This window comes from Mesocricetus auratus, unplaced genomic scaffold, assembly GCF_017639785.1.
Source record: "Mesocricetus auratus isolate SY011 unplaced genomic scaffold, BCM_Maur_2.0 Super-Scaffold_100602, whole genome shotgun sequence".
Taxonomy (NCBI): domain Eukaryota; kingdom Metazoa; phylum Chordata; class Mammalia; order Rodentia; family Cricetidae; genus Mesocricetus; species Mesocricetus auratus.
In genome coordinates, this window is record NW_024429265.1 from 22476 (window position 1) to 161385 (window position 138910).

Here is a 138910-nt window from a genome sequence, read left to right on the forward strand (position 1 = left end):
GTTATTCAGTAGTTTAAAATGAAATTTGCTGGTAAATTGATGGAAATAGAAAACCTCATATTGCCCACAACTGTGCCCTGGCTTCAGGTGAGCTTGGATCCTCCGGGGGACCCATTCCCCACCCATCACCTTCTCCCTCAATCTCCCAGGGGCCATTCCTGGCAAAGAGGACCTTCCCACACAGGAAAGACTTGATTCCTTCCAGAACCCACCCCCGGCTCTCCCCACACCTGCATGCCCAGATTCAATGTGACTAGTGGAGACAGAGTGACCCGACCTGCACCCACTCAAAGAAGGGATGGAAAGACAACAGTATAAGAACACACTCAACAATATTACTCCACAAGAATCTAGGGACTCCACACCAGTAACACCTGAAAAGCACAACGTAGATGAAACAGAAGAGACAGACCTTAAAAATTATTTTATGAAGATGATAGAGACCATCAAAGAGGAAACAAGGAATTCCCTTAAAGAAATGGAATAAAAACGAACCAAAAAATTGAAGAAATGATCAAATCTCTTAAAGAATCTAAAGAGAGTCAAGAAAACAACAAACAAGTGAAGGGAACAATTCAGACAATTCAATTTTTGAAAGCTGAAATAAGAACAATAAAGAAAACACAGAATGAGGGAATGCTGGAAATACAAAACCTGGGTAAATGATCAGGAACTAAAGATGTAAGTATAACAAATAGAATACAAGAGATGGAAGAGAGAATCTCGGGTGTTGAACACTCATTAGAGGACATACAGTCATCCACCAAAGAAAATCTTAAGTCCAACAAATCCATAGCACAAAATATCCAGGAAATATGAGACACTGTAAAAAGACCAAACCTGAGAATAATAGGTATAGAAGAAGGTGAAGAAATACAGCTCAAGTGTACAGAAAATATATTCAAAAAAGTAATAGAAAAAAACATCCCTAGCCTAAAAAGGATATGCCCATGAAAATACAAGGTATTACAGAACGCCAAATAGGCTGGACCAGAAAAAGAAGTCAACTTGCCATATAATAATAAAAATATCAAACCTACAGAATAAAGAGAAAATATTAAGAGCAGCTAAAGAAAAAGGCCAAGTAACATATAAAGGCAGACCTATCCAAATTACACCAGTCTTCTCAATGGAAACTATTAAAGCCAGAAGATCCTGGTAAGATGTCCTACAAACAGTAATGGAATAAGGATACCAACCCAGACTACTGTACCCAGCAAAGCTTGCAATTACCATAGATGGAGAAAACAAGATATCCCATGACAAAACCAAATTTAAACAATACATATCCACAAATCCAGCCCTACAAACATTACTGGAAGGAAAACTTCAGCCCAACAAAGATAACTACACTCACAAAGACATAGGCAATAGATAATACCACTTTACCAAACACCAAAAGACAAATGGAGGGAAACCCACACAAATTAACACCACCAATAATAAATAAAAAACAAACAAGAATCAACAATAAATTGTTATTAATATCCCTCAGTGTCAACGATCTCAACTTGCCTATAAAAAGACACAGACTAGCAGAACGGATATGAAGACATAACCCATCATTCTGTTGCATGCAAGAAACACATCTCAACATCAAAAACAGATGTTACCTCAGAGTAAAGGGTTGGGAAAAGATTTTCCAATCAAACAGACCCAAGAAACAAGCTGGTGTAGCAATCCTAGTATCTAACAAATTAGACTTCAAAATAAAGTCAGTCAAAAGAGATGAAGAAGGACATTTCATATTCATCACAGGAAAACTCCATCAAGATGAAGTCTCAATTCTGAACAACTATGCCCCAAATACAAAGGCACCCACATTCATGAAAGAAATATTACTAAAGCTCAAATCACACATAAAATCTAACCTACTAGTAGTAGGAGACCTCAATAGTCCCCTCTCACCACTAGACAGGACCTCCATACAGATACTTAACAAAGAAAGAAAAGAACTAACTAAAGTTATTACCCAATTAGGTTTAACAGACATCTATACAACATTGCCTCCAAACACAAACGAATATATGTTCTTCTCAGAGCCGCATGGAACCTTCTCTAAAATCGACCACATAATCAGAAACATAGAAAACCTCCACAGATACAAAAAACATTGGAATAACCCCCTGTATCTTACCAGATCACTATGCTTTAAATTTAGAATTAAATAACAACACAAATCACAGAAACCCTAAAAAGTCATGGAAACTGAACAATGCACAATTGCACTATACCTGGGTCAATGAACAAATAAAAAAAAAGAAATTAAAGACTTCCTGGAATTCAATGAGAATGAAGACAAAACTTACGCAAACTTACGGGACACTTTGAAAGCAGTGCTAAGAGGAAAGTTCATAGCACTAAGTGCCCTCCTGAAGATACTGGAGAATAGTCACAATTGAGAATTGATAACACAACTGAAAGCTCTAGAACAAAGACAAGAAAACTCATTCAGGAGGAGCAGATGACAGTAAATAATCAAATTGAGGGCTGAAATAAATCAAGTAGAAACCAGGAAAACATTGCAAAGAATCAATGAAACAAAGAGTTTGTTCTTTGAGAAAACCAACAAGATAGACAACCCTTTATCCAAATTAGCCAAAAGGCAGAGAGAGAGAGAGAGAGCATGCAAATTAACAAAATCAGAAATGAAAAGGGGGACATAACAACGGACACTGAGGAAATCCAGAGAATCATCAGGTCATACTTTGAAAATCTGTACTCCACAAAATTCGAAAACTTAAAGGAAATGGACAACTTCCTGGATAGATACCACTTGTCAAAATTAAATCAAGAACAGATACGCAATTTAAATAGACTTATAACCCCTATAGATGCAGTCATCAAAAGTCTCCCAACCAAAAAAAAAAAAGCCCAGACCCAGATAGCTTCAGTGCAGAATTTTACCAGAAATTTAAAGAACATACCAATACTGATCAAAGTATTCCATGCAATAGAAGCAGAAGGGTCTTTGCCAAACTCTTTCTACAAGGCTTCAATAACCTTAATACCCAAGCCACAAAAAGACACAACTAAGAAAGAGAACTTCAGACCAATTTTCCTCATGAACATTGATACAAAAATACTCAAAAAAATATTGGCAAATCGGACCCAAGAACATATGAGAAAACTCATCCACCATGATCAAGTAGGCTTCATTCCAGGGATGCAGGGATGGTTCAACATATGAAAATCTATCAATGTAATCCACCATATAAACAAGCAGAGAAACTAAAACCACATTATCATATCACTAGATGCTGAAAAAGCCTTGAACAAAATTCAACACCCATTCATGATAAAGGTCTTGGAGAGATCTGAGATAACAGGATATACGTAAACATAATAAAAGCTATATATAGCAAACCAACAGCCAACATCAAACTGAATGGAATGAAACTCAAGTCAATTCTTCTAAAATCAGGAACAAGACAAGGCTGTGCCCTCTCCCCATACCTCTTCAATATTGTAGTCGAAGTTCTAGCTAGACAAATAAGAAAACAAAAGGAGATCAAGGGGATACAAATTGGAAGGGAAGATGTCAAACATTCACTATTTACATATGATATGATAATTTACTTAAGTGAACCAAAAAAACACTACCAGGGAACTCTTACACCTGGTTAACACCTTCAGCAATGTGGCAGGATACAAGATCAACTCAAGAAAATCAGTAACCCTACTATATACAGATGATAAGAGGGCTGAGAAAGAAATCAGAGAAACATCACACTTTACAATTGCCACACACAAGATAAAATACCTTGGGGTAACGCTAACCAAGCAAGTAAAAGACCTGTATATCAAGAACTTTCAGTCTTTAAGGAAAGAAATTAAAGAAGACACTAGAAAATGGAAAGATCTCCCAAGCTCTTGGATAGGTAGGATCAATATAGAAAAAAATGGCAAACCTGTCAAAAGCAATCTACAGACTCAATGCAATACCCATCAAAATTCCAGCACAATCCTTCACAGACCTTGAAAGAACAATTCTCAACTTTATATGGAAAAACAAAAACCCAGGATAGCCAAGATAATCCTGCTCAACAAAGCAACATCTGGAGGCATCACCATTCCTTACTTCAAGCTCTATTATAGAGCTATAAGTCCTGAAAACAGCTTGGTATTGGCACAAAAATAGACAAGTAGACAAACGGAATCGAATTGAACACTCTGAGATTAAACCACAATCCTATGAACAGCTGATTTTTGAAAAAGAAGCTAAAATTATACAATGGAAAAAAGATAGCATCTTCAACAAATGGTGCTGGCATAACTGGATGCTGGCATGTAGAAGACTGCAGATAGATCCATGTATATCACCATGCACAAAACATAAGTCTAAATGGATCAAAGACCTCAACATAAATCCACTGAACCTGTTAGGAGAGAAAGTGGGAGGTACACTTGAACGAATTGGTACAGGTGACAGCTTCCTGAACATAACGCCAGTAGCACAAACACTGAGATCAACAATCAATAAATGAGACCTCGTGAAACTGAGTAGCTTCTGTAAGGCAAAGGACACAGTCAGCAAGACAAAAAGACAACCCACAGATTGGGAAAAGATATTCACTAACCCTACATCTGACAGAAGGCTGATCTCCAATATTTACAAAGAACTCAAGAAGCTACTCTCCAAAACACCAAAGGACACAATTAAAAAGTGGGGGACTGAACTAAATAGAGAATTTCAATAGGGGCATCTAAAATGGCTGAGAGACACTTAAGAAAGTGTTCAATTTCCTTCGACATTAGGGAAATGCAAATCAAAACAATCCTGAGATACCATCTTACTCCTGTCAGAATGTCTAAAATCAAAAACACCAATGACAGTTTATGCTAGAGAGGATGTGGAGAAAGTGGAACACTCGTCCATTGCTGGTGTGAATACAAACTTGTACAGCCACTTTGGAAATCAGTATGGAGATTCCTCAGAAAAATGGAAATCAGTCTACCACAAGACCCAGCAATTCCACTCTTAGGCATATACCCAAAAGATGCCCATTCATTCAACAAGGATGCCTGTTCCACTATGTTTATAGCAGCATTATATGTATTAGCTAGATTCTGGAAGAAACCTAGATGCCACACAACTGAAGAGTGGATAGAGAAAATGTGGTACATTTACACAATGGAGTACTACTCAGCGGGAAAAAACAATGGAATCTTGAAATTTGCAGGCAAATGGACGGCACTAAAAGAATCCATCCTGAGTAAGTAACCCAGTCACAAGACAAACATGGTATGTACTCACTCATATATGGATTTTCGATATGGATCAGGGGAGTGTCAGCCTACAATCCCAGTGCCAGTGAGTCTGGGAAACAGGGAGGATCACAAGAGATATGCATTATACCCCAGAGAATTGAAAAGAGGCAAGATCTCCTGAGCATAATGGGAACATGGTGGGAGGGAAGAGGGAGCCAGAGCAAAGAGAGGGGGATAAGAGGGGGGTAGAAAAAGACATGAGGGAGCAGGAATGTTGAGTCCGAGTAAGAATAGAGGAGACCAGGATGAGAGATACCATAATGGTTGGAGTCATTATAGCTTTGAGGAGAGAGCTGATACTAGTAAGATCTCCAGAGATCTACAAGGATAACACCAACTGGAAAACTAAGTAATAGCAGAGAGACTACATTAATAGCTCCTACCTGATAATAAGGTTGATGACTACCTTATATGACATCCTAGAACCTTCATCCTGTGACTGATGGAAGCAGAGCCACAGCTAATCACTGAACTGACCCCCTGTAACCCAGGGGTCATCATCACGGAGGAGTGATGAGCAAAGGGGTTAAGACCATGATGGTGAAACCCACAAAGACAGCTTACTGGGCAAGGGGGTAGCTCTTGAACCCCAGACTGATGGCTGAGAGGCCAACAGGGGACTGAGCCAGACTCCTTGAATGTAGTGTCAGTGAGGAAGCCTCAGAAAACTCTGTGGCCTTGGGTAGTAGATTAGTGTTCACCATGGTATACAAATGAACTTTGGGAGACCATTCCACATGGAAGGATGCTCTCTCAGGCTGGACACATGGGGAAGGGCCTAGGTCCTGCCGTGGATGAAATGACAGACTCTGGAAATCCCCCCCAAGGAGGGCCTCACCCTCCCTGGGGAATGATGTGGAGATTGGGCTGAGGTTGAGGGGTGGGGGTGGGGCTGGTGGAGGGACAATGGGGGGAGCTGGGATTGACATTTGAAGCATGCATGTTTCTAATTTAAATTTAAAAAATAGTTAAAAAAGAATGAGAAAAAAAAGATTTTATAGCATAATCTCAAGAAATTTATTTCAGAGCAGAACACAGAGAAATCATAGTCAAAAAAGATTTCTCAGACTGGAAAGTAGAACTTTAGAGATAAGAGACTTTGGGTCATTTGTTTGTGTGGCAGCAGATGTAGAAAAGTCTGGGAGAATTTGGAAATCAAGTATGCCCTTTTTTGGGCCATTGATCTGTACTGAGGCCAAGCTGCTGTAGTAAAATCAAGTTCACGGAGGAAGAGAGAAAGGGTTGCAAAACAGAAGACCATGTGGGTGTGTCCCTATAAGTTCCAAGAGGGATCTGAGAGCCAAAGGTACAGGACTGCAGGCAAGAGAGTCCAGGGAATGGGGAGCAGTAAGTACCTTTAGTAGAGAGGCCAATTGGATGTAGAAGGGCAGCGTCTGAGAGAAAGTTGTCCACATGGTGGGAGACCCAAGGAGTAGAAGCCAGAGAGCCAGTTATGGCACAGGACAAGGAGGTGATCAGTTAAGGGACAAGGAGAAGCAAACCACCAGGAACTGAGAAGCACATAGAGCAGCTCCCAGGGGGAGGCGAGGAAATGTGCTAAGTATAGACGCAGGATGGCACAAAGAGAGACAGATAGGTAGCTTCAGAAGGGAGGAAGCAAGGAAACCAGGAAAGTGTCTCAGGCTGCCACAGAGGGGACTGCAGCTCCTAGAGGAAGTGGAGAGAAAGCTGGGAGAGCAGGAGAGACGGGAGGTGTCCACTTGGGTGCAGCAGGCTGAAGGAGCCAGAGAACACATAGGTGCCCACGTGGAGGGCAGCAGGGGCCAGAAGGAAAAGGGGGCTGAAGAATCAGACTCTAGAATTTGGAATCAATTCACAAACAAGTGATGCGAATATACCTCAGAAGAATTAGACGGCAGCTTGGTTTGGGGAGGACGTCACAGGGGTAACAAGTGTGGGGGGGTGAGCACGCTGCAGTTGGCCTGTTCCTTGGCTTCCACCAGGCACTCCTGCAGGGTCTGGCTCCAGTTCCCACTTTGCAACAAACTTGCAGATCCATCAGCCTGAAATTTAAAAGAAATAGGGAATGAGGAATCCTTTTCCATTCTCCCATCACTTGGAGGCTGCATTTGCATTGGTTGTCTAAGGGAAACTGAGGACAGATATGACTGCAAGGACACATAAGTTTAGAGGTCCCTAAGTGGGACCGTAGGTGAAGAGATCAGAGGTTCTCAAAGAGGCCAAAGGGGAACCAGGAGATATGGATAACAACATTCCCATAGGTGGGGGGTGGGGGTGAAGAACCAAGACCTGAAATCAAAGACGTCCCAAGGACTCAAGAGGAGCAAAAGAAGTCATGACAGGCTGTTCAGTCGGTCATCTTCTCACTGGTGGGGGATCTGGCCGAGCTAAAAAGTCTGTGACATGACGCCTCGTACCAGGACTTTCAAATGAAGCCTAAAGGTGAAAACCAAGCTCAGAAATTGAAGCTTTACCCAAGGGAAATGGTCAGAGGTGGGGTCAGACCTCTGAGAGACAACTATAGCCTTGAAGATGGTAGCTGGGGGTACCACTGCCTCCAATACCAGAGGGATGCTGGAGTTTCTACAGCCACTCCATTGGACACTCCCTCAGATTCAAGGAAGCCTTTACAAACAAAGGGAAAACTTACTGGTTGTAGCTGCTGAAGGGTGTCCGGTGACTGTTGAGTCAGAAGGCAAATCTATTTCAGGTGAACTGGAGACAAGGGATAGGGTCCCAATGTGGCCTAGACCTCCAAGGGGTGTGTGTGCACGTCATTGGCACAATGTAAGGTTTCATGCTGTGGAGGACCTTGGAGGATCAGAGGTGCAGACATCACACCTCACAACAGATCTCACACAGGGATTTATTGGGGGTGGAGTGGGGGAAGGAGAAGGCTGTCTTGGAGTGGAGACAAGAGACAGACACAGGCAGACAAACAGACAGACAGAAAAACAGTGATATGATGGAGAGGACCATTTAAAGGGTATGTGTGTTGCATTTAGTGCCTGGTGATGACATGACTGCAGGCTGAGTTGCTGGAGGCTGGCTGGGGCTCTCAATCAGTGGTCTTTCTCCTCACATCTGTGGGATTAACATCATCTTTAAGGTATGAAAGTGTCTTTAGAAACATGCAAGATTGAAAGGTGCAGTTTTGCCATTCAGACTCCTCCTCCTTTTAAAGCTAGTGGCTACAGGCAAGACACCTTTACTGAGGACAATGTTTTTTCTCAATACTACTTTAGACCAAAGTGTTTGTATCTGAAAGAAAAAGGAAATCCGTCAATCTGCTATATGGTTTCTTCCTGCATCTGGCAATGCTGCCCAGTCTTCTTATCTTGGATCCAGCAACACAAACCCGTGCTATATATCCACTACCCAGTATTTGGTCATTACCAATGCCCAAATATTCTGTTCCTCTTGGCATCCCTAGAGACCCTTGGACCAGAAATACTTCTGTCCAGAGTAAAGTTCAAAGACACTGATACACATGACAGCTGTTTTACCTAACAGCTCTGAGAAAACATAGAGTTTACCTATTTGGAACTTAAAACTTTACAACTCAGCTGCTTCTCAGAACATCATAGATGATCAGTAGAGGGTCGCCCCTGGCTAAACTATTGTCTCTGCAGAGGCAATACTGCCTAACTCATTGTCTTTAGAAAGGTGTCCCTGGCTAAGCCATTATCTGTGCAGAGCTGTCCCTGGCTAAGCCATTGTCTCAGCAGAGGGCTGGCTTTGCAGACTGTGAGGAGACAGGAGGGAAAGCAGGAAGCAAAGGATGTTGGGAGAAGAAGAAACATAGAAATGGTTGCTCCTACCCTGCTATGTTAGAGAGGTTACTCTCCACTGGGTCTCAGCTGCTCTCTTGGAGGCAAGAGACTGTCACACTGTTCCATATGATCCTGTGGGACCAAAACAGGAGCAATATACCTTGCAAGTCAATGGAAGAACAAAGCAGGAAAAAATATACTTTGCATGTTAAAGTTTCTGCTTTCAGTTAAAGAATATGTTCTTGTTTGTCCTGTATTAAACCTTTGCATGTTAAGGTTTCTATTTGTAATTAAGAATAAGTTCCTATTTCTTGGATATGATGTAAACAGCAATGCACCCACACCCATTCCTTCCCAAACCTTTGGGAGAAATTCTTTTGTATATATTGAAGGGGTAGTTTTAGGAATAATGTGGTGTGGAGAAATTCTTTAGTATATATTGAAGGGGTAGTTTTAGGAATAATGTGGTGTGGAGAAATTCTTTAGTATATATTGAAGGGGTGGTTTTAGGAATAATGTGGTGTGGGTTGGGACCACAGGTGGTGGGTCCTCAGTCCTGTGCTGGGACATAGAGGGCAGGTGATGGGGGGGGCAACATGGGACACGGATGACAGAAACATGTAGAGATGTTTTATTGATGGGGAGGTAAGAAAATAAAGTAAAGAGACACAGAGACTGAGAGAGGACAGAAAAGAAGAGGAAGCTAAGAAAAGTCCTGTCTGCCCCAAGATAACAGCGGGAAAGAAAGTGGGAAAGACCATAAGTGGGCAGGTCTGTCTTTTAAAGGGGTCCTTTTCACCTGTTTGCAGACTAGTACTCAGGGAACCCTAGGCTGACCAGGGTATCGCCTGTGTGCATTCTGCCATGTAACAGGGGCAGGCCAGCATAATGCCTGAATCCTTACAGTGAGAGTTTAGAGTTGGTGATCCCACGTTAGAAGAAAATGTATGTGACTCAACAAAATGGACAACTAATAAATATGACCAACCCAGTAACACCTGCTGAAGAGAAGACCACCCACATCTGTCACAGCTCCGTGGGAGCAAGTGATTATCTGAGGCCGGAGCATGAAAGGTTGAGGGTGGCTACAAGAATGGACTGACATGACAGGAAATTTCACCTCTGTGAGAGGAAAGGAAACATATTTTTGCAGACAAAAATGCAAAACAGAGCAAACAATAGCGTGTGGAGGTTGCCCTCTAGTGACAGAATCCGGAGAAACTGGCAGAATCTGTCAATCAGATTGAGTGCAGGTTTAGATGAACAAGACAAAACAGAAACACCAGCAACAGAATCAAGGAATAGAATAATCAGCCCTGTGGATCACATTTGCTGGCCAAACACAGTTGGCCAGTCATTCATTCAAGCAAAACTAAAGCCAGATCTCTCATGAGGCAAAACGCTTTGAACACGGCAGTTTAGCGTGGAAGGATCGGGGAAGAATTTCTCGTCAGAATTTTTTCTTCCCAAGCCAGGAAGTGAGCTCCTAAAATGGGTCAATCCCCTCCAATCTCAATGAGGCCGCCCCGTCACGTGGGCCTTTCCCTTGTTAGCCAGAACTGAATTCTATACACAACCTCACTGCCTAGAAGAGTCGAAAGGACTCTATTTTGGTGTTTGGGCAAATAGCAGTCCCTCCAGAGCTTGAGGCAGAAACCATAGAGAAGTCCTGCCTAGTGGCTTACTCTCTAGTGGCTTCTGTTCAGCTCTCTTATGAATACACACCAGGCCCACCTGCCTAAGGACTCTACTCCCCACAGTGTGCTTCCCCTGGCCCCTAGTCAACCAACAATCTATAAGGACAATCAAGATAAGCCATTACACCTTCTGAGAACAAAAACATGAGTTACACATTACTTATGCTGTGTTTTGGATAAAAGTGCCCCCCCATAGGCCATATATTTGACTATTCAGTCACTATTTGAAAGGATTAAAAGAACTAGGAGGTGTGGCCTTGTTGTGTGTCATTGAAGGTGGATGCCTAGGTTTCACAAAAAGCCCAAGCCAAGTCTAGAGTCTCTCTGCCCACTGATCATGATGTAGCTCTCAGGTACTGCTCCAGAGCCTGCCTGCATGAGCCCTGCTCCCTGTCGTGACGATAATGAACTAAACCTCTGAAACTGTAAACAAACCTCCAATTAACTACTTTCTTTTTTAAGAGCTCCCTTGGTCATGGCATCTCTTCACAGCAATGGAACAGTAACTAAGACAGAAAGAAATTAGTACCAGGGACTGGAGTATTCCTGTGACAGGACTGACCATGGTGTTGGTTAGAAGGATATGGAAGACTTCCGGACTTCAGACTAGAAAAATGGTTTGGATACTTTAGGAGGGGCTTGATGGGTCATCTTAGTGGGAGCATGGAAGACAGTGTTCAAGGTGATGTAAACTGTGGAAGCCCAGCTCAAAAGAGTTTCAGAGAGTACATGGTCTAGAGACCATTCTTGTGATGTTTAGGCAAAGAATGTGGCTTCTTTTTGTTCTTGTCCTAAAAATCTATCTGAAGCTAAATTGAAGAGTTTTGAATTAATGGCCTTAGTAAAGGACATTTCAAGACAGCCCTTTTGCAAGACTGTATTGTGTAGTTATAGTGACCAGAATTAAGCAGATCTATAATGAAAAGTAGCAAGCTGAGCAAGGAAAAATACCAAATGCAAAGTTTGAAGAGTTAGGAACACCAGGAAATGTAATGTTGAAGCCATGTATAGTGCTCAGGGATATTAAAAGTTTAAAGAAAAAAGCCTGCTGATAAATGGCATAAAGGAAGTGGTGATCTCAGGGCAAGCTTCCAACTTGTGAAAAGGAAATCTTAAGCAGTGGAGGAAGTTCCAAGCCAAGTTCCAGCCACCGGAAAGCAACAGAATTTGGCAGATTCAGTCACATGATTCTGACTTTAGAGTCAAGAAAGAATACAAGAAAGGGGTTGTGGAATCTCCCTCAACAGCTAAGAAAACCTGATGCCCCCCCCCGCCAGGTGTGATGATTGTATTGGAGACTCCAAGATGTTGGAGATGTCAAAGTCATGAGATATCTGCCAAGGAAAGCTTCAGATTGGAAGTGGAACCAGCCCAAGGGAAAAAAGTATGTTGCAATAAACAGAGCTGAAACCAGTTGGAGGTATGAAGATCATTTTGACATCAGACATAGCGATGCAGAGTTTGGAGTTTGCCCAGCTGGTTTTTGGTCTTCCTTTGGTCCAGTATTTCCTCACTATCCTCCCTTTCCTCCTTTCCTAGAATGGTAATGTATGTCCTGTGCCACTGCATATTGATATGTGATATGATTTTTGGTTTTGATTTTACAGGGGGTTAGAGTTAAGAGATTGATGTGAGTCTCAGAAGAGACTTTGGACTTCTAAGGAGTCTTGAGACAGTTGAAGACTATGGGGACCTTTGAAGCTGGACTAAACACATTTTACATTAGAGTGTGGCTGTAAGCACTTGTTAGCCCCCTTTACGTGATTAAACCCAAAAAACATTTTCTTAAAAAAGGCAGCCATGGTGTCATGTTCTTATAAGCCCAGCACTACAGAGAAAGAAACAAGCAGATCACCAGAGTTCATTGACTGGTCAGCCATGAGAAACCCTGTCTCAAAAATAATGGTGGACAGCACCTGAGAGACAATATCTGAAGCTGTCCTTTGGACACATACTTGTACTTGCACACATGAGCACTCACACACGAACTCACAATTTCCCAGGTTTTCACTTAATATAGAGAAACTCAAAGCCACAGTCCCACCCAGACCCTGGATACCACATAAAAAGCAGTCTCAGATAATTTATTCCAAATTTTAATATAAACAAGTAATTAGCCTGTATTGTACATGCAGAACAATTTCAGTCCCTCCCCTCCCCTCACAAAAAAGGTGTATTCTGTACATGATGCTACCTGACTGGTAGGAAAACATCACTGTGTTTTGGGTGGGTTTTTGTGTTTCTGAGTTTTCTACAGCACTGTGGCACATTTGATCCCACACTGCTGACATTCAGGGTGTAGCCACCCAGGCACATAAAGGGACAAGGAGCAGCAACTTTGATACAAAGGATAAGGACCAAACAAGTCATTCCTGGACATGTGCATGGACACACACACACACACACACACACACACACACACACACACACATTTGAAGGCCCTTCCTTCTCAAATGATAACAAGAATCCCAGGTCCATGATCTAGGTTTTAACAAGCTTTTTTGTTTTTGTTTCTTTCAGTGTCCCACATACAGATAAAAATTTGACCAGAGACTGATTCTGGACCTTGACTGTTATGCTCACCAATCTCCATCTCTTGAGGGTCACCTGAGGATAAATATGCCTTCAGTCATGACCTCTGAAAAGACCATCATATTTTGTGTAGCTTAAACAGCAAGTGATAATCTGTTATTTCTATTCCCCAACCTTATATCTTGAGTAAATTCATATTCTGAAGAACATTCTGGAAGTTTATCTAAAATGGCTCTACCCTATATGTGTGCCATTTACAAAAAACTCAGCATTTTTCTTTTCCCATGTCCAACAACACCATAATTTTTGAAGAGGCTATGTTCTCAAGAATTCACCAACTAGCATCCAGAACACATCGACCAATCATGAAACAGGAAAATCATTGCTACAATGACACCCACTCATTTACCAAGATTGCCAGTATAAACCAGACTTGCACAGCTATGGTGGACTTCAAATAAATTTACAGTCCTTAACCCAATAATCACTCTGCATGGTAGACTGTCTGTCCTGGCAAGGCAATAAAGGTGACCTGTGCTTTTGTTGGTGTCCCAACAGCCACAGAAACAGATATGCAGCTCTTCCTGCCAATCTCCACATTCTCCCAAATTGTGCTTAGCCTAAATCCAGGAAACCATTAATGTTCTTCCCTTCCCATTTGCTTCAAATGAGAGGGAAGCATCCGGAAGGCTCCAAGAGCATGAACATTTCCTGGTGTGTGATTACTGTCATTGAACAAGACAGAAAACATGTCTGCTCTTATCCTGGAAGAAATGACTGTGTGGTTTTCACCATGATCATAAAAAGGGTTTTAAAATAATGAGACATCTTCCAAAACACACAACAAAAAGCATCAATGAACCCGGTTTTGTTGGTTTTTTCTCTCTCATTCATCACTACAAACTCTTCTGATAGCCATGATACTCTAGGTCCTAAGGTTCTTTTCTTAGAAAGTTAACATCTTTTGAAGCCAAAATTAGTCTAGTGACCCTATGGCTACTTGTCTTCTCCCCAGTAACTGTAGATATCAAGATGGAATTGGCGAACTGTTTTTGATAGGGTCATGACAAGTTGGTACACATCTCCAGAGAAGATGGAGAAGAGTGAATTAGCAAGGACAGTGCCTTAAAGTGAAACAAGAATGATGAAGCTTGAAAACACAGGCCATGTTGGCCCTGCCTTGACTTCCAGAATTCTCAAAATTGCACAAGGCCATACAGTGTCAGCTTGAGGTCAACCAAATCCCAGCAAAGGGCTTCTACTTCATTTTTTAAATTATGTTCAAGAGAATGATGGGTTTTAGATTAGCATTTCCTCCAAATGCCTTCATACTATTTGTGTAGAAGATGACCACAAACACCCAAAGCCTCATAGGTCTGAAAAGCATAAGGAGAAAGAATGGTCAGAGAACCCGGAGTGCCTTTGCATTCATGTCTGGGGGATTTCATGTGACAGCTGTGGGTGCTGGTCCACAGTCTCATTACTTGTCACCAAAAGACCTTAGGTGAGGGGCCTCACAGAAAGGCTAAATCAGGATAGACTGAAGCACGGCTTGTGTGTGAGGAGTGTGCATCAACAAACAGGTTTTATAAGGAGGTTAGACTCAGAGGAATATCAGTGAAGAATCGGGGTTCACAGGAAGGCTCTAACTTCACCCCAACTCCCTCCCTCCCTTAAAATCGCTCCTAGTCCCTGGCATTCAGAAATCAACCTGTATACAGCTCCCCAACTCAGAGCGCAATCCAGCCAGAATTCCAAAGCCGAGATGTCTGTTACTGAACCTCATCCTAACAAGACACTGAGGTAGACTGTGCTGAGAGAAATAAAAACAAGACCCACACTCACCTGTTTTTATTTTTCCTTGATAAAAAAATTACATGCACACCATTTTTTTACAAAAGTGATTTTCAAGAGTGATTTTATATATTAAAATAAATACTTTCCCCAGTAATATAAGAAAACCTTTTGAATTAGAAAAATGTGGAAATTCCTGCTAGTGTAGCATCTGACCACTACAAATTGGCTGTGAAGAGGAAAAATAAACAACAAATATCAGATCTACATGTCTCCCGTTGATGCACAGACCCTCTATTTACAAAGTGATTTGGGTGAAAATGACTGTGACTCTTGCTTCTTGTACCAAGCATTGAGTTCCCTGGTAACAATTTTACAGATGTCATTTTTCTAATATAAATTCGACAGCAACTGGCAATCAGAATTTATGCCTACTTGGGTTTTCAACCAAGAATTAAGAGGGTTTTGAGGTGAGCATTGTGTCTTCATCTCACATTCCCCCAGAGGAGAAGAAACGCCTCAAATATTTGTGGGGAAATGCACTCAGGGAAGAATGTGTGGGAGGATTGTGAGCCCCGATCCATGAGTTCACCATGATTGTTTCTTTTATTTGAGCAGCTGTGGGTTCACAACCTTTCACGAGTTCTTCGCAGTGGGAAGAAAAGTCGGATGTTATCTCCTCCAGACTGTAGTCTCTAGGGACTGCAACATAAGCACCTGAGAAATAGACTCAGGCACCACACCTGCCCGAGATGAGGCCCCTGGGCACCAAGAGCAGCTCTGGGGTTTAGTGTGGAGACTAGCCAATGCCCCAGGGGTGGAGGAGACCAACAGCCACCCCAAGGGTGCATCTCCTTATATATTGCTTAGTGTTCTCAAAGTCCATCTGTGTCGTTGGTCTTTGGAATGAGTTTGCCGTGGTTATACAATGACTGAGCAACATGTAGGCCTCGAAGAGGTGAGGTACACAAGCAGAGAAAAACCCAAAGATGAACACAGGTGTTCTGGAAGGCCAGTTCAGCTCCAGGTAACCACCAGTGTATCCAAGCAAGAAACATTCAGTCCATCTTGCTAGCAGAACCAGTCAAAAATCCAGTTTCTGATATATTCCACAAGACCGCACCGCGTCCTGAAGGGCTAGCAGCTAATGTGGTGTGATTCCCAGAAAAAATGTGTGCTTCAAAGACCAAACACAGAGGCCACTCCTGCATTGTCCTGCCTACCCACACAGGCAGGTGTACCCATTCCTTCCCCTGCCCCCAAGGAAATAATAAATTATTAGGCTCATGCCAGAGATTTCATAAGCATTACATATGATACAAATATATTCTAAAAATTGTCATCTGACTTCTTTCCACTTCCATGGTGTGTGTGTGTGTGTGTGTGTGTGTGTGCTGTGTGTCTGTGTGTCTGTGTGTCTGTGTGTCTGTGTGTCTGTGTGTCCTTTGCTTTGTTTGGTCTTCCAAACAGTCTTAATGAATCCAAACCAAACAGTCCTCCTTCAGTTTTTGGGAAACATTGCCAAAGAGAGGGAAAGAAGACACCTGAGCAAAACTTCTGAGGAGACTGTGAAGCATTTGAGGAGAATGAGTTAATGAGCAGGAAGGACAAGGTGAGGTCGCCCACTCCAAGCTGCAGGAGCTTCACGAGTCAATTCCCCAAGCAAGAGTCCAGATACTATTTTACACACACACACAACCCCCACCCCACCCTGTGATCTCTAGCCTGGACACAACACACACACAAACACACACAGGTGTGCGCAAGAGCCCACAATTAGGACTGCACACCCTTTCCCAAAATAAAATAAGAAAGCAGCAGCTATTGGTCAATTTGAGGAACTGATTTTGTGAATGAGAAAAAAAAAAGAACTAAAATAAAATGAAATTCTTCTCTCAGATTAATGAAATCTTCTCAAGCCCAACCCTGCAAAGCTTGGGCCCTGCAGGTTGGATTTTTCTTTTTTTCTGTCTGTCTCTCCTTTGCTTTCTGACTCGTGCCCCATAAATAAAGTCTGTCTTTGACAACTAGCTGTAACTCACATACTAGCAAGAAAACAGGCGCATTCTTTCAGTCTATGAGGAAAACAACAACAACAACAAAATCCTGGGTTGAAACCGTGGATGAGAGGGGGCGTGGCCGCGGAAAGTCCAACCCCTCTAGGTTCACAGTTAGCCCTCCACAGGCTTGCGGGGGTTGGCAATCACGCGTGTGTATACTTAGGTCAAAAGACAAACAGAAACGCGTATGAACTATCTCTGAGCTCAGTTTCACATCTGGATGGAGTCCTGATAATCCTGAGTTTCCTGGAGGCGGTCAAACTAGAGAAGAGCTCTAAAAAAGAAAGAATCCTTCCCTGAGCAGGCGCTGTTAGGAAGGGTTGGACCTGGGCAAGGTGAGGACGCGCCCATTCTTCTTGCCCCCATTCATGTGGGTGTACGGGATGTGCTCGTCATAGGTCCGTTTAATGCTCAGAGAGGACCCTCCTTCCCGGCCCCCAGCGTCTTCCCTGTAACAGTGAGAGGACCCATCCAAGGGGACATTCTCCATGTCCTCGAACTCCATCTCTAGCTCCTCGCTCTCAGGAGCCTTGTTCTCTTCGCTGTAGAAGAAGGAAACTTCTGGAAAGCTCGGGTGGAGGTCATCCTTGAGCAAGTTGACAATTTCCAGGAAGGTTGGCCTCATCTTGGGGTTGAAGTGCCAGCACATGCGCATCAGGTCCGTGCTGTAGGGACAGAAACCAGCGTGGTTGAGACTCGATGTACAGCTAAGTAGCTCCCTCCTACCCCCGCCCCATTACCCTTCCAGGTTGTAAGAGCCGGGGCCTTGGCTGTGGCTGCACATAGATAGGCAAGGCAAGGCTGAACTACAATTCTAGTGGAGCTGGAAGACAGTTTTGAAAAGCAAGCTGGCAAAACCTGGTGGTGCAGGCCTGTGGTCCCAGCTACTTGGGAGACTACGGTAAGATGACTGACTATAAATTCAAGGCCTGACAGGTTAGACTTTCAGACCAACCTGGGCAACTTAGTGAGGCCAGGGCTTCTAAATCAAAATACAAGGAGGCACAGTGCTCAGTGAAGGAAGAGGGAAGGCAGAGGAAAAGAGAAGGGGGAATGGGAAGGAGAGGGGAGGGAGGGCAGGGGAGGGAAGGGAAGGGAACGGAACGGAATGGAAGGGAAGGGAACGGAAGGGAAGAGGTGGGGGAGAGAAGGAGAAAATAAAATCATGAAGCTGTCAACTGAGATCCCCAACTGATGAAAGTTGGGATTAGGTTGGGCTGTGAGCATGGCCATGGGGGTCGTCTTGATTGTCCATTGATGTTGGAGGACCTGGCTCCTTGTGGACAGCACTACACCCAGGGCAGGAGCTCCCAAACTTCACGAGAGTGTGGAAAGCAAGCTGAGAACACTGATATATGGGATGAACACAGATAGCCAGCTTCTCATATGTCAAAAGAAAATTTCAGGAGGAGACTTAGCCATAGAACCAGCCTGTTGGGCTAAGCAGTATTTGCAGGACTGAGGAACACCAGTGCATAAGATCATATAGAGTCGTATCCTTGTCCTTACAAGTTCCTCAAGAGCCCCAGGCTTCTACTTTACTCAGCCCAAAGCACTCTGAGTAGGAGCAAAGCTGCTTGCATTTTCATTTTGACCTCCTTTCTCCCATGTAACTTGCCCTAGAGCAAATTTCAGACCTTGAATCAAATCTGGCCCCCTGCATGTGTTTATAAAGTTTTATTGTCACGGGGTATTATGCTGCTTCTTAGATGCCCACCAATACTGAGCTGTTGATGCATCAGTATTTTGAGGTAGTGCTCTGGGGAAGTGATTGGATCAGGAGGATACTAAGCTAGTTAATGGTTGAAACCATCAATGGAGTATGAGAACTCTTAAGAGGAAGGGCCTTGTTGGAGGAATTAGGTCACTGGAGGAATGTATGTCTGGGGGTATATTTTACCTGCAGCCTCCATCCTGCTCTCTTCCTACCCCTTGATCTTCTGCCCCACCAGAGCTCTAAGCAGTTGAGTGAGCATGGATTGAGATGGAAACTGTGAACCACACTAAGTCTTTCTTCCTTTAAGCTGAACTTCTCGGGTATTTCCTAGCAATGACAGCTAACACACACTCAGTCCCATCCATGCATGTATGCAATACCTATGACCGCATTCAAGCTACAACTGCACAGGGCCAACATGCTGCCAGTATTTATCATACAGCCTTTAGGGAAAGGTTATGAACCTCTGCCCTGGGGCTTTGTTTCTTTTCCAGGTGCTATAATGACAAAATGCCCCACTAAAAGAAACCTGGGGAGAGGGTTAATTTTAGCTTCCAATTCCAGGCTGTAGTCAGTCCACCAGGGTGGGTAAGTGAAGGCAGTAAGAGCTTAACCCAGCTAGTTCCATCACACGCACTGTCAGGAGCAGACAGTAAATGAACGTGTGCATCCTTGCTCAGCTTGCTGTCTTTGCTTTGTATAGTTCAGGTCCTAAGAAATGGTGCCAACTCCAGTGGGATGGGAGGCGACATCAACCAACATAATCAAGACAATCCCCCACAGACTTGCCCACAGGTCTATGTTACCCAGACAACCTGTCAGTGATATACTTCTCCACCAGTGACAATGTGGTGTGCTTAGGAAAGGGCCTTGATGAGGCAATGATCAGAGAACTTTGACTTTGAAGAGAAAACTAGAAATACAAGACAAATGCAAGCATGTACATGAAGACACAGACACAAACACAAATATGGTTATACTTATTTGATATGCAAGGTTGGGAGATGGCTTGGTAAGTAAAGTGTTTTGCCCCTCAAGCCTGAGTTAGGTCCTCAGAGCCTACATAAAACATGGACACATTTACAGTCCCCGCTGTAGGGAGGTGGAGGTATGAGGAACCTGAATCAGTGAAACACCTATGAAAGGCTCTGTCTCAGGGGATGATGCCTAAGGTGGTCCTCTGTGCTCCACACATAAATATACAAGTGCATTAAAAAACTCAGGGGCTAAAGACATGGATGGCTATGTGGTTAGGAGCACTTGCTCCTCTTGAAGATGACCCAGGTTTAGCTCCCAGCACCCATGTATTGGTTCACAACCAACTGTAACTCTGGGTCCAGGGGATATAACAACCTCTTCTGGGGCTCTTGGGCACTAGGCATGTAAGTTATGCACATACACACATACAGGAAAACACTCATATACCTAAGATTAAAAATTTATGTAAATGTATACATGTAGAATGCATGACACATGTAGAGGCACAAATGTATGCAAACATAAGCAGATATGTAGGCATGTAAATATGTAAGTGTGCGTCCAAAATGCAATATGCAAACACAAGCCTATATGTAAAGGCAGGCTATACAAACATACATGTGGGCATAATGCATGCAAACCCAACCCATACTTATATACCTGGGACAAAGAGACACAAATATATATATAAAGTGCAAAGCCTTTTGAATGAACTCATCACAGTCTCCACCTCTTCTCTATACTTACAGTCTCTCAGGACAATTATCAGGTGGATCCAGATAGCCTCCATCCATGACAAATTTCAACACCTGTTCATTAGACAGGCCTTGGTAAGGTTGCTCAGCCAGGCTGGTGATTTCCCAAAGGACCACGCCAAAGGACCTGCCAATGACAATTGAGAAAAGTTAGCAAAGGAGCCAATGAAACTCACACATGCCATCTCTCTCAAACACATTCATCCAGACCTCTTTTGTCTTACTAGAACTTGGTTGGCCAATTAATGAAACAACTGACAGATTGAAGCAATAGCTCAGTTGCCAAAGTGCTTTCCACAAAAGCATGACTCTCAAAAGCCTGGATGCTCAGACCAGATCAGCAAGGTATCTCAGTGTGCACAGGCTCCTGCTGCCAAGCCTAATAACCCAAGTTAGATCCCAAGGACCCATATGGTGGGAAGAGAGAACTGAGTGCCATAAGTTGTCCTTTGACCTCCACACATGTGCTGTGGCATGTTCCCGCCATCAGACACACTCACACCCCTATCTATGTGCGAGTGGGTGTGTTTTGTTTAAAGCACAGCTAGCTGGGGAGATGACCCAGTGGCTCATGTGCTCAACCTACAAGTCTGAGGATAGAAGTTCAAATCTCCAGTTGGGCACAGTAACCTAGCTGTAATTCCAGCCTCAGAAGGTAGAAACAAGAGATCCCTAGAGCAAACTGGCTAGCAAGAGCAGCCGCTGCATCTTGACTAGCTCTGGGTTTGATTGAGAGACCCTGCCTCAGTAAATAAAATGAAAGAGCAGTCAAAGATAACATCCAATATCAGCCTCAGACCTCTTCAGGCATGAGCACACACGTGAATGCACACTTGGTATGCACACACAGGCAAACAATCATACACACACACACACACACACACACACACACACACACACAAATGGGGGGGTGGGGGGAAGCTGGGGAATGGTGGTGAGCACTTGTAATCCCAGCACAGGGGAGACAGAGTCAGGAGGATCCTGAGATCTCTGACCACCAAACCTAGCCAACTTAGCAAATTGCAGGCCAATGAGAGACATTGTCTTAAAAAACCAGGCATGGCACCTGAGAAGGAACTCTGCCAGGCTGCCATCTGCCTTCCACATGGACACATGTGGACGCACTGTCGTGGGATATGTGTACACTGTGTGAAGACACAGTGCTGTGATTGGTGTGATAAAGAGCTGAACAGCCAATAGCTAGGCAGGAGGCATAGGCAGGATTTCTGGGGAGAGAAAGGAGGAGGAGGAGGAATCAAGAGGCAGGAGACAGGGAGAGAAAACAGGAGGTGCAAGATGGAAGAGAGGCAATGCCACATGATAGCATGTAGATTAATATAAGGGGGCTAATTTAAGTTATAAGAGCTAGGTAGGAACAAGACTAAGCTATAGGCTGAGCTCTCTGCATGAGTATTTGGCAGCTGGCTAGCGGGACAAAGAAAAACTCCTTACAGTACACAAATGTGCGCGCACACACACACACACACACTGATTTACTTTATAATACAAAAATAAATTCTTCTAAAACCATTCTCAATCAATACATAAGGGTAGACAGGTAAAAGAACCAGAAAGAACCATGTTCATGTCAGCATGTGAAGGGCAGGCTTCCCTCTACCTCCTCCTGCTGAGCACATTAGTAGGACTCCTGCAGGAGTTCAAAGCCAGTACAGACATTCACCCATGCATGCATGACTCACCACATATCAGAAGAAGCGGTAAACACTCCATCCTTCAGGGACTCAGGTGACATCCACCGCACGGGCAGCAGGCCCTTGCCCCCTTTCCGATAGTAATCTGTCTCGTAGATATCCCTTGTCATTCCAAAGTCTGACAACAAACAGTACACATGTTTTTTCAGTTCATCAATCTAGCATCTCGAGTGCTCCACCCCTCACAGCACCACTAGAGGGGGTAGGCAAATTCACCAAGAGAGAATAATGGGGCTGTACCTGAGGCTGTGGAAGGAGAACAGGACTACCATGTAAAGAAAGGGGAAAAGAGGTCCCAAGTGATAAAGAACCAACAGTCTGGCCTGAAACTCTCATCAACTCACTTTTCACACCTACTCCTTCCCCAGTATCCCAGAACTTTCCCCTTTTTCCTGCTGCTTCCCTAACTCAGCTACTCGCCCAAAATCCAAAGTTGAGGGTCTCCTTTTGACCCTGCCTTTGGCTCACACCCCTAAACAGTGGGTAACCAAGCCTTTCTGCCTCTACATCTCTGTCTAAGCATCTCACTTCTACTGCCTTTGCCCATCCAGGCTCACCCCCAGCTCTCTGCTGTGCATCCTCCCACTACACAGGGTAGTCATGTGGATAGAATCACACCCCTTGCCGTTCCCGTTGCTTTTGTCTCTTTGCTTTTTGAGCAGTCTCACATATTCCAGGATAGCCTTGGACTTGCCATGTCACTGAGAATGACACTAAGCAAGATCTTCCTGCCTCTACCTCCCCCAAGTGTCGGGATACGTGCATCACCACACCAGGGTTTGGGGGGGGCTTTGTTGTAAATGTAACAGGTCTTCAGGATCATAAATACAGAATCATGTCCCATCTTCCTTCATATAGTCCATGTAGGATAACGTCTTTGGGTCACATGCCTGCATGACTCCCATTCTTATGTAGAAGAATATCTCTTGGAATCACACATAGGTTCACCTCCCTACTAGCTCCCATAATTAATGTTTAGGGGAGGGATCTTATGAGATCTTCATGAGACCTTGCCTCTTCCCGATTCTCACAGGTTTTGTAGAGAGGCAAGTCCTGTGCGTTAGGAGGCTCTTTCATGCCTGCTTCTTGGCTTTCAGCTCAGCATCACATCTCATTGTCCTGGGCCCTCCTGTCCTATCCACACAGCCCAGCCAGACATCTAGGCACTGGGCATCTGTTCCTGCTCTCTCCTTCTTCTGCATTCTCTGGCTCAACCTTGAGTCTTGTACTGGAAAGTGATAACTGTCGCCTCCACACAGGCTGGAGTCACCTGAGAGGAAAGCTTCTATTAAAGAATCACCTAGACCAGACTGGCCTCTGGGCATGTCTATAGGGGACAATCTTGATTGTTAATTGATACAGAAGGGCCCAGCCCACTGTGGGCAGAACCATTTCCTTGGCAGACCCTCCTGAGCTATATGTGAAAGCCAGAGAAGCATGAGCCAAAGCAAACCACCAAGCAGCACTCTCCCGTGGTTTCTGCTTCAAGTTCTTGCCCTGACACCTTCAGCGATGGACAACAAGTGAAACAAACTCCTTCCTCCCCAAATTGCTTTACTTATTTATTTATCTACTTACTTACAATAGAAATAAGACAGGAAACTACAATAGAAATGCAGACTTCTGGGGTAGGAAAGTGCCCAGAAGTGGGTAAGAGTACTTTTGAGGTAAGCATGAGGATCTGAGTTCTGAACCTCAGAACCTGCCATTCTACCCACACCCTATAACTAGCACACACACACACACACACACACACACACACACACACACACACACAGTCACTAAAGGATTCCAAGACACACCTCCAATTTTGACGGTAAAATCGTGAGCAACCATGCAGTTTCGAGCTGCCAGGTCCCGATGCACAAACTTCTTGGCATTCAAGTATGCCATGCCATCAGCAATTTCTGCTGTCATCTGAATCATTTCTTGCAAGGTAGGGGGAGGACGGCCTGGGTTATTCTAAAGTCAAAACATGGGTTGCAATTAGCTCTCTGCTGCCATCTAAATCATGTCTTGCAGGTGAGAGAATAGCCAGGGTTGCAAAGTCAAAATATGCACTTAGAGAAGTTGGTACACTTTAGAGCAGGTGCCCTGCTAGAGACCTAGGGGCAGCTCACCTCAGCATCCGGTCGCAGAGAACGGAGGTGACTCTTCAAGTCTCCATGAGCCATCAATTCCATCACTACCAGTGTTGGTTGGCCCTTGGACACCACCCCAAGGAGGCGGACCTGCAGAGGAAACATGGAGGTGATTCAAAGAGGGTCCAGGTATTATTTCAGATCACCATGGACTCTCTGTCTGGTGCCCACAGCACACAGGTCACCCCGTGTCTGGATGAAGCATGGCCAGCACTGATATAGAGAAACAAACAGACCCACTCATGTATATGGGCATCCCAAGCAAATCTCACCTATTTGATGTTCCTCCATGTATGAACCATGTTCTTACCTCCAGATCTTTGCAGTTTCTGCTCTCCCTGACCTGTCCCCTCTCGTGTATACATGGTTCAGTCTCACATCCTTTAAGATTTTGCTCAAATACACTCCGCAATCCTTTTCCTCTTTCTTTTTCCAATGTCTCCTAGCATTTTCCCCCTAACATGCCATTCACACATCTAGCTGGGGAGAAGTCTTCCTTGTAGTAGAATATCTAAGAGGGAGATCAGGAACCTGCTTCAACATCAGTAAGAGCAGGGCATGTAGGAGCTAATACACAGCAATTTCTTCTGAATTGAAGCATTCCATCCTGGAAGGGAGCTTAAAACTGAGGAAGTAAACAATTGACAAGTCTAAGAAAGTTCCTAAAATTTGTAAGATTCACAAGACCACCACCACCCCTTTCCAAGGTTATATTAATAGTGAAAGCTCTAGAAAGAATAGATTCTCTATCACTCTAGATACCTGCAAATTGCGCAGAGAGCTCTGAGATTCCCATTTTCATGAGTTATAACTTATGACAGGGTGGGCTTTTTGGAGCTGCAGCTACCTATGCATTTGGTCCATGCTCCTATAAGTACACCCACACTCTTGAAAGTTACAATAGACTCATTGGTTCACCAAGTAAAGTTCTAAGGGAATCCTTTCTTTGGTTTGTCACGTATACCCTATCACAGGTGAATAATTTTTTTTCACTTCTCCGTAGTAGAAGTCATACAAAAAGGGGTCCCTAAATATGCCTGATAGGAATAAAAGAACACAAGGCTCAACAAGAAATAAAGAGCCCACACTGGGAACAGAAAGGCAGGGAAGGTTTACTTTTGGCTTCAGGGAGAAGCAAGAATGGGGGCAGGTACAAAGGGGGATGGTCTTCCATAAGGTTAAGGGTTAAAGAGAAGCAAAGAAGTGGAAAGAAATGTAATAATATAAAAATTGATGGGAAAGTCTGAAAAGCAAAGGAAGATTCTAGAAAGTGACAGAATAGTTATAGAGTTTGATTCCAGGTAAGTTGGGAAAGATAAGGCAGAGAAGGGAGATGTCACCTCCTACCTCTTTAGGATGGATGGCTTAACAGGATGGAGGGTGAGCATCAGTCTACACCCAGTTTCCTGGGTAGCTCTAGGGAGTGGAGGCAAGTTAACAAGGAGCATGAAAGGAAACCTCTGTCCCATCCCAGCCAGACTCACCACATGATGGCAGGTGAATCCCTTCATGACTGATGCCTCGTTGAGGAACTCGATCCGTTCTCGGAGACTGGCTGACTCATTGACAGTCTTCACCGCAACTCGGGTCTCTGCCTCGCCCTTGATGATATCCTTGGCATTGCCCTCATACACCATACCAAAGGATCCCTGCCCCAGCTCTCGTAGGAGGGTGATCTTCTCTCGAGGCACCTCCCACTCATCCGGCACGTACACAGAAGAAGGAAACACTACTTTTCACTTATCTACACAGCATTCTCAGCCAACCTCTTAAGGGCCCCCAGACACCTCCCACCATAACTTTTTTCTTGAGCTACATACAAATATTCACTCATCCTGTGACTCAACACTTCTACTGAGCATTGGATATACAACCCAGAACAGGACAAGCTCTCGCAACCATCAAGGAGATGGCAGAAGCTATGGAATGAGGGACAGCTAGTCCAGGATCCTGCTTAGGAAGCACTAAGACGGTCCTGAATGCCCATCTTTCCTGCCTTGACTCCGGACCCTGCTATCGGATAATGCCTCTTCCTGTGATGGTTAATACTTTGAATTCCATAGAATCTAGACTCACCTAGGAGGCAAGCCTTGCAAATGTCTATGGAGGAAGCTTTTAGATTAAGTTACTGAAGTATAAATATCCACCCCAAATGTGACAGATCATCCTATAGGCTGGAATTCTGAACCGAATAAAAAAGGCAAAGGGAGCTGAGCAACAGCACTTGCCACGCTCTGCTTCCTTGATGGTGGCGCGAGCTTGTCCTCTTCCGGGTTGTATACCCAAAGTAACCAGTTGCCAAGACGTCTGCTCCATAAAGAACTGCACCCTCAAACTGTGAGCCACAATGAGCCCTTAAGTTGCCTTTGTCAAGTCTTCTATAACAGTACTGACTAAAAATAATTTAGAAACTTGCCATTGAAGATATTTGATCAAGTGCCAATGGAATGGTGTGTAAGTTAAAATAGACTGGGGAAAATGTGTCTACAATGCTTAGCAATCCTTCCTAGATTCTTAGCAATCCTTCCTGGTAGATTCTCTGTCCCCACTCCCCGGACTCCTTCAGGGCCTTCTAATCCTCCTCAGTCCATAGGACTCAGCAAGAAGATGCCCTGTAGCCCACCATTAGGAACCCACAGAGCATGCTAGGGAAGGGCACAAGGCAAGAGACCACACAGAGGGAGAGATTTAGGCAGCTGTAGCTATGGCTAAACCTTGGGACCACCCAGCCTGCTAAACAACACACAAGTGAGTGGGTCTATCCAAGGTAATAACCTACAGACCCAATACATTCATATCTTGAAAGTCAAATTTTGATTGTATTACCTGAGGAACTTCAAAGAAAACGTGCCATATTACGAAAGTCTTGAGAAATAGGCATGCCATCCCTCTAGAGGTCACTCACTGTCCTTAGGGACAGTTAGGAGTCACCAAATTCCCACCATCAGCATCAGTTCAAATTCAGCTACCACCAAGAGCAAGTGTCTCCCTAGACTCACCCAGGCCCTACCTGCCCCATCCTATCTTCACTTCTTTACTGTGTGTGTGTGTGTGTGTGTGCGTGTGTGTGTGCGCGTATTTGTGTGGGGGCATGCATTTATGTGCAAGGACACATATGTGCTCATGCACATGAAAGTCAGAGGCTGACATCAGGTATCTTCCTTGATCACCCTCTACCTTCTTTTTTGAGGTATGACCTCTCACTGAACCAAGAGCTCACAGACTTGCTACTGAGCCCCATTTCTCTGCGTTCCCAGTACAGAAATGACAGGTACATATCACAGCACCCAGACATTTACACAGACACTATAGGTCATACTCAGTCCTTAGGTGTGGGCAGTAAAATTTGACCCACTGAGTTATCTCCCAATGTTATTATCTCTCCTTCTCTTCCCTTAGTATTCTATCATGGCTTCTAATTCCTACCTTCTCAGCAAGGATGACAAATTTTGTGATGGGTTTCTGGCACTGACTTTGACACACTCCTATGGCTGTGGCACGAGACTTTTAGTCTCACATTCCAGCCTGAAGGTCCCAAGAGAGTGATATCAACCCATTCAAGCAGGTCCAGATAACAGACCTAACATCACAGAGCAGCAGAGTCTCTGCAGCAAGGGCACATAGGCAAGTTCAGCACTCGAGGGGGCTTCTCCCATTCTCCCATTCTCTCTGAAATGGTTTCTCCTCCTCTCTGTGATGCTAACCAACCCTCAGATCTGACTTAACAGTGTGGCATAGGATACTCAGGGCAGGGTTCAGCTTCCCACAAAAAAGGGGAGTGGTACTCACCATCACTGGCACTGAGGTACTCAGGGTTTGAAGATGCATACAACGGTCCCATTGGTCCATCTGGCTGCCTAGAGGAGGAAAAGACAGACATACTAGTCTGAGCATGCCATGGCATTCTGGATGCTAAAAATAGGCAAACAATACATATCATGAATGGATTTGTTGTTCTACATTTTGTCTGATTTAGAGAAAATGAGAGACAAAAGTGTTAATTAGTGTCCAGGTAAACCTTACTGTCAACCTAACAATGCCTAGAGTCACCTAAGAGGAGATGCCTCAATTGAGGAAGTGTCTAGATCATGTTGTCTGTGGACATGTCTAAGAGGGTATGTTTTGTTAAATAATAATGCAGGAGGGCCAGCCTGCTGCAGATGACATCACCCCTCGGCAGGTGGTCTTGGGCTGTATGAGAAAGCAAGCTGACCAGGAGTCAGTGAACAGCAAGCAAACCTTCCTCCATGGGTTCTGCTTCAGGTGCCTGCCCTGACTGTGACCTGAAAGTGTAAACTAAAAGAAACCCTTCTTCCCCAGGTTGCTTTTGGTAAGATCATGTCATCAGAACAACAGAAAGGAGCCTAGAACAATAAAGCACACTGAATTAAAAAAAAAGTCAGTTCTGCAATGATGACATGATAAATGACACAAAAAAACTGTTCTGCCCCTGATTTGACAAAGGTAGTGCTTGTAGTTTTCAAATATGTATGTTTCACTTCATTTTTGTCTGACTCTTTAATGTAAGGGGAAATGAAGCTAATGTAGATGGGGTGGTGCACATCTGTAAACCTAGCATTTGGAGGCTGAGACAGGAAGATCACAAGTTCAAGGCCAACCTTGGTTATTCAGCAACACCCTACCTGAGAAAGAAAGAGCAAAGATAGAACTGGACATCATCGGGTTAAGCAAAATAATCTAGACTCGGGAAGACAAAGATAGCTATAAATTACATAACAGTAGATAGGGCGCTAGGAGGAGCGAGGAAGAGGTTCACAGGGAGGAGAGTGCCAGAACAAGAGGATAGCAGGAGATAAAGACAAAATGGTACATGATTTCTTTCATATATATGTAAACTATACATATGAATATGTGTGTGTGTCATATATATGTGACATGCAAACAGAAAGGGACTAGAGGAGGAGGAAGGAGCAAGGGAGGGCATATGTAAGGAAATATAGTGATGTATACATATAATAACATCATAATGAAACCCATTATTCTGTAAGCTATCTAAAACAGTAAAACAAAAAACCAACCAACCAATGTTTATACTCCATTGTGACGTGAGTATGACAGGATCAAACATGAAATGTATGAGCACTCAGACCTCCTTGGAGCTGTTTTGGAAAGTTTAGAACTTTTAGGAGGTGGAGCTGTGATGAGGAAGCGTGCCACTGAGGACAGGCTTAGAAGTTTGCCAACCCAGGCCCACTCTCTGTTCTCTCTCTGTTTGCTGGGCTCAATGAATTCCGAACGACTGGGGTCGTACTCTATACCCAGGTCATGTTTGAATTATACTTCCTCATCAGTTATGACCCTAGATTGGCTGCAGATACTAAGCTCTGGGTAAAAATATGTCAATGGAAGCATGCAAGGAAAATCAAAGAACTAGAGGGGATTTGTAATCAAGAGTATATTATAGTATTACACAGTAAACTCACTACCATGAGTTGCACGTAGCACAGCTATATGAGTCAAACTTAAAAGAAACTTAACTCTGTCTAATTCAGTATTTATGTTGTTCATTTGTTTGTTTGTTTTATCTCCAAGAGAGTTAGTTGCCAGCATACAATCTTGCTTACCTCTTTCTCAGGAAGAGATAAATACTTCCAATCACAACACTGAAGAGGAAGACAAAGATGAGCGGCCCGATGATAATTTTGGCAATATTTGATGGGACATCTACTGCAACAGAAGAAGAAGGTACGTGTTTAGCATCAAAATACATTGAAAGCAAAAATTACCCCATTAAACACTGGCTGTTGTTATCTCAGCACCTGGTGTTGTGGTGGGGACTGCAGCAGGGCTATAAAGCAAATTCCTAGGCTATTTCCAAGCAAGACATGGCATTACATACATGAACCCACAGCATGTGGGAGCCAAGGCAACTGATGGCTGCTAGGAGAGGAAGAGTCGGTTTTCTTTCAGGACATGGCCGATGAGGAGCTACTCTATTTCAGTAGATGGCCCTACACCTGATGTACACAGTGGCAACACTAAGAGGACTCAGTGTTTTTGTTCATTTATTTGTTTGTTATAAAAAGCACATGCAGTTGAAAGGACAAAGTAGTGGAAGGTGACTCACTCAATAGAAAGCTTGCATTGTAAACATGAGGACCTGAGTGACAGCCCCAGAGAAAACCATGTGAAAAGCCCAGGCATGGTGCTATATACGTTATTCAAAGTCCTAGGGAGGCAGACCCAGGCAGACCCCTGGGGCTTGCTGGTCAATGCAGGTCCTTGATTGGCTGAGCCATCTCCCAGCTCGTGTGCCAAGTCTTGGCTATTGCTTCATCATGACCTCTGTCACAAGTTCTGTCCTGAGAAATCCCACTTTGAGCTTCCTTTGTTTTCCTGCACTTGCTGGCCCCTAGCCCATAGGATATATTTGTAAATATAGGTGGATGAATGAAACTTGGGAAATGAAAGTAGTCTAGTTACAAGCCTTGTGTCCCTGCCTCCTCTCTTCTTCTTTAAGAGAAGGAAGGCTAGAATCAAGACAAGGCATTCTGAAAAACTATAAAAATGAAAAGTTTTAAGTTTTTAGAATTTTAAATTTTAGACAGATATACAATGTATCTTAATCAGACACCCCATGATTTATGACTTTAAAGTATATACTTTATTGCTAATGTCAGTGTGTGTGTGTGTGTGTGTGTGTGTGTACAGATTTATGTATACTACTGGCCTATGGAGGCCAAGAGGTCTATATCAAGTGTCTTCCTCTATTATGTTCCTTTTTTTTTGGTTTGTTTGTTGTTTCTTTTGTTTGTTTTGGGGAGACAAGATCTTAGTGTGTGGCCCTTAGTCTGAAATTCACTATGTAGACCAGGCTAGCCTGGAACTCTGCCTGTCTGAGTCATTTCTTCTATTTCTTTCCTTTTTAAGACTGTAATATGATTACATCACTTCTCAGCCCCCTTTCCCCTCTTCAAACCCTCCAATATACCCCTCCTTGCTCTTCTCTTTCTTTTTTGAGGCACGTAGGGCTGGTTATATTACAGTTTCTGGTAGACCCAAAGTTAAAGCACCATTGATCCTTCCCTTGGGGTCATTCTCTAAAATGTTCTACCATTCCTACAGCACCAAACACAGCTCTAGCCACTTGAGGTTGTCATGGAGACTTACAATAATCGGTCACATAAAAATAGGTGGGTTCTGTCCAGGAGCCATTGCCTGCCAGGGAGGTAGCCCGGACTCGAACACTGTAGTTTCCTGGGGAGAGCCCTCGAAGCCTGCAGCCCCGCTCCAGGGCAAAATGCTTCCGGGAGACACAGAGGTGCAGCTCCTGGAAGAAAAAAGAAGATGGTTAGTTGAGTTTTGCACATCTGGGTACATCCCTGCTTGGTGGGGGACATCATAGTTAGGATCCCACTCAGGTGAAGCAGAGAGAGTTAAAAGGAAGACAAGAGTCTGACCTGTCAGGGGCTTTGAGAATTCATTTAGTTCTTTCAGTTTTTATTTGTGGACAGGGTGGGGTTGCTGCTTTTACTTTCTTAAGACAGGGTTTTGTGTAACTCAGGTTGGTCTCCAACTCACAGGTGATTTGGAGGCCAGTTCTCTGCTACCTAGTCCCCAGTCCCTCACTGGGAGATTCTCCTCAGCAAATGCTCTACCCTGAGACATACCCCAGCTCCTTACTGTAGTTGAAAAGCAATAACAGAGCTGTCATTCAGGTGGCAAAGACCTTGTCTAACATGCCATGATGCCCTGGGTACCCCCCCAGTCCCACATAACCACACTGGAATCCATGCCTAACCACCTGCATAGAAAGACAGAGGCCAGAGTGCAGAAGTTCAAGGCCATCCTCACCCACATTAGCAACATAAAGAAATTTGAGGCTAGCCTTGTCTCAAAACAGAAGAAAACTAATACTAAGAGTTGGCATTCCACTGAAGATCTATTATGATAGGTCATAAACAAATTGTGGGCGATCAAAAGAAAACAAAACCAAGCACTGGTGGCACATGCCTTTAATCCCAGCACTCAGGAGGCAGAGGCATGTGGATCTCTGTGAGTTCGAGACAGGCTCCAAAGCAATACAGGAAACCCTGTCTTGAAAAAAAACAAAAAACCAAACCAAACCAAAAAAAAAATTGGGAGCACACAACCCTGATGAGCATGCAGCCAGAGTTTCAGAAACCCAGGGATCATTAGGAGTGAGGCCAGGCTCACCAGACCCAAAATTCCAAAACTTTCCAAACAGTTCCATCACTCACCTATCAAGCAAGAACCAGGCTGGGTAGGGAAGAGAAAGAAAAGGTAAGAACCCCTGTGCTCATCATGTGACATTAGCAAGGAGAAAACTAACGAGCTGGGCTAGATAGCACAATGTGAGTGGAAAACTCAGTCCTAAAGTTCTTCCCAAGTGAATGAGTCATCAAGCAGAAAATGACAGAAAAACAACTACAGGAGCCCAGGACGGCTGCTGACGGTACAAGGGGAGAACCATCTCAAAGGCTAGGTAATTACCACAGATACCTCCATGGGCAGAGCAAGAATGCAACGAGAAGATCTCCATGAACACACTACACAGAGACATACACATGCATAGAGACACACAACAAACACACACAGGTACATACTATATGCACAGAGTTACAGACGCACTACACATCATATACATACATGCAGAACACACACACACACACACAAAAAATGAGCTGGGAAATTTAACTTCATGTTCTGAGTCACTGTTAAAATACCACCTTTGGGTGCCAAAAAAAGATGCAGTGGCAGGAGGAAAGGGTCCTCAGAGGACTCCTATCTGTTTATGAGGATTTATTATACTTTACTAGAACTTTCAAAGTTCCATGAAGTCAGTTCTGCTATATTAAGGGCACATACATAGATAAACTTGGCCCACCACCTGTTTTTATAAGTTTTACGGGCACACAATGACATTTACATAGGGTTCATGCTGCCTTCAGGGTACAATGGCAAAGTATGTCTAAAACAAATTATTGTCAATCCTGAAATTATATTCTCTGCCTATGTAGTTATTGTGAATTCTAATTACAAAGGCTATAGGGAGAGAGACAAGACACCATGAGGCAAAAGAACTTATGAATATAGTCACTGTATATATAAAACATATGGGAATATGTTAGCATGTTTGCAAATCTATAAACCTTGCTGAATTCTATCGAACTCCAGAGCCCAGCATGTCCAGTCCCCAGAGAAATCGCTCACTTAGTAAAGTGCTTGCCTCACAAACATGAGTGTCCAGTGGAGACCTGCAGCACCCTGGGAAAGGGAGTGTTCAACTCTCAGTGGCCCCTCTGGCAGCGTAGAGGCAACTGTAACCTCACTGAGTGTCAGCTCACAGTGGGCCCTTGGGAAGCTTAGATATGACTTCACAGTCTCTACTGGACTCTTACTATCTCTGCATGCTCACACCAAACCCTCCATGTCTGGTGTAGCAAGGAGGCAACATAAAAGTTTTAAGTGGCACATTCCCAGACTGACATGAATCCCTCTCTAAAGTGAGATGAGCCTCATCCTCTGATAAGGGACACAAATGTAAGCAGTGCATCAACCAGCCTGAAGGACACCGCTGAAAACCCACATGCAAATGATGAAAGACTGGGTCAGCAAGATGGCTCCCAAGAGAGCACCTGAAGCAAAGCCCAATGACCTGAGTTCAATCCTCAGGACCCACACAGTGGAAGGAGCAAGCCGACCCCCAAAAACTGTTCTCTGGTCTCCTTAAGCAGAGCAGGCTATGGCATGGCCACACACTTCCCTACGCCTTTATACACAGTAAATAAATGTAAGGTTTAAAAATTTTAAGTGATAAAAGATTCTAAATCAGACTTTCTGTCCACCTCCCTGGGAAGACGTTCATCAAAGCTGCAAACTCTAATAACACAGCATCTGATGTGGGAAGCATTGAGTACCTTGAGAAACTTAGAAAGTTCCTGCCCAGTATTGTGCAACTTCAGACAAATTAAAAAGTTCTAATCTGGAAGGAAATTCCTTGAGACTCAAAAAATTCTAAAAGGGAGCTCTGTAAGGATAAGGAAGTCAACAACTCACAAGACTCAGGAAGTCCCTGAAACTTCTGGGATTCACAAGGCCTCGCCTTCCCTAAGGTTATGTAGGCAGGACTGCTGAGGAGAGGAGACTTACTGGGAGAGCTGCCTGAAAAGTCCTGCAGAGAGAGCCAGGGTTCCATCTTTCATGAGTTATCATCCACACTGGGGGTGGGCTTTTGATGCATCTGCCCTTGAGTCATCCCCATGCCTATAAGTAAGCCCTCAGCCATACTATTTACTGTAAATAACTCCCAATAAAAAGTCATTGGCTCACAAAGTTAGATTTTGGCCATGTCCTTACTTTGATCTGTCATTGGTTCCTACTTGTTCACATCTCCCCCAGAACAGCACCATACAACATCAAGACCTGGAATCCTTACCTCATCACCATAGCGCCGGTAGCTCACTTCATACAGCACGATCAGACCATTGGGCTCCTTTGGCTCTTGCCACATTAAGTGTACAACATTGTTCTCAAAGATTTCATGGGTCACAGGGCCAACGATGTCATCTGCCTTAGCTATGAGAAGCAATTAAAGGTTCAGATATTAACTCTTGAATCAAATTCTATCCCTGCCCCCCAAAAGCTGAGAGACCTGGTTGGAGCTGGCTATGTAATTTTTCCAAGTCTTATTTTCTTCAATAGAAAATAATATAAAACTCATGGAGAAGATAACTCAGTCAATAAAACCCAAGTTCAGTACTCAGGGCCCACATAAAAGAGCTGGAACATAGTTTTCTGGTAATTCCAGTATTGAAAAGATAGAAGCAGGCAGATCCCTGGAACTCACTGATCAGCTAGCCAGACCTAATCAAGTACCAGGCCCAGGGGAGACCCTGTCTCAAAACAACAAAGTGCATGGCACCTGAAAATAGAAGTCCAAGGTTGATGTTTGGCTTCCACATACACAGACACACACATGAACACACACAGAGAAAAGATTGAGATATGGTGTGTAATGTTTAGTGTTGTCAATCTGACAGGATCTAGAATCACAAGAGGGATGGGAATCTGAGCTTGCCTGTGAGGGATTATCTTGATTGTGTTAAGTGAGCCGGAAAGACCCACTTCAGGTAGCACCATTCCCTGCTCAGGATCTAGACTGTATAAATGGAGAACGCTCTTCTCATCTTCTGACTGTGGATGTGATGGAACCAGTTGCCTCAACCTCTTTCTGCACTGACTCCCCAGCCACAGTAAAATGTACCTTGAACTGTGAGCTAAAATAAATCCTTTCTCCTTTAAGTTGCTTTGAGAGAGGAAAAGAACTATAGGAAAAGAAACTAAGGCATAACAGCAAGTCCCAGCTACTCAGGAATACCTTAAGCCCAGGAGATCAATGCCAACCTAGGTAACAAAGGAAGAGCTCCATCTTAAAGCAAGAACAATAAAAGAGAACACTTTTTAGAACACATCTACACTGTATCGTGGGGAGAGGGCTTATCTGTGATGGGTGGGTCTCTGACCTTGTCAAGTAGCCCAGAGGAAAGTAAGCCCACCTTCAGGCATGGTTCGGGCACTGACATAGGCAGCCACACTGCACCTCTCATCGGGTGAGTCTTGGTTGCAGGCTTGCAGCTCAATGCGGTAGCCAGTGAAGTGTCTCAGGCCAGAGATGACAAGTGACTCCTTGTTCACCACTTTCTCAAATGGCCTGTGCTCTTCCTGACTCGTGGGAACAACGGTGGAGGAGACGTTGGGAAAATCTGCAAGTGTGGGCATGGTGGCCGTCACATTCCCCACCTCTTCAAGGGATCTTCGTTTTCGGGATGGCCTGTAGGAAGAGAGCATGTGTGGAGGTCATGACATCACCATCTCAGAATAAAATGATACTGGAGAAAGCAATGCTTAATGAATTAAAAAGAAAGAGAGAAAGAGGTGAAGAGGACACAGACTGATTTCCACATAAGTGCCCTTGTCGGAGACATTGCCTATGAAGGAATACCCACACTATGAGTATTCTTGGCTCCAGGGCCACCCCCAAGATCTCCTCAATATGCTTAATTGAAGCTTTCCACTTTTCTGAGGAATGGGACATCAGGGGCAGAGTTACCAAGATTTGGAAAGGATGGAAGAGTGGGTTAGTGTCACAGGTACAACCTACAGTCCCACTAATCAGTTTGTGATGATTATGTGTGAATATGTGTGCCTATGTTGATATGTGTGCAGCTTCACAAGGAGGCCAGAGAACAACCTTGAGTGTTGTTCCTCAGGTGCTGTCCATCTTTGTTTTTCTTTAAAGCACGTGTCTCTCATTGACCTGAAACTCACTGAGCAGGCTAGGCTGACTGGCCACCAAGACCCACGGAACCACCGAGCTTTGCTCCCCCAAGACTGGGTTTACAAACATGAGTCTCCATGCTGGGCCTTTTTTTTTCTTTTATATCTGTTTTTATTTTTAAGTATTTGTATATGTGTAGAGGTATATGCACGCAAATGCAGATACCCTCAGGTCCCACAAGAGGTCATCAGATTCCCTAGAGCAGGAGTTACAGGCAGATGTGAGTCACTTGGTGTGGGTGCTGGAAATTGAACTCAGGTCCTCTGCAAGGGCAGTAAGCCATTTTTATCACTGAGCCCCAGCATATGCCCTTGTTGAAAAGTCATTGGTCTCAAAATATGATCTCTATGAGAACTTTTCAATTACAGCCAGTAATCTAAAAAATTGAGCCATCTTTCCAACCCCTGAAATTTTTTTAAAACTGAAGATCTATACCAACTTCGCTTTGAGCAAGTCTACAAATTGCATGTTGGATTCTTTAGCAAAAAAGGAAAAGGTTTTATTTTTATTTTATTTTGGTAATGCTGGGAATTAAACTTTACTTTTGTAGCACTGGGTAGTGAGTCTTTGTTTTATCTTTTTTATTGTATTTACTTTTGCCGTGCTGAATACTGAGCCCTTTGCTCTGTTGAATTAACTGTTTTGTGTTTGCAGTCCTGTGGGGTCAGCCAATCGCAACTTTTCATTCAATCTCATTTTTGCAGTGAGACAGACTGAACCTAATACTTACTATTTCATGCATTTATTTATTTTGTTTTTTGAGACAGGGTTTCTTTGTGCAGCCCTGGCTGTCCTAGAACTCCCTCTGTAGACCAGGCTGGCCTGGAACTCAGAGATCTGCCTGCCTCTGGCTTCCAAGTGCTAGGATTAAAGGTGTGCGCCACCACCATCTGATTAATTTTGCACCATCCCTGAACCCTCCTCAGATCCTCTGGAACTGGAGTTATGAATAGATGTGAGCTGCCATGTAGATGTTGTGAACTGAATTGTCCCTGCAAGATCAGCCAGTGCTGATCTTATCAATCAATTGGTGACAAGATGAGAAATCCAGCTCAGGGTGTGGGCCACAAAATACTAGACTTTCACTCACAACAGATTATATTCCAACTGGCCACTAGAGGTCAGGTCTAGCCAACAGATCGATAGACAGACAGACAGACAGACAGGCAGACACTGCCAGGAATTCTTGCCTAGTACTGTGAACTCAGTCACACCCTCACCTAGAGAAGACATTTGAGGGGGCGGGGGGACTAGTGTTGTCGAGCAGCCTTCTGTGTTTATTTTTAGACTCTCCATGGATTTGGGCTGCTCTCAGTCTTGGTGGATCAGCGATTAAAGCACTGAAGCTTCACTGTCTGAAGTGCTGACAGAAAGTGATGGCCTGCTGGGACATTGCATTAGCACCTCCCCAAGCCTCTGATGTAAAACCCAGCAAGAGTCAAGCGGTGGGGGACACTGTCCTCTGGGCATGACATGGCCATTGTGTTCACAAACCCACAGCAGCGTGGCTGCTAACACAAGACCAAGCCAGTTAAACTTCCGGGGAGGGAGCACCCCCATCTGAGGAACTATTGGCAGCTGTTGGCTGCTGGGGAAGGGGAGTCATTTTCCTTTGGGGTTGTGACCAGTGGCAGGTTACACATACATCAAAGAGAAGCCCCTCACCTGTTCACAAATGGACAGCACTGACTGGATTCGGTGGGTTAAAAAATCAATAAATGATACACATTTTATTAAATCCTTCAAAGCAGCCCCAACCTGACTCTGCTGTCTAACAATGTCTCGTTCCCCTGTCTGCCTGCAGTTGCTTCCCTTATTGGCCTCCCTAAGACTGAAGAGAAATGGCTCCTCAGCCTCCTGCTGAAATAAGGCAATACTACATTCCTTTAATCGGCCACCTTTTCGTCATATTGGGTTGTCTAGAGATCAGAGACATGCTCATTAGGAATGATTAGATTGGGGTTAGTAAGAAGTAGAATTCCTTACCACCGGAAGCTGAATATCAAACCTCTGGTGTGGTTCTGTGTACACACCGAGCTACTTGTAGACAGATATTTAGTGAGCATGGAGGGGAAATGACCCACTGGGGAGGGACCTGGGAAGTGCACCCTTGATAGCATGTTTTAGGAAGAGTGTGTTAGTTAAAAATTTTCCCGACATTCATGCCCAGATTCCATTTCCCAGTGAAGTATTTAATTGGAGAATTTGTGAAGCATCCAGTCTCAAGAGCTGCTGTTTATCACATGCAAAAAGAAATATAAATAAAGCCCCAGAAATCCCTGATTTTTGGGCTTAGCACCCCCACACTGACTGAACAGCCACAGGGCCATGTGGATGTCCCACAGCTGAGTCATACCTAGTGTCCTCGGCACCATTGCCTGAAGAGGGTTTTCTGTGGAAACAAAATTCATCACTTTGAGGACAGAATTTCAACCGAGGGACCGTTTGACTCTGACATCCTTGAGGCAGTACTCTCTCTCTAAGAAAGAGCACTGTTATGTTTGGGATGTGGCTTGACTAGGTTTTCCAAGGTTCACTTACTGGAGATTGGGTCCTTGGAGTGGTACTAAGAGGTAACAGCAGGAGAGGAGTAATGGAAGAGGAACAGCAGAAGCTCATCACACTCCTGCCTAGTCTATACGGGCTCCTGTATCATGATACCCCTCCCACTCTGATAAATCACCAAACCTGCCCAGATCCAAAACTGAACTTAGCCAATCTTTTTTTTCTTCATAATGCATCCAGTCTCAGGTATGTTATTGTAGTAACAGAAATTAGTCTCTACTAATACTAGTCCTGCCCATCACTGGTCAGTGTGGGGTAAAAAAAAAAAAAAAAAAAAAAACCTATACTTTTCCTGAAGTGCAGGGAATCCAGGAAAAGTGAAAAGAAGTGGCTTTACCTGCTGCTATTCCCATGAATGTCAAATATGACTACACCTAACTATCAGCAATTCAGCCATTTCCCCAAGTCCAGCATCATTTAAGACTTTACTGTTTGTAGAATGTGTGTCTATGTATGTGTATGTGTTCACAAGTGTGTGTGTGTGTGTGTGTGTGTGTGTGTGTGTAGGTCAAAGGACATTCTTCTCACCTTCTGAGACAGAGACTCATTGTTCTGGAATGTGAAAAGTTGGCTGAGATGGCTAGCCAATAGAACCCCAAGGATCCTATGCTGTGGGATACCTTCTTAGCTATGGGACTACTAGCAATTGTCACCACACCTGGCTCTTTTAACATGTGTTCTATGGATGGAACTCAGATCCTCATGGCAGCACAGCAAGCTCTTTACTGACTAAACCATCTCTCCAGCCTACTTTTTTGGACTCAGTTATCACAGAAGATATTATAAAGAAAGAAAAAATGAACTCAGAGGTTCTAAAGACAAAACTACTCATGAAAACTACTAGTAGACATTGGACAAACACATCAGAACTTTGTTCAGTCCCAACATAGACTTTCTAGAGTTCGATGTGCTCTGGAAATGGAAAATTCCATCTGATTTGGGAGATTGGTGGGTAGGGGAGAAATCTGATGAAGAATGTGAGGGAAGGAGACAAAGATGGAAAAATACAAAAAGCTCTGCAGAAGGCATATTCAAAGTTCATGTCCTTGGAAACATCTCAAAGTTTCTGGAAACATTTCTGGTTGTCATATCTGGAATAAGAGGTACTACCAGAATTGAGTAGCTGGGGACCAAGAATGCTGGTCAGTACCCTACAATGCCCAGAATGGGTCCCATCACAGAGAGTGACCTGGATCCAAGAATGCAATGTCATGCTTGAGAGTCCCTGTGTGAATCATTCATGAATACCACCTTAAAATACCAGGTGGAATTACAATGAGCACAGGGGATCCATGAGACCCACATTCTCGGGTTCAACTGACTGCAGAACAAAACTATTTGTAAGCAAGATGTGCCCATTAATGCAACAGTGGCATGAGCATTACAAGAGGTAACCAATTGCTCTCAGGGATTTGAGGCCTGCTCCTCGGGAGGCAATTCATATTTAAACCTGGCCAAATGTCCATGGTTCAGGAAATCATGGGCTCTAATGGGGAACCTACCACCTTTGTTTTGATAAATGAACATGTTTTCAAAATACCCTCAAAATATTTATGTTTATGCACACAGATTAGTGCTGCTCTCAACCCTAATCAGAGAAGCTTCTTTTTACACTTGGCAAAGACTCGTAGCTGATCAAAGTGCTGAGAATAAGTGACTGTTGAGTGGCAGCCCCAAGTGGGCGATCTGTACCAATCCCACTACCATGGCTCAGAAAACAAAACACACAGAAGAGGAAGGGGAAAGAATGTAGGGGCCACAGGGTGGGGAGGAGGGCTGTGAAACGCTGTCTTCTGGACTTGACATGGCCATGGCATCTGTGGTCACCTGAACAAGACCTACACAAGGTCAAGCCAAGGTCACTCAACATTCCAACAGGCAGCACTAACTGGGCCCCGGGAGTCATAAACATGAAGAGAAGGAGGAAGAGGAAGAAGACAGCAACATGAAGGAGGCAGACATGTTGATAGAAGTAAAAGGGGGAGCTGAGGGTCAATGTGATCAAGACACATGTGTACATGTATGAAACTGTGAAAGAATGACTAGAAAGTTGTCATAGTGAACACATACAGGCTTTTTTCTTGCTGTGGTGCCCATGGTACACAATATGGTGTAACAATTATTTATGTAGTATGTGCACTGTCTGAGGATGCTATTAGTTATCTAAAGATGATTTAATATGGGAAGGTTTGAGAGGGTTCTGTGCAGATGCTATGACTTTTACATAAGAGACTTGAGAATCTGTGGGGTAAACTCAGGATCCAGAAGCAATCCGCTGGAGACACCAAAGGTCAACTGTGCTGTGTCCACTGTGCAGATGAGAGAACCGGGACACAGAGCAGTATAGGAAATTACTCAAGCCACTACATATCAGAGGAGAGCCTAAACATTCAGCTTCCAGAGTCCCTGCCTTCAGCAGCTACACCATTCTGTAAGATTATACACACGGGATGGACCTGAGATCCAGGCATGTCTGCTGCTGTTTTCACCTCCAAATCAGGCACAAGAAAAAGAAGAAACCTGTTACCCACAGGTGTATGTGTGTGTGTGCACGCGCGCGTGCGTATGCATACACATGTGTACATGCACATGTGACCCACAAGTGTATTTGTGTGTGTGTACTTATACACATGCGACCCACAGGCACACGGGAGTATGTACACATCACCCACCGGTGACCCATAGGAATATTTGTGTGTGAACATATGTGTGAAAGTGCACAAGTGTGAGCAGCTGGGCGTACATGTGAGGCCAGAGGACAGCCTTGGCTGTAGTTCCTCAGATGCTGTCCACCTTGTTCTATGAGACAGTCTCTCGCTGGCCCAGATGTTGCTAGTTAGAGCAGTCTGGCTGGCAGCAGGTGTAGGAATCCCCGTCTCTGCTTCCCCAGTGCTGAGAATATAAGCACATACCTGGCTTTTTATGTGGGCTCTGGAAACAAAACTCAGTCCTTGTGCTATTAAAGCAAACACTTTCCTAACTGGGCTATTTCCCCAGCAAGCAAGACTATTCCCCTTCCAACCACAGGTACAGGACTGAGCTTAGGCTCCAATCACCTCCCCACACACACAGTCTCTGGAGCTCCCGTCACCTCATTCCCTAAGCAATGGCACCCTTTCTAACACCAGGTTGATAGACAGAAAGCCAGTCTATGACAAGTTCTGACCTGGGGACAAACACCACGTTATGAAGGTAATCCTCGAAGGTCTTCCTGAATGAGGACTCCTCCAGCTCCTTGAGGATCTGAGAGTCAGTCTTGGGGCATGAGCAGCATTCACTGGCTGAGTCGTCATACTCGCTCTGATTGTGCTTCTGAGAATCATCCGATTCAAAGGGTGGGGACCAGGTCCGTGAGGGGAGCTTCAGCCCTAGAGACAGGCAGAGCAGAGGGCTCAGTCTCCCCCAGGGCACACACATACATACACCATACATATAAACACACATAGACCAGACAGAAAGCGCACTCCACACACATACACACACAAAGAGACTAAGGTAGGACAGATTAATAGAGCCTAGGTTCTAGTTTTAGAGTTTTACACACACACACAGAGGCCAGAGGTTCACCTTGAGCGTCATTCCTTAGGTCACAGCCCCAGACCTCCACTGGGGGTTCTAAGCAAGCATTCCATCACAAGTCATGTCTCCGGACCTCTCCTCACTCTTTGAGATTGGCCTTCACTGTATTATGCAGTCTGGCACTGAACACACTCTGCACCCTAGATTGGCCTAGACTCTCATTCTTGCTTCCTCACCCTCCCAAAGTGTCAAATTACTGTCGTATAATACCAAGAATTCCAGAATTGTTATGTGTGCATGTTTGTCTGTATTCTGTGTCTATGTTTGTGTTACATGTATCTATGTACTCTTACCCACGTGGGTAAATACAGATGCCCAAGGTTGATATAAGTATCTTCTACAGTCATTTCTCCATCATCATCATCATCATCACATTAGTTTTATTGGGGAGGGGAACAAGCCAGGGTGCACATGTGGAGGTCAGAGGACAACTTTCGAGAATCTATTTTCTTCTCCACCATGTGGATTCCAGGGAGTAAAGATAGTCTGTAAGTCTTGGCAGCAAGTACCGTAACCTTTGATATAACTTGCCAGTCCTCCATCTTACTTATTGAGACAGAGTCTCTCACTAAACTTGGACCTCATGACTTGCTAGGCTGGCTAACCAGCACACTCCAGGGATAAGGGATCTGCCTGTCTCTGCCTCCCCAACATGATGGTTATAGATGCAGGCTACCACACCCAGATTTTGGTCTATATGGGTGATGGGGACCCAAACTCAGACTGTTATACAGCAAACATTTTAAAATTTGACTATTGTTAGGCCTCCCTATGAGTGTAAGCGTTGTGGGCTGGTGAAATGGCTCTGTGGGTAAAGTGGCTGCCATGCAAGCATAAGGACCTGAGTTCAATCCCCAGCACCCACATGAAAAAAGCAGACATAGTAACACACATCCTACTCTCCACTGCTGGGAAAGCAGAGGCAGGAGGATCCCTGGAACTCACTGGCCAGCCAGTCTAGTCAAATTGTTGAGCATCCAGTTCAGTGACAGACCCTGCCTCAAAAACCAAGGCAGAAAGCCACACAGAAAGACAACCAACATCAACCTCCACATAGCCCTATGTATGTTTCCAGCAGAGTATGAATCTTTGTGTAATGTTTAAAAATGTGTATGTAAACGCTGGGGAGTTGGATGGCTCAGTCAGACTCCAAACATGAGGAGACATATGTATGCATACACACAGAGACACATACATGTGCAAATAAATTCTATGATCAAATATCAAATCATTTTTAAACAGTCCTGTTGTATTCATGCATTTACAGTGGTTTTATGTTTGTTCTGAGACAGGGTCTCATATAGCTCTGAATGGCTTCAAACTCAATATGTAGGTAGACATGACATTAACTACTGACCTTCCTGCCTCCACCTCCGAAATGCTACAGTTAAAAGCCTATGCCACCGCCGCCGGGAGGTGGTGGCGCACGCCTTTAATCCCAGCACTCGGGAAGCAGAGGCAGGCTGATCTCTGTGAGCTTGAGGCCAGGCTGGACCGACAGCCTCCAAAACAATACAGAGAAACCCTGTCTCGTAAAACCAAAAAAAAAAAAAAAAAAGCCTACGCCACCACACTGGGACTGTGTGGTGCTGGGAATGGAGCCCAGGGCTTCCTGCATGCTAGGAAACCCTCTACCAGCCAAGCTATAGCCTCAACCCCTGTATCACGAGTTTCCATTTATAGAATGAAAGTTCACTGTGGTTGGCCTGGCATAGCAGAGAGCACCTGTCATCATAGCACTCCAGGGGTTGAAACAGGGTGACCAGGGTCATACTCAGGCTACATCATGAGTTTGAGGCCAGCATGGGGCATGTGAAACTTTGATTAAAAGCAAACAACAGAAAGAAAATCAAACTTTTTTTTTAAGTTAGTGGATTATATCCAAATGCAGAGCCAACAGGTCAGAGCTGAGCCCAGGACCAGACTTGCTCTCAAATTATATAAAGTATGCAAGGAGATAAATCAAGTTAGTGATCCTGGCCCAGGCAGGCATGATGTCATGGGCATGCATATAGCACATGATCTTAGAGTTGGGACTGTTCCCAGGAATCATCTGTCCTCCGCCCCTTTTCCACAAAAGGAGACAGACGACTTGCTGCGTGACTTAGCCAAAAGCAGATGCCAGGGCAGGGGTGGATCTGAGCACAGACTTCAGACACACCTCTCCAGCAGCCCCCTTGACCTGCTTCTGCAAGGTCACAGTCTAAGCATACTGCTAGCTGAAAATGAATCAAAGACAAAAGAAACAACTGGATGAACAGCAAAATTTTACCTTCTCTGATTTGCTGGTGGGTTGCACTATTTTGTTTTGTTTAATAAAGTGTGTGTGTGTGTGTGTGTGTGTGTCTGTGTCTGTGTCTGTGTGTCTGTGTGTATGTGTGTGTCTGTGTCTGTGTGTGTGTGTGTGTCTGTGTGTGTGTGCCTGTGTCTGTGTGTCTGTGTGTGTCTGTATCTGTGTGTCTGTGTGTGTGTCTGTGTGTCTGTGTGTGTGTGTGTATCTGTGTGTGTGTGTGTGTCTGTGTGTCTGTGTGTCTGTGTGTGTGTGTGTGTGTGTGTGTGGCGGTGGGTTCAGATGATAACTATTGACAATTAGTTCTTTCTCTGCACCATGTAGGTCCTAAGGACCAGACTCAGGGCATCAGGCTTGGCAGCAGGCAACTTCTATCCACTGAGTCCCTAGGTTTCTTTTTGATAACCCACTTTTAGCTATTTTGAAATATAAAATAGAGTGAACCTGCAAGGCAACTCCAGGACAGTTAATACAGCTGCTACTTCATAAACCCTGTCCACTGTGCTTGTGCACATGCACACACACACACACACACACACACACACACACACACACCTCAGCCTCTGCAAACAGTGCTGAAAAGATACTGAATGTTTCTATCACAAGGAATGGCGAAGACACTCACCACTCAGATTTGCTTCCCACATATTTTATATTGACCCATGCACTGTGTGTCTCATGGATGAATGAAGCATTGAATGTGTTTCACTGTTATATCCAGTCCGTTTGTTTTGTAGTCCTGGAAACTGAACCCAGGGCTTTGGACACTCTGGAAGAAAGTGCTCATCATGCATCACTCTTTTGGGTTTTCAGCAGCTGACAAAGTGCGAATCCATGCACAACGTCTAAAATGTGTGTTCACACTGAGGAGAGTTAAGTGTGGGTCTGTATGCAATGTCTAAAATGTGTGTGTGTGTGCACTAGAGAGATAGTGAATGCGGGTCCACATGTGATGTCTAAAGACGTGTGTTCATACTGAGGAGACGGTGAGTGTGGGCCTGTGTGCAATGTCAAAAATGCGTGTGTGCTGGGGAGATGGTGAGTGTGGATCCATGTGTGATGTCTAAAGATGCATGTATGTACCAGGGAGATGGCTCAGACAGGGGCCTGAGTTTGATTCCCAGACCCCATATAAAAAGCTGGTTGTGGTGGGGTACATTTGTAATCCCAGCACTGGGAGGTGAAGAAAGGCAGATTCTTGAGGGTCGCCCATTAGCCAAATTAACCTGTTTACCCAGGCTAGTGAAATACCCTGTCTCAAATAAAAATAAACATAAAAATCCACAAGGTGAGGACTTGGCTACAGCTCAGTGGTAGAACTTGCCTAGCATGCATGAGGTCCTGGGTCCAATGCACAGTACTGAAATCTTAAAAACAGAGGGGGTACAAAGATGACTCAGTAGGTAAAGGGGCTTGTCCCCATGCCTGACCACTTGAGTTTGATCCCTGGTACCCACATGGCAGACAAGACAACAGACTCCTGTAAGCTGTCCTCTGACCCACACACACATGCCATGTTGCATGTGTGCCCTCACACACAGAAACTAGGTAAATAAATAAACTATTTTTAATTGGAAGAAAACATGGGATGGGGATGTGGCTCTGTTGCTGCAGTGTTAGCACCCATCAAGCCCTGGGTTTGAATCTCTGGCCCTGCATAAACTTGGCATGGTGGTATAGTCGTGTGCCCCAACACTCAGGAGGTAGAGGTAGGGGGAACAAGAAACCCAGTGTCTTCCTCGGCTAAATAGTGAGTTTAAGTTCACAATGGTCTTTATGAGATCCTGTCTCAAAAATCAAGTAAAAAAAATTAAAAACAAGGTACATTCTTGGACATACACCCAAAGTTGTCCTCTGACCTCTACACATACATGCACACACGTTTACACACACACATACACACACACATACAAAGTGTGCCTTATTTGAGACAAAATGGAATACGAACATGTGTGCGTATGTGTGTATGTAAGTGTGTGTGTGTGTGTGTGTGTGTGTGTGTGTGTGTGTGTGTGGAAATGCATGTGCAGGCACCCTGGGAAAAATGAAAAGAGACCTGTGTTCCCTTAAAAGAATCAAGGTACAGCCAGCCCCATGGCTGTTGCCTGAGCTCACCTTTGAGACAATAATCCAACTCAAACAGCTCGCTGTCCTCCGCCTGCCTCTCCCAGTAGACCAGGTAGTGTGTGATGTTACCATTGGGGTCGGAGGGGGGCTTCCACTTTAAGATAATCTGAGATGAGGAATTAGAAACTGATATGGGGTCCAGGGGCACAGAAGGGTCTGTAAAGGAGAAAAGAAACGAGTTACTATGAGGGAGAGTATGTAAGTTGTTGGGCTTACCTAAGCAAGAGGATGGTCCAAGTGAAACCGCAGCCATGTTTGCTAGAGTTATTTAACATCAGAGAAAAGTAGGCACAGTTAAATGCTTGCCCAGGTGAGCAGGAGTGACTGTCCAGTCATGCTATGGGTTATGTGCCCACCGTGTGTCATTTACTCTACAGACTTTGGCTCTGACAGATGCCTAGGCTCTTGCTGCTGTAGGTACTAGAAAGATGTTCCTGGGACCAAAAGAGACTCAAGGCAAGAGAAGGATGTTGGTTGATGTGGGCATGAAATCAAACCCAGTCACTGGAAGCACTTGAAACCATTGAACTGTGTCTGGTTGTTTCTGAGACAGGCTATCATGTAGCCCATGCTAGCCTCAAACTTTTTAAATTCATTTTACATACCAACCACAGTTCCCCCTCCTTCCCCACCTGCTGCTCCCCCTACGGCCCCCCAACCTCCCATCCACTCATCAGAAAAAGGTAAGATCTCCCCTCAACAAAGCCTGGCAGGACCAAGGCTAAGCAAGGCATCCCACCATAGGGAATGGGCTCTAAAAAGCCAGCTCACGCACCAGAGATAGATCAGATCCCACTGCCAGGGGCCCCACAAACAGAGCAAGCCACACAACTGTCACCCATATGCAGAGGGCCTAGTTCAGTCCCATGCAAGCTCCCCAGCTGTCCGTCTAGAGTCTGTGAGCTCCCTCAAGCTGAGTCAGCTGTCTCTGGATTTCCTGGTCATGATCTTGACTCCCACCCCAATTGCTCATATAATCCCTCCTCCCTCGCCAGAAGCTTGGCCCAGTGCTTGCTAGCCTCACACTTGATAGCATAGCCAAGAACTTGTTTGAAATCCCGATTCCCTACCTTCCTCCTGCATGCTGGGATGAGAGACACTATACCTGGTTAATGAGGTTCAGGGATTTAACCTAGGGCTTCATACAAGCTAGGCAAGCACTCTACCAACCCAGCCACATACCCAGCCCCAGATGGTGTTCTTCAACTGCCATACAACATCCTTCAAAATACACCCTAAACTCTCCTTCTGAAGAACAGTGGGACCTGAGGCTAAGGAGATGGCTCAATGGGTAAAGCACTCATCACAGAAGCATAGAGTTCAGATCCCTGGCGCCCATATAAACGCCAGGCAGCAATGGCTGTAGCAGCCTATGCAAAAACTCAGCAGCCAGAGAAAGCAACCTCTGTGTTTATTGAGAGACTCTGACCCAATATAGAAGGGAGAAAACAACTGGGGAAGACTCCGGTGTCGACCTCTGGCATATGCCACATTCAAGTATGATACACACATGCAAGTGCAAGTACAAAACACACACGCACACGCATGCACACTTGCACACACACAGAGTGCTGGAGGCTGAGAAAGTTGGAGGGGGAGAACATGGAGGTATCAAGGCAAAAACAAAAGATGTGCAAAGGCCAGAAAGGTAGAAGTTTCTGGAAACTAAACTCAGTCTAGACACAAGATGAGAGCCAAGATGGTGAAGAAGCCAGAACAATGGACTGTGTTCTTGTGAGGGGTTGCCTACTCTCTCTCCATGTTGACACTTGGGACAGACAACTCTTTGTCAACCATTCCACTGCCCAGCTGTGACCAGTAAAAATGTCTCTAGATAATGAGGCATCCTCCCTTTCTTGGGAGGGACAGAATCATCTCTATTTGAAAACTAGTTAAGCTAAGAAGAAGGGTTAATCTTGACAGAAAAATAAGTTGCTATGAGACACTATAGCCATAAAGAAAAAAAGGAAGAAACACAAAGGAGGGAGACAAGATTGTCAAGATTACACCATGCGAAGGCAGAAGATGCACACAGGAAGGCACCTTTCTATACTTGAGAAGTTTTCATGACAGGATAGGAAAGCATGCAGTCCACCCCCCTTATCTATGCGGCGCATTTTATAACTGCAGCCGATATCTGAAACCACACAAAGCCCTGGCCATCAGTGTTCCCATACATACATACCTATGATAAAACTTAATCCATAACTAATAGAAGGTAACAACAGCAATAATAAAACAGAAGTTTCTTTTGTTGTTATTTTCTGTGAGTTTGTCATTTGTCTATTGTTTGTTTGTGTTTTTAAAACTGGATCTCACATAGTCCAGGTTGGCTTCAAACTTAATATGTAGACAGAGATGACTCTGAACTCCAGATCTACCTGCATCTATCCCCCAAACATTTCACTATTCTTTGTTGCTGTTTTGAGGTTGTAAGATCTTGATATGTAGCCCAGGCTGGACTCAGACACACAGCAATTCTCTTGCCTCAGTAGCCTAATGATAAGACGACAGGTGTGTATAACCAGGCCTGGCTTTCACTTTTAATTAACTAATTATTTGCTGACTGAATTAACTTTTTAAAAGACAAGTCTCACTGGATAGCTCTGGACTGTATAGAGCTTGAGACTCTTAATCTCAGGGTTGTAGGTTCATGCCCCACGTTGGATGCCAAAATGTAAATTGATGTACTAATTGGTCTAAATAAATAAAAACCCAGAGTCAGACATAGAAGAAAATGCTGAGAAATCAGATAGAAGAAGGAGTAAGCCAAAGTCACCTTTACCTCCTTAGCTTCCCAGTGGAAAAGAAAGCAAGCTCCTGTTTCCTTCCACCTATATCTTCTCTCTGTCCAGTCATCTCACTTTCTGTCTGTGACCCGCCATTTCACTTCCTGTCTGTCTGTACAGACCTCCAGACCTCTATGGTTAGCTAGTGGCAAGCTCCACTCTCTGATCTTCAGACAAGCTTTATTTGTACAAGCAAGATGTAACCACACTGGATGGCCTAGAAGACACTACTTAAACCAGGCTGGGCTTGAACTCACAAAGATCTATCTACCACTGACTGCCAAGAGCAAGATTAAAGGTGTGTGCCACCATGCTCAGCCTCTCCCCTCTCCATGCCAGATGTTGAAGAGAGTCTTGTGTAGGTAATCATAGCTGCTTGGAGTTCAAGAAAGTATGTGTTATGTGTGTTTAGTGTGTGTGCATGCATAAATATATGTGTGTGTGTGTGTGTTATATGTGGTATGTGGTAGGCATGTACATGCATATGTATTACATGTGATGTCTGTGTTGTATGTAGCATGTGTTGCATTATATGTTGTGTGTTCATGTGTGTTACATGTAATGTGTATGTTATATATGGTATGTGTGCAAGTTGCATGTGGTGGATGGGTATGCATGTGAGTGTGAGTGTGTGTTAATACATCAGTATTGTATTAAATGTGGTGTGTGTTATATGTGAAGTATGTGTTATATGTGGGGGTATGGATGTATACATGTGTGTATTAGATGTGTAGTGTTTATGCATGTGTGGAGGCCAGAGGAGGAAGTCAGGCATCCCATTCTATCAGTGTCTACCTTACTCCTGAAACAGGATCTTTCTCTCAAACTAGAGCTAGTCTGGCGGCCACCAAATCCTAGTGCTCCCTTGTCCCTAACCCTGAGCCACAGTGCTCTGTGGTTACAGACTTACAGATGTGCACATGGCCTCCCCTGAGACACAGTGGTCTCAGTTACAGACATGCACATGGCCTCCCACTGAACCATAGTGCTCTGGGGTTTCAGACATGCACATGGCCACCCCGAGGCCCAAGACTGTGTGAGGCATGAACATGGTCACACCCAGTTTTCAATGTGGGTGATGGGAACAGCACACAATCTTGCCCACTAGGCCATCTTCCCAGCCAAGAGTGAACTCTTGAACTATAAGGTAGCTCATGGCTACCATGCTATCCTCTGAAAATATAAGCCTCAGCCCTTAGCTCCTCCAGAAGTCAACCACAGGAGAAAGCCTGTCACAGGATATCACTAAGTTGCCTACCAAAAGCCATAGAGTCAGTTCAACATCAAACCCATATTCACAGGACACACTTACTAGTGGCATCTGTCTGCACATAGATGATGTCACTTTTGGCTCCGTAGGTCCGGCGTTCATCAGAGAAGGTAACCAAGGTCTTGACAAAGATAGCATATTGAGTCCAGGGCTTGAGACCCCGCATTAGCCACCCAGGGTGGCTTGGGGTCTGAGACTTGGGGTCGTTGGACCTTTGGGGTGGGTCAATATCTACCACAGTCCAGCTGTTGGAGCCACAAGCATCCTGCCCATCAAACTCCGTCACATTCTGATAAGGGCTTTAGAGAAATGAGAGGGAGAGGTAGGTTACCACTGAGTGAATGTCAATCTCAGGACTCGGTGGAGTGGGGACCTTGGAGAGTTACAAGATGTAGACTCACTTCCTTTCTGGAGTGTGTGTGTGTATGAGTTTCTGGCGGTTCACTTGAACATATGTGCATGGACCTAGAAGACCATCTACCTTGTTTTTTTCTGTTTGTGAGACAGACTCTAGTCCTCGCTGGCCTCAAACTCACATTAGTCTGCCAGCCTCTTGTCTCCTCAGTGTTGGGGTTAATACCATTCACCCTTGATTCCTACCTTGTGTTCTGAAACAGAGTGATCTTATGTGGCCTGAAATTCACCTTGTAGGCAAGGTCAGCTAGCCAGAGTGAGACCCCAAAAATCTGCCCATCTATCTTCCTCAGAGTTGGCGTCCACAACTCATGGCTTTCTGAAAGTGTGAATGTGTACCTGAGCATGTGTGCTTTGTCCCTGCAACAAGGAGCACCTCCTTTTACTTACGCCTCTTTATAGAAGAGCATGAATCCCAGGAGGTCTCGGAAGTCAGGGGGCCAATAGGGCTCCCACCTCAGCAAGATCTTGTCAAAAGACGTCCGAATGAAGGAAAATTTAAGTAACTCATTTTCACCTAGAAAGAGAAAAAAGTCAGACAATTAGGAGTACTGAATAGTTTGTTTCAAAGCAAAGTTCTTGTTCTCCCGCCTCGTAGGGTGGGGTTAGACGGAGGGACAGAGAGAGTCCTAGTTTCATTTTGTTGCTCTGATAAAACACTTGACAAAAACCAGCTTAAGGGAGGAAGAGTTGTTTGGCTGCTTGTTAGAACAGAGCCTATCATTTCAGGGAAATTGGGCAGGAACTCAAGGCGTCAGCATCACCCACGGTCAATAGCAGAGGGAGATGGAGGCATGGGCGACTCCTGCTTGCTGCTTATATTTAGCTAGATTTCTCCACTCTCATGTTGTTCCAGATCCAGTCCATGAAAGGGCTCTTCTCACTTCAATTAAACAAACCCCAAGCCAACAAAGCCTACTTGGTGAGCTACGGATCAGAAAGAAACCACCAAAATGATCACCAGTCATGCCTACAGGTCAACCTCTTCTAGACAATTCCTCAATTAAGATTCTCTTCCCAGGTGATTCTAGATTGTGTCACACTGAAAATCAAAACAGGGGGTGCATATACTCTGCTATTGCTTACATGGGTCTCACCCACGTAAGCAGAAGACTGGTCTTGCCGAGTTTGAAAAGTGGGAAGTCGGCAGATGAACAATGAAATACGACGCTCACCTGAATCATGGATGATCCATGCCGATGCAAAAAGGAAAACTAGTCAGCCATTTTGAGCTCTTTTTAATGTGTGTGTATGCATGTTCATACATGTGCAGGTATGATGACTAATCTTAGCATTTCATACATGTGCAGGTATGATGGCTAATCTTGATATATGTGCAGGTGTGACAGCTAATCTTAGCTGTCAACTGGACACACCTGGGAAGAGAGAACCTCAACTGAAGAACTTCTTCCATCAGATTGGCCTCTGGTCATGTCTATGAAGCTTTTCTTTTTACTTATGATTGAGGTAGGAAGGGCCCAGCCCACTGTGGACAGAGCCATCCGAAGGTAGGTGGCCTGGGCTATATAAGAAAGTTAGATGACAATACGTAGCAGTCTTCCATGATCACTGCTTCAGGTCCTGCCTCCAGGTTTCTGCCTTGAGTTCTTGCCTTGACCATCTCTACTGCTACAGGGATCAGGAAGTAAGCTCTCAGCCCCAGGCCTGACTCCTCATCTGATGCCATGCCCCCACCACGATGATAAAGGACTAAGCTTCTGACTCGTAAGCCAGCCCTGATGAAATGCTTTCCATTAGAAGAGTTCCTTGATCGTGTGTCTCTTTACAGTGATAGGACGCTGAGTAAGACAGTGGTGCACACTCCCAACCCCGCCCAGCACTGGAAAAATAGGAAAGGCAGATAGATCCCTGTGGTTCTCTAATCAGTCCACAAAGACTGTTGTTTAGCTCCAGGCAGTGAGAAACCGTGTCTAACAAAAAAGAAAAATAGGGAACAACATCTCTGTCCTTCACAGACACATGCACATCTATCCCCAAACACACACACACACACACACTTGTAAAACACACACACACACACACTTGTACACACAGACATACACACCTGACTTTGGTATTTTAAAACTCCTCTCACAGAAAGCTGTAGTTCAACAAAAGACAATGGCACTTCCCTGGGAGCTAGGGTAGTAGCTGAAAGAGGGCTGCCACTGGAGACATAATGATAAAGAGACTTACAGGATGCCTGGTCCCCATTGGTCTTCAGGGCAATGTCATTCCTCTCCTGGCGGCCCTTAGTTCCAGAAACTTCTTCCATCTTGTGAATTTCTGACAAGCAGAGCTTGGGGTTGTAGTGGAAGAAGAGCTTGCCCTGAGTGATGGTAAGGTTGTGTTTGTTCCAGTCCCAGAGCTGTCGGAGGTTCTGGTTGTCCAAGGCATAGAAAGAGTAGTTCCTACAGACATACAATGTTAGTCACTCCACAAGCCATCTTCTTCAATGCTGAGATGACAGGTTGTAATTTTCTTTTAAAAAAAGAAGAAATGGACTTGAGAAGGAGCAAAGGTGGAGGTAGATCAATGAGGAAGGAGGTATGGGGGCCAATTATGATCAAAGTAATTGCATGTATATAAGAAATTCTCAAAAATTAATTTTACATATCATAGTTAAATAAAAATGTAAAAACTAGATAGCCAGAGCCATGCCTGGAGTTGACCCCTTCCGTGCTACAGGTCCAGTCCTAGCCACTTGATTGACACAGACTCAAAAATTAGCTTTGGGACTATGGAGAACAAGGAAGTTTGCAAATTTTCATTGCCAGTTAAGTGTAGTGCACTCTCCTAGAATGCCCCAATGAGGGACTGGGGGATGTGGCTCAGTAGTAGAGTCTCTGCCTAGAATGCCCCAGTGAGGGGCTGGAGGCATGGTTCCATGATAGAGTGCTTGCTTAGCATGCACCAGCACTATATTCAATCCCCAATGTGGCTAAATAAGAGGGAGAAGAAAAGGATCTAGAGAAGGAGGAGGAAGCAAAAAAGGAGGAGGAGGAAGAGGCAGAGGGGAAACAAGGGTAGGGGTCAGACTGGGTTTTGGAGAAGGCGAGGGCGAAACTGTGACCCAGGTCTAGCAATAAAAAAAAACCATAAATCAAGTTTGGGGACGAAAAGTATGGAAGGTTTCGATCATGGATGGCGTTAGAAATCACAGCATGGACCAGGCCAGGCTGCTCTTGAGACTTGCCTGCTTCCAAAAGCCCAGTTGTGCGGCTCTGCTTTAAGACACAGTGTGGACTGGCATGGCCTTTTGCTCCTCTCCCTATTTGCTGCTGGTTTGACAGCTATGAGACAGGGGACAAGGGACCTGTCTTGTGCCTGTGAGAAACAGGGAATCTAACTGCATGTCTCAGTGCTCCTTTTGCTCATGAGTCTATCTCTACTTTTCAAAACACCACACACCATACTCCTGTTTGCTTGAGAAACACACGCAGGGTCTGTGGGACCTGGAGGAGAGCAGAGCAAAGGAGAGTCCACGGAACCAGGATGGATAACTGGAGTTCTGCAGAAGGACACTTGCTATATCTGAGGTTCCCAGAGGTCACCTGAGGCAAACTACAGAGACAGGCTTGGGGTAGGGGGGTGAGGAGACAATCTGCACTAAATAGTTCAGCTTATGTAGTGCAAGGTCTGAAGGCACAGGTCATGGCTGGAAGCCCACACTGCCAGCTCATAAAAGAAATGGAGACAGAGGAAAATGAGAAAGGACACCTGGGGGTGGCTGGGAGGATGCCTTGAGGAGGTGGAATTCCAGGCGCCTGGAAAGATAAGCATCTCAACAAAGAACAGGCAGGGTCTCCTCCTCTCACAGGCTGGTGCACAAAAGTTCTTGGGGGTGCGGGGCAGGGACACCATGGACACAACACCTTATGTTGAACCTTCTACAATGCTTCAACGACTGTGGAAAGGTTGGAGTGTTGCAGATCCAAAGTCTAATTACAATTTATCCTGGTCTGTCTTTAACCCCCTTAATAGCCACTCTGTGTCTTAACAGCCCAAATATCCTTGTGGCTAACATGCAAGCCTTCTGGAATGTACTAGCATAGCAGACCATTAGTTTCCATCAACTAAAAGGCTAAGAATGTCGTCAGATGACATCTGAGGCCTATAGCAGAGATTTCTCTGGTTTGCTGTTAATCACCTCTTTGATGTTTCTACCAGTATCATTTCAAAGTGACTTGGTTTGTGATGTTCTGTTCTATTAGTATAAAAACTTCATGAGACTGTTAGCACATTGGAATTTGTAATTTGGGATAACCTTTATCTGTGTTCGTGGGCCATGCTACTCATAATTGGCTCCAGAATAAACTATCTCTTAACCCTTTCAGGTGAGAGGTGGAGTTTTGTATTGACAGAGCCAAGCAGTTTCCAAACATGGCCGTGACCAGGTATTTGTCACACTCCATTCTCTGTGTAGCTATGACAGATGCACATGCCATTAGTAAATCCCAGTCATTACCCGCTGGCTTCCCCAGGAAGACTACTAAGTAGACTTTCTATCTCTTGGCTGGATAGCCATTCAAGAGTGTCCTGTCATCCAACTGCTGCTTCATTTTGGTTTAGAAGGGTTTTTAAAAAGAAAAGTTCTGCCAGGCGTTGGTGGTGCATGCCTTTAATCCCAGCACTCGGGAAGCAGAGGCAGGTGGATCTCTGTGGGTTCGAGGCCAGCCTGGTCTATAGAGTGAGTTCCAGGACAACCTTCCAAAGCAATAAGCAATACAGAGAAACCCCGTCTTGAAAAACCAAAAAAAAGAAAAGTTCTAAGGGGTGTGTGTGTGTGTGTCTGTCTGTCTGTCTGTCTGTCCGTGTCTGTGTGAGCACACGCGTGTGTGCACACTCGCGCACACATGCACACACTCATACACGCATGAGTGCATGTACATGTATGTGCTCTTGAGTTGAAAACAGAGAAAACCTGGCTGCCTATCACTTACACCTCATCCACCCTGGTTTTCTGAGTCGGGGTTCCTCACTGTTCTACAACCTGATAAGTAAGTGAGGACTGGCTGGCCAGGGAGCCCTAGGGATCCACCTGTCTTTTCTCCCCAACTCTAGGAGACCGCCCCTTTTGTTTTAAACTTGTGGTCAAGCTCAGGTCTTAACATTGCAAAGCAAGCAGTGTACCCAGTGAGCCACCTCCCCATCCCCATGTTGTCTCATTCATGAGCTTCGTGATTGGCAGCCACAAACACAGCCAGGTTCACATACCCGATTTCCAAGGTCTCTCCTCGAATCAGATGAAGCTTCCGGAAGAAAGAAAGAGATACTAGAGCATAGGAACGTCGGATCTTTAAGAACCCTGAAATTTCTTCAATGAGGCCAAGGTTAGCCTCGAGCTCAGCTGCCAGGTTGTCTACAAAAAATAGGAAACACCCATGAGTGTTTGCAGGATATTTTATCCAGCGTGTGTGTGTGTGTGTGTGTGTGTCTGTCTGTGTGTCTGTCTGTCTGTGTATGTGTGTTCCTGCCCTGTTGTGTATGTGTTTATGCCCGCCTGCTGTGTGTGTATGTGTGTCTGTGTGTGTGTTCCTGCCCTCCTGTTATCCCAGCACTCAGGATGTGATGACAGGAGGATTAAGTGTGGAAAGTCACCTATGGCTACACAGTGAGTTTGAAGCAAATCTACAGTACACTTTCTTTTATTTTATTTATTTACTTTTATTTTTTAAACAAAGTCTCACCTAGCCTTTGGCCTCAATCTACTATCTAGCTAAAGATACCCTTGAACTTCTGACCGCTTGCAGCCTCCACTTTCCCAGTGCTTCAATCACACAAGGGTAGGACATAGCACTGAGGACTAAACCCATGAATGCTTGGAAAGCAGTCCACCTGCAGACCTGCCCATTCTAGCTTGGAGGCTTATTCTCCATTTCTTTGACATGGGGTGTCATGCAGCCTAGGCTGACTTCAAACTCACACTGTAGCTGACGATGAACTAGAACCTCTCCTACTTCCATTTCCTGAGTGCTGCAATAATGAGTATGGGCCAGCAGACTCTGAGCACATCAATAAGAATACAGATTCCTGAGGCTGTAGAGATGCCCAGGAGCAGTCAAGAGAATTCTGCTCCTGCAGAGGACCTGAGTTCAGTTCCCAGCACCCACATGGCAGCTCACAACCACCTGTAACTACAGTGCCCACTTTGGGCTTTTGTGGACACCACACACACACACACACACACACACACACACACACACACTACGGTATATATACATACATGCAGACAAATGCTTGATGCAGATTGGAAAATAAGAATTTTCGGCAAATGTGGAGCCAGAAACTTTTCATTTTGGATTCTGAGGCACCTCCTGGTATGAGTCTCCTACTTAGAGGGCCAATAAAGGATGTGCCACTTTGATTGCTTGCTGTGTTGATTTCTTTCTTTAGATAAGATCATGTCACCCAGGTGGTCTGAACTTCCTAGATTAAGCAATCCCCCTGCCTCAGCCTCCTGAGTAGCTGAGACCATGAAAGCTGGGAGGGGAATGTGCGGATACCCTGGGCGGTGCACTTCCCCGCTCACAGCACACAGGAAGTGGGGGACCCTCCTGGGAGTACTCACTGCCCCCTCGGATGTTGATGATGAGGCTGCCATTGATCACTGTGCAGCCTCGGAGCTCCTGGGCAGATGTCACAGAGTCAATGGTCTTCTCGCCATCCAGGATCTGGCAGACCTTAGGACAGGGTCCCAGACATGGGATGCACATCAAGCTGAGAGTAGAACAGAGAAAGAATGAGATCAATCAGGAGTGCTGGGCTCCTTCACCCACCGCCGGGAATACAGCATGCTTCACCGGGACCCAGTGGCAGACTTAATCACTCTAAGGTAGATTTGCTAAGCTCAGCACGTGTCCTCGTTAGCTTCAGCTGTAAACATGATAAGGCCTAGTGTGATCTTGAGGGACTCTCAGTCAAGGATTGCCTAGGTCAGACAGGCCCATGACCATCACTGTGGAGAGTTAGCTTGATTACTGGTTGATGTGGGAGGGTCCAGCCCACTGTGGGTGGCACCATTTCCTAGGCAGGTGGGCCTGGGCTGTATAAGAAAACTCGCTGTATATGAGCCAGAAACTGAGCCAACAAGCATCATTGCTCTGCAGCACTTGTTCTCAACCTGTGGGTCGCAAACCCTTTGGGAGTCACATATCAGATATCCTGCATAGCAGGTATTTGTATTACGATTCATAACAGTAGCACAATTACAGTTATAAAGTGGCAATGGAATAATGTTATGGTTGGGGGATCACGATGACAGGAACTGTATTAAAGGGATGAAGCATTTGAAAGGTTGAGAACCACTGTTCTATGGTTTCTGTTTCAGGTTTCTGCCTGAATTTCCTCAGAAACAGACTGTGAGCGGACAATATAAGCTGAAACAAACATTTCCTCCCCTGAGTTGTTTTTGGTCGGTGTTTCATCACAGCAACAGAAACGGCACTGATACAGCACTCCGAATAATTGAAACCAAGTATATATTCACAGGGGCAATAAGGTGACCATAGACAGTATAGGTTGCAGAGCAGGGTTCCCAAGCTACACTCAATACCAACAGCATCGCATATTCATGTTGCCACAACTAAAAATATTTCCAGATGTTGTCAAATGCATCCCACATACATAGAATAGCCAAGTATCTCCCCGCCCCCAAAAAACATAGCCCAGTGTTTGGAAAATGGCTCGGTCTATGGAGTGTTTTCCTCACAAGTATAAGAACCTGAGTTGAACCCTCAGGACCCACATAAAAATGCCAGGCATTGGCTAGAGAGATGGCTCCAAGGGTAAAGGTGCTTGCAGCCAAGTCTGCAACCTGAGTTCAGTCCTGGTGACCACAAGGTGAAAAAGGGGACCGAGTGCTGCAAACTGTCAACTGATCACCACATGCTCATAGCGCACACACACACAAATAAATAAAAAACATGTAATGAAAGATTTATTTAAAAAATATCAGGCATGCTGTCATATGTTTGCAGATCTAGTACAGAGGAGGAGATGGACTCCTGGAGCTCACTGCCCTGCCAAACCAGCCTAATAGGTGAGCGCAGGCCAGTAAGAGACCACATCTCATAGAAAGCAGTAGGATTTGGAGAATAATATCTGAAGTTGTCCTCTGACCTCCCCACACCTGAACACACAGCCACATACACACCAACATGGGCACACCCATATACATACACATTCACAAAAAAATTGACTTTCCTAATGTAAGAAATGTCCTTTATTTCCTGCACAGAGCAGACATGACAGCGCCACACCTCTCCAGTGTTGGTGTGACAAGCACAGACCACCACACCCAGCTTTTCCCAGGAGTGCTTGGGATCACACGAAAGTCAGCACATTACCAGCTGAACAATCTTCCCAGCCCATAGTTTTCCCTGGAGTCTCACCTGTAGGGATGCTTGCTAGAATCATTGATAAAATATCATATGTTAGAATTGTGTGTGTGTGTGTGTGTGTGTTTGTGTGTGTGTGTGTTGGGGACTGCACTCACAACCTTTTGTGAAGATCAGAGATCATCTTTGGGTGTCATTTTTCAGGTGTCTTCCAACTTGTCTCTTGACTGAACTTGGAACTTGCCGCATGGCCTGTGGTGACTGGCCAGTGAATTCCAGGGCTCCTCTGTCTCCTCCTTCCCAGAACAGGGGTCATAAGTGCACACCATCACACCCAAGTTTCCAAAATAAAATTTTACGTGCATTCAGGTAGTTGAACTCGGGTCTCTCTGAGTGCCTGCTGATAGAGTTAACTGCCCTGCCTTGGAAGCCATCTTTTCACCTGTCTCCTCGTGTCCTAGGGGACAGGGACTATGAAAGTCTCAACCAGCAGGCTGCATAGTTGGTTCCAGGGGTGTGGGGTAAGCATATGTGGCTCCAGCACCCCAGCACCGCAGTGGTGAGATGGCTCATGAGGAAAAGGGCTTGAACCAAGCTGAGGTCAATCCCCAGCACTCATACGGTGGATCAAGAGAGCTGACCCCCAAAAGTTGTTCTCAGACCTCTAAATGTGCACTGTGGTGCCCCCTACATAAATAAATAAAATATATAAAAATCCCCAGTACTTGAGGGATCAAGGCAGACAACACTGCAGATCATTGCAAGTTTGAGGCCAGCCTGATGTACATAGTGAGATGAGAACCTGTCTCAAAAGAACAACAAATACAGTCTATCTTCTCATGACTGCTCCTAAAGGTATCTAAGCACCGTCACAGGCACCACAAATGAGGTGGCCTATTATGTAAGTGTGCTGGCTGCACAGCTTGAGACCTGATACAAAATCCCGAGCACCCACATTTTAGGCATGGCAGTGCACCTAGACCCCAAGTCCGGGACCAGGGAGTGGGGGATGGGGTGCAAAGACAGGAGGATCACTGGGGCCTGGGTCCAGGTTCAGTGAAAGATCCTACCTCAAAGCGACACGGGTAAGTAACAGAGCAGGGCTCCTGACATCCTCTGGCCTCGTACAGGCACAAAAGGCAGGAACACTGGTATGTGCCCATGACAGTTTCTCCATTATTTATTTCAGTGCTGAGCCATTCTAGTGAAAGTCCCAAACTTACACCCAGCTGGTCAGAAATGTGGGTGTCCAGGTCTGAGTACCTCTGACATCAGGAGTCAGGGAGGCTTGGAAGGTACTGAGCCTTGAATGTGTGAAGTCTGATACGAACCCCAGACACTGTGCAAACATCTGGACCGGAAACAGAATAGACAGCCATGGAAGGAAGAAAGACTTTGGATAATTACCCCTTCCTAATACACACATACACACACACACACACACACACACACACACACACACACACACACACACACACACACACATCCAATTACTCTGACACTTAAACCACATAAAGACCCAGCAAATTATAAACTAACTAGTCTCCATGAATTCTTGCAAACTGAATCTTAGAACAAATAAAAAAAGATCATCCACCCTAGTGAAATAGGTTTTATCCCACAAATGCAGGAATAGTTCACATACTTAAATCAATTAATGTAATCCACTATATTAAAAAAACTGAAAGGAAAAAAATATGACCATTCCATTAGATGCAGAAAAGGCCTTTGACAAAATCCAACACCCCTTCATAATAAAAGACCTGGAAGGAAACTCAAATCGATTCCACTAAAATAAAGAACAAGACAAGGCTGTCCACTCTCTCCATACCTATTCAATATAATACTTGAAGTTCTAGCTAGAACAATCAGACAACTGAAGTTCAAGAGGATACAAATTGGGAAGGAAGAATTCAATGTATTGCTATTTGCAGATGATATGACAGCATACTTATATGACCCTAAGAATTCTACCAGGAAACTCCTACAGCTGACAAACACTTAGCCTTCCTACATATAAATGACAATGAAATCTGAGAAACAATATCTTCCACAGTAACCTAAAAAAAGTAAATAAATAAAATATCTTGGGATAACTCTAACCAAGCAAGTGGAAAACTTGTATAATAAAAACTTCAAGGCATGAAGAAAGAAACTGAAGAAGATATCAAAAGATGGAAAGATCTCCCATGCTCATGGATCAGCAAAATAAATATAGTGAAAATGGCCATCATACCAAAAGCAATCTACATATTCAGTGCAATCCCCATCAAAATCCCAACACAATTCTTCACAGAAATTGAAAAAACAATTTTCAGATTCATATGGAAATACACACACACACACACACAATATTCAAATAATCCTGAATAATAAAGAACTGCTGGAGGTATCACCATCCCTGACTTCAAATTGTACTACAGATCTATAGTAATAAAAACTCAATGGTATTGGCATGAAAACAAGCATGGTGATCAAGTGAATTGAACCAAAGACCAAGACACAAATGCAGCAGACCTATGTACACCTGATTTTTGTTTTGTTTTGTTTTTGTTTTTTGAGACAGGGTTTCTCTGTGGCTTTGGAGGCTGTCCTGGAACTAGCTCTTGTAGACCAGGCTGGTCACAGAGAGTTCTGCCTCCCAAGTGCTAGGATTAAACGTACCACCACCCTGCTGTACACCTGATTTTTGACAAAGAAGCAACACACATACAGGGGGGGTGGACACAACACGGACAACATCAACAAATGGTGCTGATCAAACTGGAGGCTGAATGTAGATTATAAAGAGACCCATACCTGTCACTCTGCACAAAACTCAACTCCAAAATGATCAACAACCTCAATATACAGCCAAATACCCGAACCTGATAGAAGAGAAAGTAGGCAACAGCCCTGTACTCATTGCTACAGAAGAAAACTTTCTGAACAGAGGCACAGACACTAAGATTAACAATGGAACTGAAAAGCTTCTATAAGGCAAATGGCACTGTCATTCAGACAAAGCAGCATCCTACAGAATGGGAAAAGAACTTTACCAACTCCACACCCAAAGAGAGCTAATCCCATTTATATAAAATGGTCAAAAAACAGACATTAAGATAACAAATAACCCAATGGGATGCAGAAACAGAGAATTCTCAAAAGATGAAGCACAAGTGGCTGAGAAACACTTGAAGAAATGTTCAACATCGTTAGTTATTAAGGAAATGCAAACCAAAGCTACTTTGAGATTTCATCATATACCTGTCAGAAAAATCAAGAACAATAAAACAATTAACAGCTCATGCTGGCAGGAATGTAGAATAAGGGAAATCTCATCCATTGCTTATGGGCGTACAAACTGGAAGATCAGTGTGACAATTCCTCAGGAAGATGGGATGAATAGGTAAAAACAATGTGGTACATTTATGCAATGGAATATTACTCAGCCATTAAATGATTGAAATCATGAAATTCACAGATAAATGGATGGGATTAGAAAAAAATTATCCTGAGTGAGATAACTCAGACGAAAAAGACAAATACGTTACGAATTAACATTTACGTAGACATTTACTGTTAACCCTTGAATAGGCAAGCTACTATAACCACAGAGATTAGGTACAGAGAAGTAACCAGAGAGTAGAGAAGGATATTTGAAGGAAGGGGAAATGGAATATATAATTATGGATGGAGAGAGAGAACACGGGAGGAGGAACAGAAGGATTCAAGGAGAGGGGAAAGGAAGAGGGAGGGAAGGGAGGGAATACAGAGAGAACAGCCAACACTAAGAGACACTGATGGAAGCATATGGAAACCTACTACCACAAAAGCTTCTTAAAATGTATACATACATGAAAGAAATCCAAATAGAATCACCAAATAACAGGAGAGACAAAGTCTCAACTAGGCATTTCTAGACACTAAGTGAAACCTCAGCCAGGAATCCGTTTTATCCAATCAAGTGGTTAGATGCAGAAAGGGGACCCCCAAAGAAACTCCCCAACACCTTGGACTACTGCCAATAAAACTATTGATTGTTCTTGAACTGATGGTAAGGTCCTATTGCTGAAGACAACAGCAATGTTACACTGAACATGGAGAAATTGAGCAGGTGTTTACATAGAGCCTTTCCTCTTGCTGACTAGTGTTCATGGTATTGGAAATACTCTGCATGCCACCAACCCAGCTACATACCCTTCCACCTACAATGACCTGCCTACATGATACTATGGTCCAATAGTGGCATAAAAATGTAACCAACCACTCACTATCTGGTTAGATTTAAGGCCCATTCCCTGAGATGAAACCCATGAATGATAGTGCTCAGATGTCCAAGAACCTGAGACTACATAGGCCATGGATCCAGGGGGAAACCAAATACTATTCTTCTGCCAAAGAAACATAGCAATAAAATGACTCCTAAGGACATTGTGCCATACGCATACATCAGTGTCTCACTCGGCCATCATCAGAGAAGCTACAAGAGTTGGGAACCATTACAGAAACCTACAACCCAACAATGTGTAGAGACAGTCATTTTGGTTATGGTGAGCATTAAAAAGGGTCTTTTATTTAAATTCAATGTCTTTTTCCTCTTTTGAGTGTGTGTGTGTGTGTGTGTGTGTGTGTGTGTGTATGTGTTGTGTACTATATATGCATGTATGCCTCATGTGTGAAAGGTCACAGCTGATGCTAGGTGGCTAGGTGTCTTTCTCAATTGTTCCCTATCGTGTGTGTGTGTGTGTGTGTGTGTGTGTGTGTGTGTGTGTGTGTGTGTAACTGTTTGGGCATGTACACATCACAGCATGTAGTATGTAGGTCAGAGGACAACCTTTAGGAATCAGTTTTCTTCTTCTGGGGTCCTAAGGGTTCAAACTTAGGATGTCAGGCTTGGTGGCAAGCACCTTTACCTGCCACCTCACCAGTCATCCTTCTTACACACTGAGGTAGGCTCCCTCACTTGGACTCAGCAGATGGCCAAACTTGCTCTGGGATCCCTGTCTCCACCTTTTAAGGCTGGGATGACAGGTGGGCCACCACACAGCCTGGCATTTACACAGATTCTGGAGATCCAAACTCCTGCTTCATCTGGTGGTTAACCTCTCCAGCCCCAAAGCCAATGTCTTTTAAACAAAGGTCTTGACAGAAAACATCAGTCCCCACAATTGTATTTTAAAAACTGAAATGTATAAACAGAACAATGTTTCCTTCTCCAAGCTTCCTGTTGAACCTCCCCCTGCCCTCGAAATGAAATATAAAGTCCCATTCAACACAGAGACTGATTTATCCAGATCTATCTGGGCCAACAATACTTGCCGTTTTGTTTCTTTGGTGTTTTTTTTATTTATTTAATAAAAAAGTCCAAAACAAAACATATTGTACTTTCAGACTTCATAAACACTAAAAAAAAAAAGATTCACAAGAGCTAAAATAAATATTGTTTTCCTTCTTGCCCTTTTCCACCCAGGGAAATAAAATTTCCCACCAAAATCAAAACACTCTCTTTTGCCCGCTCACTTGGCTATCGCCCAAGTCTGAGAGGAAGAATTTTGACATCAGCAGGTCAGCTCAAGGCCTCACAATGTGCGTCTGTTTCTGATTTGGTTTTCTGTTCTGTTGCAGGACATCCCCCACCCCACCCCACTTCTCTTAAACCCTAACACAAAAACCAGGAAAGAGATGTAAAACAACAACAAGTTGGTGAAGGTCCCAGACACTAAACTACCTCATCCACGAAGCTGAGGCCCTGAACCCAGCATCTGGGGCGTAGATATAGGAAGCCTGACTCACCACCAAGGAGAGAAGCCTGTTTCTCACCCAAGCAGTAGGAAATGGCTTGATGGTGCTGATCTTGGAAGAACAGCCAAGCTCTGGGAATAGTGTAGGCGTAGGCCCCCGCCTCAAGACAGTGTGTCCCCAGCTTGTGTTGTGGTCAGGTGGGGTAGGACATGAACAACACAGCTACCTTCCAGGTGTAACAGTGCCAGGGAGGAGGGTGCAGGAGAAATGAAAGATTTACATCTTCAACTGTAAGCACCGCACTCAGAAATGGGGTGCTGGGGAGAGAAACGTTTCCTTCTGATTGAGCCCATCACCAAAGCCCAGGACACGGTATTTAAAAGTACACTACTAGGAGCTGGTAGATCACTCAGTTGGCAAAATACTTGCTGTGCAAGCATGAGGATCTAGGTTTGCTTCCCCAGTACCACCAAAGAGCCAGGAGGGAAGTCACGCCTGTAATTCCAGCACTGGGGAAGCAGATACAGGAGTATCCCAAGCTCTAGACCCAGTAAGAAACCGTTTCTCAAAGATAAAGTGGGGAATGGGTACATGGGTCAGTGGTCAAGAGAGCTTGCTGCTCTTCCAGAGGTCCTGAGTTCAATTAATTCCTAGCACCCACACAGAGGCTTACATTCACATGTAACTTCAGCTCAAGGGAAACTGATGCCCTCTACTGGCCTCCCCGGACATTTCAATACACATACAGACACTGTACACACATAACATACATACACATGAATAAAAATAAAACATTTAAAAACAAGTAAGAAGTTGGAAAATTACTAAGGAAAACATCCAGCATCATCCACTCACACACACACACACACACACATCTGCATATAAACATGCCCACCCACATAAACACATATACACACATGTCCACCTGCACACACATGTGCCCACACATATGAACACAAACACACACATGTGTGCATGCCCACCTAAACACCCAGGTTCCCACATGTGTGCACACTCGCTCATATATGTATGCATGCATAAGCACCCATCTGCACATACACATGCCCACACACATGAACACATGCACACATACGGAATTAAAAAGACGGAAGTAGTGGCTATCAACAGCAACCTCATTCTTAGCTAGTGCATTCTGGTTTAGCACAGTTGGAACTGATAAGGCTTCATCATCAGTCCTGAACAGCTGTTATCAACGTTTTGTGGTTTCCTTAAGGGTGGTATAGGTTTCTAGTTTTTGAGACATGGTTTTATGTAGCTCTCACTGGCCTTGAACACACTATGTAGTCAAGGATGCCCCTGATCTTCTGATCCTCCTGCTTCTACCTTCCAGGCCTACCTGCGTACCACCAGGCCTAATAAACTTGGTGCTGGGGATGCATCCTAGCAAAAGAGCTAACAGCTTTAACACATCACCGGCTTCCAGCTCCTTCCCTAAACCCATACACAGGACTCACTTGCTGGAATTCATGGTATAGCCAGAAGGACACTCAGGGATGCACTTGTTGTTGTGAATGACGTATTGGTGGCAGCCAGGCTTCCTAGAGTTCCTGCATTTGTAGTGAAGGTCTTGACAGAAGCTGAAGTTCACACAGCGCCAGTCCTGGAAGTGGTAGTAAGGGGGTGGGCAGGTCTCCACACACCGACCATCCAGGTAGAAGTTGCGGCAGGCCACACACTTGGTGGGGTCATCGGGTTCCGAACAGTTGCCTAGGCACTCCTTGTGGCAGCACAGGCCTTCAGCTGTGCAGCCATGTGACTTACAGATGGTGGGGCAAACTAGAGACAAGAAGAAAGAAACAAAACAGCTGGTCAAGGACTCTGTCCAAGTTCTGTCTGCACAAACTGCCAAACAAAATAATAACAATAACAGCCACACTTAAACAGTACTTGGCACGTGCCTGGCTGGCCTGTGAAAAATAACAGTAGCCCCCAAAGCAACTCCACACTCGGCAAAAATTAAACAGTCACCTGAGGGAGGGGAGGGCAAGAGGCCTAACTCACAGCATTTGTCAATTACTACTACCAACTTCAAGGTACTGACAGGAAGCCAAGGAACCAAGTCCTTGGCAAGAGATACAATATAATACATTCTAAAATAACGTTTCCCATAGCCCACACAGTCTATGTCTATGACAGATACAGTAGTAGTCAATAACTTCAAGGGCACACACACTTTGACTGACGCTATGCCTAGGGCTGGAAAGATGGCTCAATAGTTGCCAGTACCGGCTGCTCTTGCAAAGCACTTGAGTTCAGTTCCCAGCACCCACAACAAGCCTGTGGTTCACTGTGACTCTGGCCCCAGGGGATCTGATGCCTCCTCCTAGGCTTGGCAGGAACCTAGTCATGTTGCATATGACCATATTTTCTGAAAATAGCATATAATAGCTAAGAAGTGGTTGTTTCCATCATTTGTTTAAATGTGATTTGTTTTAATTGTAGGTTTACATAATTTTACATATTGACTTAATAATTTACCTATTTATTTATATATTGCATTGTTGGGAATGGAACCCAGGACTTGCCTGGTTTCTATCACTGAGCTACACCCCAGCACCTCATTGGTGGATTCTAGGCAGGGGCTCTACCACCAAGATACATGCACTGCCCTTATATATGCTGGGTGTTTCACTTCATCACTCTCTCTTACTCCCTTGAGACAGAGTCTCGCACTGAACCTAGAGCTGGGCTGGCAATCAGTAAGGCCTAGAGATCTCTCTTGGGTATATAGCTTGACTATTCCCTGCTTTTTACATGAATGCTGAAGATTTGGACTCAGTTCTTCATACCTGCACATTAAAAACTCCTACCCAGCCACCTCCCCAGCCCCAACTGTGTTAATTCTATTAATTTTGATAATGAACCACCATGCAGTTTTTTTTTCAGCCACTGAACCATTTTACATTCCCAACACCTTCACAAAGACTGTGATTTCTCCTGAGGAGCCAAGTTTTATGTTTCAATTCAATGCACTACGATTTCAATTTCAGTTCCCATTACTACAGCCAACTCTCAACTCTTCTTCGGGGCAGAACATATTTGGAGACTAAACATCTTCAGGGTACTGAGGAAATGTCCTAGAGTTCGCCAATGAGATTAGGCTAGTGGGCTGGCAAGCCTCACAGAGCTTCTCTACCGCACCCCAACAGAGTCCAAGGCTCCAAGCACACTAGGCAAGACCACTACCACTGAAGCCGCATCCTGCTGCAGTCTACCCTCCTTTCCTTATGAGGTCCAGCAACAAACCGGAGTACAATCCCGCCATGATCCAACTTGGAGAACCTAGGTGTTTATTGGACATGTGCAAGCACAGGAGCTTGGGTGACCGCAAAGCAGCCTTATCCCAGGAAAGCCTCCCCCCCACCCACCCCCTGCACGGATGATGACTTCTCTACAGCCGCACAGATAAGAGATCTCCCTTCCACCCTCTATACACCTAGCACCAAGACCATGAAGCCATGGGCATATGCACCTGACTGGGAGGCCAGGAGGGGGCAATAAGAAGGCTGGGGGGGAGGAGGTGTGGTGATCTATTATTTATGATATACAAGAGTGAAGAGAAACAGGGCTCACACCTTTGATGCTAGCATCTGGGATCGCACACCTTTAATCCCAGCATTAAGGAGGTATATAAGACGGGAGCAAGGTTTCAGAGCTGTCATTCATTCTCCAGCCACATTGAGGACAGGAAGGATTGAGTCTCAGGATTTTCCTGCCATGTTGAGGGCAGCATTGCAGTCTGGGATTGCAGACTGAGGTTTGGTGAACCCAGGATCGCCTTTCAGACTGAGGTAGAGTGAGAGCTAGTGCCCGGCTGTTTTGCTTTTCTGATCTTCAGCTTGAAACTTGAACCCCCAATATCTGTCTCTGGGTCATTTATTTTTCATGCTACAAAGGGGTAAATCCAGGGATTCACTGCCCCCTCCTACTACGAGGGAATATCAAGGGGGACAACGACTACGCGAGACAGTTTATTGTAGGCAGTCACCGTTACACTAATGAAGTCGGCCTGTTAAGCTCAGTGGACAGTGCCCTGCAACACCTCACCCAGGCGCTTCCCCACTACTATGCGTCCAGGAATACAGACGGCAAAGCTATACAACGTTAGCTGTGCCAACAACGTTATCATCACTAGTCCGGCTCTGTCCAGCGAGATCTGAGGGCTGAAACTCAATTGGAGGAAGCAATAATAAAGCAGATGATTATCTAAGGCTCACAAAGACATGGACTCTCCCATACGACACACATAAGGGCAGGAAAAAGCCCATTTCCTGGGTCCGGGCTGCAGCTGAGGCTCAGCCTCTTTCATTCACAAGAAGCTTCATCAAAGCCCTAATAAACACTTCCCAAACACATAAGCTCTGCAGCCCACACAACGGTAAAAGCGGCCAGTGGTTGCAAACAAAGCCAGGGGCAAACAGCCAGGCACTTCAATCTTGCACTTTGCACTGTAGGATTCCATTTATAGGGCATCCGGGAAAAGGGAAAGAAAACATGGTGACAGGCAGACACGCCCACTGGCTACTATGGTCTGCAACTGGGGCGGATCAGTCTGTGGAAGCACCAGGGAACTGGGGGTGATGGCGGGGCAGACATGGCCAAATCACTCATTCACTTTCACATTTTATTTATTCGTATATTCAAGGGATGGGGTGCACCTACAGGGACTAGAGGAAGAGGTCTAGGTGCCATCTTTTTTCTTTTAATATTTATTTGTTGACAATTTCATACTTGAATACAATACATCTTAATCATACTTACCCTCTCAGAACCCCTCCCACATCATGTACATCTGCCTCCCAACGTCATGTCCTCTATGTTAAGTTTAACATTTATTAACCCATTAAAGGCCTATTCCTTTGAGACAGGATCTCTCGCTGACCTTGGAGCTAGGCTAGAAGCCAGCAAGCCCCAGGGACACTCCTGTCTTCAAGCTCCATAGCACTGGGGATCCAGGCTGGCATATGGCCACTCCCTGCTTTTTCTCTACGTGCTAGAGATTCCAGACTCAGCTTTCATGGAGAACTTTTACCCACTGAGCCATCTCTCCAGCCCCCAATCTCTATCTTATCTCTTTCTTTTGGTGTTGGGGACTGAACCACAGGCTTATGCCAAAGTTGGTGAGAACCAGATGCCTGGGCCAGGACTGGGGAAGGAGATATACTCTGAGAAATTGGCATGTGAGTACCTAACCAAGTTATAATTTTACACAGTTGCAAGTCACAGCAGGGTGGCTACAGGTAACAGCAGTGGCTGCCCATTTGGAAAAGCTACAGAAAGTATGGTAAAGTGGAGAAATAGGTTGGGGAGGATTAATAAGGCGACCCACACCAGGCCCAGGTACTGGTGCAGTTGACCACTGCTGGGGGTGGGGAAAGATTCACGTTTCAGTTTTGGTTGTTTTGTTTTTGTTTTTTCAGGCTTATGCCCCGATTCTAGAAGCCAAGCACCACATCCATGCACACACTGGCAGCACTTACAACAGAGAATATGAAGTTTGAAGGGAGATATGGGGAGGGGCTGGGGGTGAATATGACTAAAACACATTTTATATTGTATGAAATTCTCAAAGAACAAAGTAAAAACAAATTTATGATGGAGAAACGTTTGAGGATAGTTTAGTTTGGTCTGCTGCGTTTTATTGTGTTTGTTTGTTTGTTTGTTTGTTTGTTTGTTTTGGCAGTGCTGAGGATGGACACCAGTGCCTCCTACCTACTAAGCCCAAGGACTTAACCCAAGGAGCTAAGTGTGGTACTCCCACTCAAACACTAAGCAGGGTGTGAAGGCATCAGATCAGATGGGACACAGTAGGGCCTGCCGCATAGCCCAGGGCTAGCAGGCTAAGGAACTTAGGGCCTGCCTCAGCGATCAGCCAGCCTAGCCCAGAAGAGTTTTACGAAGGCTCTTTTGTGATTGCTCTCTTCTTACTACAACTCAGCACAGGGTTGACCTGAATAATGGCTGTGTTCATCCATGCACCATTCAATGTCACTCAACACACACCAATCAACCCCACAGCACGCTGAGTGTTGTCGTAAACATCTGAGGAAAGCAAGGTCTTCCTCATATTGAGCAAGGGCAGACCACAGGTGGTACAGAAACTCCACTCCTGACCTCCAGAAACACAGTCCAGCTCTGTTCTCCCATTGGCCTACACCCACTCCTGCAGGACACGGGCATGGGCTGGGGGCTGTAACTGTCATAGGGGGTGCATACTGTGGCTCAGCTGGTAGAAAACTCACCATGCAGAGCCCTGGGTTCCACAGTGGGGCTCACCTGCAATCTCAACACTCTGGAGGCTGAGGCAGGAAGACTGCGGTCAACCTTGACTATGACGAAACCTGGAAGCTAGCCTGAACTGCACGCGAACACAGAAAAGGAGCAGGAAGGGAGAGAGGAGAGAGGAAGAGAAAAGGAGATGGAGAGGATACAACGGAAAGGAACGGGTGAGTGAAGAGAAGAAGGGAGGGGGACTGAGGAGGAGAAAAAGGAAACCTCTGAGTGCAAGTCAGTAGCCAGGGGGTGCTGGTCAGCTTCCCTTGCTTGTGACAAGCTAGGATCATCAGGGAAGAGGGGGCCTCAACTGAGAAAATCGTCCATCATCAGATTGGCCTGTGGGCCAGTCTGTGGGCATTTTCTTTAATACGGATTGACACAGACCAGCCCTGCACTGTAAATAAATAACTAGCCCACAGAAATGCCGCATTGCAACCCCCTCTCCCTTAGCTTCTCAAGCTTTAAACCGTTTCTGCTTTTCTAGACAAACTACACATGTGAGACAAAACACAAAAAAATATTATTTTAGTGTCTTCACAACACTAACACATTAATAACACTTTGACATTTCTTTCCAAAGCCTGCCGTTTAAATAAACACACACGGCACACACACACACACACACACACACACACACACACACACACACACACAAATCTGTGCTCCTAAACACCATTGCTTTCCAGAAATTTCCAAATAGGACAGTTGCATCATGGGCAGGTTCTCTCAGCCCTCCTGCCCTGGTTGTGAATTCTAGCAACTCCTGAAGAGTCATTTATTTAGTTTCCATCCCAAGCCCACGTTGGGCCCCGGTTCTTTAACTTCTGAAGTTTGAGTCCCCCCACTCCAAGCCCCATTGGAATCTAATAAATGATTTAATGGTGGTGGGGGGAGAAACCCTGAATTTTGACAGTTTTGTGGTTGACACCAAACCCTCATGAGCACGCGAATTTGAAAATGGAAGACACTCCTTTTCCATTCCAGGACAATAGGGCCAGGATAGGCGCATGCGCACTGGAGACTGTTTTGGTTGTCTCCGCAGCATTTCGGAGATATAAGGTGCTTGTAGAGGTCGAGGGGAGGAAGGGGGGGAGCAATGGAAGCAGGGAGGGGGGAAAGGGGTGCCTGTGTGCGCCCCTCGAGGTCCAGGGACTACAACTACCTCTGTCCACAACCGAGAGGATGCAAATGAAGGGCTCTGCCTGGCTGCTCGGAGCCCCACCCCAGTAAACGGCAACACAAAAGCGAGCTGAGCTCCGGTTCCGCAGGATTCCAGGTCGGGTGATGGCCGCCGCAGTGCCGCCCTCCGGATCAGCCAATGGGCGGGCGTGCCGCGGGCTGATGGCTCCGCCACCCGGGTGCGCGGGGGCTCTAACCTCCCTAGTCTCCAGCTGGGGCAGCTACCCCTGTCTGGAACACCCCAAAAGGGCCTCTCAGAGGTGCAGGCCATATGTGATCGGCCTGGAAGGCAAGCGGCTTTGCAAAGACTTAAAAGGCGACACTAGGAATGCAGAGTGCAAACTTCATCCATTGGGTGGTGAGAGGCGCTGGGCGGGTGCCCCGAGGAGATCCGGTCACCGCGTGGCACAGCCCGGGACACACTGGCCTGGGCCTCAAGTGGAGAGAGGCCCAGAGAAGGGTACTGGCTCAACGGGATCACACAGCTGGATCCCCTTTGTGAAATTGGATGGGGATGGGAAAGGAACAGGGAGCTACCTCACCCACTGAATACCCAGAAAACCAACAAGCACACTCATGGATGCATTCTTTAAATTCACAGCCCGGGGCTGGGGGTAGAGATCAGTGGCCAAATAGGAAAGCAGTACAGGGTTCTAACCCCAGCACTGACTAGAGGGTGTCCTTGCATCAAGGTTCGTTGATTTTCAGACTGAAAACGTGTGCACTCCACACTTGTTTCGACTTCAGTACACTAAAGAGCTAGGGGAAGTTAAGCAATTAACAGGCCCCTCAGTTGGGGAGGGGCGCCACTGGGTGAATAACTCATTTGGTAAAGTATTTGCCTTGGTAGCTTGAAGACCTGCTTTAGATCTCTAGACTGCACCAACAAAAACTTCAAGAGTAGTTTGTAATCCCCTGGCTGAGGAGGTGCATTCCTGGAGTTTGCTGGTGACTAACCTAGCCAAGCGAATGAGCTTCAAGTCCAGTGAGAGACTCTGGCCTACACACACTGTATGTGTGTGTGTATATATATATATGTGTGTGTGTGTGTGTGTGTGTGTCCCAAGTATGTATACATATATATTCCACTTACTGTACATAATTAGAAGATATGATCTTACTATTTTAAAATAACCTTCCCCTTTAGATGTGAGAAAACAAAAACAGTAGCTACTTCATTAATGCCAGCTCAGCCAGAACTCAAACTGCCCCCTGAAGGGATTGACTGGTGGTTATCATATAATTGTTACATTTGCAATGGATTACGCTTGTGTTCCCAGCAGGGAAGAATGATACAAGATATGCCAATGCATGAATCACCAGAGCCCTGGGAACAGGTCAGAGCTGAGGAAAGGCAAACTTCAACTACAGGAGAACACATCTAGAAGGGAGTGGGAGCTCTGAGGAAGCCAGGGGTCTGAGGTATGAAGCCAGAGACAGGGGTGGCATTATCAGGACTTAGCAGCTAGACAAGTCCAGTTTCCACCTTGGGAGGTTGGTGACGGGGCTCAGTTGGCCTTTGCCTAGCAGGTAGGAGACCCTGGGTTCCGTCCCTAACACCACATAAACTGGGCATTTTAATTCCAGTACTGCAGTACTGGGATAGAAAGGGGGGTCAGGAGTTCAAGGTCATCCTCTGCTATACAAGGAGTTTGAGGCCAACCTGAACTGAGACTCTGATTGAGGGGGGACGTGAATCTGAAAAGTTACTTCTTAAGTTACCCCAGCCTGGTCTGAAAATCTCTTCTGCAAAGGGGCATGGACCTGTGTTTCTTCTGACATCGTTTTTTAATGTTTTCCTCACGAATGTACACAACACACACATTTTAGGCAGCTAACAGTATAAATGAGATGTGTGTATATGAGAGAGAGAGAGAGAGAGAGAGAGAGAGAGAGAGAGAGAGAGAGAGAGAGAGAGAGAGAGAGAGGGCACATAAATTTGTGCTACCATACAAGTGTGGAGGTCAAAGGACATCAGTTCACTCCTTCCATTGTGTGGGTTCGGGAAATAAACTCAGGTCATCAGGCTTGGCAGCAAGCATCTTTAACTGCTGAGCCTTCTTGACAGCCCTGAATTATCATTTTAAAAGACCAAGTAACAAAAAAAAATGTCTTTTGTGTTGTTTGCTTAAGCTTTTTAACAGTTGATTTCCAGATAAGAACTCTGGCAACTGGAGATACAGTCCACAGCAGTGTCTGTGTTTGGGGATGTACTGGTTTCTTTAACAGATGATTAACTTTTCTAAATATTCTCACTGTGCTTTAAAATTCCTACTGTTGCCGGGCGTTGGTGGCTCATGCCTTTAATCCCAGCACTCAGGAGGCAGAGACTAGTGGATCTCTGTGAGTTCGAGGCCAGCCTGGTCTACAAAGCGAGTTCCAGGACAGCTTCCAAGACAATACAGAGAAACCCTGTCTCAAAAAACCAAAAAAAAAAAAAGCCTACTGTTTAGTTTCAGCCCCTATCCTTCACCATGCTCTTGATTACAATGTTATTTGAACCCCTGTTGAAACAGGGTCTCACTGAACAGGAAGCTCATGTGTTCTGGCTAGGCTATATGGACAGCTGGGAACTCCCAGGATTCATTTGTTTCTGCCTACAGGGTTACAGGCACATGCAGCCATACCTGACTTTTATATTACAGGTGCTGGGGATTTGAACTCAGGTCCTTATGGTTATATAGTAAGCACTCTTACCCACTAAGACATCTCCCCAGCACCCTGAGTTTTATCTACATGATTGAGATGCTATTGGAGTCTGCCTGAGCTTTCTCATTTTCTCCTGTGTGCCTACACACACACCTGCCTGTGTGTATGTTCCTGTAAGAGGTATACACGTGTGGGTGTGTCCTGTAAGAGGTATACACGTGTGGGTGTAGGTATGTGATACACTTGTTGGGAGGAGGTCAGAGGAAACCTTCAATTGCTGCTTTTGTGGTGCCATGTCTCATTGGCCTTGAACTCCAACAAGCCGGCCAGGCTGGCTGACTAGCAAGCCTCCATGGATAACCCTCTGCCTCAGATCTCAGCATCCCTGGGAGTATAAGTTTGCACCACTACAACTAGTGTTTTACCTTTCATATGGGTTCTTGGGACTTTTAGCTCAGCTCACAAGTGCTTTAGTGGTCAGGCTGTCTCCCAGCCCTCATTTTCTCCTTCTAAATCTCAAACCATTTTGACTTAGCCCCTCTTAATGCCTTTGTGCCTGGAATTCCTGGGTGTTCTTTTTCTACTCATATAGAGTCATATTTGTATGTTTTCTGTGTCACTGGAGGGTGGAGAACATTAAATGTGACAACTTTCTAGTTGAGAGAGCAGGTACCACAGCTTCCAGAGAGAAGAGCAAGTGACAATGGGGAAAGTCCCAGTAGCAAGGGCTGTGGAGGGGGCAGCCTCAACCATAAAAAGGTCAGCTCAGGTGGTCATTGGCTTTTCTAAAGTCAGTCCTTGGCCATCTGGGACCCTGAGAGTCCAAAGATGTCTTTTTGCAGGAGCCTCTCTGCAGCTACAAGCCAACTGGGGTTAGGGACAGGAAGCAGGACACTGCTAAGTGGTGCCCTGAACTGCCACCAACACAGTGAAATTGGTCACCAGACCTCATAGTAACAATGGTAATAGACAGTTCAGTTTATTTCCCAGCACTAGGAAGGCTAGGTGTGTGGGCATGTGTGTATTTTGTGTGTAATGTGTTTCATATGTGTGTGCATGTGTGTGTCATGAATGACGTGTGTTTCATATGTGTGTTATATGTTTATATATGCATGTGCACACATGTGTTTTATGTGTGTTATCTATGCGTGTGTGTGTGTGTGTGTGTGTGTGAGAGAGAGAGAGAGAGAGAGAGAGAGAGAGAGAGAGAGAGAGAGAGAGAGAGATGGCATGGCCAGAAAACAGATTTCTCAGAAAACCCTAACTTTATTTTACTGTTTATTTCTTCATTTACTTATGTTTGTATGTACTGTATAGGGGTGCACATGTGTGGGTGTACAGACAGAGGTTAATGTTGGCTAGGCAGTCACTGAAGTAGCCACTGCACAAACATGAGGAGTAAGTTTAGCTCACCCAAACTCGTGTTAAAAATCAGAGGAAGTGTACCGGGTGGTGGTGCTTGCTTTTAATCCCAGCACTAGGGAGGCAGAGGCAGGTGGATCTCTGTGAGTTCGAGGCCTGCCTGGTCTACAGAGCCAGTTTGAGTAGAGACAGGAGACTCCCTGGAGCAGATGGCTGCGAGCTAGCTGAATCTCAGAGCTCCATGTTCAGTGAGAGATCATGTCTCAAAAAATAACAATACAATGGGGAGCCATCAAAAAAGACAGCTGAGATCTGACCTCTGACCTCTGCATGCGCATGCATGTGAACACACAAATGCACACACATAAATACATACACACAGAGAAAAGAAAAAAAGAAAGGGAAAGACAGTGAAACCTACTGTCCCCACCCTGCCCTCCAGAAAGGCCACAGTCAGACCCCTCCATGTGTCCCTGAACTCCTGAACCCACAATCTAATCTCTCCATCTTCCCTTTCATCCTCCCCAGATTTCTTCTGCAAAGGGTCCAGCCGAAGAGAGCTGTCAAGCAATCTAAGTAAAAACTATTTTTTAAAACCCTAATATCAGGTTGTAAAATGACTTCACACTGTTAACTACACTGTCCATTGTCCCTGCCTGGAAATGTGTGCACAGTAGCAGAACATTCAGGATTGAAGGGGGAAAACATGGAATGCCCAATTTTCCTCTCAGAAATCAAGATTTAGAAAACCATAATTTGAGGGCTATTGAGCACACTCCTCCATGAAGCCTGTGATTGTGGGATACCGGCGAATTGGGAACGTGAGCTTTGAGTGAAATATGGGCTGACAACTAAAATGAGTTTGTCTGCCTGTTTTTTAAGGGGAGGGTATACCCACAAATGCAGATCACACAAACAAAATGGGGCAAGGGGTTGCTGAGCCTGCAAGAAAGTTGGAAATCCAGAAATTCTCACTAAGAGAAAGGAAGTTATAATCTTGAGTAAAACACAGGTCCACCCAGTTCTGTCTTCCCACCCTGCCCAGAGAAAGGAGAATCACAGGAAGCTTGACCTTGAATGTGGAAAAGGGTTTACAAAGACGTGCTGCCTCCCCTTCCTACTCTTGAAGCTCCCGGAGAACCACCTCCACCTCGGGCTCTCAGATGTCCGGCCCTTGAAGTCAGTTAAAGGCAAACACAACCAATACCTCCCTGCATGAGCCATAACCCTTCTGTGGCCAGCTCCACCTTCCCTGATAGCCTCCGTAGTCTACTTGAGCTCCAACTCTCCCTTTGAAGCCTAAACATCAAAGATCCACCTGGGATCTCACGCTCAAGACCCGTCCCCAAACGCCCTTCCTGTTTCCTTGGCAGTCATTGCCCTTGGCTGTCCATTATTCACTAAGTCCCACAGGATACAGAGATAAATTGAATGTACCTTAACAAAACTGATTGAGAGGGGGACATCCTTGAAAATTAAACAGTGGAAACCCAGATAGAAACTCTTCTTTAGCAAAGTGGGGTCTAACACAGGTACACACTTGTGCAGATGCACAGCATCATGACCATGACCAGCTTCAGAGGACAGTTCTCTAGAGTATGAGAAAGCAAAAGCAGGGGCTCCATGGAAATGGTGGGAGGAGCCAAGAAAAGCCCTGCCCATTGATGCTGGCTCCATGGAAACAGGTGGGAGTAAGTGTGTCAGTATCCACTTATGCTGGATACTGGTGAGGGGTTCTTCCAGCCCTCTGATGCTAGTGAGTAGGTGAGCTAGCTGGAATGGCTTGAATAATAACAATAACAATAATAATTAACAAAACATTGATTGGTGGAAAATTAGAGAGCTGGGGCAGAGCCTCATCAGGCAGGATATTTACATCTGTGGTTAGAAGTGAAAGCCAGACAGTCAGAAAGACCTGGGGTGAAGCTCCCATTCCTTAAGGGACACTGAGATATTTTGGCCAAGCATCCTAACTTCTCTAAGCCTTTCCAAAAACTGTGTTTCATAGAGCCTGCCTTGTGGAGCTGATGCAATGAGGAAATGGTTCTCTAAACTAGGCAAGAAGTCCTCCCCATCTCTAAGATGCCATGAACTCATGGGTCAAAATTCTTTTGTTCTAGTCTGTACAGAGATGTCAGCACCTTCCTTTGAGGAAGGTACTACACCAGGTGTTCAATATGTGGTGGGTTTTTCTTGTTTTGTTTCTTCTTGAGACAAGATCTCGTATGTCAAAAACTGACCTCCTGTCTCCACTTATGCAGTGCTGAGGGTGAAACCCAGTGTTTCATGTATGCTAGGCAAGCGTTCTACCCACCAAGACACACCTCAGTTCCTTTTAATGCTCAGCTGAACAACACAACACACCTCACTGATTGACAGAGCTCTGTATACCCATTTATGGGATCTAAAACCAAATTTCACAATGCCTGTTTCTACAGCAAATGCCAGATGAAGATTGGAGAGTGAGGCAATAACCATGGCCCTCACCTCCTAAATTCTGTACACCAAATGAAGCATCAATCTACTTCTGGTCCTTACAGTCAGGAGCCTTGGGTTGGGGATGTGACTCAGAGGACAGAGAGCTCACCTAGCCTTGCACAAACCCTAGGTTCCATCCGCAGCACTGCCTAAACAGGGCCTGCTGGTCCATGCCTACCAGTCATCCCAGCACTAGAACTGAAGAGTTCAAGGACAGCCTCAGCTATGTGGCAAATTGGAGTCCAGGCGAGGAAACACGAGGCCTGTCTCAAACTAAAGAAAAGCTGTGCACAGAGGGGATGCCCTCTGTTAAATCTGTTGGTTTCTTAAGCAATAAGCTAACTCTAGTTTGGGGAACTGATCCCCTTCTCCCTGCCGGCCCTCCTGCTCACAGTGAGTTCACTTTTACCCTCTGCTTTCCCAAGGAACCAGTTCATGCAGTGTATTCCAGCAAACATTCTTAATGGCCCAGGGCTCTGAGCCAGGTGAGTTCCAGATTTTATTATGAGTAACAAATTGAATCGACTGGCAACAAAAGCCAAGGGCCTGATCTGGTGACCCCTTGTGAATGGAAACATGGACAACTACATTTGCACAGGGTCAGGGAGGGGCAAGCAGGTGCTTTCTGTCCCACGATGGAAAGCCCTGGAGCCAGCCATATGGAAAGTACAAAACTGTTCTGAAACGATCCACAAATGCATGCTCTAGGCAACAGACAACAGACACTCCTTCCTAAGAGAGTTTTAAAGAGAGTAGAGGAATAAAACCCAGCCCCCTTCACCCCTCAACTTAGCCTTGCTAATACCACTGCTAGGAAGTCCCACATCACCAACTCAAGCCAGATACTCCCAGCAGACTGGCTGTCTAGGAGGTGGGTTTACCCACTTAAACATGATGGGCATTTTGAGCTGCCTTGTTCTCTGTGGTGGGAACCACGCCTTCCTTCAGACAATGTCTGACCTACCAACCCTATCCTCACCTACCTACCCTATGCCAGTAGAACCTCCTAGCTGTGACAACACGTCCCCAGACACATACAGAATCACGCCCAGTAAGAACCTAGCAAGCAACACCCTTGGCAAGAACAGGCAGGACCATGAAAGTGGGAGAGTAGAAATGACAGAGTCATGTTCTGAATGATAGAAGAGCTTTGAAAGTTAAGACACAAAAAAAAAAAACCTCAGGAAAACCATGAGTCAAAACTGATAAAGATTAAATTAGGAACATCCCCAAAGTTAGGGTTAGGGAAGGGTTTTGTTTTTGTCTTTTCAGGAAAATAGAAACAAACATCTTGGGAAATTTAAGACCTTTGGACAAATAAGCATCCAAAGAAGAAGGGAGAACTACCAGAAAAAAAAATTACCAAGGAAAGAAATTATCTAACCTAATGGGATCTCTGAAGTCTCCAAAGAGAAGATGGATTCCAGATGGGTAGTGGTCACAGCCTTTAATCCCAGCACTCGGGATGCAGAGGCACGTAGATCTCTGTGATTTCAAGACCAGCCTGGTCTCCAGAGTAAGCTCCAGGACCGTCAAAGATACACAGAAACACAGTGTCTCAAAATAAAAAATAAAAGAAATAATTTTAAAATGCCACATAAAGATGGGAAATACACAGAGAGTCTGGTTACTGTATGTTATTGTGTTGTCTTTGAATTGTTTCACTGCTGAGGAAGGAGCAGACGCTGCTAAAAGACATTTGATTATAAATGCTGCTGGATTAATCCAACATATATTTCGAAAATGCCTTGACTGGAAATTTTAAGTCAAAAGATATGTTACTTTGGAGAAGAGGTTTTGCTTTTGTTTCCACAGGAAATGAGAGGCTGTGATTCATTCTGCATCAATAAAAATAAGATTTGATCGAGGAAGGCCCCCTGAGAAATCACCAAAAGGAGCGATGGCCCAGATGAGCCAGCCTTTCACAGCTCCTCTGCTGCCGTTTCTTCTGAGTTCTGCACCCAGAACAGCTTCAAGGCTGCTGGCTGAGGTGAACATTCTAGAGTCAGGACTTGGTCATATCCTAAATTTCCTTTGGGTCCCCAGAAGATTACCAGCACCTCCAACCAGCAGGAAGTAGCTTAGAAAATGGATTATGGATGTTTGTCTTTGTTTAACATATTGGTTATAAGTTGTTATGAATAATGGTCAGGAAAAAAGCTAAACAACGGAGATTAGATTCAGGGTTCGTGTTTTGAAAAGAAAAAAGGGGAAATTATGTGGAATAATGCTCTTGTTCGATGGAAAGATTTGTCACTCATGCCGGTTTAATAAAACGCTGACTGGCCAGCAGCAGGCAAGAAGAGGCTACCAGACTAGGAGATTTCTGAAAGAGGAAAAGCAGAGATGCAGTCACCAGTCAGGCACAGAAGAAGAAAGATGAAAATGCCTTACAGAGAAAAGGTACCAAGCCACATGGCTACACATGGATAAGAATTATGGGTTAATTTAAGTTCTAAGAGCTAGCTAGCAATAAAATGAGCAATAGGCCAACAGTTTATAATTCATATAAGCCTCTGTATGTTTACTTGGGACTGAATGGCTGAGGGACCAGGCAGGACAGACACTTCCATCTACAGGGGTGGAAGTGAGAAAGGAGAGGGTCAGGGTCAGTGAGGTCAGGGTCAGGGTCAGGGTTGGAAAGGAAAGGAGAGAGAAAAGAAAAGTCCTTGTACCGGCTACAACATGGATGAACCCTGAAGACATTATATTTTGCCCACAGGAGGTGACCTGTGGGGACACGGTGCTGATACCTATAGTCATCAATCCAGAATCAGAAAGGCAGGTCCTCAGTGCCCCAGCAGGGAGGATGGTTAGTGTTTAATGAGGACAGAACTTCAGTTTGGAAACAAGAGAACGTTAGGTCTTACCAATGTCTTTAAAGAGAAGGGCTGATGACTAGCTCCAGGTCACCAGAACATAAAAATACTTGGCAAGAATCTACAGGATGGCTCAGTGGGTGATTGTGTTATTGGCCAAGCCTCACAACCTGAGATCACATGGTGGAAGAAGAAATCTCCCACACAAGTTGTTCTCTGAGCTTCACACCCTGTGTCCAAAAGAAAAGTAGACTAGCTACTTGAGCAGTGTGTTTTCCCTTTCCAGGGGATGGGGCCTGTGGGGAGACAAGTTCAGTCCATACAGTTTTTGTTTGCTTATCCCAGGACCACCTCCAAGGAGAGTAAAGAGTGCTTGTTGGATCAGGTTGGTCTGTGAAGAACTGTCTTGATGTTATCTGATGCAGAAGGGCTCAGCCCCCTAGGGGTGGCACCATCCCCAGGCAGGGGTCCTGGGATGTATAAGTAAGCTGACTGAGCATGAGTCTGTGAGTGAGCCAGCAAGGATGACTGAAGCTCTGCTTCAGGAACTCAAGTGAGTTCCTGACCTGACTTCCTTCTGTGATGGACTGTGAGCTGTCTACGCCAAATTCCCTCCCTGTGTTGCTTCTGGACAGTGTTTACCACAGCAAGAGAAAAGAAACTAGAACACTGCATGAGCACAAGAACCTGGATTTGATATGGAGAACCCATGCTGGGAAAAAAGAAACAGGTACAGTGGTCTGAACTCGTAATTCTAGCACTAGAGAAGTGAAGATAGGAGAATCCATGGGGCCCTCTGCCCAGCCTAGCTTCTGGATCAGGTTCTAATCAATCCAATGAGAGACCCTATCTAAAAACAATACCAAAAAAAAAGTATGGTTGAGGATGGCCGGGGAAGTTGCTCATTGAGTGTGATCACTGTGCAAGCATGAGGACCAAAGTTCTCAACCTCAGCATCCACATTAAAAAAAAAAAAAAAAAGAGAGAGAGAGAGGCGGGGCAGTGGTGGTGCACACCTTTAATCCCAGCACCAGCACTTGGGAGGCAGAGGCAAGCTGATTTCTGTGAATTCAAGGCCAGCCTGCCTGGTCTACAGAGTGAGTTTCAGGACAGCCAAGGCTACCTAGAGAAACACTGTTTCGAAAAACAAAAACAAACAAGCAAAAGAGGTGGTGAACAATTGGGAAATACATCCAAAGTCTCTGGCCGTTGTGGAAAATTATTTTACAGTGTGTTACATTTGTTTATGCTGCAGAGCATGTTTTAATGATTCTAAGATGTGTTACATTCCTTTATGTTGTACTTGCTTACGTCAGTGAAGCTGTGATTCTTTGCCTGTCTAAAACCCCTGATGGTCTAATAAAGAGCTGGATGGCCACTTTCGAGGCAGAAGAAAGGATAGGCGGGGCTGGCAGGCAGAGAGTATAAGAAGAAGGAGAAATCTGGGAGGAGAGGAGGAAGGAGCAAGATAGAATAAGGAGAGTGGAATTCAGGGTCAGCCACTTAGCCACTCAGCCAGTCACAGAGTAAGAGTGACAGTGAGATGTTCAGAAGTAAGAAAAGGAAAAGCCCAGAAGCAAAAGGTAAACAGGTTAATTTAAGGAAACCTGGCTAGAAACAGGTCAAGCTAAGGCCGGACGCTCACAAGAAAGAATAAGCCTCCAAGTGTGATTTATTTGGGAGCCAGGTGGTGGGCCCCCCCAAAAGAGTAAGGAGCCAAAGAGTAAAAAGAAAACAACTCCATCTGGCCTCCACATATGCAAGTGCACGTCACCACAAGAAAGTGGACAGTTCCTACTGAGGAACAACACCGGACTTTTGAGGTCTTTTGACCCACCACACACACCACACACACACACACACACACACACACACACACACACACACACACACACACACACACACACACCACACACACACACACACACACACACCACACACACCACACACACACACACACACACACACCACACACACCACACACACACCACACACACACACCACACACACACACACCACACACACCACACACACACACACACACACACCACACACACACACACACACACCACACACACCACACATACACCACACACACACACACACACACACACACACACACACACACACCACACACACACACCACACACACACACACACACACACACACACACACCACACACACACACCACACACACACCACACACACACACCACACACACACACACACACACACACACACCACACACACACCACACACACACACACACACACACACCACCACACACACATACCACACACACACACACACACACCACACACACACACACACACACACCACACACACACACACACACACACACACACACACACACACACCACACACACACCACACACACCACACACACACACACACACACCACACACACACATACCACACACACACCACACACACACACACACACACACACACACACACACACACACCACACACACACACACACCACACACACACACACACACACACACACACACACACTAAAGTAAATAAAAGGGAGGGAAGGACGGGGGGGGGGGGGGGAGAGAGGGAGAGGGGGAAGGAGGGAGAGACTGAGGGACGGGAGATAAGAAAAAGGGTTTTCCTTGGAGGGAATCAACAGTCTCCCTCCTTCCCTGATGCCTTTTTGCTGACTTGTATAACAAAGACAACCCCTAGACACCTGCCTGATTTATGGATCCCCTGTGCCCACCCTGCATAAAGGTTTGCTGAACAAATAAACCAACAGACTGGCAGCCACTGAGCCCTCAAGATGCCTAGGTCACAGACCACCTGACTGGAAGGAAAACAGTCCTTGGCACTAAATCTAAAGTCTTCCTGAGGTCAGGGAGTTAAACTAGGTCTCTCTAACCTGGCCTGGGGTCTTCCTAACCCCCAATTCTGTTCACTGGGCAGAGAAGGACATATCCACCGGCTGGTGGTCCCGGTGAAGATTTCTATTGAACATTTGGGGGCTGGGGGCACATGTGGAGGTCAGAGGATAACTTGTGGGTATTGGTTCTTTCCCTCTGCCATGTAGGTCCTGGGGATCGAACTCACATCTTCAAGCCTGGCAGCCAAGAGCCCTTACCCACTGGACCATCTAAACTGGCAGGTCTCCTTTTCTTTCTGAACATGCTCTTTTTCTTCTATGAAGCCCAGATGAGGAGGGCTTCCACTCAACCAGAACAGAAGCTCATAACCAGTCAAACACTGGGAGTAAGTGACCAGTGAGTGTCCAGCCCTGAGAGACAGGACATCTATATCAACCTCTAAAGTCCCAAGGGGACAGAAAGAATGTAAGAGCTGGAGTGGGAGGAATGCAGTCGGGTGCACTCCTGAACTAGTTTACCTAAAAAAGAAAATCAAGCCACGCCCTAATTCTAACACAGGTGTGGGAGGGGCTCCACACCCCCAGTCCTAGCTGAGTAGCTACAGGCAACTGATGGAAGCTGAGAGAAGAGGAGTCATTTTCTCTGGAAGTGAGGCCACTGCTAGATTATGAATGTGCTGTGAGCAGCACCAGTTAACTTCATAGATTATTAGAAAGAAACACAAAGGTGGGAGGGTAGCTACTAGGGGTTCAGGAGTGGAGGAAGTGAGGAATGGATATGATCACGATACTCTGTATTTAGATACAAAGTTGTCTGAGAATAAATTTAAAATGTTTTTAAGATTCTACAAGTAACACATAGACTAAGTTATATTTAGAAATATCTGTGTGTGTATGTGTGTGTATGTGTATGCACGCAACTACAATTAGTAAAAAAGAGGTCATGAATTGGAACGAGCAAGGGCATCTGGAAGGGCTTGGAGGGAGGAAAGGAAAAGGGGAAATGACGTAACTATATTATATCAAGAGTAATAACAGAAAAAGAAAAGACTCTGCTCCAGGACTGGAGAGGCACACAGCAATTAAGAGCACGTGTTCTTGCAGAGGACCCAGATTCAATTCCCAGCAACCACACAGTAGCTCACATCTGTAACTCCAATTAGACGATCTTTCACCCCCTTCTGGCCACCATGAGCACTGCATGTACACAGTATATAGACGCATGTAGGTAAAACACCCAGACACATAAAAATAAATAAACCTTAAAAAATAAAACAAAGTAACAGATTCTGCTCTGGGCTGAAGAGGTGGCTTAGTGGTTTAGAGCCCTTATCGGTCTCACAGAGGACGGGGTTCAGTTCCCAGCAGCCACAGCAGGCAGGCAACAGCCACTTATAACCCTAGTTCCAGAGGATCCAATGTCCTGTGGCCTCCTCCGGCACCTGCACTCACATGATGCACATAAATTCACACAAGCAAGTGTAAATAAAAGCCATAAATCCATCTTCTGTAAAAAGACTGTTGCCTTGACTCCCCCCCCCCCGTAATGGATGTGCCCTGAACTGTGAGCCACAATAAGCCCTGCCTCCCTCAGGCTGCTTTTGTCAGAGTAGTTTACAGAAGCAATGGAAGAAGAAACTGGGACAGCAAGGATGCTTTCCCCAGAGAGCATGTGTGAGTGTGGATGTACACACACACACACACACACACACACACACACACACACACTACATCTTACAGCTATGGAGGTTCTAAGCCTAAAGTTAGTCTTTTTTCTTTGTCTGGCTTTTGTTTTGTTTTTTGGGACAGGGTCTCATGCAGGCTAGGTTGGACTCAAACTTGCTGTGGAGTAGAAATGACCCTGAAATCTTGATCCTACTGCCACCCTGTCCCACGTGTTGAGATGACTGGCATACACAAGCAAGCTCCACCTTAAAAGTCTTACAGGGTTTCATACCAAGGTGTCAGATGGGTTGATGCTTTTGAGAACCTCCCAGGGGGACCCTGGCTTCGTGGGCAGCCAGTCTCCTTCTGCCTCATCACTTCACATCTGCATTCCCTGGTGCCATCTCAACACCCTCTTTGTCTCGGAAGAATCCCAGTCAAGAGATGTCAGACCCCACCCCCAAATAGTCCAGGCACATCTCTCCATCTCTAGACCTTTAGCTTAATGACAATGACCAAGAGCCTTGAACCCAATGAAGTAACAGATTATAATGTTCCCAGGGCTCCATGGCTCAACCCACCATGTGCCACTTCCAGATGCTTCTCCCAGCTTATGAACTGCTCCATGGGTGGCAATCCCAGCACAGAACACCCCCAGTCATCACAGCACAGAACCCCTCTCTCTTTCTCCCTCCCATCCTTCTCTCTCTTCTCTCCCATTCCCAACATTGTTCTGTTAGTGGTGATGGTGGTAGTGGGTTCATCTTTTTTTGAGACATCAGGCCTAAGACTCGCCCAGGCTGAGTCTGTAGCCTGCGGCAGGTGACCTTGAATTCCTGATCCTCCAGCCTCCACCTCTCAAGCACTGGGATGACAGGTATGTGCCACCATGACTGGCTAGTCTTTGTTTCTGCAGAGATACTTGCACATCAGTATTTACTGTCGCACTCTTCACAATAACTAAGCTAGAGGAAGCCTACATGTCCAAACAGGAATATATAAGGGAAATTTAGCAAGCTCTAGGTATAGTGTGAAGTTTTTCTCTTTGGGCTTTTTTAGTCTTTTTTTTTTTTGGTGGGGGGGCCTACCACCAAGCTTCCAAACAATTCAAACATAGAATCTTATTATTACTTAAGAATACCCAACCTTAACTTGGCTTGTTGCTAGCTAGCTTTTCTTAACTTATATTATCCCATCTACCTTTCCCTCTGGGCTTTTATCTTTCTTACTTCTGTATATCTTACTTTCCTTCTTTCTCTGAGGTTGGCTGGGTGGCTGGGCAGATGGCCCCTGAAGTCCTCCTCTCCTTGTTCTCTCGTTCTCTCCTCTTCCTCATTTCTCCTTCTATTTATACTCTCTGCCTGTCAGCCCTGCCTATCCTTGCTCCTGACCATTCAGCTCTTTATTAGACCATCAGGGCTTTTAGACAGGCACAGTAACACACTTCACAGAGTTAAACAAGCAGCATAAACAAAAGTGACACACCTTAAAATAATATTCTACCACTTCTGGGTTCATCCAGAGACCCTCAGTAAAGAAAGTGGAGAGCAACAGAGAAGACAGCTTCGAGCTCCACATGCACATGCAAAGACATCCATGCACACACATGCCCACGCGCATGCTAACACACATGGGCGCACACATGTGTAATGTGCATCTGCACATACGCACATACACATGCATCTACAAATGCTAACACACACACACATTAATGAATTCCTTTATGGTTTTATCAGTGAATGTTTAATTTGTATAGCTATTTTATATACCTATAAACCAAAGCCACATGAAACTTCTTGGGTAATAAGAGATGACAATTTGAATAAGCTGAAGCCCTGGCTTATGTAGCATACTCACCAGGCTTACAGATGAGTAACCTGTCTATCTCATTCCTAATTTTCACATTGATCAGACATTGAAATGAAACTGATGTGGATATGGGGCTGGCTCTGGATATGTGACCCACAAATGCAAAGTCCCTACATAAAATATGAGAATCTGCACAGAGCCTCCTCCCACCGCCTTTAACCCAGCACCAGATGACTCCATCTGCGGGAACGGATGCTCCACTGTATTGCTAGGGAGTAGTGATGAGAAAACATCCGCTTAACACACATTATTTACTTCACACACAATTTCTTCACTTCTTTTGAGACAGAAGCTCACTAGGTAGTCCAGGCTGCCCTTGAACTTGCCATCCTCCTGCCCCAGCTTGTCAAAGACTGGGATTTTTGGTGTACACCATGCTACCCAGCTTTTTATAAATCCCTCCTGAGGCTGATGCTTGACCCCACAGACAAGGAGCCTGAGGGTAGGAAGACCCAGCCAGACAGGGTTCAATCAGATGCATCATTAAAATTAATGTTCCTTTTTGTTGTTGTTGTTGGCTTTTTTGCTTGTTTGGACTATTTCTCCTGAGACCACTGGAAAATTTAAGTTGTAGATTGAATTTCCATTCTATAGTGATAGCAGTCCACTGCCTCTCTCCAGGACTCTCTTCCTACTCAGATGCACCTCGGTATAACACAAATCTGTTTCTTGCCTTCTCATCTTTGCTGGTGTTGCTGTTTTGCCCAAATATCTCTCAAATTTAATTAAAGATGGGCTAGAAGATGGCCCAATGGTTAAGAGTACCAGCTCTCTTAGCACAGACAGTGTCCCACAACTCTAATTTTGGGTGATCAGATGCCCTCTGCTGACCCCCATGGGCACCTGCATGCACAAGTTAATCAGGTGCACACATATACAATGGAATGGCACAGAATGGAGTGGCGTCTCAGTCTATAAGAACTTGTCACACAAGCATGAGGACCTGAGTTTAATCTCTAGAACCACAAAAACAAGGAGCACCACAGTGTTTCTGTAACCACAGCCCTGGGAGAGCGAAGAAGGAAGATGGCTGTACCTGCTGTCTTAGGCTAGTCCACTGCATGTTTGGGACAGCAACTGAATGAGGTCTTGAAGTTCTATGGCTGAAAGTCTATATACTGAAGGTCTATATACTGAAGGTCTATGGCAAAAAGTCTATATACTGAAGGTCTACAGCTGAAGGTCTATATACTGAAGGTCTGTGGATGAAAGTCTATATACTGAAGGTCTATGGCTGAAAGTCTATATACAGGTCTATGGCTGAAGGTCTATATGCTGAAAGTCTATAGCATATTAAAAGTAGCATCTGGTCTGTGGTGGACACCTTGAGTGTTAACTATTGTTGTGGCTCAGTTTCTCTTTTTGCCTTTTCTGTCTGGAAGCTGGTTTCCTGTTGCCCAAAGAAGCAAACTTCCTTGGAGCTATTGATTCCTCTGAAGAATCCTAGTCACCTCTTGACTAAGCCATCAAAGGGACATGGCAATCATGTCCCAAGAGCAAGGGATGGGCACAGTTACCATCCAATGTAGGAAGCAGAGTTGGGGACACACTCATATGCAATGCCAGGCCTTGACCATGGTATACAGAAATAAGTTTGGGGTGAGGAAGTAGGGCCAAGCTGGTCCAAGGCCAACAGAGTCTAGGATGCTGAGAGCCAGCTGCAGCTGCCGGCATGTTCTCTGCTGGGACAATAACGTGCTTATTATGCAAGCGTGAGGATCCACATGGAAAGCCAGGAGAAAAAGCAGCTGTCTGTAACCCCGGAGCTGGGAATGTGAGACAGGAGGATCCTAGGAGGTTAACTGGCCAGGCAGCCTAGCCAAATCACTGGGTTCTGGGCTCAGTGAGAAACCCTGTCTCAAAAAAGATGGTGAAGGGTTGACCACATGGCTCAGTACATAAGAGCACTTGCCATCAAGTACGCATTTGGTCCCAGAGAACTACATGGTAGAAGGAAGGAACCAACTCCTAAAAGCTGTCCTCTGACATCCACACATGTTCCAAGTATGTGCACATATAATACATACATACATACATATACACACATATATATATACATACACACATATATATATACATACATATACATGCACACATATAAATACACACATACATACATGTGTACATACACATATGTGCAAACATACATACATATATACACATATATGCATATATACACACACATATATACAGACAGACAGAGAGACACACTGCATTTTTAATCTCGGTGAGGAATGGTTGAGGGCACCAGTTCTCACAATGGTGGACATTCAAAGAGTTCCCACAGGTCACACACATTCATCACCTCTTTTAACCGCCATAGAAAACAAGCAATTGACCTGCCTTGGGAAGGCTCAGAAGTGGGGGAAAAGCATTTTCAGAAGAGATGTTTGTCAGTGGTGAGACAGAAAGAAGTCCACACATGTCCAGGGTCTGGGATCAAGTTCTGTCACTAGGAAAAGCTTTCCAACGATGACAAGCTCTGGTTTGCCTGTGGTTGACTGGTTGGCCAGGAGGCAGAGTTCTTAATACTAAATTAAGAAAGGCGTAGCTGGGGGAATGGCTCAATGGGTAGCATACTCGCTGAACAAGCAAGAGGATTTGGGGTCCCCAGAACTCACAGAGGCTGGGCATGATAGCCTCTGTAATCCTAGTGCTCCAGAGGCAATATGCAGGGAGAAGTCAGAAAAAAAAATCACTGGAAGCTCTTGGGGCAGCTAACCTGGTCTATGCAGCCCCAAACAGAGAGGCCCCACATAAAATGAGAACAACACCTGAGGTTGCTCTCTGACCACATGCACAAGATACTAGCTTTAAACACACACACACACACACACACACACACACACACACGTGTGAGCAAGGAGTTTAGACATCAAAGATGAAAGAAGTTTCTGGTTCCCAGCTCCTACTCTGAACCTAACACATCCACACCAGTGCCCTTCAATTCTCTAGGGTACAGTGTCACTGACATATGCAAGGGACAGCCTCCCCAGGACAGGCACTTTTTGTGACTTTTTTCTTCATCATTGTTGTTGTTGGTGGTGGTGGCAGTGGTGATGGTGTTACTGAGAACCAAGGACCTTAAGTTTGCTAACCAAAGGCTTTAACATAGCTTAATCCCCACCCCCAAGAGATGCTTTTTGTTCTCCACCTGTGTGTCTTCCAGTTCCTAGAAATATCCATAGCCCCATTTGATGTTCTTCTATATATATGTTTCTCTTATTGATTGATGAATAAAACACTGATTACCCAGTAGCCAGGCAGGTAGTATAGGTAGGGCTACCAGACTAGGAGAATAGGAGAATGCTGGGGAGAGGATGCAGAGAGGGGCTGCCATGTAGGTGCTGAAGGAGTAACATGCTGGAACCTTCTCCGGTAAGACAAGATCACATGGAAATACTTAGATTAATAGAAACAGGTTAATAATTAAGAGAGAACTAGCCAGTAAGAGGCCTAAGCCATCAGCCAAACAGTTCATAAATAAGTCTCTGTGTGTTTATTTGGGGCAAAGTGGCTGTGGGACCAGGCAGGACAGAAACGCCATCAACACCCATTAAATGTTTATAGCTTCCTGTCCTTAGGGTCTTTGTTCCTCCAGGGATGGGCTATGGACCACTGGTAGACACCACCTGACTGGCTTATGTGCTGGGACTACGCACAAGGTGTCTTGCATACTAGGGGATCAATCCCGCAATCCCACAGCTGAGTAATGGCACCACCCACCATATGGTGCTGTTCTATTTTATGCTTATTTTATTTTTACTTATGTGTTTGTGTGTGGGTTTACACATATTCATGTAGTGCCCATACAGGCCAGAAGAAGACACTGGATCCCCTGGAGTCAAGTTCCAGGCTGCTGGTTGTGAGCCACCACATGGGGGTGCTGGGAGCCAGACTCTGAGCCTCTGGGAGAGGAGAATGCGCCCTAAACCACTGCACATCTCTCTGGAACCTGGTTTTTGTTTTTGTGTATGGGTGTTGTTGCTTTGTGACAAGAGGACAACCAGCTTTTGGCTTTGCTGTATAAAGGGATGATGAGGACTCTGGGGCAGAAGCAAGGTCCCCATCACTAATCTAAGAGCTGACTAACATGAGAAAAGTTGTTCATGGACCAGGGCACCCTTCATAAGAAGAGAGGGGCCTGAGAGATAGGTCAAGGGGTGAAGGCACTAAGTACATAGTACAAGGAGAGAATCGACTCTTGAAAACTGTCCACTGACCTCCACACTCCTGCCATGGCAAAGGGAGTGAATGCGAGAGTGTGTGTGTGTGTGTGTGTGTGTGTGTGTGTGTGTGTGTGTGTGTACCCACACATGTGAAGGTCAGAGGAGAATTTGGTAGCCTTGGTTCTCTTCTTCCCCATAGATTCCATGTATTGAATTCAGGTTGTGGGGCTTGCGCACGAAGCCCTTTCACCCATTGAGACTTCTGGTATTATGAAGAGGTGCATTGTGGGAGGGAGCACACACTGAAAGGTCACTGTGACTTCCACATCTGTTTGTTCCCGCTGACTTGCAGCCCCCATCACCAGACTCTGGGACAAAGATTGTTTTCCTAACTTGGGTGTGAAGGACATCTCTCCTCTAAAAAGCTTCCCAGCTAGGGACTGCACTGTAGCTCAGAGCCCTTGCCTAGGAGGCACAAACCCCTGGGCTCCATCAGAATACAGCATGAAACATGCCTATCACCCCAGCACAGGGGAGGTGGAGGCTGGAGGATCAGTTCAAGTTCACACCCATGGGTACACAGTGAGTTTGAGGCCAACCTTGTCTACGTAAGACATTACCTCAAGGAAGACCGATGATAAAAAAAACCCTTTAAGCTGATACACAAATACATGCACTGACAGCATGCTCATGAATGTGTATGCACACATGCCCCATACATACACAACATACACACACACCATACGCATGCATGAACACACAGCACACATGCACAGCATATACCCATGCATATGCACAGCACACATGTACACATACCACATGCACACCACACACACAGTATACACATTTACACACACTCCACATGCACAGCGCACACACACATTCACACACCACACACATCACTCACCCTCCAGCCTGACTCTGGGCATCTTGAGCAATGTGTCAACAGCTACACTTGGACTAGGACATTAGAAAAGTTCAAAAGGAGACAAACCACAATAACTTCCTTCCATAAACAGTTCAGAATCAGACCTGGGAAACCAGCAACACTAGCCACAAGGTCTTTTTGAACTGCCTTCTTCTGCCTAAGTATTGGCCATTCAGTGCTTCTGCGGGAGAAATGATCAGCACAGGTGTTTCTAGAACAGCTTGTGAGAGTCCCTTCTCTCTTTCCACTATGTGGCACCTGGGCATGGAATTGGAGTTGCCAGGCTTGGACACAAGCACCCTCATCCACTGAGCCATTTTTCTAGGTCCTGCTTATTTTCTTACTGTTATGTTTTAAAGTGAAATGTGCCCACAGGCACATGTGTTTAAAACCCTTGTGTCCCAGCTGGTGCTGTCCGGCTGGGTTGTGGAGCCCCGAGAATGAGTTCACGGTGTAGGGGAGAAGATGGCTGGAGATGATGGAGACTTGAGTTCTGGGCTTCCTGGTGCACCAACAGGCGAAGGGCCTCCAGCACAATCTCTTGCCACCATGATCTCCGCCACAATCCCCATCAAGCCTTCTCCGTCATGTTAGTGAAACCGAAAACCAAGACAAACCTCATGCCTTACAGTTGTCAGGTGTTGTGTAACAGCTTCCTCCAAGATTGAGACATTGCATCCTGCAGAAAGCAGGAAGACAGACCACTCAGAAATAGCTTCAGGAAGTCCCTGCAACTGACTAGATTCACTAGGCTTTCCCTGCCTGAGTGAGCAGTAAAAGCTGGGAGCCCCTCTCAGAAGAGCAAAGCCAAACTGCAAAGACAACTCTCAGAAAAACCAAGCTGCAAAGAAAATGAAGACTGGGAGTAGACCAGCTGCCTGGAAGAGGTTTCGGATAACTGAGGCACCTGGAAAGGACGCTCTCCACCCTGTAGCGCTGCTTGCAGGCTGGGCAGTGGGCTCCAGGTTCCCAGGTTTTGTGAGCTGTCACCCATGCTGGGGTGGGCCTTGGTGATGCAGCTGTCTTTGAGTCATTTCTGCTCCTGTGAGAGAGCCCTCACCCATACTCCTATAAGCAACAAAATAACAAATAGCACTCATCAGTTCACCAAGTTGGACTTTGGTGGTGTCTGTACTTTGGTCTGTCATGAGTTCCCTATCTGGGATGATAAGATGTCTACGTTGCATCTCACTGGGAAAGGTTTTGTCACACAACATGGGTATTTCATCACAGGAACAAAAACTGTATCTAAGGGCTGGCAAAATGACTCAGTGGGTAAAGACAGTTGTTGCCAAGCCTGACCATCTGAGTTCAATTCCCTGGCCCCACACGGTGAAGAGAGAACAAGGCCCTGCAACTTGTCTTCTCTCCCCACCAGGCCATGCTGCACACACAATAAATAAAATGTCATAAGGAAATATTTAAAGAAAAAATTAATTAAAACGTAAAAATAACACATGTACAAATAAATAAATGTACTACATTAAAAAATTTTAAGTCACCAGGAAGGAGTCATAGTCCTCATATACTTAGTCCTAAGTATATGAGGTGAGTCTCACACACACACACACACACACACTCACACACTCACACACACATACACACACTCACACAAAATAATAAAGCAAGAGAGGGATTTTTTTCAGAAGAGGGGATTCAGTGGGTGGGGGGGATAAAAGACAGTGATGAGGTTAATTATGATCAAAGTACATTATATAGATAAACATTTGAAATTGTGAGAGAATAAACTTTTTTAATGTAGCTCCTGTATTCCCACTTGAGATTTGAATCTCCCTAAGGTGCCAATGATTTTTTTTTCTAGCAAAAACTATACTAGCCTATGTTGAAATTGTCCAATAGCCTGGATCAGGCTGTAACAAACTTGGGACCTTTCTGAAGGAACAAGACCCAAGTCCAAGCCCATCCACATGGGTAATGCTCCTGTAAGCAAATTTATTCTGGTCACTGTGAGCTGTAGACATGGGGTCCAGAGAGGACCCATCCCTAGAAACCGCCGAAATCTCTCTGCAGAAAGTAACCTGGGGCTGGAGAGATGGTTCGGTGGGTAAAGAAACTGCAGCATATTCCTGATAATCTGAGTTTGGTCCCTGGAACCCATGTAAGGGACCAAACATGGTGGCGAGCATCTGAAAGCCCAGGACTCCTGCAGCAACAGGAGAGGCAGAGACAGGAACATTGGAAATGCTGGAGACGGCTAGCATTGAGTGCATCCCATGGGGTCAGAAGCGAGGGACCCTGCTTCAAAACAAGGCGGAAGGCAAGAACCGCCTCCTAAGAGTCCTCAGACCTCAAAGGGTGAAAACACAGCACGCATACGCCCACACTCACACATACACATATTTACACACACAATAAAATAAGGTAGTGAGCTAACTGAGGATACTCCTACGTCAGTCTCTGGCTCCCACACCCCCACGCACACACATGACACACACCACCCACACAACCCACACAATAATAATAAGTTCTCAAAGACTAATGTAGAATCAATTAAGCCCCAACAGGTAAAGCTAAGCCAATACTTCAAGGTGAGGGGGTAACAGCTGCTGTAACGGCTAACAGCTTCACAAATGGCCTGTCATTATAAATACATAATGTCATTTGTATCTGTTGTCCGCAGGAGACAGTCAAGAGTTCACGTTCACACCCCACTTGCTAAGCAGAGCCCCAAACAGGAAGGTCAAGAGTATTAACAATTAGATAGTTCTCCTCTGCAATGGGACAATTGAGGCGTTCTACTCCAATCAGATGGGAGCCAGCTCTGACCACATTCTGGCTCAGTCATTTAACACTGCCTGGGAAGTTCCTGCTGGAACACAATCAGGGACATAATTATTGGCGAGAGGCAGCCAAGTCCTCCTGGTCTGCAGGTGCCAGGAGTCAGAACAGGAACATTGCAGGGAACCAAGCACAGGGTACTTAGAACCAGCAGGCGGTTAACAAGGCGTGAAGAGGTGAGGCATCCTGGTCCCTAGTAGAAAGTAACCACTTCTGGTGCTTTTTTAAAAAGTGAAAAGCAAATTAATTTAAAAATGAAGGAATTTGAAGGAACTTCAATTACATAGTGAGTTGAAGGTAGGGCCAGCCTGGACTGCATGAGATCCGTAGTATAAAGTAAACAAGTTAAAGTGGGGGCCCCGCGATACTTGACCAGAATGCACGAGGCCCTGCACCCTACTCACAGCGTGGACAAGGAAAGATACAAACATTAAAAGTGACCGGCTGGACACAGGAATGAGGAGAGAGAATGGCTGCCGGCCCTGAGCCCAGGTCAGGCTGTGATCTCAGAACAAAGCCTGCAGCCCATCGCAACAGCAGCTGCTTCCCCTTGACTTTTCCTCCAGCCTCATTCTCTTGGCCATAAATTGGGAATCATACCAGCCTTGACCTTATGAGGTCAAGAGGGGCTGGCTGAGATCCAGTGTGCAGAAAGCCCTGCTTGCAAGCACACAAAATGCTGTACCACCCTCCATACACCTAGCAAATAGCAAATCAGTCCACTGTATACACATACACACACACACAGAGAGAGAGAGAGAGAGAGAGAGAGAGAGAGAGAGAGAGAGAGAGAGAGAGAGAGAGAGACTTCAGCACACCCAAGAATCTCCAAGGTCTGTGTAGAAGAAAAACTATCTAGGGAATGTGTTTTCAACAAAGCCAGTGCCAGAGCAACACATGTCTCCAGCACAAGCTGTGGCCTTTAAAAGCCTGCAGCCTCCTAGGCTGTCCCCCAGGCATGGGGTAGTCACCTCCTTTGGCTGGCAGGGCCTCCTAGGTCAGAGCCGAGAGCCACAAGCTGCACCAAACTCTGGATTTCAGAACTCAGAATAACTCATTATCTTGGTAAGAGTTAAGCCCCCAAGGAAACTGGGAACCAAGAAGTTCTCCCTGAAACACTGCAGGAGCACCACAAAAAGGAGGGAGGGGGGACTACAGGAAGCTGCTTCTGCAAAAACTGCTTTTGTTCAGACCCAAGAATTCAAAAGCTAGTCATTTCTACCACCCACCCAACAACTGTCAATCATCCTGCTCCTCTTCCAAATCCCTGAGGCTTGAGTTCTCCAGGGTTACAATGTAAACCTCAGCTACAACCTAGCCACAGCACTTATCCTCTGATGGCACAAAGGATGGAGCCCAGGGCCTCACACAGGCTAGTCAAGCACTCTGCAGCTGAGCCACACCCCTGGTCTCTCACTGGGGAATTCTGGGCAGGAGTTTTATCCCTGAGCCACATCAACAGTCCCTATGCCAGCCAAGGCTGGGGTTCCACTGGTAGAGTACTTGCCTAGCCTGCATAAAGTCCTGGGTTTGATCCCCAGTACTACATAAGCCCAGCATGAAAGAAGACATCTGTAATCCCAACACTGAGGAGACAGGGCAAAGTAATCTTCAGTGCCATTCAGGGCTACATGCAACCCTATCTCAACAAATAAACAAGCCAACACAAATAACCTAAAACATGGACCTAGTTAAATGAATTAAAGTCTCTATCTTTTCATCAGAAAGTTTTTAACTATAACAAACAATTAATTACATATTTTGAAATAGCCAGTAATGGGCTGGGGTGATTCCTCAGTGGTTAAGAGTATTGACTGCTCTTCTGGAGGACTGAGGTTCAGTTCCCAGCACTAATGCCAGTCAGATCATAGCCACCTACATCTCCAGATCCAGGAGCTCCATCATCGCCTTCTAATCCCCATGGATGGGTACTGCACATACGCTCTCTCTCTCTCTCTCTCTCTCTCTCTCTCTCTCTCTCTCTCTCTCTCTCTCTCTCTCTCACACACACACACACACACACACACACACTTAAAAATAAGCATAAATCTTTTAAAGAAACCTTCTAGTAGAAGATAGCTTTATGATACACACCTGTAATCCCTTCTTGGGAAGGTGAGGTAAGAAGACTGTTAGCTCAAGTCCAGACTAGGCTACATATCAAAACAAAACAAAAAAGCTAGTCAAAGTTGGGGGTGTAGCTCAAAGAGGGGATGCTTGCCCAGCATGCTCAAGGTCATGAGTCTGATCCCCAGCACCACATGCTGACACACTCAAGCACAAAAGAAAGCAGCTAAGCATGTGATCCTCACCCATGTAAATAGCTGAGTGTGAACTTCTAGTGCTAAGAAAGACAACACAAGAAGCATTCCCAGAGCTCACTGGCCAACTAGTCCAGCCAAGTTCAATGAGAGACCCTGTCCCAAAGAATAAGGGAGGAGGCCGGTGAGATGGCTTAGTGAATAAAGTCATTTGTTGACAAAATTCTCCACCTAGTTGATTCCTGAGACCCACATATTGGAAGCCAAGAACTGATTCCCCCAAGTTGTTCTCTGATCACTGCATGTAAAGCGACACACAAAAGAAAAATTTAATAAGTAAGTATACAAATGTAAATAAATTTTAAAAGGGTAAAAAATGGTTGAGGAAGACACCCTGCCATTCACACACATTTACACAGATGCATGCACATCCACATGCAGGTGGCACACGTGAACACAAAACATGCATACTAACACACACACACACCTAAAAAGAAAGGAAACCCCTTTAATGTCTTAAAAAGAAAAGCTTTCAGTTGTGTGAAGAAATGGGAAAGAAAACATGAAAGAGAAGGGAAGGTCTTCTTTATTCTCAGACTTCATTTTATAGAAGACATTTTTGGGAAGAGAATCTTGGCGAAGACTTGACCCCAACAGGCAAACCCTGGAAGCAGGTGAGTACGTGAGGCTTGAGCCACGAATGGCAAATTAAAGCCATCATGGTTTCCCTCCCACATGAAGGAGGTTTCCCATCTCTCAACGCGAACAAACAAATGGAGCACTAGTGAAGAATAAAGCAGAGATTCCTGCCACAGCACCACATTCCACATCCACACGGGAAACATCCACTCCCAGGCCAGAGACGGGCTGGGCACTGAGTGGAAGCAACAGAAAGTAAGAAGAGACAACATCTGAGGCAAGAGGGTTCTCTCAGCCCTGCAAGAACAGCCACACAGAGGGGAAAGAAGATGAGAGAGAAGCCCCCGCCCTCCTCTCACCCCACCTCTCTATTTAGATTCCAAGTTGCCCTCGGATTTGCAGAGACACACTGTAGTCAAACACCTTCAAGACCTGGTGTCTTAGTTACCTTTCCTGTTGCTATGGTAAAATATACTGACAAGAGCCATTTAAGAGAGGAAGGGCTTGCTGTGGCTAACAGTTTGAGGGTACAGTCCACAGGGTAGAGAGTCATGTGGCAGGCGGCTGAGGCAGCAGTCATGTCACATCAGTCAGGAAGCAGAGAGACGAAAGCCTGTGCTCAGCTACTTTCTCGTCTACAAGGGTTAGGATCCCAGCCCAGGGAAAGGTGCCACCCACACTGGGTGGGTCTTCCCACCTCAATCAACCTGATTCTAGACTTCATCAAGGTGACAAGTGAGATGAACCCTCACAACCTAGGTAGTCAGGGAGACATTGTACATCTATGTACACAGAAGCTTTTAAAGATGGAAAAAGGCAAATGTTTATCAACAGATAAATACACTAACCAACGTAGAATATCCATACACTGGAATATTACTCAACTTTGAAAAGTAACAAGATTCTACCTCACACTACTACATGGATTTACCTTGAAATCAAAGTGCTCAGTAAACTAACCCAATCACTCTTAGGCTTCTACTCTTAAGGATCGCTAAAACGCCAGATCTATAAAGAAGAAGTAAAGTAGTAGATGCCAGAGGCTGTGAGGGTTCAGGGGACGTATTGAGAAACGGAGCTTCAGTTTGGGAGAGAAGAAAGTTCTGGAAATGGATGTCAATAATTGCACAACCATGTGAATGTGTTTCATGTTGCTTAACTATGCTCTAAAAAAATTAGCTAAGATGGTAAATTTTAGTTTATGTCTGTTTTGTCACACACACACCAGAATAAATAAATAAAGCCAGGCCTGGTGATGTAGACTTATAATCCCAGCTCTAGGGTGGTTGTGACAAAAGGATCATAAGTTCAGGTCCTGCCTGGGCATTTTAACGAGGCCATGTGTCAAATGTCAATGAGATGTCGAGATGGCTCATCAGGTAGAAGCACTTGCCACACAAGTCTGATAGCCTGAGCCCAAAATCCCCAAAACTTGTGTTGAAGTCAGATATGGTGGCACATGTTGAAATCCCAGCATTCAGAGACAGGAGAATCACCTGACTCTCACACCAGCTAGTCTGCTGAACAAAACAGCAAGAAGCAGTAAAAGAGGCTGTGCCTGAAAACACGGTGAATGGCAAAAGCAATTCCCAAAAGTTGTCCTTTAATTTCCACATGTACAGCATAGTACATTCATGCTGATACACACACACACACACACACACACACACACACACACACACACGCACGCACGCACATTCACAACAACAACAACAACAACCATGGAACTCCAGATAAGGATGTACCTAACTGGTACAGCACTTGCCTGGCAACCTCAAGATCTAAGGTTCAGTCATCAAGTTGGACTTAAGTGGCATCATTGCATTAAAGTGTCATCAGTAACCAATATAGGGTGAACAGACACTTGTTCACCTCTTCTCAGAAAAAGTTAGCCCAGCACCAAAGCATGAGCACGCATTCGCACACATACACACTCACATTTACCACAACCATGATATCCACTTTCTTTTTATGCATCCGTTTATTTTTAGGTGTTCAGGTGTTTTGCCTGTATGCATGTCTGTGGTGCCCTCAGAGGCTAGAAAAGGATTCAGATCCTCTGAGCTGGAGTTACGACAGCTGTGAGGCACTGGGTGCTGAGAATCAAACCTGAGTCCTCTTCTTAATCACTGAGTCATGTCTCCAGCCCTAATATCCAATTTCTCCTACCTTGTGATAGGTAGCATTAATTATCAACTCAATAGACTCTAGGATCACCATCTGGGAGACAGACCTCTGGACAAGCCCTTTCTCCCTTATGTTGCTTTTGTCAACTCATTTCCTCACAGCAACAGCAGCAGAAACTCAGTCACACCTCCATCTCAGAACACAACAACAACAACAACAGAACAAACTTACAAAGACTGGAGTGGAGTGATCCCTGGTGGGTGTGTTCACAAAGCTGATGAGACCATCCCCACAGCATGAGCCAGAGGTGTGCCTTGAAGATACTGAGGGATCATACATACATTTATGTAAAGGTTGCCCATTTGGGGACCACGTGGTGAGTACACCCCATATTGCATGGCTAGTTCAGAAACTCTGGCTTTGGTCTAGCAGATCATATGTCTTGGCTCCTCGGTCTCCCAAGCATGGGAGGCCATGGCCCTATTGAACATGCAGAAGCCGAGATTACTTGCACAAGATATGGCTGACCCCAATGACATCCCGTCATGACAAAGAAGGGGCTACCAAGGTCTTGTATCTGCCTGAAAATCTATCATAGGTAGTTAATGGTTGCAAGGGAGAGGGGCTCATGATACTCTATCTCTCCCTGAAGATGAACAGTTAACAGTTGCTAAGGGGAGGGACTCAGGAAAACCTCCTCCCTGCAGATATATTATAAATAGTAAATGGTTACTAAATAGAATCATGAGGCCCCACCTCTCCCTGAAGATAGCTAACCATTGTTAAAGGGAGGGGCTCATGAGTCCCCATCCCTTTAAGGATTGATAAGCAGTTAAAGGTTCCTGGGAGAGGGAAGGGACACACCATGTTCCTAGCCTTCCCAGAGGATTGCTAGGCAGTCAACAACTACTAGGAAGAAGTTTCACAACATCCCACTCCTCTCTGAAGATTGATAGACAGCTGGAGTTGCCAGGAGACAGAAAGAGATAGTTTCTTCGGTGGTATGGCAACTGATAGGTTGCCCACACTCCCATAAACAATCACAATGATTCTCACTGGATCCAGGCATAAAGGCAGAAGGACTGTTTGAAAAGAGGAAGGTGAACAGCAGGGGAGGGAAGAAGACAAGAGGACAATTGGGAAGACCATAATGACACATTATACACATGTATGAGAATGCCATAGGGAAACCATTATGTATCGTTAATATCCACTAATGACAAGAGAACTGTGAAAATGAAGAGCATTACTGCCTCACCTAGGCAGTAGCGACTCAGGCATGCCCTTTGTCAAGAACCATGACTGACAAGGTTCATTTCTTGTTTGCGCAATTATCTCCAGAAGGCTAAAGAAAGATCACTGGGGAGCAATCTGCAAAGTCAATAAAGATAAACAGCTAAGTTTGTATCATGGCATTTTGTTTTGTTTTGTTTTTCAGGCCAATGACAAATCAGTCATGCCTCCAAACAGTCATTCATGCAGGAATTAAAAGTGCAATTCACACGACATATAAATGGAAAGAGTCCAAACAGATCTCAGCAACACTGACAGATCACCACCAAAGCCCCGGGAGACAGCCTTGCTTTCCTCTCAAGTCTCTTAGTATTCCAGCTTAATGTATACAAAGGTCTGCAGAGCCCTCCAGGAAACACTGACTCAAAATGATGCTGTGTTGCCTGGGGATGTGGCTCACTTGGATACAGTGCTTGCCTGGCATACACCGGGCCTTCAGGTAGATTCTACCACCACATAAAATCGGGCATGGGGGCACAGGCCTGTCATCCCAGAACTCAGCAGGTGGAGGCAAGAAATCAAGAGTTCAAAGTAAGCCTCAGCTACATAGTCAAGTTTGAGGCCAGCCTGGGCTACATGAGACTATGGGTCTGGGGAGACTGGGTAAAATTTTTGTTTATTATTATTATTGCTGTTGCTGTTAGGGTTTGAGTAACACTGAATGGAGGGACTTGGGCATGCTAAGTAAGTACTCCACCACTGTGCCAGTTTACCCAGGTTTACCCTAAGTTCACTCTATACTCAAATAAGATCTACAAAATGTGATCCTCCTGCCTCAGCCTCCCAACTAGAGATATTATTCCATCTGTAATTCTGAAATAAAGGACAAGTTATAAAACAAAGAACAAACATTTTCTTTTTTTTTCTTTTTTTTTTTTTTGGTTTTTCGAGACAGGGTTTCTCTGTATTGTTCTGGAGGCTGTCCTGGGACTCGCTTGGTAGACTAGGCTTGGTCTCTAACTCACAGAGATCTGCCTGCCTCTGCCTCCCGAGTGCTGGGTTTAAAGGCATGCACCACCAACGCCTGGCAGAATAAACATTTTTAAAGACATAATAAATGGTGTGGGTGAGGGGCTGCAGGAGTGCAATGTGTGTCTGTGTGTGTGGTATGCACGCATGTATACAGCCATACGAATCCATTCAAAGCATTCGTGCCAGAAGAGGATATCAGGTGGTCTGCTCCATCTCTCTCCTGTGTATTCACATAAAAGAGGGTCTTTCATTGAACCTAGAGCTAAGCTGGCAGCCAACAAACTCCGGTCATCCTCCTGCTACATCCTCCTGCTACATCCTCCTGCTACATCCCCCAAAGACTTACAGAGGTGCGCATGGCCATACCTGGCTTTTTATATGCTTGCCAGGGATTTGAACTCTGGTCCTCAAGCTTGCCAGCAAATAGTTCATGGCAAATAAACCACCTCCCAAGTCACTGTATTTATGACTTTCTTTTAAGTAGTGGGGCTTGTCAATCATGTATAGGCTTTACTAGTGAGGTACACCTCCAGCTTCCATTTTTGTTTAATTAGGAAAAATAGCCAGTAAGAAATCTTAAAATGTACTCTTACTGATTTTACTACTTTTCCTGTTTGACAAGAGGTACATGAAGGGAAGAGGGGTTTTCATTTGGCGTCTGGGCTCACAACTTGAAGGGATGCTGCCCACTGTGGAGGGGAAGGCATGGCAGCTGGAACTGCAGAGTGGCAAGCGTGTACAGCTAGGAACAGGAAACAGAACACAGGGCGTGGGGTCACCCTATAGAACATCAAGGCCCATCTCCACCACTCCACTTTCTCCATCCTTCACAAACTGAGCCCCCAGCATGGTCCAACATGCAAGTCTATAAGTGATGATGCATTTTCAAACCACAGTAGTGATCAACACAATTTGGAAATAGTTTGAGGCAGGCATTGAGATCCTCTGGAGACAGAACTGGCAGGGTGGCTTGAGCCCAAGAGTTCAAGACCAGCAAAGGAACGACCCACATGGCTTTCCAGTTTCATTTCTGCTGCTGGACTAAATGCCCTGACAACAGCAACTCGGGGAAGCAGGGGCTTAATTTGGTTCACAGCTCATGGTTAGAGTCCATGGCTGGGAAATCAATGTGGCAGGATTCTAAAGCAGCAGGCAACATCCTCAATCCAGAGCAGAGACAAATGCATTCACGCTGGGCTCAGCTTCCTTTTCCTCTCTTGTGCAGTCCAGGACCCACGTCCAGGGAGTCACACTATCCACAGTGCCACCAACAAATGCAATCTAGACAAAGCTCCTGGGCCACCCAATGTAGACAGTCCCTCAGTGAGACTCTCTTCCGGGATGACTCTAAGATTGTGTCAAGCTGACAATGAAAACCAACCGTCACAGCCACCATACCCAAATAAATAAATAAATAGGTAAGTAAATAAATAGGAAAACATTTCAAACCTCCGATTCTCCCTTCTCCAAAAAAAACAGCTGTGGTATGAAATTGTACTACCACAGAGGTTTGCATGCCATATCTAAGAGATGCTTTCTGAAATTTAAAATATGGCCTAGAAATCCAAAGGAGGGTTAGCTTGGTGACAAGATCATGCCACCAAATTGTGAAGACCTGAGTTCAACCCCAGAACTCACAGCTTTTTAGGGGGTGGGAGGAGACAGCAACAATGATGGCATGTAGACACCAACAAAGACAGGCATAGAGGCATGTGCTTACGATCTCAGCACTGGGGAGACAGAAACAAGAAGACCCTGGGGCTTGATGGCCAGCCATCCTTGCTTGACTAGCATGCTCCACGTTCAGAGAGAAACCGTCTCAAAAAGCAAGGTAGAGCACTGGAGAGATGGCTCAGAAGTTAGCACTGGCTGCTCTTCCAGAGGACCCGGGTTCAATTCCCAGAGCCAACATGGCAGCTCACAACTGAATGTAACTCCAGTTCCAGGAATCTGATGCCCTCTTCTGGTCTGTGTGAGCACCAGGCACACACATGGTGAACTGACTGACATATATGCCTACAAAGTACTCATTAACATAAAATAAATTTTAAAAATAAAATGAGATAGAGGTACCTGAGGAAAAGCAACACCCAAGGCTTACTCTTGTCTCTACATGCATGCATGCATATGTACACACAAGAGACACACAGACAGTCAGACAGCAGACACTCCTGCTAAGCATGGTGGCACACTTCTGTAATCTCAGGTACTCCAGAAGCTGAGGCTGGAAGATCACTTGAGCCTAGGAGTTCAAGGCCACTGAGTCACACAGTGAGAAACCAAATCAATCAATCAATCAATATTTAAAAATAAAGCACCAACAAGATGGCTCAGCAAGCAGAGATGCTTACAACCAAGTGTAATGAGAGTTCAACCCCTCACCCCTACGACCCACATGACAAGGGAGACCTGACTGACGCCTACAAATGGTCTTCTGACATCCACACATGCGTTCACATGATTGCCCCTCACACGTACATGCCTTAGCATGAGCCCTGACCCCCTGCACACACAGAGACAAATACACACACACACACACACACACACACACACACACACACACACACACTGTGACCCACATCCTAAAGTGGAATTAGAAAGTAAAGGTTAGCCAGGTGGTGCTGGCGCAAACCTTCAGTCCCAGCACTCGGGAGGCAGAGGCAGGCAGATCTCTGTGAGTTCGAGGCCGAGCTGGACCAACAGCCTCCAAAACAATACAGAGAAACCCTGTCTCGTAAAAACCAAAAAAAAAAAAAAAAAAAAAAAAAGAAAGAAAGTAAAGGTTAGATGATCAGGCATTGAAAGCCAGGCTCAACTATGCAGTGAGTTCAAGGCCAGCAAGGCCACATGAGACTATTAACATACACACCTAATTACACATTTAAAAAAAATACAAAGCCCAACCTGCCACACACAGCTGCTTCCAATCTGTCTCTGGCTTGTAGAAAAAAACGAAGCTGAGGAAAGAGGACAGACCCTCCAGGCAGATGTCAGCAATATTGCAAAACCATTTCCTGCCCCTCAACACTAGCCTTTGTCAAAAACAATAAAAAGAACAGAAGGAACACAGCCTCCAGATGGCAGATTCAAAATCCCTTATTAGATTTCAAACAAAAACTACTACAGTCATCCTTCTAACGTGACATGGGCCCGTTAAGTACAGATGAGTCACAGCACCCTTCTAAAGGAAAGTCAGTCTGACATCACCCCCAGTCATACTGGCTTTGCAGCAAGCTCACGCCGAAGGCCAGAAATAGACAGGAAGGCCACAGGGCAGGTGGACTGACAGGTCACACTCAGCCTTGGGCGAGAGCTCCACAACCCGGACCATAAAACCACAAACACAAGAAGAGAGAAAGAGAAAGTGGTTTTGTAAACATATACCCTGGCAGTCCCATAAAGCCAGGCGTCTGGGTGGAGAATTGTTACTCCATTTACTGGAGGAAACAGTATTTTTCCCTTAGACAGCTACATGCTCTCAATCTGAATTCAGAATTCACCTATTGCTCCTGACCCTGTGGGATATATCTACTGAAGTCCATTGAACAGTCAGTTACCAAGAGCCACACACAATTCCACAACACAGAACCTCTAGCTCACATATTGAGGCCATCATGCAAAAAACAAACAAACAAAAACCTACAGAAGGGTATGGGAGGGGGGCACTCTGAGGTCATGGCTCAGGTGGTAGGAACTTGCCTAGCATGTGTAAGGACCTGGGTTCCATCCCCAGCATACTATAAAGCAGGGCCTGGTGGTTTACACCTACCATCTGAGCACTCAGGAGGTGGAGGCAGGAAGTTCAGGAGTTCAAGTACTGCGCCAGCCTGAGCTACATGGAAAAAGTCTGTCTGAAAAGTCCAAAGGCTAGGGATAAACTTCAGTGATAGAGCAGCGGCCTGGCAGTCAGGTATGGTGCACACCTGTCATCCCTGCACTGGAGAGGTAGAAGATCAGGAGTTCAAGGCCAGCCTCAGATATATAGGAATGTCAATGACAGCTTGGGCTACCTGAAACTCTATCTAAAGTAAAAATATAAAACCTTTTGAAAGTCCATCAAAAAGAAACTTTGATAACCCATCACACTGAGTGAGGATTAATTTTCATCAACAACTTGACACAACCTAGAATCCCTGGGAAGAAAGTCTCAATGAGGAATTGTCTATGTTAGGATAGCCTCTGTGTGTGTGTCTATATGTCTGTGTGTATATCTGTGTGTATATCTGTGTGTGTATGTGTGTGGGTGTGTGCATGTGTGCATACATGTGTGTCTGTGCATGTCTGTGTGTTTGTGTGTCTGTGTATCAGAGTGTGTGTCTGTGTATGTATGTGTATGTTTGTGGGTGTGTGGGTGTGCATGTGTGCATACATGTGTGTCTGTGCATGTCTCTGTATGTGTGTGTCTGTCTGTGTGTGTGTGTGTTGTGGGGGGACTATCCTAATGAAGTTCATTGACGTGGAAAGACCTCACCCAATATGGGCAGCATCATTCCCTAAGCAGGGAGCCCTGAACTGTGCAAAATCAGAGACACAGAGCAGAAGAAGCAAGCGTTTCTCTGCTTTCCACATCAACGTAATGATCAGTTGTGTGAAGTCCCTGCTTTGACTTCCCCACAATAACGGACTGTGACATGGAGTGTAAGCTTAGATAATCCCCTTCCTCCCTACTTGCCTTTTGTCATCATATTTTATTGCAACAACAAAATGAAACTGAGAAATAGTAAAAGTTCATTTTTTTCAACCCTAAATATCAGTGATTGAAACCCACTCAACCAGAGAAGATGCAATCAAAACAAGGACCTACCCGCCCCCACATCCCGCTAGCCCAGTGATCCTCAAGTCAGCTCACTGTTATTGAACCTATTTCACCTGTTAGGAAATAACCTATGAAATGGGTGACTTGGGGAAACTATGAAAACAATACAAGGTCATTTATGTAGCACAATTGAAGGAGCTGCTTTCATGGCAATGGAGAGCACAAATAATGTTAGATATCATCGGAGATTCTTCAGGCAACAATGAAAACAAGAAGGTATATACCCAGGACTAAAGAGAGCAGCAAAAACCAAACAGTGAATTTGTGGCCTTAAAAGCTTTAATTGCATTAAAAGAATGAACCTAGGCCTGGAAGTGTTGCTCAATGGTTAGAGTCCCCACCTAGAATTCCCCAAAAAGGAGCTGTGGGCATGTCTCAGGGATAGAGCACCTACCTAAAATTGCCCAGTGATGGGCTAGGGGCATGGTTCAGTGGTAGAATCCCTGCCTACAATTATCCAGTGAGGGGCTGGGGGCATGGCTCAGGGGTGGTGCACCTACCTAGAATTACCCAATGAGGAGCTAGGGGCATGGCTCAATGGTAGAATCCCTGCCTAGAATTGCCCAGTAGGGGCTGGGGGTATGGCTCAGTGGTAGAACCCCTGCCTAGAATTTCCCAGTGAGGGGCTGGGGGTATGGCTCTGGGGTGGAATCCGTGCCTAGAATTGCCCAGTAAGGGCCTCAAATGCAAGGTCCTTGGTTAAATGAATTCCAATTTTTTTATTTGTTCATTTCACAATTTGGAATTTATTCCAAAAATATTTAGATATGTAATGCCTTCTAAAAACTTCACACTAAGGGGGATTTAAAAACAGTAAAACTAAAAGCATAGATTAGGATAATCACAAAGTGAAAAATATGCTCATAGCAATAACTACTGGATTATTAAAAAGCAGAACTGATGAATAAATCCAAGATCTGCAAGACTCTCAGCTGTATTTAAGGAGACTGCACAAGCACAACTATGGGATGCTCAATAGCACACTCTCAGCCTAGAAACCACTAATTCTAAGACACTTGAGAATCATAGAAGCTGACCAAAAGATCTAACCATTGACTTAAAACAACAGCAAAAGGATTTTAGCCTAAACTCACCAAACACTCTTTATGAAAAAAAATTTAAGTTACTCAAGAATTCCTTCCCACAAAGATTTTAAAACCATAACATTTCCCAAGAAATGGCCCTCTTATTCACAGACAGATTAATTCCAGTGCTAAAATTCTTTAAGAACCTTTAGAATGGAAACTTGCCTAATTCACTTTCTGTGACTAGAAGATTGGATAACAAGACTTAATGAAGAGATTGCAAAATGAAACAAGCCAAAGACACAGCCCAATTTCACTCATGGACAGAGATGGCAAAAACCCAAGACACAGAACAAAGCAGGCCTTGCCAGTCAAAGTCAACGCTACGCCAAAAACCAGTTCAGCAAACAAGTGCCACCCACAGGAAAACCAGATGGCTTTACCCTAGAGAACCCTTAAACATGGCTGTCGGGTGACAGACACCATTGCTACAGAGTTAATCAGTCTTGAAGCCCTAAATTCTGTCTGTATCCAGCCTAGAATTTGTCAAGTAGGGTAGGCTGGCTGGTCAGAACGCCCCAGTGATCCACCTGTCCCTGTCTCCTCAGAACTCAGACCGTAAGCATGGACCACCATGCCCAGCTTCTGTTCACATGGACAGATGGTTAGTTAGTGTTGGTTGTCACCTTGACACAACATAGAATTACCTAGGAATGGAGTCTATCTAGATTAAGCTTTCTTGTGATCATGTATGTAGTAGATTGTCCTGATTCTTCATTAAGTGGAAAGACTCTACAAATGTGGGGGGCATGGAGGGCCTCACCCTCCCTGGGGGAATGAGGGGATAACGGGGGGGGTTTGGGGGAGGGCACGGGAGGAGGGGAGGGAAAGGGAGAGGGACCTGGAACTGACTTGTGAAGCAACCTTGTTTCTTATCTAAATTTAAACTGGAAAATAAAATAAAATAAAAAAAATGTGGGGGGCACCATTCCCTAGGCCCAGATCCTAGACTGCTGGACACTGGAGAAAACGAGCTGAGCACAAGCATGTACACATGAATTCATTGTTCTCTACTCTTGATTGTGGACATAATGTGACTGAGTTCTGCTGCTTTGACTTTTCAGCGATGGATGTAGCCAGAACAATGAGCCAAATAAAGACTTTCTCCCTTAAATTGCTTTTTGTCAGTTATTTTATCACAGTAATGGGAAAGGACTAAGATACATGGGCTTTGGGGAGCAAACTTGAGTCCTCTTTACTGACTGAGTTATCCTCAAAGTCCCCAAGAAGATTTCCACGAATGGCTGTCAGAAGTTATCTCAGCCTAGGATGAACTCAGGCTGAGGGTTTTCTCTGAGAGCCCTACCTCATCTGCTCCCCCACATTCTGTCCACTATACCCATTCTGCTCTGCCGAGGGTATTCCTCAGAGAAAGAAGCCAAGAAGGAACTAAGACATCCCTGATTCTTGGTCACACATAGATGGCCACACTCTGCCCTGGCCGGTTCCCACCCCTTCCTGGTTCTTCCTCTCACTAGAAGAGTCTCTTTGTTGAGCTCCACTTTCTCAAGCCACTCCTTCCTCTATTCTGGAACTGACAGGAGCACTGGCACAGAATAAACAGTGTGTATCATTTACTTTACTCATGGCTGGTAGAGAACTCCTGGCAAAAGCAACGTAGGGGAGGCAGGGCTTACTCTGGCTCACAGCTGCAGGGAGCAGCCCATCACAACAGGGAAGCTATGGCAGCAGGGCGGTGATGACTGCTGAATATGGCTGATGACTGCTAATAACCAGCCTGTTTTCTCCTTGTTAGACAGTCCAGGGCCCAAACCACCTCTCAGAGGGTGATCTTCCCACCTCAGTTAATGTCATTGAGAAATGTCACCATAAACACCCAGAGATCTGTCTCCTAGGCAAATCTAGATCCTGTCAAGTTGACAATATTAATCATCACAGAGGGGGAATTCAAACAGAAAAGAATGAAAATAATAAATATTTTACTTTACCCAAAGAGGAGATATCAGGGCTGGGGAGATGAATCCCCAGAACACACACAGAAGATTGGTGTGGGGGTTCACTGCCTGAAATCCAGATGCTGGGGGTCAGGTGAATTAACACCAAGCCTAGAGATATAGCTCAGTGACAGAACATTTGCCAGCATGCACAAGACCCGGGGTTTGAACTTCAGTCCCACAAAAGCAACTTACTTCTGACTTAAAGGTAATTGAGTGCCACAGACAAGACTTGGAACCCAGATGTTTACAGATGCCCAATTTCAAATAACTGAAGGGGAAACATCACAGATTCTGGTCAGGTGGTAAAACTGACAGGATCCATATGATGAAATATTACTCATCCATGAAAACAGAATCCAGACTTAATGAAATCACCATGTGAATGAATTCTGAGAGCACTGTACTCAGAAAAAAGAAAGAAAGGAAGAACACACAATAAACTACATATTATCTGATCCTGTGGATAGAAATGTCCAGAACAGATCAATCCACACAGCTTGAAAGCTAATTCCTTGTTGCCAGGAGCTCAGGGAATCAGGACTGGGAACTGAGTAATAATGGACAGAGAGTTTCTTTTTGAGAGATGTTAAGAATGAATGTTCCCGAACCAGAGCATGAGGATAGTGACACTGCATTATCAATGTACTTACTAAATATATTTTACCACAATCAGAAAAGTGTTTTAGCCAGTAATGTTGAACTCCCAGCATTTGGAAGGCTGAGGCAGGAGCATTGCCATGAGTTTGAGGACAGGTAGACCCTATCTCAAAAAAAAAAATCCAACATCATGTCCTCTCCATTTAATGAAAGTTGCAGCAGACACAGGGAGAGAGACACAAACAGAGATACAGGGCACAGGGCACACTAAGGTCCCTGGCACCTCCCTGGAGCATGTCAAGTGTTCAGTGACAAAGAACAGATTTCAATTCCCACAAAGGAACTGGTGACAGGATGGGAAATAACTGGTCAATGAATTTCATCAAGCCAAAGAAAAACCAGTTAGACCAGTTACCAAGTCACCAAGCAAGCCAGCCAGAACTATCTCTTCATAAGTACGCACTGACCTCTATCCAGCGTCTTCCATAAATGATTGAGACAATAGCCTCTCACAAGAAAAAAACAGAAAAATGAAGTTTTCCATTGATAGCCCTAAGAATCTTCCAGAAAACTCTGCGCTCATCAGGCCTCTAAGTCTGTTTGAAATTCACTATTAAAGATCAGAGCACTAGGGACAGGGGAGATGGTTCAGTGGGTAAAGTGCTTGCCTGCAAGCATGGGGACCTGAGTTCAGATCCCCAGAACCCATGTAAAAAGCCAGGGCTGGAGGCGGGCACCTGTAATCCCAACAGTGGGAGCTAGAAGCAGCAGGATCTCTGCGGCTTGCTAGCCAGCTAGGAAAACTAACTTGCTGAGCTCCAGGTTCAGTAAGAGGACCTGTGTCAAAAAATAACACGGGTGGCCAGCAAGATGGTTCAGTGGGTAAAAGCATTTACCATCAAGCCTACCCAACCATCTGGGTTCAGTTCCTGGGGACCCACATAGTGGAAGGAGAGAACCAACTTCCCCAAGTTACCTTATGATCTCTACCAGCACTCTGTGGCACACATGTACTCCCACTCACACATACATTCTCTGTCTCTCTTATTGCACACACATACTCACATATTCTCTCTCTCTCTCTCTCTCACACACACACAGGAAATGATAGATAGATAGATAGATAGATAGATAGATAGATAGATAGATAGATAGATAGATGATAGACAGGTTGACTTATGTTAGGCATAGTTTGGGGTTAACAACTAGTAATAAAACATAACAATGTGCTGTAGTAAACATCATGTAACAGTGTTCTGTCTCTCCCTTCCTCCTTCCTCGGCTCTCTCAAATAGTTTTTAAGCTTTCAGCTCTTACTTAAACGAGTGGTTCTCAACCTGTGGGTCATGACCTTTTTGGGGTCACATGTCAGACATTTACATTATGATTCATAACAGTAGCAAACTTACAGTTATGAAGTAGCAATGAAAATAACAGACTTCAAACTATAAAATGAAATAAACCCTTTCCTCTCCAAGTTGCTTTTGGTTGAGTTTACCACAGCAATTGGAATGCTAACTAAGACATCCCCCAACCCTACTATCCAAGAGTCCTCCTCAGGAGTTCCCATAAAAACCTCACCCACAAGTCCCAGGATTCCATACCCATTCGTCCTTTGAGCTCAGGTGGGGGCAAAAATAAATAACATTTCCTCCCCTCCCTTCTCCTGCCTTTTGTGTGCTAACCCCTAAGCCACTCACTCCCTTTCTCCCATTCACCAGTCCTTCCCAGGGAATTTTACAACATGTGAATGAGGTCACTGGAGCCATAAACAGCTAATGAACTGCTCTCCTGGATATCAAAACACAATAAAAGGTAGTGCTCAGAACAGAAATGACCCAGGTACAGGAGAGAGAGGAGCAGAAATGACCAGCAGCCCAGGAAAGGAGAGACTTTCCCTCTTTCTCTCTCTCTCCTTTTCTCCCTCCTTTAGAATAGAATGCCTCCCTTCTTCCCCTCTGGTCTCTCTTTCCTTCTTTTGTCCTGAGGTTCAAGGTTTCATTTTATAACCTTGCATTTGCTACCTTCTGCCTCAATCTTCCCAGGACTGGGATTACATATGCTACTACATTTAACTTGATTTCTGCTACAAACAGCATCAAGACACGCCCCCTCAAGAGTCTCTGTGGGCACACAGATGCTCCCCCACTGAATCATGTACATGGAGAGCTCACCAGTGATAAGAGTGGAAGGTTTTCTACATGTGATAGTTAATATTAAACAGAAATGTTACAGGGAGATGCTCTTATGGGTAGAGACTTGATAAGTTTAGGCATAAAAATGGTATGTGAAAACGAGCTCAGAGCCCCTGATTTAAAATGCCCCAGTGAGAGGCTGGGAGCGTACTCTGTGGTACAGCTTAGTCCTCTATCCTCATCAACACCATCACTCTCCAGTAGCTCTGAACATTCAGGAATTTTTTCTCCACTGAACAAGAAGAGTCACATATGACACTGACAAAGAACTGGCAAGCTTCAAAGAAGAAAAGGACAGATTAGATCCTGCAAAGCCCAGAGAGGTGCTCAGACAAGGAAGGGAGTGGTGCAGAGAAACCCTGAATAATAAACATGTTTTCAAAGGCTCTGCCCTGAAATCAAACACGTACCAAGATAAACAGTCACAGTATAGGCTTCGCACCCACTCCAGGACTTTGGGAAAGATTTTTAAACAACATGCAAAGGCCAGTTCTCCCCATTCAAGGCTGGGAGTCCAGTCCACAGGTCCAACATTTCTGGAAAGCCATTTGGCAATCCAAATCAGGAGCCTCTGACCCAGAAATTTCATTTCTGGAAAACAAGCCTAAAAGAAACAAACATGGAGCTGGGGAGATGGCTCGGCAGTGAGGAGCACTGGCTGCTCTTGCAGAAGATGTGGATTCAGTTCCCAACACCCACGAGGCAGCTCACAACTGTCTGTAACTGCAATTCCAGGGGATTCAACACCCCTTCCTGGCATCTAAGGGCGCATGTGTGATACACACACAATCTTGCAGGCAGAACACACACACACACACATAATTGTTAAAAATAAAACTTGAAGTCCAAAACAACCAAATTCAGAAAGACAAAGGCAAAGGCAAAAGATCCATGAAGGGAGCAGAAAAACAGCTCAATGGTAAAGGCACTTGGCCCCAGTCTGATGACTGCCTGAGCTTGATCCTCAAGACCCACATATGTGAAAGGAGAAGAGTAACTCCTACAAGTTGTCCTCTAGCTTCTGTGTAGGTCATAGCACAAAGGTGCACACTCATAACAGACAAACATGCATGTACACACACACACACACACGCACACACGAATAAAAATAGATGTAAAAATGTACTCATCAAAGTTGAATTTTTTACACATTTCTTTTTCTGAGTATCTCTTACAAACTGACTTCCAGAAGCAAATAAGAAAAACATGCATGGTCTACTCCTCACTCAAGCAGAGAACCACAGCAACATTCACTGTCCAGCACAGAGGTTGGCAAGCAGCCTTCCACTTACTTTTATATATAAAGTTTTTTGACATACGAACCACACCCATGTCTTGACAACTAACTGTGGTTGGTTGTCTACCACAACGGCAGGATTCAGCATACTCGTTCATCTCTCCCTATTAAAGATTTCACTTCCCACAGTCTCAGTAACCCACAGTTAACTGTAAACTAGCAAATGGAAGATTCCAGAAATGATTGATTCATGTGTTTTCAATAGTGTACTCTTCTGAGTGGCACAATAATATCTCAAGATGTCCTGCTTGGCTACACTTGAGATGTGAATCAGCTTCAAGTATAAGACCAGTTGTGGGCTGGGCGGTGGTGGCGCACACCTTTAATCCCAGCACTTGGGAGGCAGAGGCAGGCAAATCTCTGTGAGTTCGAGGCGACCACGCTGGACCGACAGCCTCCAAAATAATACAGAGAAACCCTGTCTCGTAAAACCAAAAGATAAAAAAAAAAAAAAGACCAGTTGTGAAGACATGATGGTTATATTCAGTTACCTTCATTTTACTCAATGGGGTCCCCCAAGTGCAAGAGCGATGTGATGATGCTTGTCATTGTATGGGAGAATATCATTGTACAATATTGGTTACGACTGTTAATTTCTTAACAAGTGACCCTCAGAGGCCAGGGATGCTAGATCTTCTCAGTGATACGGGTGCTAGAAACTGAACATGATCCCTCTAGAAGAGCAGCAAGTGCTCTCAAATGCTGAGCCATACCCCAACTCCCTCGGTTTAGTTTTGTTATGGTATTCTATCATAGCAATAGAAAAGTCTAGATATATATAGACACACATATGAGATACTATACAAGCACCACAGTGAAGTGTATCTCTCACAGGAAAGAGGGTGAGTATAGCTTTGGTGGAGATTCTAGGGTTTGCACTCTATAGCCTTCATCACCTAAATCTTTGGAGAAGTCTCCCATCCCTGGGGCTAGTGGCCAGGGAGCAATAGCTCAGAATGGAGCTTGCCTCCAGCATACCTTTCTGACAATGACTGTGTGTCCAGCAACGTTCCACAAACTGCCCATTGATGACTGTGGCAGGGCAATTAGTCTTGCCCTTGGCGGTGCCTGGACAGACATCCCCACATTCCTCATTGTCATCTTTGTTCAGCACAATGTAGTTGTCCTCCACAGAATCCAGGATCCGGGACCAGTCAATGGTGGCCAGGTAGCAGAGCTCATTATTCTTCTCAATGCGGACAGAGCCCCGGGTGATGTTCATGAGATTGTACAGCCCCAGCTCCTTCAGGTGGACCATCTCAAAGATGACCAGGCCATAGTTGAAGAAGAGGCGGGAGCCTCGGATAACTGTAAGGTTGGGGAAGAGGTCTTTCAGACTCTCCAGGCCATAGACACGGAAAAGAAGCAAGTAGTCTGTGATCATGATGAGTTTGGGGAAACTGAGGTCTCGGAAGTCTTCAGGCCTGGTTTTGAACATCAGGAGGATCTGCAGGTGGCCCTCAATAACCGAGCAGTTCTCCAGCTCATGCAGCCTGGTCAGGTTGTTCCGGATGTCCATGCCAGGGCACACTAGAGGGCAGACAACAAAAGCAAAGTAGGTGAGCCTGGGACTCGAGAACAGCTAACAGAACCAGAGTCTGAGGGATGGCAAAGTGTTTGCTGTGCAGGCATGAGGACCTGACACCCATGCCCAGGACCCATGTAATAAGCTGGTGTGGCAGCAGGTGTCTGTGAGGACTGGGAACATGCAGAGACAGAAAGATCCCCAGGGCTCACTGGGCTACTCGTATCAGTGAACTCCAGGCCACTAGGAGACCCTGTCTCAAGAAACAAAGTGGACAGCTCCTAAGAATGACTGTCACTTGAAGTTGAATTCTGGCCTCTAACACAGACACACACACACACACACACACACACACACACACAGAGCACTCTCAGTCAGTACAACACAGAGACTCCTGCACATCTATGTTCACAATAGCTCAGATATGAAAGCAGTTTAAAATTCCATCAATGGATAAACAGATAAAGAAAATGTGGTACATATTGTATTAGACATCTCCTCAATAGCCAAGTTATAAAACAAGCAACCAACAGATGGGAACTGGCTCAGCTGGCAGACCACTTGCTCAGCATGCAGAAAGCCTCTCAGTCCCATGCCCAGCACACACTGGACATTGTGGTGCACATCTATAATCCCAGTATTTAGGAGGTAGTGGCAGGAGGGTCAGGAGTTGAAAAATCATCTTTGGCTGCATAGCAAATAAAAGGCCAGCCTGGGCTATTTGAGACGGTCTCAAAAATAATAATAACAAAGAAAATATGGCATGTAGGCACAATGGAGTATTAGTCCGCCAGATAGAATGAGATAATTACATATATTACATATGCATTATGTACGTGCATGACAGAAGCAGAAAAGAGACCAGTTGAGGTAAAGAAAGACACCTGTGGGTGGGCAGAGGAGCAAGTAAGAATAATGGGGCAGGGGGGATGAGCAAGGTACAATCATATAGACACAAAATGACGCGGCTTGAAACCCATTCTTCAGATGCCAACCAGAAAACTTAATGGGGGAAAGAACCAGGGCTCCTTTTCAATCTCCTGGTTGTTCACAGTGACAGGTCAACATGAGCAGGTGCCTCTTCCATATACAGATTTCATGAAGTTTGGAGAGTTTCCCAGTAAAGGATGATCTATTTCCAGGCTTTGAGAAGCCTCTATACTGGTTTCCCAAAGACTGTACCAGCAGACATTCCCACCAGCTGCATTTGTTATTTCTTATCTTTCTAATAATAGCCATTGCCATAAATGTCCATCGGTGGATGAATACATAACAATATATGGTATGCTAGGGGTGGAGGCTACTTGTAACCCCAGTGACCTCGAGGTTGAGGCAGGAGGATTATGAGTTTAAGGATAACTTGGGATACATGGACTGGACCGGCAGACCCGAGGGTTCAGGTGCAGAGGCCCTTCCTAGAATCCCCCAGTGAGGGACTGGGGGTGTGGCTCAGGGGAAGAGACCCTGCCTAGAATTCCCCAGTGAGGAGGTGGGGCAATGGTTCAGAGGTAGAGGCCCCTGCCTACTGTGTACAAGGCCCTCTGTCCAATCCCCATCAGAGAAGATGGAAAAGCTACAATTAGGACCAGTGCCAGTTTTGTGGTCACCCACTGCATTTCAAATTCCTAAGCCAGCCCCCATGAATGGCTTTGCCTGTAAAGCAACCAAGCCTAAATAATTCCTTTCAAAAGGCAAAGAACATAATTCCTTTGGCAAGTTCAGTTAGAAGCCTTCACACAATCATCACCCTATCTATGAGGCAATCGGCTCAACAGGAGGGTTGAGTAAGATGTCAAGTGCAGAGGAAAGGGCAGCCGACCCCAGCCCCTGAGCCTCAGCAGGAAGTTCTTCAGGAAATGACTGGCAGGAAAATGCACTCACATCAGAATGGGGCAAGGAAAAACTGATGTCTTTGTTTTGTGTTCACCTGGCTGGCTCTGCTTCTTTGGCCTGCTCTCCTGGAGGCCAATCAAGGTCTAATTACCTTTTACCTGGGTGTGGCAAGTGCTTCCCAGGAAACCCAACCTCCATCTCTTTGCTCAAACACAAAGGGAGTGCAGATTCTCTTAATGGTGGTGTGCCTGCCAAGTTTCAAGCCCCTCCACGGCTTCCCCCGGCCCCACACGCTTCGCAATCACAGACCTCAATATTCCTAAAAACCCTGCATCCTGTAAGCCGTGTGCACTGGTTGGTTTTTGTCTCCTTGACACCAGCTTGAGTCACCTGGGAAGAGAGAACCTCAGTTCAGAAACCATCAGACTGCCCTGGAGGCAAGCCTGTGGGGCATTTTCTTGATCAATGATTGATTGATGGGGGAGGACCCAGACCACCATGGGTGGTGCCACACTCAGGTTCCTCCATGGTCTCTGCTTCAGTTTCCAGCCCCAGGTTCCTGCCTGGAGTTCCTTCCTTGACATTCCTACATGAGAGACTATATATAAGCTGTAAACGGAAATAAACCCTCTCCTTCCCAGGTTGCTTTTGGTCATGGTGTTTATCAAAGCAACAGTAAACAAACTAGAACACCATGCTCTCCCAAACAATAGCAAAACTCCTGTCCCCTGTGTCATATGACCTGTCGGGGAAATAAAGAAACGATGAATTCAAGACAACAGAGCCCAGGCATTGGATGGTATACAGTAGATGCTCAATTCATGTCACCTGTGTTGATGTTTCTTTTCCCCCAAACAGGTAACACACATGTCTGAGTGAGTCTGTCTTGTGCACTCGCAAGCCCCACCTTCGCCCCAGCCAAAAGGGCAACAGTGTCATTCTTCCTCAGATGCCTTCCACTATCTCTGTGAGACAGTTCCTCTGTGGCCTGAAGCTCACAGAGTAGGCTAAGCAGGCAGGTCAGTGAGGCACAGGAATCCATCTGTCTCTTCCACCCAGCTATGATTACAAGCATGGGCCATCACTCCTGGATTCTCGGGCTCTGGGGAACAAATTCAGTTACTCACGCTTAGAAGTCAAGTCCTCTATTGACTGAGCCATCTCCCATCTCCCCAGCTTCCTTTTCTTTTCCACCTCATCCCCCTTCCCTTCCTGCTCTGCCCCAGGCTCCCAAGGCAAAGGTGAACCGTTTACCAGTTGAGCTCTCTCCAGCTTCTCCTGGCTACTCTGGGCCTCAGCCTCCCAAGCACTGGCATCACAGGTGTGCACCACCACACTCTGCTTAGCTCCAGGCCACAATCCCTTAGAGCCATTCAGAAGCCACCCACTCAGCAGCCCTGATTTCCCTTCCTGTGAGGACCTCTGTTTGGGTCTCCCCTTCTTTGTGTTCCTTCCATATGAGTTAGCACTCATCAGAATCAAACTGCTTAGATGGCATTTCCTACCAAATTCTGCACCATACAAGCCCTGGTTATTTTATCCTAAAACACCCAATATCTCTGAGGCAAAGAGACTCTTTAAATGTCCCCCTTTAAGTCCACCCTGGAGCTACTGAGACGGCTCAACAGGTAAAGGTATTGTTAGAAACCCCGATAAAAGGAGTTCAATCCCTGGGCCTCACATGGCAGAAAGAGAAACACCCTCTGACCTCCACATGTGTACTGTGGGACATACATGGGCACTCCACTCACAGGCATGCACACACACACACACACACACACACACACACACACACACACACACACACACACACACACACGGGGAGGGATCTAATCTGAGGATGACGAATGACATACAAAAGAAGCAAAAGTGACTTGGGGAAGAACATCCCGAAGCTCTTGGATTTGGTGCTCTTGCCTCATAGCACACACAGAGCACATTAATCTCTATTAACAGAAAAGCCCCACATTTATTCATGAGGAAGTAGAAAACCCCAGCCCCAGGCAACAGTAAAAGCGCCACCCTGCCCAAGACACTTGCCAGTCAAGCTCTGAACTGAGCAGAAGGCCCCCTGCAGTGGTGAAGCCTGAGCTGGGAGACAGCTTTGAAGAGATCAGGATACCAGCTTAAACACCACGTAGTCACACCAAGCAGGTCGGAGGTTCCTGACACCTCAATGGCTTCCAAGCATAGCCATACTGACAGATGCATTGTGTCACAGTTAATGTTGATTGACAAGTGGGCAGGATCTAGAAGCACCCAGGGGACAAGCCTGTGTTGTGAGAAGTCTCTACACTTGGGTTAACTGAGATGGGAAGACCTACCCTGAATGGGGCCAGCACCATCCCACAGGCTGGGGTCCTGGACTGAACAAAGAGAGAGCAAGCAATATCACAAGGACTTAATCAAGGGCTGGGGAAACAGCCCAGTGGTAACACACTTGCCCTGCTAATGTGAGGACTAGAGTTCTGATTCCAGCACCCCTAAGTGACAGATGGGTGTGACAATGTGCCTGCATTCCCAGCACTTGGAAGATGAGGAGGATGCCCAGAACAAGCTGGCTTGATAAACTAGATGAACAGGTGAGCTCTGGGTTCACATGAGAGACCCTGCCTCCCTTGCCTCATGGAAGGCATGTAATACCAACCTCTGGCCTCCACATATATGCACAGACACATGAATTCATACACATGCTAACATGCATATGCACATCCATGCACCACAGATGCAAAAGAGAAAGGAAGAGAAAAGGCTCCGTTAGAAAAGTCCTTGCTGTGTTCTATCATCAAAACCACATAGAAAAGGAAGCACAAACGCATACACTTATAATTCTAGTGCTGGGGGGCAGAAGCAGGAGGATCCTGGAGGCTCACAAGCAGGTCAGCCTACCTTAGACAGTGAGCTCCAGGTTCAATGAACCCTGCCTGAAAATAACAAGGTGGACAGCACCTGAAGAATGACACAAGAATGACCTCTGGTGCACTGGTGAAATGGTGGCACAAAAGCTATGGGAGTCGCCAGCCACTATGGGAATGGATTTAAGGTCCACTCCATAAGATGGAGTCCATACCTGAGAACGCTAACGTGGCCATGAACCTGACACTAGATAGGCCATGGAAAACCTAACCCAATGATACTGCTAAAGGAACAACTCCTAGTAACATACTCAGTGCCTCACTCAGCCATCATCAGAGAAGTCTCCTCTTGCAGTGGAGGGGAAACAGACCCACAACTAGACAAAGTGCAGAGATCAAGAGACCTTGGAACACTCAGCCGTAAATGGGATGTCACACCCCTCTCCTTAGGGACCAGGGAGCTAAGCAGGAGAGAGAGAGCAAAAGGACTGTAGGTGCCAGAGGCATGGGTAACTCCTAGAAAAGCGTGTCTTCCAGACACAACAGGACTGGAGAACATATAAACTCACAGGGACCATGGCAGCATGCACAGGACTACACAAGTTCACCCAAACTGAGTCCCAGCACTGAGCGGGGTGAGTGGAAAGAGGCTCCCACTTCTAACCAGGAAACCATCAGCACTTGATATCCACTGGCAAAGGAAAACTGAGTTATCCCCAGAGGATTCTCACTGAGTATATTAACAACACTTCAGGGTAGGTGCTGTGCCTAGAAGTCAGTGGCTAACACAAAATGAACTCAAAGGTATTATTGTAGCCTTTTTTCTGTCTCTATGTTTTGTTTAAGCATTTTTTGTCTTATTGGTCTTTAGTTTATTTTGATTTCCATTTTTGTATTTTTGTGGGGTTTGTTGGGAGAGTTGGTTTTTGTTTTGTTTTTGTGTGTTTTTTTAAAGAGAGAAAAGGAGCATGAAGTTGGGTGGGTTAGATGGGGGAAGGATCTGGTAGGAACTGGGGGAGGGAAAATCATGATTAAAATATATTGAATGAAAATTTTTTTCATTTAGAAAAATAAGTGACCTCTGGGGTCCACATGCACACACTCATAATAAAGATCACACAATCCCACTCCTGTGCACCCAAGAGAAAATAAATGTATGTTCACACAAAGAACTTGCATGCAAATGTCCACAGTAGGATTGTTCACGCTAGCCAAAGACTGGATAGCACACAAACGCCATCAAGGGCTCATGTCTGTGGCATCTCCATACAAAAGGAATATTAATACTCAACAAAGACGAAGAACGTTCTGATGGGCACTCCCATGGCTGAGCCTTGAAAAATATCATACATTTGCTGAAAGACCTGGGCCCTAAAGTCCATAAGTGTGAGGCTCCATTGATATAAAGTATCCAGTAGAGGCAAATCCCAGACAATCAGGACGTAGACTAGTGGTTGCTGGGAGCCATGGATGTGGCCGAGAGGCCAGCAATTCTTTGAAGGATAATGAAATGGCTCTAACACTGAGTGCAGTGACTGTTGCACAATCCTGCGAATACACTCAAAACCACCAAATTCCATGCTTGAGCTGGAAGAACTATAGCATGTAAACTGTCTCACTTGCCTTACTATAAATAAGGATTAAAAGGGTCTAATTGCAAGGGCAATAAAGAAGCACTGCACTTTTTAAAATCTCGCTGTAAATCTAACTCTGAACTCATTAAAGCCTAATGTGTCCCTGTGAGTTGAAAACAATGGAGTAATTTACTGTTGGAACCAAAAAAATCCAGAAGATGTCAGAATTGACACCAGAAATTCTTTAAGAATTCCAGCAGCTTCAGCCCCAGCTCTGCCCCTGTGGGTGGGAATGAGGGATACTTCACCGTTTAATAAGGGGCCTGGAAAAGACTCAGAAGTGAAGAACACTTGCAGGGGGAGAACTTGGTTTGATACCCCCCTGTACCCACATGGCAGCTCTGTAACTCCAGCCCCAGAGGATCCAATGCCCTCTTCTGACCTCCACAGGCACTACACACACACATGGTGTACAGACATACACACAGGCAAAATACTCATGAACATAAAATAAGATAAATCAAATCTACATAAGCTGTAAGTGATTCACAAGGAGGTGCAGAAGGCAGGAGGTAGGAAGGTCCAGTTGGCAGCTAAAATTATCCCAGTCTTTGGCCTATCACTTGTTCATGGTAACCTCTCACCCCCTGGCTGTTTTGTTGATTATGCTTTTCCTTTGCAATCAGTCCTTTGAGCATGTTATGCAGCCCAGGCTAGCCTTGAACCCAAGATTCTCCTAGCTCAGCCTCCTCAGAACTAGGGTGACAGTTATGGTGTCACACTCCACCCAGTTCTTCCTTCTTAATTTTACTGTTTCTGTTATTGATAATGATAATACTGAGACAGAGTCCCATGAAGCCCAGGCTAGCCTCCAACTTTCTACAAAGCCAAATATGACCTTGAACTCCTGATCCTAGCATACAGAGATGTGTTCAGGGCCATCCCTAGCAGCACATTAAATGGGCATAGTGGCATAGTGGTGCATGCAGGTAATCCCAGCACTCAGGAGGTGGGGGCAGGAGGGACACGGATGCAAGCACTCAGAGTTCCTGCTGCACAATGAGATCCAGACAAGCCTGAGCTACATAAGACCCAATATCAAAAATTAAGCAAATAAACACACACCTGTGGACTAGGGAAAGGCTCAGCATGTAAAGCGCCCACAGCACAGGCATGAGTAGCCCATACCCGCATAAAAGCTAGGCATGGCAGCACATGCCTGTGGTCAGGCACTGGGAAGACAGAGAAGCAGGTCACAGGGGTCACTGCGCAGTCAAACCAAACAGTTAGCTCTTACCTCATCTCAACAAATAAGGCGGAAAGTGATTATAGAGAAGACATTCTGATGTCAACCTCTGGCCTCCACACGCACACATCGGCCCACACATACACAACACATTTTTTAAAGCTGAAGAGACAATGTGGTCCTGCAGATGACCTAAGTTTGATTCCTAGCACCCTTGTTGGGTGGCTCACAGTCATCTCTAACTCTAGCTCCTAGGGAGAGTTCAACACCTCTAACCTCCCAGGGTACCTACATACACGGTCACATGTCCAAAAGCAAACACGCTGTATAAACTGATGACATGATCATCTGTATCATGGCTGAGGGGAAGGTTTTACTGCAGATAAGAGAGAGAAGAGCCAGAGGTGTCTGGAAGACTCCAGAACACAGAAGAAAGCAGCAGACCTGGCCATGAGAGAAGCTGGAGGAGGGTGGAGGAGGAGGGAGGAGGGGGAGGGTGGAGGGGGGTGAGCAGCAGGCATAGAGAGAAGGAGAGTGTAGGGGGATGGAAGATGTGGGCAAAGGAGAAGTCCAAACAGAGAGACCAGAAGAGGGCAAAAGAGAAGACCCAGGGCAGAGTGAGGCAGCAGGGTTATAGAGCAAGGACACAGTGAGATCTCAGGGTTATAGAGCAAGGACACAGTGAGATCTCAGGGTTATAGAGCAAGGACACAGTGAGATCTCAGGGTTACAGAGCAAGGACACAGTGAGATCTCAGGGTTATAGAGCAAGGACACAGTGAGGCAGCAGGGTCATAAGGGGGATGAGTAGCTGGGAGGCGGAAAGCTCAGGAGCTGCAGAGGTTTGGAGGGCGGTGAGAAGAGCTAGGTCGTGTGATACTGAAGGAGCTGGAGGCCAGCATGCACAGTCGTATGCTAACAGGCGCCACAGATAGTCATTTGTCCCTGTGCCAGTGATAAAGGGAAATGGCTCCTTTTGGTAGGGGTGGACCACTTCATAAAGTCCTAAGGAATGCTGGCTTTTCCTAGTCACCAGAACTTGGAGAAATGGAGTTTCTTTGGACACGATGTGCATAATTTAATTTTTTTAGTTAAACTTTTTATTTAAGAGCCAAAAATATGGCTGAGTGAGTAAAGGTGATTGCTGCCAAGCCTGATGACCAGAGTTCCATCCCCAGGATCCCATGGTGGAAGAACTGATGCCTCCAAGTGTCCCCTGACTTCCACATGAGCGTATACATATACATCCAGAAGTAAATAAATGTTAAACAACAATTACAAAATTATAATCTAAAAACTCTGTCCCTGGCCAGTTCCAAGTACCCAAGAGCGTGGATAGGGGCTGCCATATTGGACTGAAGATGAAAACACGCATGCAAGCACACGGGGCAGGCCTTACTTCAGGTGTCTTCACTCCGCACCTTGAGACAGCATCTCCAGTGAGAGTGAGGCGCTCTACTTCAGCAAGGCCAGTGAGCTCCCAGGACCCAACCCTTGCCTGGATACTGGAGATTTGAACTAGGACCTTCCAAGTTTCACAGCATGCTCTCGTCCACCAAGCCATTAACCCAGCCCTCACGAGGAATGTTTCATTGGAAAGAACTGATGCCTGGTTTCTAGGAGTCTAAGAAGTCTACGAGGACAAAAACTGGAGCCAGAGTCATACTGGAAGTGTTTCTTTCTGTGGCCTTCTCTCCACCGTGACAACAGTGAGGAGGTGTGTTGGCAGGAGCGAGGAGGACAGTGGCCAGCAAGCAGACTCTGAAAGTCTTGTCCTGTACTGGAATCTGAGTGTCTCTGCTGCAGCCATCAGCATCCCCGTCCCTTAGTCACAGCTGTCTTCAGAGCATCCCTGGTCCCCTATTCTGTGGCCCTGGCTGTTCCTTTCTGAATTCTTCTTAGTATTAAAACCACATTCTCAGCCGGGCAGTGGTGGCACACGCCTTTAGTCCCAGAGGCAGGCAGATCTCTGTGAGTTCGAGACCAGCCTGGTCTACAAGAGCTAGTTCCAGGACAGCCTCCAAAACCACAGAGAAACCCTGTCTCAAAAAACCAAAAAAAAAAAAAATAAATAAATAAATAAAAATAAAACCACTTTCTCCTAATCCAGCAAGACAAGCAGGAGCTTGTCATCACAACTGATAACCTGAGTTCAACCCCCGAGCCAGGCATAATGGAAGTAGGAACCAGCTCTCACAAGCTGCCCTCAGCCCTCCACCTGTGTATCTCACTGCAAGTATGCACGTATTTGAGCCAGCATGCACGCTCACATGCGTGTTGTATACGTGCGCGCTCATACTCACACACTATATAAATACATGTAATTAAAAATTTAAAGAGAGATAAATATTGCCTTTCCAACTACATGTTTCATGGGTTATGAAAGAGAAATCTGAGGTTTTGTTCAACCACTTGGAAATGGTCCCTCACACCTTGCAGGATGAAGATAACACCAAAACAGGATCTGTGTGAGCAGATGTAACAGAATACTATAAAAACATACCAAGAAGCTCCACTAATGACAGAGAAAGATCTCTAAGATGTGTCAGTCAGAGCAAGGTACAAGTGATGCAGCATCACTTGTATGTGCTAAGAGTATCCCCTAGAAAACTAGTCAGTGCTCCAGTCTCCATCCTCCAATGATGGGGATGCAGATGCACACTGCCTCTTGTTTGGTTTTGGTTTTGTTTTGTTTTGTTTTACACAGATATTGGGGATCTGAACTCTGTTGCTGTTGCTTGCATAGCAAATTGTCTTACCAACAGCCACCACCCAGCCTGGGAAAGCTTTCACTACGAAAACTCTTCAAACTTGTGAGTTTGGGCTCTGGGCTGTATGAGTTCACCATGTTTCCATGTCATCTTTCACACGGAGACCAAAGGAACTAACCCTGTGTTCCACTCCCAGCTCTGCTTTTTCCCAGCTCTGTGGCCATAGGCAAGCCTTGACCCTCTCTACTCCTATTTCCTCTTCCAAGCAACTCATGAGTCATGAGCCCAGGAAAGAAGATGATACCACCTGAATGCAAAGTATGATGGCTAATCTTTTTGTTTTTCCATTTTCATGTGTGTCTGTTTACAGTATGCATTTGTATGTGCATGCATGTTTGTGTGTGAGGGGTTACATGTACATGTGGAAGCCTAGGCTGATATCAGGAATCATATCTTACCCATTGAGGCAGGGTCTGTCAATCAAACCCAGGCTGCATGTCTTGGCTGCCTTCTCTCTGCCTTCCCAGACTGGAATTACTAGAATTACTAAATTTCTGAGCCTTCTGGCGATCTGATTATCTGGTCTTCATGTTTGCGATCATAGGTGTTTTAAGCAGGGAGCCATCTTCCCAGGCCTGAAATGGTCGATTTCACTGTTAACTGGATGGGCTTTACTTAGAATCACCACAGAAAGAAATGTCTAGACACATCTGTGAGGGAGTGGGTCAACTGAGGTGTGGAGACCTACCCTGATGTGAGCAGCAGCATCCAAGGGGCTGTATCCTGGGCTGAATGAGGGGAGCAGCTGAGCTCTGGCATCTATCCCTCTACTCTCCGGCTGTGGATGCAATGTGACAGCTACCTTGGGCTCCTGCTGCCACGCCTTCCCCACTGCGATGGACTGTGAGCCAAAATGACCCTGCCCCCATCCTTCCTTAGGTCACTTTCATCAGATGACTCATCACAGCAATGAGACAAGTGACTGACACAGGACAGATGGAGGGCCCTTCTTCTATTATCAGCAGTGACAAGGAAAAGCATCAAAGAGTGAGCATACGGTGTCAGAGTGGTGACAGGCCTTCTCCACCCAGACCATCACCCTTCTGCAGATTTCTCACACAGCTGTTGTGCGTGCGGGTCGGCGCACCCAAAGGCCCTCTCAAATCAAACAAGAGCCGGCAAGAGACACAGAAGCTGAAGCCAACATAAGGCTCCAAGGGTGTCCCTCAGAACTTCTCCTGGAGGTGTGTGGCGGGGGGGGTCAGCAGGTGTCTTACTTTCATTCCTGATGATATTATAAAAGATCTTGGAAGGGCAACTTAGGGCACAGAGAGGGTTTATTTTAGCTCACAACTCCAGGTTACAGGTCATCGTTGCAGGAAGGAGGTCATGGCAGGAACTTCAACAGCTCACACATGTCACCTCTCTTACGAGGTTCAGGACTCCTGCTAGGGAATGGTGTCACCCACAGTAGATGGGTCTCCTCATATCAATTAATAAATCAACCCTCCACAGGCAGGCTCACAGGCCAAGTCAGTGTAGACAGTCCCTTACTGAGGCTCTTCCCAGGGGACTCCAAGGTGTGTCAAGTTGACAATGAAAGCTGTCACAACCAGTAAAGCACTTTCCCTGAGCTGTGAAGACCAGGGTTCAGACCCACAGCAGCTATTTAAGTTGTGGCTGGGCAAAGCAGCCTCCTGCCATCTCAGAGCTCCAAGGGGATCACAGGAGCGACCCACAGAAAGCTACACACACACACACACACACACACACACACACACACACACACACACACTTCAAACAGGCCCGGTATTGGAGTTGTATGTTCCTTCCTGCCCCTGTGTCACCTTTCCCTACTCTGGGCCAACACAACCTATAAAAAGCAAATACACTTTCCACACTCCCACAAAGCAAAAGAGAAGACTTGAGTCTTCTTTGCTCGGCAATGGAGCTGGAAGCCAAGCTGCACCCTTCAGCAGGCAAACCAGAAAATCTCCCCCACGGGAAACAAAACAGGTCTCTACACACTCAGAAATGTGGGCTGGAGAGATGGCTCAGGGAGTAAGGGTGCTTGCTGCCAAGCATGGCGCCCTTGTTTTCAACTCCAGGACCCACATGGTGGAAGGAAAGAGCCAACTCCTCCAAGCTGTCCTTTGACCTCCACAAGCACCCATATGCACAAAATAAATAATAAATGTTTCAGTGTTTTTAAACTAGTTTGTTAAACTCAAAGTAAGTGAAGTACTCCCTAGCCGGGTCCAACCTGTTTAATGGAACTCAAGCCAGGGGAGACCTGATCCACTGAGTGAATTTTCCAGAAGGTATAACCAAGGATTTATATAAGGATGAAAATATTAGCAAAAGCTATTGTTTACATTCCAAAGAACTCTAGATCAGAAATAGACCAGCCACGCTGTCACACCACAGTCATGGGGAACACCTATGCCAATTGCTTACGTTAGTTCTGTTCTGTGAAACACCCAAAACTGTCTGATAACAGGCTGGGTTCTGCCCACGATCATTTATTTATTTACTTTTGAGATAAGGTCTCATGTAGCCAAAGCTGGCCTAAAACTCACCATGTAGCCAAGGACAACAGATCCTTCCAATCCTCCTGCCTCCACCTCCTGAGTGCTGGGACAGCAGGTGAGGGTCTTGCTCATATGGCGCTGGGGGTGGAACCCGAAGGCATGCTAGGCAAGCACCCTCCCACTGAGCACAGCCCCAGCTCGTGTTTGACTCTGTCATATGCGTTCCATCAACTGACTTCCCACCTCCCTTAAGATCTCCTCCTCCCCACAATCCCCTATATAAACACACACACTCACAGAGACACACTACACACACCATACAAATACACCACATACACACCACACACACACACAGACACACACACACTACACACACCATACAAATACACTACACAACCACACACACCACACACACAGACACACACACTACACACACCATACAAATACACCACACACACCACACACACACACACACACACAGACACACACACTACACACACCATACAAATACACCACACACACACACACACACACCACACACACACAGACACACACACTACACACACCATACAAATACACACACACACCACACACACACACAGACACACACACTACACACACCATACAAATACACCACACACACCACACATACACACCACACACACACATACACACACCATACAAATACACCACACACACACACACACACAGACACACACACTACACACACCATACAAATACACCACACACACTACACACACACACACACACTACACACACCATACAAATACACCACACACAACACATACACGCCACACACACAGACACACACACTACACATACCATACAAATACACCACACACACAGACACGACACACACTACACACACCATACAAATACACCATACACCACACATACACACCACACACAGACACTACACACACCATACAAATACACCACACACCACACATACACACACACACAGACACACACACACACTACACACACCATACAAATACACCACACACATATACTCACATTACACACACATGCATACCATACTACCCACGCCATACAGATGCACTACACACACACCACATGCACACACATACACCACACAGATGCACACTACACACAGATACATACCACACATACACACACCACACACACAGACACATGCTACACACAGATACATAACATACATACACACCATACACACACATCCCACATACTTTTAAATCTACGTTCCATACATGAGAGAGAACATGAGATGGGTGGTGGTCTTCTTTCTGATCTCCCTTAACATAACGATCTCGAGTTATTGCCATCTTCCTGAAAATGTCTGATAACGCTTTTCTTCATGGCTGCATAAAAGTCCACTTTCTGGACCACATTTTCTTTGTCTATTACAATCTGTCGATGGGATCTAGGCTGGTTTTTCTGCACAGTGCTGGAACGGAACACAAATGGCCGAGTGCCTCTGAGCACACAGACTTTCAAAGAGAGGATGCAGGTTTCATGCCTCAGGGATAAATGATGACACCTTCAGAATATGCAGACGGGTCATGTTAAACAGGCAGGTTACCAACAAAAGACACAAAAATGAGCAAACGGGAAGCCAAACATGTCACACAAAATACCAGCTGTACAGTCCACCGCTCCTGCTGGGAAAAGCACTGGCTAGCACGCACAAAGCCCTGGGTTCCATCCCCAACACATACCGGTGTGGGAATGTGTGTCTGTAATCCCAGCACTCGGAAGGTGGAGGCAGAAGGATCAGGAGTTCAAGATCAGCCTTAGCTACATGGTGAATTTGAGGCCAGCCTGACCTACACGAGACACTGCCTCAAAGGGAGGAGGGGAAATAAAAAGTAAGAACACGCTTACAATGATCTCCAGATATGAACACGGAATGAACTGAACAACTTAGCGTTGAAGTTGCGATGTCACTTTGCTGGCCTGCAAATTCAAAGCTCCAATCTTTTTAGTGTCCTCAAATAACCGCAAGTGTGTCACGAGAATTAATCTAGGGGTTGCACGTAAATTTCAGCAACTAATCAACTTTATAAATCCCAGGGCCTGGGGATAAGAGGACCAAAACTTTCACTTTTAAGAATTTATTAATCTAGTTATAGGACTTTTTCGTTCATTCTGGAAAAAAATAGATCACAAGAATGGAGTTAAGCCATCAGGAAGGGACACACACCTGCAGTCCCAGCATGCAGGAGGCAGAGGCAGAACAATCACCACAAGCTCCAGGGCAGCCTGAGAATGTTTTTGATTAATAAATTAATTAAAAATAAAAACAGCAAAGACATGGTATGAGGAAGTCTGGCCATGATGGAACTGTTCTGAGTCTGAGTGTTAGACTACACACACTATAGACATGGTTTATAATCCAAAACTGAGACTGGAGGGATGGCTCCGTGGTTAAGACAACCATGGTTCAAATCCAGCACTCACATGGAGCTGCTCAGAACTGCCAGGAACTCCAGCTCCAGGGAGACCTGGCACCCTCTACTGGTCTCCACAGGTACTGCACTCACATGCACAAACCCACACAGACACAGACACATAAATCAAAACAAGATCTTAAAAAAAAAAAGAAGGTAAAATACAGAGAACGCAGGTTTTGCAGTTGGCATAAACCAACTGAACAGTGGGGAGTGATGAAAGAGAACACAGTGTAGAAAAAGAGAAGTCGTTTTCTTTCTACCATTTCCTTTTTAGCTGGAATGGAATTTTGGAATCACAGGACTGAGAGGGAAAGGGGTGAGTTTGGGAAAGTGCTCAGCTGTGCATGACTAGGCTCTACCCAGAGAGAGGTAAGTCTCAGAAGGGGACAGAACTCCAACTCACACAGGGTCGTCAAACAGCAACAGCAATTTCTTTTTAAATAGCATTTATTTAAAGTTTTGTTTGGTTGGTTTGGGGGGTTGCTTGTTTTTTGCTGTTTTGGGGAGGGTTAGTCTTTTGGATTTTGGTTGTTCGCTTTTTTTAGATAGGGTCTCACTATATAACTCTGGCTAACCTGGAACTCACTATGTACGCCAGACTAACCTTGAACTCACAGAGATCTTCCCTGCCTCTGCCAACTGAATTGCTGAGGTTAAAGGCAAGCATGCAACAGTCAGTGGTTGTTGTTTTAGGTGTGTGTGCATCTGTCTGTCTGTCTGTCTGTCTGTCTGTCTGTCTGTGCATTCCCTTCAGTGACTCCTTGGAGCTGGAGTTACAGACAGTTACAGACTTGGGTGATGGAAACCAAACTCAGGGCCTTGGGAGGAGCAACCAGGGCCCTTAACCACTGAGCCATCTCTCCACACCCCTCCTCCCACTCTGTTTTCAGACAGGTTCGCCCTCCTATAGCCCAGGCTGGTCTTGACTCCCTGTGTAGCTGAGGGTGGGCTTAAGCTCCAGAACCTTCTTTCTGCACCTCCCACTGGGGTTACCACCATGCCTGGCTTAAGCAGCACTGTGGACAGAAGCCAGGGCTTCACACACACCCATGCCTAAGCACCTTACCACATACCCAGTCCCCAGGACAGTGTTTTGTTTTGTTTTGTTTGTTTTGTTCTTTTAATGACTAGGGGAAAGGACTTTGAGTTCTCATGGTGGCAAGTTATGACCAGGCAGGTGAAGGATGGATAAATTTCAGTTTGTCAAGTTTATTAAATAGGAGGCTGGGGATGTGGCTCAATTGGTAGGGGTCTTGCCTGGCAAAGCAAAGCCCTGGGTTCCAGCCCCAGCTCTGCATAAACCAGGTGTGTTGGTGCACATCTGCTGTCCTAGCACGCAGGAGGCAGAAGCAAGAGGATTGAGAGTTCAACGTTCTTCTGGCTACATAACCAATGTGAAGACAGCCTAGGCCACATGTGACCCTGTCTCCAAAATGGAAACGAAGAAAATAAAGAAGTTAGAGTTAGAGCAGAAGGGGAAGGAGAAGGAGGAAGTGGAAAGGAAATGGAAGTAAAAAGAGGAGGAGGAGAGGGAAGAAAACAGGAAGGAAGGAAAGAAGGAGATGGAGGAAGAAAATGGTGTGGAGGGCTGGGGCAGGGCACTTGCGTACCTAGTTCAAGTACTTTGGTCTGACCCCAGAACCTAAAATGAAAAGCATGAATCAGAAAACTCTGGGTGAAAGGCCAAAGTATAAATATCTTTTTGTTGTTAGTACTTAACTTCCTAAGATAGTGCATGAAAGTAGTCAAGAAGGTGTAAACAAAGGTGTGTGGCACTGTGCCAGTAAAACTTCATTTACAAAACCAGTGGATTTAGCACAAGCACCACAGTTTATAGAAAAAAAGACTTGGACTAGATGAAATCGACAGTGTGGGGCAGGAGATTCGTGAAGGGCAGGCGGTCTATGCACAGCACACAGGAAAATAACAAGCTTACCCCTGCTGGGGAGGAGTGCAGAACACAGGAAAGTCAGCCACAAGTGAAAAATGCCTACCATGGGCAAGGACTACAGAGTTTCAAACCTAGAGTGGTCCCTAAAGTCAGGCTGTGTTCACACACAAACCAGGCATCCTACGGAGGCCAACAGACAAGACAGCAAGAGTGTGACAGCATGTCCCTGAGGGAGGACAACAGAATTGGAGGTCAAAAGTGAAAAATGGAGTTTAGAGTATACTGAGTGTTTATAGGGCTACAGGGTGACAGAAGATTCTAGAAGAGGAGAGAAAACTTAGGAAGCTACCTGGTATTGGCTTCATACATGTACACTCACCCACATGAACCTGTACACACCACACACACATACATACACACACACACACACACACACACACACACACACACGAGACCATAGGAGGCACGACCCATGCCTCCAAAACTCAACCCTATGGATACCTCTAATGCTCAGAAGGTTCCAATTGTCACCACTGCACACTGGCTTGTCTTGAAACTTCACAATGCTCAAAGGGCTATCTCAGTCCAGAGCTAGCCTGATCAAACGGAAGAGCTACCCACTGCTTAGCTCAGCCCAGCTACCAAGACATGCCACTGCAAGATGAGTTTGATCCCAGCTTGGGACACATGTACAAGAAAGACCCATTCCTTTCTTAAACATCATGTTGGTCCTCATCCCTACCCCCACCCCCATCCCAAGCAAAAGCACCCTGCTGGTGGACCATACAGATTCACGTTCTAGAAAGTTCCTTGTCCCCACACCAAGCCGCTAAGAGGCATCACAACCCGTTTACTTGACAGAATTTTGTTAACGATTACCCCAAAGCAGGGGTGGGGAGCTTCCAATCCAAAAGAGCAAGTGTGTGTTAAGAAATCCAGTGCAAGGGCAAGCGAGATGGGTAACGGCGCTCACTGCCAAGCCTCATGGCCTGTGTCCAATCTCCAGGACCCACAGTGGAAAGAGACGCCCAACTCCTGAAAGCTGTCCTCTGACCCCCACGCTCAAGCTACGACATACGCAGGCTGCCTCCACACACACACACACACACACACACACACAATTATAATAAATAAAATTAAATTTCAAAAATAAGGAACCAAAAGAGCTGGACCTAATGGTGTGTGACTTTAATCTCAGGACTTTTGGAACAGAAGCAGGAAGGTCTCTGAGTTAGCCTGGTCTACATAGGGAGTTCAAGACTACATATTAAGACCCTGTCTCAAGTCAATTAATTAATTAGATAATTAATTAATTTAATCTAAAAAATAAGGAAACAAAGAAACCCAGGGGGCAGGCAGGGAACTGCCATCCTAGCCAAGTGGCCAGTCCACAGACCTTTTGGGGCCTGTCCTTTCTTCTCAGGCAGAGCAGGTGACTGTTGCTTTGAAGGCATGTGACAAGGGCTCAATGAGATCATATTTCAAAGTGTGGGGATTTTCCAGAAAACAAGGATTTTTGTTATTCTTGTTGTTTGAGACTGGGTCTCCTGGAGCCCAGCCTGGCCTCAAACTCTCTGTGTAGCCCAGGATGACTTTGAGCTCCGGGTCTTCCTGCCTCCACCTCCAGGGTCCTGTGACGGCAGGTGTACGACCCCACACCTGCTTCATGCTCGTCTAGGAATGAGACCCAGGGATTTCACGCATGCTTGGGAAGTGCTGAACTAACTGAGCCACACGCCCAGTCTGGGAGTGCCTTAGCATTACACGCATAGACTGCAGTGTCTTGGCTACCTGTATGCGTTATGGGACAAGTATTTATAAGCACCTAATACGCACTAGGCACTGCTCAAGTCCTACCGTCAGTGAGGAAGAAACACAAGGCCCTGTCCTTGTGAGCACTACATGTACAACACCACAGAAGCTCCACTTCTTCAGCACAGGATGTCCAGACACAGACGAACAGTTAATTACCAAAAAATTCAAAAACAGAATTCAGAGAACCACACTTGTGTGCCCAAGTGCAGAGCTATGCACACAAAGTAATTCTACTTCCTTAAGGTGATCCCAAGGAGCCCCGGGGAGCAGCACATGTGTTAACAATTCTGGGGCTGGGGAGATGGCTCAGTGGGCAACAGCACTCGCTGTCCAAGCATGAGGACTGGAGTCCAAATCTCCAACACCTACATGAAAAGCAGCGCTTCAGTACGCATCTGTAATAAGGTGATAAGAGGGGAAAACAGGAGGTGCCTGAGGTTCACTGGCTAGTCAGAAGAACCAAATCAGCATGCTCTAGGTTTACTGAGAGACCCTGTCTCAAATCAGCATACTCTAGGTTTAGTGAGAGACCCTGTCTCAAATCAGCATACTCTAGGTTTACTGAGAGACACTGTCTCAATTCAGCATACTCTAGGTTTACTGAGAGACCCTGTCTCAAAACAGGCAGAGAGTGGCAGAGGCAACTGGTGTCAACCTAGGGCCTCTGCAAACACACACAGGCGCACACACCACACACACACACACACACACACACACACACACACACACACACACACCCCAAACCAATGGCCACTCTTCTGTATACCAGATCCTCGGGGCCTCAAGGACATTATTGGGTTAGCAGACACACTCAACAAACTCATTCCAATCTATTCAAGAGTGCTGCGTTCACACACACACACACACACACACACACCTCCCTCACTCAAAGTGAACTGCAATTCCTTCCCTCCTTGGCCCCAAATGAACTGCAGTTTCTTCCTTCCTTGATCCCTTCCTTATTGTAATTAATTTCCTTTTGCAATGAAATCTGAACCAGTAACTCATGTTTTTCATTGCATGGTTTTTGAAACAGGGTCTAACATAGCACAGGCTGGCCTCAAACTCAATATCTGGGCTAGCTTTAAACTCACCATCCCCCTGCCTTGGTCATAACCTGGCACTGAAAAGTATAAGGACAGCCTCAGAACAAGTGAGGTTACACACCTAAACATGCCTCGCTGTAGCTGTCTCTGAAATGGGTCTGGAACAGTTTTGGCCTCCAGGGGACACTGGGAGGTTCTAGAGAAATAAGCTAACCAGCCTGGAGGCTCATAATTATTTTAATTATAACCATTCCAAAAACTGCCCCTACTGTGACTATGATTGCTGCAGGGCCAAAGGTACGTAGACTTTGCTTCTAAACATCTGGAAACAGAGAATTATAAACATAGCAGCCATGATCTTACACACAGGGGTCGATTATCCAACAAGTGTTCTTTGGCTTTAAACTCTTCAGTAGTTTGACTGCCTGAATCTATTGCAACCCAGTAACCCTACTCCCTTAAGGTGACCCCAAAGAGCATGGAGGGCAGCTTTGGGCCTAGAGAAAAGAACAGATACGGTTGAGAGACGAAATGGGGACAGACACCCGAAGGCTGGGCGGGCACTATGGCAAGGTTCCTCAGTCCCGAGCTGGGCACATGTGAGGTGGAGAGCCACAAGTCCAGCAGGCAAAGGCCAAGGTCAGCTGGCTTCGTGTAGGGTCAGAGCCACCAAACCCACTATTACCCCTTCCCCAGGGGAAAGACGATCAGACTTGACCGAGGGGACTCTATGTATACGAAGGGTGTCCTCAACCCTCAGTCCTTGGGGAGGAAGCTCTAGGTTGGCCGAGAAAAAAAAAGGGGGGGGGAGGTATCCACAACTCTCAATCTTTAGTGAGAACACTATGTTGCTGGGATGGTGAGATGGGTGTCTGTAACCCTGGATCCTTGGGGGGAGGTGACTCTAAGTTGCATGGGGCGATGATCAAGTTCAGGATTTCATATTTATGTGGCAATCACATAATCATATCTTTTGTTCTGTTTGATGTCTTTAATTTAGAAATAAACAACATTTTGAATTCCAATTATATATATATATATATATATAAGCACAGACATATTGTTAGCTAATTCTAGAAGATAGAAATACTGTGAATTGAATATGAGCTTTCATGTGTTGTTTTATGCTGTAGTGATTGAGTAAATCAGTGCTCATGTCTAGAATAACAATGTGTCTGTGTATTTCTGTATGCATTTACATACATACACACATAAGCATATATACATATTTATTATACATGCATATTGATGCTCAATGGATCCCACCATTTAA

At 45.4% G+C, this 138910-nt stretch overlaps 1 protein-coding gene across 1 annotated transcript; it reads right to left on the bottom strand.

Annotated features, from left to right (window-relative positions):
- Window positions 1-12803: 12803 nt before the first annotated feature.
- Insr (insulin receptor) lies at window positions 12804-117737 on the bottom strand (the record flags this gene model as incomplete). The annotated part of the gene is made up of 21 exons (XM_040736964.1): window positions 12804-17774; window positions 20552-20686; window positions 22260-22389; window positions 24074-24233; window positions 24392-24502; window positions 25897-26141; window positions 28202-28269; window positions 29998-30100; window positions 31544-31703; window positions 34833-34972; window positions 35953-36227; window positions 39091-39126; window positions 42466-42667; window positions 47284-47451; window positions 51397-51653; window positions 52159-52285; window positions 53965-54179; window positions 56986-57130; window positions 58340-58488; window positions 67307-67628; window positions 117134-117737. Coding segments are annotated over 21 exons (4107 nt in total), but the record flags the coding sequence as incomplete, so codon positions are not given.
- Between the last annotated feature and the right edge of the window lie 21173 nt (window positions 117738-138910).